Source organism: Thunnus maccoyii, chromosome 16, assembly GCF_910596095.1.
Source record: "Thunnus maccoyii chromosome 16, fThuMac1.1, whole genome shotgun sequence".
In the NCBI taxonomy this organism is placed as follows: domain Eukaryota; kingdom Metazoa; phylum Chordata; class Actinopteri; order Scombriformes; family Scombridae; genus Thunnus; species Thunnus maccoyii.
In genome coordinates, this window is record NC_056548.1 from 25,708,746 (window position 1) to 25,852,924 (window position 144,179).

A 144,179-nucleotide genomic window follows, 5' to 3' on the forward strand; every position below is an offset into this window, starting at 1 on the left:
TTCTTTCTGTTCTCAGTGTATTGTGAAACACCATCTTTCCAGTGTGTTCACACTTCAGATTCATTCCTTAACTTCTCCCTGACTGGGACGGTTTTGATGTTGACTAGCTAAATAGCTGTTCATGATGAGGAACTGAAACATGACACCTTCATGCCACTGTAAAAAATGTTCCCTCTAATTTTGTTATTGTGTCAGTCTGTGGATGTCAGAGCTGTGGCTATTTGTCAGGGTAAGCCAGAATGCAGGTGACAGACTGACGACACTGACGCATGTTCACCTCAGCAAAATAAAAAAATGAGAGATGAAAAGGGCCAAAAGGGCAAGGCTAATAAAAGATGGCACCCACCTGTTGACATTTAGATATGGATCTTAATGCTGTGCTGTACGCAGTGAGATAGATCTTTTAGCTAGTGGTTGGAGACACTGGCTACACTTCAAACTTTTTAAAACATCTTTAAAAGTGGAACAATGCCAGTCCAGACGCTGGGAGAAGATAAGGAATATGTACAAGATGTTCTGGACCCTGGTAAAGTAAAGGAATCCAAATGTGAGTGCACTCTCTAGTGATCTGTACTGTATGCACAGAGAGAATAATGAACTAGATTTTACCTTAGAAAAGTCAGTCTGAAGACTCTTCCTGATTAAATACATGGAATCTTTGATTGTCGTCCCCAGTTGGAGACCTTTGATGCATGTCATACCCCTCTGTTTCCCCTCGTCCCCTGTCTGCCCCTACACTGTCAAGTGTCCAATAAAGACAAAATTGCCAAAATATTAAATAATACAAGACCCAAGGCCCTGTAGACCTTTCAAAGATATAGAGAGAGTGCTTAACAAGAGGTTTCCCTATAATAATTAAAGATCCCCTCCAGACATGCATTAAGACATATAAAATACTCTGCTTGGAACAATAATGTGTGTGAGATATGGTTTTTCCACACTAATTAATTACCACTTTATTCATTAAGAATTCCAGAATCTATGAATATGCAAATATTGTTTGTCATAAAATTAACTGCTGGACATAAGATGTCTCCTACTTCACTTTAAAGTCCATTCTCAATGTTTGTGCACTGGAGGCTTCGAGTGTCCACATCACACTTGTGTAAGTTGAATATTGGACCATGATTGGCTTCCAAAGTAGTCGTGATGTCACAAATGTTCATAGGCACAACCATCATCAGTAAACTAAAAGAAAACCTAAACTAGGCCCGTGTCTAGGGGCAGCTAGCACATGCTACTTGCAGTAGGTCTGCACCTGAACTGGACTAACTTCAAAATGACCCTGAGGAGCTTGTATCCTTGCTTTTTTATGTAGGAAACCCCTCCTCCCCAGACAAACCAAAGTTAGATTACAATCATTTGAGTAATCTAAATAACCTTTCTATTTAAAACAACATGGACAAGGTCTACATGTTATTCTAAGAGTCTTACTATAGGAAACATTGACAAACATATTGTTTGGGGTACATTAAAAGACTAATCCCCAAAACAATTAATAATCCCCCTGTGTACTCCAACCCACCTGGTACAGTCTGGGTTCCCCCCACTATAAAGCCCTGTGGAGCCTCCCACTTCCTGTTTGGCAGTTCAGGTTCCTGCAGGTAATGTGAAGTGGAGCACACAGAGCCCCACAAACACCTTGACTAACACCTGACTACAATGCAAATGAGAATGGTGCAATGGTAAATTAGCCTGACTACATGCTCAGAGCAAACTCTACAGTGCCAGCTCAAAGGAATAAAATAAAGAATTTGACAATGTAGTGTGTGTTTGGCCAGTGTGCAGCCTGCTCTCTAGAGGGCACAGGCTGGTACTGTGACAATACAGACCATTTTAAATTAAACTTTGTCTGTGTACTGTAATTTAACAGGTTTTATTCATGCAACCCAAGTGTAAAAATTGATACAAGTACTACACTGTCTACCCTTAGCGAATCCGAACACCTGCAAAAACTGTTAAAGCTGAGAGTCAGCTCATTAACCTCAAAGTCAATGTTTCAGTCTCAATCCAGTGTAGAATCAAAACAATAAAAAATGCATCACTGCACTAATACTTACAGACTGCTGTGGTAAATGAGCACTTCACTGGTTTTATAAGGGGAGTTATGGGGAAGACTGTTCAGCCTGTGAAAACAGTCTTCTGTGGCTTTGTGAGCAGCTGACATTACTGGAGTAAACTCAGCTTAAAGAATATTTACAACTTCTTAAAGTCTGAGTCAGAAAACAGGGGTGTGCAGTTTGAAAGACATGGGTCACTGTGTCTAACAAAAGACTATTGAGGTGAGCTATTGAGTGTGCATTATGGGTAGTGTAGGATGCTGCATAACTGTTAGTACCGCTAACAGAACTCCTTTAAAATGTACTGGAATTGGAAGGATGAAGAGATGGGAAGGAAAGATCAATATGGAACAGGGCCTTGTAGCCTTCTTTAATTGCTCTATTGTGAAGAGGAGCATCTTGACTAAATCACAAATGAAATGGCTGCATCTTCATCTTAATTAAAGAGCTGGTCACACAAAGGTATTTCAGTAAAAAAGTGTGTAAAGTTGTAGTTTACTTAAATCGTTTTTCACTTTTCCTATTGAGATTATCAGCGACAAAAGTATCATTTGTAGACCAAGTAGGAGGCGGCATTAAGATACAAATCAGTTAAGTTTGGAGAACACACAGCATACATGTGGTGGATTTGTGTACTGCATAGTTTGGGTTTGCTGACATCTGCTGGTGGAGAGTTCACTGCAACAATTTTAAAATTATGAACATACTGTAGATTCTGGAGAATCATTATACAAAACAAGTCCAAAGAAGTCATTTTACAGGCCTCTGGCAACACATTTTTTTCTTTATTCAGAGTAAGATGTGTCAACATCCAGCATGACAAAAATTGTACAAAGTTCACAATTTATAAATGAAATATCACAGCAACTTGTGATCTCACACATTTATAGCAAAATTAAAATGTCAACAAATCCATGCTGTGTAGTACAAAAATAAATCAAACTTCAGTTTCACAGAGAGCACAATAGTTTATACAAAATCCTGTCTTTGTTAATGGTCACTGAAATCAATCTCAAAATTAAATGGCTCAAATAAAATAATAAACTCTGATGAATTCACAATAATTTATATGAAAAGTCAGCATTCTAAATATGTGACAACCCTTTTGTGTTCCCTATAGATAGTCACAGATAACTCTTTTCAGATTTGTTATTTATGTACCAACATCAGATGAGCAGCTGGTTTGTGCTTTATAATCCCTTTTCCATTTTTACTGATAATGAGAATTAATTCAAAAACTGGTACTAGCTATTACTCTACTGAAGCATTACTATATTGGCAAAAAGCTGCAGACACGATGCTGTGGAAAAAGGCGTATGCAGTCATGGATGATGGGTAGTAGAGTCCTGAAAGAGGACAGTAAAGTACAATAGATGAGATTCAATCAGGTGAATGACAAGCACCTTTTGCATTAGCTCTCAAAAAGGCAAATTCTGAACATGACCGCTAACAACTAGAACAACAGAATGGAGGGGTGCATACAGTCAGGCATATGGGCGTGATGCTGGATTGTATCACCCCTCGAAGGTCTCGTTTCACCAGGCCTTCGTTTTCTTCTGCTTTTTTTAAAACCTTGAATTGATTGACTACTTAATCCTTTGTACAGTGATTAGATATAAAGTGCTGCTGGGGGATAACTTCATCTTCCTAAAACATAGCAAAAATGAAAGAACATTGTTAATGTTTTTACACTTGATAATAGCCTACAATATAACTGCTATGGTTATAATCATCCTCTTCTCTGATTTCAAGTCCCTGTTCTTCCTCTTTCAGTGGTACTAAATCCACACCTACAGTGGCTCCAAGCAGTTGGTTGCTCCAATCGTGTGCCAAAGAGGTCACCTGGAAAATTGCACGCCGCCGTACGTAAGGATAATATCTTCAAGGACAAGTGCAAATAGTCTACTGGCACATAAGTGGGGACAGTGACCCTGTAAGTCCCGCTGTCATACTCTATAAATACTCTTTACAAAACCCTCTGAAACCCTCCTCTCAGGCTCTCGGGTACTGCTTTTATTTTCTGTAAGAACATCAAAACATGGAAACGAAGGTGTCCCTGTGCAAAATCGTACAGAAAAAAAGTGGAACTCATATACTTTCACTTCTAAAACTCAATGTCCAGGTTCCCTCCTCTTTTTTAAAAAGACTTTTTGTATTAAAAGATTTGTATAAAAATCAATATTTTACATAGGCTATATTAAAAAGATTCATGTTACCCCGCTATGCTTATAAACAAGAAATTGCATATACCCAACCTTTTTTTTTTTCCTTTGCAGATTGCATCCCGTACCTATTATAAACAAATGATTTAGTTATTATATTGCTGAGACGTTTCTTGATCCTAGCAACACAAGTCTCGAAATTGAGCAGATTTGATACTAGAAAGGCTAGAATGTGGTCTCTATAGGTCATTGTCTTTACACATCATTTCTATTTGAGATTATTTAAGGATGAGCATGTGAATGCATGCACCGCACAGATGTGTTCCTCTAGGAATTAATTGGCTCTCCTAGATAATGGGACTTCCACCATCGGGTTTCCGTGTAATGATGTTTACAATATAACTGTTCATACATACATTCATACATACGTCAGGTCAGTTTCCTCTCCAGGTTCATTTACAGCACCAATTAAAAATGCCCCCACATACAGCTACACATCATTTTTTTTTCGTCAAAACAAAACACAAACGTTTCTCAAGCATTGTCAGAAAATAAAGCGATTCGCAAACCAGTTCTTGCTCTTGAACAATCTACACGCAAGAAGAAGAAGAAGAAGAAGGAGAAAAAAACATCTAAAATCATTGAGTCCAAAATCACCCAGTGAGGAGAAAAATAAGTAGCTTCCTCCTTGCTTGTGGTTTTTTCATTTTTATTTCACTGTCCAGTTCAGCTTTTTTCATCTAAAATGCTTTGTTGTCAAGCAATAAAAAGAACTCTCGTTCCGTTATCATTAGCTTACTGTTCAGAAATATACACTAAAAATGTGCATACATGAGCAGCTAGAAACATTACATGACACTATGTCAGCTCATATGAAAACGTACAAAATGTGAATGTCCTCAAAAACTATTTTGCGGTTTACTCTTTTATGTTCTTCCTCAAAGCAAGACCCAAAAAGAAAGGAAAGAAAGAAATTATCTCAAGGTCTCTCTAAGCATAATACCTCTTTTTTTGAAAGAACGGAATTTAGAATATATAACACTATATAAGTTACTGCACCGAACCGAGGAGACCAAACCATCACTGCCTTTTTGTCTGTGGATTTTGATACACCACCCACACCTGATGGGGGAACAAAAATCTCCCTTTGCTGAATGGTTACACTTGGATCCCTTGAACAGCTTGCTTGATATTTTCCAACAGGGCTTTGTTTTCTGGGCTCTGGTACTGGTCTTGGTTTGTGTACATATCCGTTAGAGTGGTCACGTAGGCGTCAAAGTTCTGCTCGCTTATTGGCTCCTGCAGGACCAAAGACACAACATGTAGGCGATTAGAGGAAAACAGAGGTAACATAAAAACATAACATCTTCTCATCTGAAATTACATCCAATTCAGTTAATTTTTCTGGGTTAGGTGTCTCACCAAAACATGATTTGCTGTTAAAAATGCAGCTTTGTCTACAAGCCAGTGTATCAATTCAAAGTTACAAATAAACAAAACTACTTTCACAATGACGCTACACTGTTACTCATTCTACTCCATTTCATGCTCACTGATCTCTACTATTATAAAACACAATGAGAACAAACAACAGGAGCACATGCATAGTGTATGTGGTTAATGGCAAAGGAGAAAGACATGAGTAAAGGAAAATGTATGGGAGCAAAGAAAGGCCATTACAATCTGAATCGCATATGTTTCTTAATGCTGAATTGTGAAGTGTAACCATTACTGAGTATTTAATATTGAAATCCTGATATCACTGAAATATAGTTCTGAAATATTTGTGGTTTCAATCTCCCTCTTTGAAATTCCCAGAAGGTAATTTCAAGTTCTGCAATTTCCAAAACCTTGATTTTTTTTTTCGTTCACAAATTCAGACAACCCAAGCACGCAGGGTTTCAAATCACTCATATGAACTTCTCTTTCTTGGATCAGGAGACTGACAGAATGTAACCTGATGGGTTCTGACAGTTGGTTCCATGTAGGATGAGGATTTGTTTAGCTCTGACGATAACACATCTCTTATTGAACCTTTTATGTCTCCTTGTGCTTTTTAAATAGCAAAGATCAATGGAAAACATATACTGAAGACAAAGATTGTGAGTGAAAAGACACATCACTCTGTTAACACCAGTGTGTGACCACTGGTGGACTGTGTGTTTTTGTAGTTTCACAAAGTGGAGACTCTCCTCTAGAGAAATTATCAGCTGATGACCTCATGTCAATTTAAAAATATTCAAGTTAAACTTGGATTCATATAATATCAGCATTTTAATCTGATCTGCTTCATAGTTCTGTTCATTAAATCTGTCAGATTCATATAATAATCATCTCATTTTCAGGTTGTGAATATTAATTACACATCTTTGAGTATTTTAGCCTTTTTACTAGCAAATGTGGAAGGTAAACCTGATAAGATTGGATAAGGGATTTGGTAAATACAGTTGATTCTGGATTTGAATTTGATAAAATGCAGATGAATCCCGTCCCTAAACAGGACAGAAGTCTGATTGATTCCATCACACACAAATGATTATCCTAGCTAACCCGAGTGTAAAGTTTGAATTTTATATCTTTAATTTTAGCATCTGAATTTCACCAGTAAAATTTGAACAAATTAATGTTTTGACTTTTTGACTAATTTTTAGATCTGAAAATGAAAAGTTGCGTCTGATCAACTTAAAACTATATTTTGAATATTGGGCACTTATCTTTTATCTGAAGAGCAAACAAACAAATAAAAAACAATACTTAATATCAAAATTTAGTATAATTTGACATTGCTGACTAGACTTTCAGAAATATCAAAGAGGGAATTCAAACCACATAACATCAAAGAGATGAAATATTTCAGTGTTATAAATTCAGCAGTATTTCAATTTGAAACATCGAGTATTCAGTAGTAGTTAAGTTTCACTATTAGGTGATTCATTTCTTATAAGATTAAAATCCTTTTGGCCTTTATTTGCCCCCATAAGAATGACAACATCATAGAGGAGTACAAGATTTAAATAGTGAAATGCAATAGTGAAACTGAGTAAAGCTTGAGCAAAAGTCATTGTCTTACTTGCTGGTGCAACTGTAAGCAGCTGTTATTCCTTAAAGGAGGCTCTTTGTGTGCCAGTGGTTTCTATAGAAGAAAAGGAGCCAACACATTTCTGTTAGCTTACTTTGAGAAACATACATTGTTATTCTCAAGTTTAAACACTAGGCGGCTGTATTTCAAATACAGTCACATACAGATGCTCTTAAATTAACTGTAGAAGTAGAAAGTGGACATGAAAAGACATACAAGACATTAAGACAGACACAGAGCCAGGCCCACTCATTACTGTAAAACTCATAACTGCCTCAACTCATTTTACTCCAGTGTCACTGATGTTTTTTTATTTTTATTTTTTAAATATCTGGACAACTGCTGTAATATAAAAGGAGGATATGAGTATAAAATGGCTTGCCACTTAGATCTTAGATACAGATGCTTAACTGACTTTTAATTCATTCCTTTGTCAATGAATGTTAAATGATCCATTATGCAAGACTACAAGGAATGACACTGTGAGGGAAAGACTAAATGAAACAAGAATAAATGTGAAACAAGACTAAATAGTGTATCATTGATATAAAACTCTTAGCTATGTAAAGTAATACTTTATGCTTTATCTTCAATAGCAAAAAAGGAAGAATGAAAAGATTAAGGTGTGTGAAGCACATGGATAATTTGTCAGTGATTATTTTACTAAAAACACTGTCAGGTTCTCGTTGATAAAAAAAACACGAACATTCAGACTCACAATGACAATGAGACATCAGTCTGTTTTGATAATTCAACCACTTTGTAATCTTTACAGCCATTACAATTACAAGAAAGTGTTTAACCATCATACCTCTTTAAAGCACAGACAAAACCTCAATATATACTGTACTGTGTACACTTTTTGTTCATCTAATGGAGATCAGTTGAATGTAGCAATAATTTCACTTCTTGGAGTTGCTACCACTGTAAAAACTATATGTCCAATCAAGCCTCGTCTCACAACTCCCCCTCAATGTTTGGAAAGACAAGCAATGCTCCACACTGTAGACTAAGCATGCACAATATGCTGTGGCTAAATACACAAATAAATCACTAAGCTGCTAGAATGCTATGGTTAGCTATATTCTACAACTTGCCGGCTTGCCGTTCCTGGAGGCCCTTACCATATGAGGGAGCTGGACATTAGCTAAACTGTTAATCAGTGACTGGCTGAGGTTGGCCAGCTCATGCAGGAGAGATTCATTTTGCTGTTCAATCACCTTGTTTTCCTCCTCTATGGACTTCAGGTTGGACTCCATTGTTGTGATCTGAGGAGAGCAGGCGAGGAGGACAGGATATTTACAGTACAGCTTTGTACTTACAGGCAGGTACATACCACTGCTGAGTCAGACATGCATAAACACAGACCAATGAATGTAGCAGACAAGAAGCAGCTTACCTGTGTTCTGAGTTTGATCATGTCTGCTTCCACTTGTGAATTTGATTCACTTAAATCTTTGATTTCTTCATCCAGCTGTTTGATCTCCTCTTCATGCTCCAGTCCTACAGAGGAAGAACTAACACGTTACTGCAAGGCCTCAGTTATAAATTAGATTAACAGCCTTTATGTTCGACCGGAGTAATTAAAAATGACATAATAAAACTCCGTAGCTAACTAAGAATTTCGGTGGACATTGTGAGTCACTGTCTTCACCTCTACAATAGAACTGAGGCAGGTCATTTTAGCTGATTAAGACTCAACAATCCCACAGACAAATTACATTATGATCCTGTCACATCCCTTTATGAACCGCAGAAATTCACTGCAGTCCAGGGTGAAGTGTTAGTAAAACAGATGGAGCGCACAACCACAAACTAGCTCAAATATTCCACGTTTGATTACTGCCGACTACACCCAGCCCTGTTCCTCCAGATTGGAGCCACTCTTCTCATTATTTACACCATACCCCTGAAAGGCAGTTTATTTCCAATTTAGGCCTTTACTCAGACGCTGATCGCTACACACACACCCTCCTGATTGGCTTATTATCTGAAATTGGAACTCTGTTCAGTAAATCATTCCACATCCATGTTACTGATTGGCTGTATTGTGTGGGTGAGTGGTGGTTGTAGTTACCGTTGCTGGCACGTTGCTGCTTTATTGTTAGCATTTCCACTCCGGAGAGCCTGGCTTTCCTCATGGCCGAGGTGGCGCGTGGACACCCCGACAGACTGGAGAAAGCAATGAGAAGTATGTCTCAGTATATTCTGGTTTACACACACGCACGCACGCACGCACGCACGCACACACACACACACAAGGAGCCTACATGGTCCACAAACATGCAGTTTTCATTTAAAGCAATGTTAAGAAGAAACATTCCATCATTGTCAGGGGTAAAGGGGTACTCCTGGATTTAACACTATGCTTAAATGAATTTGGAGGACACACAAGAGAGAGATTAAAACATTGATGCAGCAGAGGTCGAGATATCCTGACTTTTAGTCCAGTATGGTTCAAAAACACTGAATCCTACTGATCCCATAAAACAACCAATAGCACAATTTTGCTGGACCTTCCCAGACTGGTAAAATACCATATACAGTCCATGTCCCACATGTACCCCCATGTTTACTCATACTCTTCTGCAATGTATAAAATTGATGGAATACCACTTTAAAGCTAAAATGCATCATGAACCATTGCTCTCCATCTTCTCTTGTAAGTTCCAAAATAGGATCAATAAATCTGTATTTTTGAATTTATCTATCCTTGTTATTGAAAGATAGAATAAGAAGGTAGAAAGTTCAGGCTACAGTAGAAACATATAAAACCTGCATGCTTCTTCTGGCTGTTAGAGTGGTTATTTAGTACTACAGCCAGGTTCTGGAGACCCACCTCCGATGTGTGAGGAAGCTGCCGCTGACGTGACCCGAGCCGTCGCAGCCCGGTGTGGGGCAGGACATGCCCTCCGTCTTGCCAGACTTCCACGTGAACTGGATGCCATTTAGGTAGCCGTCCTTTTGTCTCTTGGCAGCTATGGGGCATCCTGATGCACTTCTGTGCGACGCATACTTCCCTGTCACGTGTCCCTGACCATCACAACCTGGGACTGGACACCTGGAGGGGAAAGAGTTAAATATGCTCAGAGGAGACTCACTTAACAGTTAGACTGATTTCCATTGTTTCACTCACATACTCATTCATTCATTCAACTGCTACCTTCATTTGCTTACATACAGTATTCAAAGGTGATCATCTTTGTCATCATTTTTTACATCACAGTGACCTGCTGAGTCTCATCTCCTGGCTCTCTGGCATATACTACAGTCTGTTTGCCTCTTGAGTACCAAAACACTATATACTGTACGTGCAAACTTCATTTTTCTGTTTCCCGCTATCTCTTCTGCTTTGATATAAACAAAGATACGATCATCTTATTTATTCACTGTCCCAGTGGCAGGCTTATCACTGTTTTGGAATGCTGACAGTGCATCAACACCAGTGCTAATCAGATGCAATGAGGCAGTAAATTATTCCAAATGTCACACCTTGCAAAATGGATTATGGCTAAAGCTAGTTTCACCCGTGAAAGTATCAGTTCTGTCTGCAAATAGCAGCTACCTGGGTTTAGTTCAACGTCACGCCTTTTGACTGCAAAAAGATACAGCGATGTTTGGACATATGTCTGAGTATTATGTTGTTTGTCACACATGCTTTAAAATTATTTTTGCAGTAAAACTAAGATAAAGCTGACGGTAAAAACAGGTGTTTTGAGTATAAAATTTTCTTTCATGATCTGGGATCTAATACATGTTGAATTTCTTCTGTTCTCTTAAATTCTACATGTCCATTTAAATAAAGCCACTATGTGTAGATATCTGAGTCCCTTAGTTGGGGCCACTTTTGATATTACCGCTGAGGAACACCAAATTCAATTTAAAGTTAATCAAAGTAATAGTTTGCTTCCTTGTCAAGGCTGACATCCCTTTACAGCCTTTCCCCAGTACCTTTAGACCCTCTAATGTTGCCCATGTTGCATTACAACTGATTATCAGTTGACACAGTAAACTGGTTGTAATGAAGTTCTCTCAACCTCACAGTCCACATTTTTTCAATCTCTCTATCCACTGGACTATTTAGAACAAAGGCTTCCACTTTTCTCAGCATGGGATTTAAACTAATGAAAGCATGCCTGCACTCTTTTATTCTCTACAGATCTGTGAATACTTTGGCTCATGACTCATTTAGGTGTAAGAAACACTGCTCTACGAATGTCTTTAAATTCTGTCTAGCCTCCCATGACTGCACCTTTCCTTATCCTCTGAAGGGAACTTTGAATGCCAGTTAAAGCCATAAATGTTTATCTGCTTGTATCAGATATCTGCTCACGACACCTCATCAGTGACCTGGGAGCCAGACTGGTAAAGCCTGGCAGCAAACTAGTCCAGCAACCAACATCTGAAAACACACTTTGATGTATAAAATCAGAAGTTACTCTTTAAATCAGATGAATGTGCTTCTTTCTGATGAATTCTTTACATGTATTTTTTAATTATAGTCACATGTCTTGCTGTAAAGTCATGATACTGTCTATTTTCTCAGAGTGATCTCTTAAACTTCCTTCCAAAGCTCAAATGTTGAATAAAATTAGTGTCAGATATATTTCAACATCAGCTAGTCATACTGACAGGGATTCCTGTGGCAAACTATCCTCAGAATCCAACAGTGACAAGATCGAGAATGGCCAGAGTGTGTTGTTTGTGCTCTGCACCACCAGAGAAATCAATGCAGCTGCAGGGCTGAGGCCAGAGAAGCCCATTGTGGGATTTAAGTGGAGTCCAATCAATCTCTCTCTCTCCCTCTCTGCTTGCCTCTATGTCTTCTCTTACCTGTGTGTCTGCAGGAGTTCACCAGAGACTGCAGAATCTTCCCTCACTAAACTGCTACAACCTTGCACTTCTGAAGTTTCTCCTGCACTTTTAGATTTGGGTTGAAACTTTACACTCATAGCACATTTGTCTTGTCAGAGATAATTCTGATTTATCCCTGCCTGCATCAGTGCACATCAAAAAGCAATATACTGATAGACAATGTTTGTTCTCATTCACACAGCTTCTTTATGTCATTTTAAAACATTCACCAGGAAATGTTATACCATACAGCTCCAGTCAAAAGTTTGGACACACCTTCCCATTCACTTAAATGAGAAAGTGTGTCCAAACTTTTGACTGGTGCTGTATGTCATGTTTTATAATTCACACAGCAAATGTAAGGAGCGAGCAGAGAGCAGCGTTAGTAGCGGGAGGTGAGTTTTAAAGTGACACAGAAGACTGATGATCAGTGTCTGTACTGTACCTGATAGGCTCCTGGTCCTCCTTGTTCTCTTTACTGTGGATGATCTTTATCCCACTTTTCCTGGCCCGCGGACACCCTGAGAGACTGCAGATAAATGACAGTGTTACAAAGTTGAAGCATACAGTACGTGTGTGTGCCTGTGTGTGTGTGTGTGTGTGTGTGAGGGAGAGAGAGAGAGAGGGAGAGAGAGGAAGAAAAGTAGAAGCAAGGAAAGAACCTCAGGACAGTACCAGTCAAAAGTTTGGTGAAGAATGTGTGTTGTACCTTCTGTGAGAGGCGTAGTTGCCAGTGATATGTCCCGAACCATCGCACCCTGGTGTCGGGCACCTGGGGCAGAAAACACAAAAAGGGCTCAGGGCCTGTAGCAAAAGTGCACTATCCAATTGCCAATATAAAGTATCAGAGTAGACCACATTCATTTTAATTGTCCAATTCATTTTTATTTGTTTCTTCACTTCTAAGACTTTAGATGAGGCTCTTCGCTGAGGTTGAGTAAATCTATTAATTGGAAATGCTAATTTATTTATATATTTATAAATTATATTTGCACAACTATAACAGGCAACTCTGTTAGCTAGCGGCGTTGCCACCAGGAAGATGTGCTGTACATTAGCTGCCTGTTCACTGTCAGATGAATACAAAAAAGTTGGCTGAAGCTTTAAAGACACCCTCAAAATTAGATTTTGAGATTTCCAGGAGATCTTGAGTGTTGGTTTCAACCTGCAATAACTTATTGTTTTGCCACATGGGCTAAGCAGAAACAATCTATGAATACAACGCTGACATATTAGCGCCTTTTAACTTCTAATGGGGAAGGAATTAGAATACAGTTGCTGTTGCTAATTATACATCCAGCAGATACGGAACAACATTAGCACTTGAATTGTTTCTTCTGGTCAGTTGTTTCTGACCACCCAATCAGTCTAGTATTCACTCTCCTTGTAGCTCTGTTTTTATCTCCACCAACTCCTGGTCCACTATTTTTTACCAGCAAGTCGATAACTTTCTCTATCAGCTGTTTGGTGCTGGGCAGGTAGTGCACAGTTTTTAAAGCTTTTATACTTCCTGCGTCTGGAAATGCCACTTTTGATAGTGCTGAGAGTGAACCAAAGCAGTAAAGTTGCGAGCCAGCAAACCAAAACAATAAGTTCAAATCTGTTGAAATGCTCCGTAGAGCTGAGAGGTACCACAGAGATAATTCTTTGCCAACATTAGGAACCCCTTTCTCATACAAGTAGTAAATTGCTGTTGATTGTAGCTGCTTTAAGGGGTCTAAGACTCCCTGACCCCCTTTTATTTTGCAAAGTGGTTATAATTAAATTGTTTTCCTCAAAAAGTGGTGAAATAAGACTTAGATTACCACTGTGTGCTTGTTTGTACTAACACTATTAACACTGACCTAACCCTCTGCAGAATGAACAAGACATACAAATCAGACATATATCAGTGAGTCATCTCATGCCTTACTTGAGCTCTTGCGCGTTGTTGGCCAGCATACTTCGAATGCTTTTATCAGCTAAAGGACAACCTGAGAGACTGAAAAATACACCAGTAGAACATTAGTAACACTAAAATGGTAAGACACCCCAACCACTGTAACACAATAACACAAAGCAGATTCTCAGCCTGCAGTCATATCTACAACACGCACGCAAGCACGCACACACAGACACACACATACACACACATGCATACAAAAAACATCAACTAAGAAATGCAAAAAGCCATGATGCAAGTGCAGGGAGTTGATTAAAAAAAGTTAACCCTCTGAGTATTTGTATTCATATGTAACTGCAAGGAAGACTTGTTTTCATGCACGGTCTGCTCTGCACTCGATTCAGAATGCACCGAGTGAATAAAAAAATAGTAAATTAACATATGGCGTTGTTTTCAAAGACATGGCTGAACTGAGTGGGAATCATGAACTTGTTCAAGTAGAAATCTGATGTACATGAGGCCATGTCAGCCTTCCAGACTGGTGTCATTTAGTCCTCGCAGACTCAGCTCACACCGCAACGCTCAGCCGTTCTGTTTAAGTCTTTTTACTCTGAATGGTAAATGCTTAGTCTGCATTGCACTGTGGGAAGAGCCTGCAGGACTGAATAACATCAGCTAAGAAGGTTTCATACACAGCCCATTGAGAAATAATTTAATCCCAGGGTTTAGCTTAAAAATGTGCATCTATTCAATCTTCAATGAATTGAACCTTTTTTAAAATTCGATGATACCCTTGTTTCAGGATGTCAATTCGCCAATAGTCAAAGGGCTAACAAATAAGAGAGAGAGACATTCTGCCTACAGATGTTTGACAGTATAGTTGAGGTAAGCTGAAAACAATAAAGAGAAATAGACTTAGAATCCACCAGGAGAAAAGGAAGTCACACCTTCGATGTGAGGCGAAATTGCTCGTCAAGTGACCACTTCCATCACACCCCGGTGTGGGACATCTGCCACCGGAAAAATAGACAGATTTATAAGCCCAAAGGGAAGGAGAAGAGAATGTGAAAATTACAGAAAAGGGGGTTGTTTCTGATTTTTGTTGGTTTTCATTGTTTCCAGTTTAGCTTCACTGTCTGTGATTAATATTGTGGTTGTGAACTTGGTTCTTGAGATCAGCTTCTCTTGATATGACATGATACTTGTGCTGTGTCTTATATAGATAAAGCATCAAAAGAGGGAAACTACAGTGAAGTAGAAGCTACATTGCTAGCTCTAAGATCAGTGCGGACAAATGAATAGAAAGCTATTAAATAAAATCATATAGCAAGCCACTGCCAACAGCACAGGATGGGTGAGGGAGAGAGAGACAGAGAGGTGCTTCTCTGAGGTTTACTGGAGCAAACAAGGAAGATGTTAATCAAAAGAAAGAAGTCTGATGAGGAGGGGGGGGGAGCAGAGCTTGAGTGGGGAGAAGCAGGTGGGGTCAAGTGGATAGAAGGAACACTGGGACATTGGAGGAGAGTGGGGGGTGGGGAGGGGGGGGGGGGTTGTCTTACGTTATCAGGTCCTTCTTACTCTCCTTGCACTGGACATACTTGGGCTTGGGACTGGACATGTTAACATCGGTGGAGTAGGAGCGGTCCTCCAGCAAGTCATGGAAGGGATCCAGGTCATCCGGCTGAGATCAGGCAGGAATAGAGAGGAAGAGGAGAGGAGGGACAGGGGAAGAGAGAGAGAGTCAGATGAAGAGAGGTTTTGGTTTCTCACGCTATTATTACACATATTAAAGCATAGTGATCGCACATGTTATACAACACATAGGAGCATCTTATTTATCAGTACATCATGGAAACTCTTATCGTAGAGAGTTTGTAATGAAGGCTCATTTTCCTCTGCCTTCCTCTTTCTCTGTCTTTTCCACACACACACACAGGTACACACACCACATGCGCACCTGTCACACCACAGAGTCTTGTCAATTTGAATGCTAATGATTGAGCCTGTGTGACTACTGAGCCTCACCTGTCAGTCTAAGAGAGCTAGAGAATGGCATCCCAGGGAGGAAATAATGACTCAGTGCCAAATGAACAGTGTGTGTGCCTGTGAGTGTTTGTTTGTGGGCTCACTCATGGGTATGTACATGTTCATTCTTGTGCCTCATTTCATGTGTATTGCATATCTCTCGCTGTAAATTCAGCACAGTGCAGAACAATTGAGGGAGTTGGCTGGTTGGTACTTATAATGCACCAGTCAGCCATTAGATGGCACTGCGGTGTAGCGTCGGGCCGCTGCTGGCTGTGTAGTGGGGCTGTGCTTTGTCTGCAGTGCATGCAGCCAGGGCACGACGGCTGTTGATGCAAATCCTCTTTCCTCTCTTCCGTGCCCGCAGTGTATGTACAGTAATGCCCATAAAGAGACAGGTCCAGATACGGCCCAAATTATCCAGCGCTCAAGCTGTCTCTTAGTGTGTGATGCTGGGTCAGCCAGCAAGCTTCTCCAATTAAAGAGAGCGCAGGCTGAGAGGCAGACAGGAAGGAGAACGACACATACATACAGAGACGCAGAGCAAAAAGTAGGCTAGGGATGGAACTCGCAAATACGCGCAGACACACTCCCAATGAGACATGGGCACACACACTGATATGAATATGCACAAGCTCTCACCCACACACCAACAGAGGCACATGTACTGCTCATGCATGCGCCTGTGCACACCGACAGGCGCACCCAGCAGTGGTGCATTGATTTCCAGCAGTTCTTTGATGAGATGAGCTATTCCGATTCCCTCCCAAGGTGCTACTTTGCATAATTCATTTTGGAGAAGAGCAAAATGTAAAAACAGAAAGCCAGCATGCGGGGAGCATGATACAAACAGAGCAGAAACCTCTGTGCGTGGCAATGCTGACATCAATTAACATGCAGATTCATTAGGTTTCCCTCAAAAATTCCTAATATGACTTTCTAATGATTCCAAATATAACAGTGAGTCAGACAGGAGGTAAGAAACCTAGAAGACAGTCAGACAGCAATGCAAATGTTTGACTAGGAGACACTGAGTTGAATCAATGGCTGAACTGAATCAATCAGTGGGGGTGGGGGCATGGGGGGGGGGACACATGAAACAGACGGTCAAAGTGAAGTATGCCAACTGTATGGTCTCTAATCTCCAAACCCATAAACTTTATGCTTTACAATTCTAATTATTTATATATTGATCCTCATATTGTTGGGACCACCTTACAGTTGATATAGAACAAGTGAAGGAAAAAGAGGAGGGTAGCCTTATAGGTTTAGCAAATTAAAAATGAAATATTTGTCAGTATCAGTAAGTAGAAACAAAAGTAGTAGACAAAATGAAGCAGTCTGCTTCATTAATAGCACGATTTTACCCACCTTTCTGAGGTGTCTCTACCTTTACAGGCTGCTTCTTCTATATTTCAAAAGATACTGAATGTTTTAATTAAGGAAGTGATCTAACCCTTCTTCCCAAAAAAAATGGTAGATAATTAACTGGCCACAACCAGCCAGTAATGGTCAAGTGAATTTCCGCATCTACATTACTTAACTACCAAACACTGTTCTTGTTTTCCCCTTTTTACCTCTTTCTCGTCCTCATCTATGTGTTTGATCTTGGTGTAGTCTACAGGCAGGTCCCAGCAGTCGGCGGCATCCCCCATGCCGTAGCAGCGGGAGCCCAGCAGGGCGGCTTGCCTCTGGGGGGACATGGGCTCTAGAGGTGTGAGCACCGAGTCCCCTCCACCGCCGCTGCACAGACGCTTGCTCATACTCAGGTCCAATGTACCGTTCTCATCCACATCTAGGCTGGGACTCTGGAAAATGTATGTGGATGTGTTTTTTGTGCGCGTGTTCGTGTGTGGGGTTAAAGTCAGGTCAGTGTGTGTGGATGGAGATGAGTGTGAGCGTGTTGAGTTGTGAGTTTTCAGTCAGATGATTATGGGGAGCAAAAGGAAGCACAGAACATAAGGATGCAGGGATGGAGAGAAAGGGATAAAAGAGAGAGAGTTTCTGATTAAATAGCAGTCAAACATATTCATATTCTAGGATCAGAGCTGGGCAAAACAGTAGCTGAATACATCGTGAATACTAAAGAAGTACATGAAAAGCGCTTGAGTTTTTCTGTTCCTCCAGTGATGTGCTCACTTTTGAACTTTTTAGATGTCTGGAAAGATGGATCAAGAACACCTGCAGTTCAAATATCTGCAACAATATTCCAATTTATTTTTTGCCCAGGTCTGTCTAGGATGACACAGTAGACACTTGCAGTGTACAGTAACAATGTAGTGTTACACTTATAAGAGGGTCAAAAAAAGAAGAGGTCATCAGTGCTCAAGGACGAGTGCATCCCTCTGTGAACCCCTCCTTTTCTCTGTCTCTCTCTTTCCTTCCATCCCACTATGGTGTGTCCTGCGTTCTGTGCAGTCAGAAGGGTGTGTGTGCATGACTTTGTGTTGTGTGTGTGTGTGTGTGTGTGTGAGCCTAATGTGAGTGGACATCACAGGGGGCAGGGGCTGAGGGTTAGGGGTGGGGTTGAGAGCAGTGATGAGCAGCAGTGGCTGGAACTAGACCGCTGCAAACCCAAAAATAGCGGCACAACTATACTGTGTTCTGAAACTAAGTGGGCCACATCCAACAGCTGATACAAGCATTCACTATATATCTATAAGCAGTTTAATCTACATCTGGTACACATATACTGCTCCCTAAAGGATTATGCTTTAAGAGGCATGTGTTTTTGTCCTTGTTCTCATTAATATCCCTCTCTCTCTCTCTGACTCCCTCTTCTCATCTCCTCCTCATCCTCCTCGACGCTCCCTTTGCTCCCTTCATGAGCAGGAAAGCCCGCCCTAATGCTGATTCCAGCCGACAGTGTCCCTAGGGGTGGATTCTCCTGGTGTCTGAAGCCAAAACCTCTGTGACGCACACTGACTCAAATGCATGGGGTGATGGATTTGGGACTGGGCATGAATACTGCAAGAACTGTGACTGAACCAAGGACTTGAAAACAGCAGAAAAAAGTGTGTGGGATAAAATAGTACCGCTGCTATGTCATTAGTCTGTGGGGAAAAATATCTCACTATGAATAATAAAACACACTATAAAAGAGTTGGGCGTGATGCAAGACAGACAAACATGGAGATGATGGGGTGCTAAACACAAAGACTGACATTATTCCATGATGTAGGTGTCTGCCTCCGTCAAACACACACTCGCTATTAAAACTCTACTATAAAAATTAATTTGTAGTTTGACTGGATGCTTGAAAGAAGGAGAAGGAGGAGAAAGAGAGTAAAGGAATGGAAACAGTATATATAAGATAAAGGTCAAGTTACAGAATTCCATAGGTCTAACCATGTGTTGCTATGACTTGTTTTGTCCTCATGAATATGCTCAGCGGACCGCCCCCCCCCTCCTTGTCAGCCGCTGTATTGCATGTCACCGACCAATTAACGTGACCCACCCCATCATATCAAATTAATGGGGATGATATGTGAGGATGTGCCCCACCTCCTTCACTACAGACCACCCCCTTCTCGCTCTGACCCCCCGGTAACCCCTGACCTCGGTTGCCATGGCAATGCTGCGAGGAAGAGGGCCAGAGCGTGAGAGGTCACTTGCTAATTCTCGCCACATTACTTCTGCCTACCTATTCCAGGTCTTAAAATAAAACCAGCATCATCTCCTGCCCTCCTCTGTGGCCTTTTCTATCTCATGTCTCACTCTGTCGTGTCTTCTTCTCCTCCTGCTCGCCGCTTCCTCCCTTCTCTTCATGTATTCTATAAAAGGGCAGCTTGTGCAATTTTTCCAACTAAACAAATATTTCATGGGTGCTTGTTTATGTCTCTGTGTGCAGTTTGATGATATGCTGACCAATGAGATTATTTTATTATAACACATATGGGATCTGTAGCAGCTCTGCTCATGAAAATACACCCTTTCTATAGCTGAGGTTTTAAACTGTGCTTGTTAGCTTACTGTCAAAAATGTTCCTCAGCATTTTAAAAGTACTGTACACACAAACATCTGGGTTTTGTAATCAAAACATCCCTCGTTCTGCCTTATCTCTGTCAATAAAGGCAAAAATGCCCCCAGAAACAAGTCTTAAAAAACACACTCCGATCTGCTGATGAGGACCGTGTGATTCGGTTGAAAGCTCCAGAACACCTACAGTACTACATTTACCTTGAGGGGAGATCTTCAGACCTGTATGGTGTGATATGTTTGAAGTGGTTTGCATTTATGTGAAGTACTATAGTATGCATGGTTTGCAGTGAAAGGGTTTAATTTATGTGAAAACACAGGGTGTTTAAGGGTGTGTTCACCTCCATTTGAGTGGAGCTACTTAACATCTATAGACATCCAGTAACTGAGCTTATCTAAACTAATCGAACTGTTCAACATACCTTGCACTCAGACATAACTTTGGTAAGTAGGAAAATAGTACAATTCTTTAAAAAAAAATGTATTTCTCATTCATGTCAGCTTTTCACCTTAACTCTGCCTATCAAAGCAGAATAATCTCACACAGACAGTGTGTTTCACTCGTTCAGTCAACCAAGCTACCAATAGACAGACTGAAAAAACAAGGAGGTGAGAACAGATGTGTGTGTGCGTGTGTGTTTCATTCAGACACAGAAAGGAACCGTGTGCCACGAGGTGAGGTGTAGAGATGAAAGAGGAAGAAGAGGGGAAAAAAAGCCCTCTGAAGTCTCCTGTCTTCCCATCCTGCCTTGAGAGCATCCTGCCCGTCTCGCCCCGGAGCAGGAGAAGGACAGACAATGAAATGAGGTAGGACCAGAGGAAGTCCTGACTGCTTCAGGCGTTTGTTCCCGCCAAGTTTATTCCGTTCCACTTTTCTTTGGGAGTACGTTGCTTTTGGCTTTTTTTTTTTTTCCCTTTCCTCCTCCTTTCGTCTGCTTTCCCCTCATTTTCTCCAACTCTTCCCTCAGTAGCTTTCTCCTTTCCTGTATCCTCCTCTCCTGCACTGTAACGTTTAGAAACCTCCCACCAAAAAGGCTTTTCTTTGCTCTCTTTATTTTCATTTCTATCACCCCTGCTCTCATTCTCTGGCAGACTCCGCTGTCAACATTAGCATTAAGCCAGCATTAGCCCTCTGCTGTGCGCTCTCTTTCTGGCCCCCATTTTCCAGCTCAGCATCTCGGCGCAGATAATGCAGGAACACCGTCACCTTATCTTCTCAGAAATGACACACTGGGCTCACGCCGTGTCAAACGGCGCTTCGTCCTGCTCCTATCTGATCCCCAGACGGAAAATAAAAAACTGCCCTGCTGAGCCCTGAGTGTAAGACACAGCCCCAGATCTTTGATGGAATGTGTGTGTGCGAGTGTGTATATGTGTACATGTGGAGTGTACAACTGAAATCTCACTATCTTTGTCAGTTTTCACTGCCAGCATTATTATAATGAAGGAAGCACGGTGATAATCTTTCTGTGACTGCAGTAGGAGGCCAAAGGTGCAGTGAATATAGAGTCATGTGATACTGCAGTGTCAAATCAGGGTGTGTTAGTAACTTCCTCACATTTGATAAAGCAGGAGCTGATCTCCTCCTGAACCAAACCAAAAACTAACCAAAATCTGTAGAATTTGGTTATGCCTGTAGATTTCATTTTATACTTTGGACATTCAGATGACAATCTAAATGTATGATAAGACGTGGCAGTCATTCCAGTGTGCGTCCTCTCCCTTCCTACCTGCGAGCACAGGTCCTGGGGCTTCCCCCCCATACCATGGGGCATTTCCCGGCAGCGCGTGGACAGGTTGAGGATGGCCGTGGCCGCCATGTGGGCAGCTTCCATATCGTGACTGTAGTCAAAGCTGCTCTTGCTGCAAGTGCTGCTAGCGCTGCTACCTCCGCCCCCACCGCCTCCTCCGGCGCCCCCTCCTCCACCTCCACAGCTCAGGCTGCTGCTGCTACTGCTGGGAGCGTAGGTGCTGGTAGTGCTGCTGGCCGAGCTGGAGTTCTTGCAGTAGCGTTTGGCTGTGGGACGCATTGAAAAAAATCAGAATGAAAAATTCACTCAACATTAAAGGTGAATAAATTATGTTGATGTGGGTTTACTCATCAGTATATCCCTGATGAAGTGTGTGTGTTTTTATGTTTCTTTAAAGTGAGACCCTGCAAACTTGTCATAAGCAGGATTTCTGAAAGACATCATTTAAGAACAAGATGGCCAAACTTTTCATGCATAAAAACATAGCTTAACATTATAACACATTATAGATCTATTAAATTTGGAATTTTAATTGGTATTTTAATTTAATTATTATTTTAACTCTTATCCAAATTTAAAATGATTCACCACGCTAGAAAATTCCACAAACATTCTTGTGACTCTGTTTATGCTTGATGCCGCTTAAAAGAATGTTTTCTTGTGTGTGCACTGATGAGTAACATTAAAACAGTAAATTCAGAATGGGAGAAATGAAAAAAGATGTTATTGGAATGTCTGATCAAAAGAAACATGATTAATTTTATCTTGCTGAAAAATAGTACCGTCATATCCTTTGGGGGAGGTGTCTCTTTGTCCATGAACTTTGGGTGCGATGGCCCGTTTCCCGTACACTTGGTGGTTGTTACTACCGTCAAAGGCGCTGTAGTCGAAGCTGGTCTTGGAGTACTTCTCCAGCTCCTTGGCCAGGTTGGAGCGGGGCGTGCTGGTGGAAACATTGTTCTTGTAACCATACTGTGGATAGTCCAGTTGTTTGACAAAGCACATAGGCCTGGAAAATAAATGACGAGGGGGTGGAAGTTGGACCGAGGCACTCAACATTGCCCAGGGGAAGGAGAGGGAACTTGGGGTTCGGTTAAAAAATGGGCAGATGCAGGGGAAGGGGCAGACTGTGAATGGCAACACTCCAGGATTAGAATATGGAGGATGAAGCTGGCGGATGGAGGGGTGTTTTAGGGTGCAGGGCATCCCTTTTATATGTCATAGCATAGATATTTTCTTCCTCTTGCTTTAAAAGACATAACCCTGCTACAAATGTTTTTCATTCCTAGTCAATAAAAACAGACAAAATTGAATTTCTGCCTATCTTTTATTACACTTGCATACTATTGATATGCTTTTATCATATGCTATGCATTTATAACCCCAATCGAAAACCAGGAAGAGATGAAATGTAAAATCTCACACTGTTGATGTTCAGTTAGATATAAATAGAAAATGTACTATTACTTATGACTTTTCATCACGGCATTTTCATGACTATCAAACAAACTCTCATTCAAAAACCTCTAGCCTTCGCTATGATAAATGAGGCCAATTTTGTTAAAATCTAATAAAGTGATTTGCCTTCAACAGTGAACACAGGAATGAACATGCAGTCTCTTGTAAGTATTCTCAGGGGACAAGAGAACATAAACATAAAACAAAAAGGGGAGGCTTAAAATCTCAACAGCTTTATGAAATGTAGAGGAAAAAATGAACAAAACATTCAAGCATGACTGAATAATAGTTCTTGACATGTAAAGTAAACACTCAGCTCCTTCCATATCATACTACGTACAGTACCAGTCAAAAGTTTGGACACACCTTCCCATTCCTTTCAATGGGAAAATGTATCCAAACCTTTGACTGGTACTGTACATCTCAGCACAAAAATCACATTTGCAGTGAATTCAGTGAATGGACGATCAAGCTCCCGTTTTTACATCCAACATATTCTTGTGACAATGGACAATAGAAGTTGACAAAGGTTGGGGAACTACAAGAATCTACTGTAAGTTTTATGCTTTGCCATGGTTTTGGCTGCCTCCTGTAGAGAAGTTATTACATGTGATGTGAATGAAAGTGAAGAGTGAATACTACCTTAAGACTCTGTCAGAGGCCTGGTTGGACTTGGGGCCGTCGCAGCTCTGGTGCTTCTCCTGGGCTTTGGCCAGCTTCTCGGCTGCAGCGATGGGACAACCTGACAGACTGAAATGAGAAGGCGGTGTAAGTGGCACATGTGCATGTGAGAAACATTTTGATAGGTGAAAATGTTACATTGAAAGCACATTCTGTAAAATGGTTGGCTTGTTAAGACTGCTTGTCAGCTAGTCTGGCAGGCTGAAAACAGCTAGTGCACATCTGTCTGTCAGCTAATCAATCCCAGCGTCTACCAGTTTGAAAATACCTGATCAGAAAGTCTCGCTTTAAAATGCAAAATCATTCATTTTCATCACGTTTAACAATTTAAATAACAACACAGTTGGCAACAGCTTGAATGTTCATGGTTGAGTGGAAAATAATCCTCAGAATAGATATTCCCATATGGACACATGCATTTTTATGTGCATTCTGCAGCGTCTTGTTTCCTTCAAACAAGACGCACCTCACGCACATACACTTGGGATCTATGCCTGCAGTGTGTTCGAACAGAATTTAGTGCTGTAAAACATCCTCCTGACAACTAACTGACCAAATGTGACAAAAGTTCATGTTGTTATCCTTAACCCATATTATTCTCCATCCAGTCTGTCAACTGAAGTGTGTCGGGCCTCGCTGAAAAACGATCTTTGACAATAGCCTGAAGCCAATATAGAGTTGTGTTCATGAACACCTGCCATCGGACGTGCATAAATGTGTGCATGCTTGTGCAGGGATGTATGTATGTATCAGTTTGGGAAGTGTGTAGTATGGAGGTTTATAACAACTCTTTCTAGTAAAAGTGAAAGTTTATGGTGCGTGTCCATGTGTGTGCCTATTTTGCACTGCAGCCGTGTCACTGAGCACAGCATGGAGGCATTCTGGTCCTCCCAGGTCTGCACCTCTCCTTTCACCCTGGCTGAGTGGCAGAAAGGTGCTAATGGCTGCTGCTATGCCCGACTCCCTGAGCATCTGCTGCGGGTGACACTCCTCTTTCACTGTCACCTCGCCCCGTCTGACAGCACTGGCAAGAGCGCCCTGCTATTTCAGTTTCTCCCTCCAAACCTGCACCTGATAGATACCATTTTTCGCCAGGAGCTGATAAATGATTTATGCTGTGGAAGGTGTGAATTGCTGCATTCTAATCAGTCTCAGTCAAACTATGGGATTGTTAAGCAGCTGAACTACTTGAATTATTTCCATCTAGCCAACATTATAAGACAGTGCTTATCCACACACAAAAAATAATGTGTTGGAAAGACAAAAAAAATGGATTTAACAATAACTTAACAAAATATGACTTTAAAAAGAAACTGAAGATGAAAAAAATAATTCCAAGAACAACACCTCATAGATGTATGAACTGAAAAAAAAGTCCCACAGTGAAAAAAGGAGGACTGAACATGGACAGTGCCAGTTTCATACAGGCAGGCTGTCACTTACCTTCTGTGGGAGTTTCTGTTGCTATTGACATGGCCGCGTCCCGTGCAGCCAGGCGTAGGACACTTAAGAACATTCTCATACATAGCCACAACTTCACACAGACAGGAGATAGGAGTGAAAGACAGGGAAGGTTAGGAGCCCCTTACAATCACGCATGAGCTCTATTAGTGTGTGAGGAGCTTGGCATTATAAACATCATTAAGAAATGAGCCTGTGTGAACCTAAATGACCTCTTCTTCATTTTAATGAACACTAGTTTGAAAGGGCAGGCAAGGTTTCCCACCATATTGCTTCCACTTATCCAGCCCTTTCAAATTAGTATTCATGGAATAGGGACAGTCATGAATAAAAAGATGTCATTTAAGTTTAACAGGACAAAGCCAGCAAGACACAGAAATGGAAGGAAGTTTTGAGCATGCAGAGAGTGGAGCAACCAACAGCTCAATCAAGCAAAACAGAAGTCTTGAAATCAATGGAAGAAGCAGACAGATGGAATACAGCTCCTTGATAGAGTGCGCTTTGTTATCATCGGTACGTTGTTAGGGTAGAGAGCGCAGTCTTCAATACCATTTACCATTAAAACAGTCCATAACTGTCTCACATCCCCTCGGCAACCAGCCAATTAGATTAATGATCTATGGATGTCCAAGAGGAACTGTTGGAGCACCGCAGGCGGGGGCGCGGGGAAGGGTCGTCTCAGCACCAGTGGCATGCAGGGCCAAACCCCACCGGCATCAGCTTCATCATTATCACCCCCTTAAACTTTAACCCCTCATCATCCTCCTTCCCTTACATACTAATTGGTGTTCAGTGCAGGTAATTGGACAAAGCCTGCCACCTCAACATGCCACAAGCCAATACATTATGCATATCCCAGTTTTGTCCTGCCCTCTGCAAAGAGACAGATAGGTAGAATGACTAGAAATTAAAGAACCAGGCTGATTCGGTGGGAACGTATCAAACTATACGGCTGGAAAAGGAATACATGGCAGCAAATGGGATGTGGTTCCGAATGCCTTGTATGTTACAAAGGTAAAATACTTTTAAAGACAAAAACAAAGACTCCTGTGTGAGGTGATTAAATATTTTAATATTTGACAGAAAAAAGAGCTACAATGAGCAAACAGGAATTGGAATTAATGAATTCGAGATATAATTTAATCGTCATTTTTCACATTTCCCAAGGAACAGCCTGGCTGCACTGTGTGATTTCCCAATTAAATGAAGCCACTGCATTAATAAAACATAGTCCATCCAGTACAGCAAATGTGTTAATAGGGGAGAGAGATTTGCCCATAGCTGAGTCTGCCCTGCAGGCAGTCACATGTGTGACATGTAGTCATCTTTACCTTTAAAGTGGTGAAGCAAGGAGTCTGTCTGCATGAGACTATTGACCACATATTGACGGAAACCCTGTGACTGGCTGCTCCATGGCTGATAATGCAGAGACCCACTAATACCTCATGCCACCTATAGCAGGTCACTTTTTAACAGTGACAAGACTGTACTGTGTGTGTGTGTGTGTGTGTTTCACTCTAAAGTGCCCTTTTCAAGTCAGGGAATAAAGACTGAAGATGATGCCATAAAGATCAAGAAGAGAACTTTTTGTGATCCAAAGCATCCTGTGCAGTATTAGTGGTATCATTTCCACAAAAAGTCAGCCTGATCAACACAAGTGAGGAACAGGAGGAGAAACACAGACATCATATTCCAAAATCTCCAGTGACAATCAATTCAAGCTCATTCCAAATTCCATTTTGGGGCTCTTGATCCTGGTCAAGGTCAAGTGCTCTGAGTCATTTCACATTTCTGGGAGACAAGTACATCTAAGGTTAGGGACCTTTGTGTGAGTTGCGCTTCACAGAACAAGAGTCATCTGTGACACTGCTGGTCTTTACAAGCCTGGCTGTAATGGTAACTAATTTCTTTGCCATTATTAAAACCCTCTTTTATTTTGATTGTCTGGGTCATGGCAGATCATAACTTGATTTTCACGCTGAGGTTAATGAAACGTGTAAAGGGGCTTTTATTGAGAAGTTTGCACAAGGTGAATGAGACTAAATAGTCGGGGTGAAATCTCTAAAAGGAAAACTCACTATTCATTCAAGGCTAATGTTTATTGCCACTTCATTTGATCTGTGGCTTAGAGATATGATACTGCCTTTCTATTCAACAAAACTTAATTGAGCGAAGAATACAAATAAATGAATCAGGTTTATGGCATGGATGACTGAAGCAGGCGCAGTGTTATCAAGGTCTGTGAGCGTTTTCAAGTTTTGTGAAAAATGGAATGTTAAGACTCAATTAACATTAAAAAGCTACACAAATTAATGAAATACAAAAGCATGACATTTAACCTTTTCTCATCAGTCATACATGCAGTGTATAAACCACGCTGTGAATAAGAAAGTATGAATGAAACCAACAGCATTGGATGGGATTATCATACGCTAAACATGGTCAATCAATCTAGTGGAGGAGAAAGTCTCATGCAGTCAAGTAAATCACTGATTGACAGCTCTTGACCATCCCACCAATCGCTGCGTTGCCACTGTTTGCACATCACTAAGGCCTCATTTCCCACTTCATCACCACGGCACACTAGGCAGGCAATCAGCGAGCAAAACCATGGCCCCATGCAAAAGGTCACAAGAGAAGTGCAGCTGCAACCCGTCTGACCCCTCACTGTACCCCCTGCTGAAATATCAAACACAGTCCAACCACGACAGCAAGTACACAGCGCACAGGACGAGCCAGACACAGCAGCGATCACGGGAAACATGCGGATTGCTGAACATCAAAGAACATGAAGGCCGCAGGTTGGGTAAATAATGTTTGGCTGGTGTGCGACTAAAATGCTTACTTTCTGGTGGCACCCTGTCTTTGTGCGGACAGCCGGACAGGCTCCGATGGTGGGGGTACAAGCCCGTCACATGACCTGTGCCATCACAGCCCGGTGTCGGACACCGACTTTCTTTCTTGTCTGCACGTGAAGCATCTGTGGGAAGAAAGTCATATTGAGTTGATCATACACTCGCATGCTGCCAGATGTGGGACCAGCACAAACCTGAAAAACTAATGTGATGTTGATGAAGGCAGTTACTATGACAGCCACATAACGTCAGAGCTATAAGTTGCGACTAAGAAACAGTGTCTCCCAGATGTTATGTGAGTTACAAGGGAGTTAAAATGCCATAGGTGGATGACAGAAAGTATATGACATAAAGATAGGCAGATACTGTATTATGTTGAGAGCTGTGAACAGCTGCATCAGGAAGGAACAGATGTTGAAGAACACAAGAGGAGAACTTTTGCTATTCAGGTTATATATAGGTCAGTCTATTCTGGATTTCCCAGACTTTTCAATAGCTGCTGCCAAGGTCATAATTACCACCGGGGATGGGGGGCTTTAAAAAATCATGTAATCTGTATTATTATTCACAGTCAATATTCTCCTGACAAGATGCTAGAATAGAACATCATATTAATTATTAGATGAGGCAGTACAGGACAGTGCTCTTTTTAAGGATGTACAGGGCTAGTATATGAATAATACAGCAATTTACATAGCATTTCTGCTTCTTAAATGTGTTCATTTGGAGAGCATGATAACCAATGTCATGATAATGTGTTATTTTCCAGATTGATATTAAACGTAAAATGCATTGAAGAAGCTCTGACTTCATGTGCCCCCCCGCCCCCTCAAATATGAAACCAAATCTACACCCTTGACTACTGCAACCACAAACATTTTGAAGTGGATTCTTTTGTATTTATAGGCCATTATTTATTGGAACGGAGTGAAGACAGACAAGGACAAAGATGCAATAATTGGCTTGTTGACAGATCTTTTAATCATGAAGTTTGTTTACTGTAATGAAATTGTGAACGTTTATGAAATATAACAACTCTCGTGTTAGTGACCCTCGACAAAAAGCCTTTCATCTTCCAGTTTAGATTCAATTAGGAATTTATCATTCTTCTCTTCATTAGAACCACTCATTCCTTCACATGACAGTTTGTTGAGCTGAGTGCTGCAAGGAGCGTCCAAAAAGCACACTCACACACACACACAAACACCGGATGAGATTGTCTTTCCCTTCCCCAAACCTGCCTCTCCTGTTTCTTCCAAACCCAGATCAGATATGGTTACCACCAAAAAGCAGTGATGCCAAGCCGTGCCAATTGGCTTTGTTTCTCCAATGCAAGCTTCCACCTTTTAAAACACTTTGACTCTCACACAAGGTCAAGGATTCTTCTTACAGTCAAAATGCAATGGCTCTTGTCGAATGATTCAGTTTACATTACATTAACATAGTAACAAGGTATTATAAGCAATAAAAGCTTATAATACCTTTCTGTGGCATAGTTACAGGACGTGATTGACAAATCAGATTGTACAATCAAATGGAGCCATTTGAATGACAGAAACCTTTATCAGGATCAGTATTAAGAGAGTAGAGAGGTGATACCACAGAAAGACTGTACCACTGATTAGTTTCACAGGCTTTTATAACTCTGCAGCTCCACCTAAGGCTCTTACTGACAAACCAAAATAAACCCAGAGGTTGTGGAGTAAGAACAAGGAGAAGAATAAAGCGAAGAAGAGGGTTAGGAAAGGACAAAATTGAGAGGTGGCATGGAGCACACCTACTCATACATTTACAAGTGAGTCACCGAATGAAATCCCATGTCTCATTCATCAGAAAAAAAGCACCTCATTATCCTCTGTGGCTGTCATCTATCTATGTCGCGTTAAGGGCATATGAGTTTGGTACAATATTGCTATGTCATGTCTGGCCCTTCTGTCTGGCACCAGTGCAATAAAGACAGGGAAATTTCATGTTGATAAAGAACTTGGTCTGCATGTAAAATGTGGCTTCTTAATAATGGCTTCTTTTGGGGCACATTAATACATTGACTGTTTGTGTTTGAACAGTATGTTGGAAATAATTCTCAATCTGCACACGCACGAATGCACATACATACACGTACGTGATGCCTGTGCGTTCTGCCTGCCACGCTTCCATTGCAGAGAGTGGAGGCAGCCAAGTGGAAGGCATATTAGAAAGCAGGGGATATTGATTGTGGCTGGGGACGGTCTGCGCTTTGCATAGCAAATGGCCCCCATTACCATACCATCTCTGGATAATTAATGTGCAGTCAGTGGGCCTGTCGTTCGTTATCGGTCATTCTGATACTGTTCAATTTTCATCTCAGCCTCATGCTTCTCTTAGGGTGCTGGGCTATACTCTGAAGCCCCGCACCCTCCCTCCCTCCCTCGCCATGCTCTGTTTTATAAATCACACACAGGAACCCTGGTCAACGAGTGTCTGCTACTATCTTGCCCGAGGAAAGATGTTATCGTGACGCAACTGTCTCGCGTCCTCTCATTATTCCAACATTAGCCAGACACAGAGGCCATGGAAGGCTCTTGAAATTAACATTTGTGTGGCATTTAAGTCGCAATATATACCTGCTGTGAGTTGTGTGGCATTTAAGGTGTAATATCACCCTGCTGTGAATTAGCATGCTTATTTGTTGCTCTCATCTGATATCTTCCTTATGGGAGGAAATGATTTAACCTAACTAAGTCTGAATATTGTTGCAGTAAAGGATATGATGAGAGGAATAATTAGGATAATAATTAGGAGTTAAATAAGGGAGCTGCAGTCAGACCGCTCTAAATGCCACTGCAATATTTCTGTGACTGCAGCTCTACTCTGTAAGTATACAAGCAGACATCCAGCACATGCAGTACACTGGAATATAGTACTGCAGTCTTTGCAATATATTATTAGCCATATACTTTATGTGTATTTGCCTGTAGAATCAATAAATATCAATAACTGAAGATATAAGCATGATAAAAACATATATAAAGCCTTCTTGTTTCCTACAGAATGAACCCTTTCTAAAGGCAACAGGCCTCTTTTTTGTAGCTTCCTCTCCCAAGTACTTGCACAGGTTTAAAAATAGGCAGCTTTACCCCAAGCTGCATCGCACGGATGAGATTTGCGGTCCTAACAGGCCATGCAGATTGCCATTACTTATGCCTGACAAGCCTACCCTCTGATGTTTCCATGCTGGCCTATTTTAACAACATAAGCTGCTGCTGCCGCTCCCGCTGCTACCGAGATGCGAATTTCCAAATTGGCTGAAAAAGCTTGTCCTGGGGTTATAGTAAGGTTCCCAGAATGCATGTGGGCTGTCTAGTCTCCAGTACAGGATAGATAGAATACAGAGCCAAACACTGGCAGACAAACATTTTACCTGAGCTTGTTAAATGAGGTAAACATGTCTACACTTGTGGAGATATGGTTTCCAATGGAAGCATGGTGCGCATCTGAGCCGTGTTTGAAAGAACCACTCACCTTTATGGTAGAAAAGCTTCTTCATACCATCAGGAAGCCGGGCTTTACGCTCAACACCGTAGCCATGCCTTGGGCCATGGTCTTCATGGTTATACCTCACCCCGTCTCTCCTGGCAGCTTCAGCCGCCATTTTATCACGCATTGCCTTGGCCCGTTCTGACTCTAGTGCAATTGCCTTTTCCAAAAGGGACAGGTTACCCTTTGTCATGTCAAACACTTCTTCTGATCGGTCCGACGTCACTGAGGCCGTGTCCTCATCAAAGTCTCGGTGGTTGTGGTGATATCGGCCGTCCTGCACGCAACTGGAGAAGGCCTTGGAGCGTGGGCTCAGCTGCTCCTCCAGCTTCATGAGATTGTCCATGTCGGAATAGTTCCTATCAAGTGTCCGCCTGTCCTCCTGGCTATGTTGGAAATCCCCATAGCCGTGATGCTGGGGCTGTTGATTGGCATCCCCGCATGTAAAAAGATTTAGCTGGGGTGGTCCATTTCGGTCAGCAGACTTTGTTTCACTTAGTTTCCGAGCCAGGTCGAAGCATTGGTTCCGTAGGCATTCCAGACTGCTTAAACACACTTCCTCATCACTGTTTTCTATTTGTCCATTACTGGTGGTCTTAACTTGTCCATTACCACCATTGTGTGCATTTCCTCCATGGGAACAGTCATTCTCGCCCCCATTCTCAGCTGTACCGTCCTCGTACTCCTGTCCATCTAAATTGTCAGACAATACTGCACCGTGACCTTGCGCCAGCAGTTTAAGGGAGTCCACTGTCTCCCTGACCACATCACTGTCAACGTCCAAACTCAGATCGGCTCTTTGTGTTTCATCCCCTTCCCCCTCTTCCTCTTCCTCCTCTTCCTCCTCCTCCTCTTCATCTTCCTCCTCCTCCTCTTCCTCCTCTTCATCTTCCTCCTCCTCTTCTTCCTCCTCTTCTTCCTCCTCCTCCTCCTCTTCCTCCTCTGCACTGTTAGAAGAGTTGCTGTTCATCTCAGACTCCGTCATAGCACGGTTGGCAGCGTCTTCTGCGATCTTTCCCAGGTTGAGCAGTGACTTGGCCACGAGTTCATCATAGTTTTCGTACTCGTCGTTGTTGTTGTCGTCCTTTTCCGTCATGGGGCCAGATTTGGCATTGCCGCCACCACCTCCACCATCGCCCTCGCCCCCCTCAACACTGCTCATCTGATCGTCCTCTGTTGGAAAGAAAGAACAAACGTCTAGTAATTTCATTTCCGTCATTCTATTTTACTGGCAAATCAGATTTCTGGGCTTGGTCCATCTAAATTGGATAAGGAACTCTTTGCTTCCCCTAATAATTTACTTTGAGAGTCTTAACAGCAGCTTGTGTTCTGAATTGTGAATCAGCACAGGAAGTTAAATATAGCGGTTTGGGAATGTTCCAGAGAAAGATGCTCTTGTAAATGAGAAACTATGAAACTAGGGACTATATCTTGGGCAAGTTTTATTCTTGCCGTAATTCCCTTGATTTCTTTAGAAAGCCATATTTCAAGGTCATTTGATTAATAATATTACTAAAGAATTCTGTAAATAGTTGCAAATGAAATAACATATCAGTTATTTCAGCAGTGTAAATCAAAACACTGTGAGAAAATGAATTGGAGAGATTTTTTTTACAAGTCTAAAATCTGAGAATAATATGGTGTTCCATCTGCAACAAGATGAACCCCAGTCGGTTGCTATTCATCGTTTGCTAGTAAAGTTCTTTTTTCATTCAGTCATCAGTATCTTTAGAATTCCTTTCACTGCCTAATTGATTCTGACAGGCTGCAAAAGGTTACTGAACCTCTTCTGTCAGTAATTTCAAGCACTCACTCCTGGAGCACTTCCAATCTCTCCTTTCATATTTCCGCCCTGAACCGCCAAGAGCACATCGCTCACATTGGCGTCACATTTGCCACTTACATTCCTGCAGAGAAAATGAACCCAAAGGCCCCCACACACATACACAGAAATAATAAATGAGAGTTTCATTTGGTGGGAACGAGTGAATCACAAGACAAAAAAATAATAATAATAGAAAAAACAGTGAAGTGTAATTGACAGTGATGAAAAGTTAATTATCACTAGGTTCAAAGACTTATCTGTAATCACAATATACACATTGATCTGAACCTGACTGCAGATCAAAGTCACAAATATGAAGAATGCAAAAACATTTGAATATACATTCACAAACAAATATGAATATTATACAATTACATCTATTCTACATAGACTATACAAATATTTAAGCACTTACAGTACATGTACTGTATAAACAGCAATACCGACTTTCCTTCACTCAAATATTGTACATACACACATACTCACACTCCAATCTAATGAGAGCAACACAATATTGGTGCTTGGGGGTTGGGGGCTTTAGAGCGAGAAGAGGGAACAGTCACGAATGACCAGGCACATATTTTGACAGTGGAAGGCTTCTAACAGCAACCTCTTGCACCAGGGGTTTAATTTTTGATGGTATGAAACATGGCACAGCGAAGCAATTTGAAGAGCAATCAAGGTACACAAAAGGGATATGGAAGCGAAACAGATTAAGGAGGGAACAGAGAGACTGTCCTGCCCTGAATTGGCTTTGGATTAGCTACAGAGATGTGCATGCCACTGACAAACACAGGGAAGCTCCAGAGTGTCACCTCTATTACATTTAGGAGATTGGAATCTACCCAGCGGCCATCCAGTACTGCTGTCTTGGGGCGAACGGGGAACATGGAAATGACGCGTATGGAAAAATTTTTCTGCCTGTCTTAGGAAAAATGCTTCAGATTAAAAATGCTGTGAAATCCTTCTCTTACATTAATAGAGCTAAATGATGAGAAGAATTTGGAGAACACATCAGGAATACCTGCCAGTGATAACAACATGTACTGTGGCTTGTGTATAAGACTTATTAACAGTACATGGTAATCAGCTACTACCCATAGAAAGAGAGGCTGTTGACAGGCTGAACAGACAGTGGCAACCGTCCACTGTCTCAGTGTTGAGGCATCGGCTGTGGGCTCTAATGAACACCAGTCAGTAGAGATGTTTTCACATGTCTGCAAGACAATAAGAGCACGGCTGCTGAGATGCCACATCAACACTTTGGGTGGGTAGAGCTGTGCACCAAACAGGGTTAACACACTCCTCTCTCAGAGCTTCACTCTTAATTGGACTTGAAGGCACTGTCAGGTCCAATTGTGATGTGGGGGTGCAAAACAGAATCTGCTGGAGAGAAACCTGCCAAATCTGGTGTTGGGCACGTCAGGGGTGGGAAGAGGAGATAACATATGGGGCAGGAGTTTCTCAAATCCCAGTCCCAAAATTAGGTGGTATTTTTGTATCATGTCTTTAGGAAAGGCATAATTAAAGCAATGCTTTGATTGTCAACAGCTCTAATATTCATAAGATTTAATACTAGTGAAGGGAAAGGCAACTAAGTGTTCTTTTGTGATTAAAAAAAGATTAATTTGTTTGTAGTCTCTCTGTAGTTTACAAAAAAAATCGTGGCTCCAGTTTTAGCAGTTTAGCATGATTCATCTTCAATTTAGGCTCTGATACTTCTGACAAAAGGTCTTAGAGAGGGTTAAAATATTTCAGTGAGAAATAACTGAAAAGGATGGCCCAGCTGATTTTAGCCATCAATTTCACTAATTTCCCTGTAATTAAAAAATCCTAAATATATTTAAAAGGAGCTCTATGAAAAATCAAGAAAGTAAGGAACAAGCTGATGTTCACAAATAATTTGGTGCCAGCGCACCTCTCCTCCACTTCTAGTGGGTTTAAACTACAGTAGCAGTGCAGTAAAGGCTTTGAAAATGAGTACATGCAGTATAAAAGTAAAATGTGTAAATGAATGAATTAATGAATAACATAAACAAAAAATATCAAAGGAATAACCGATCACAGCCATGCTGAAGTTTCAGTATGTTGTTACAGAGCTTTCATCTCATTCCAATGCAAAACACAATCAGTGTTTGAACATCATGTCCAACTGCCCCAAACTACTGCATTCAGCCCATCAAATATGGAAATATAAACCACAGATATGCAAATGTTGCACTTGAAAAATAGTGTTTTTTTAAAGATTGGGAAATATTTGAAATTCTAAATAGTTGTAGTTTCCTGGTGTGAATGTCATGTAATTACAACAAGATGAGAAAGTGTTCTCACCTTGTCCTTGACTCTGCTCCCCTTCTTCCTCCTCCCCCTCTTCATAGTGCACCTCCTCTACCGCTTCCTCCTCCTCCTCCTCTGCCTCCTCCACCCTCTCCTCATCGCCCTCCTCCTCCTCTTCTTGCTCCACCTCTACCTCCTCTTCTTCTTCCTCCTCCTCTTCCTCACCGTCCGCGTCCCCTCTCTCCACCTCGCCTTCTTCGTGCTCCATTTGCTCCTCGTTGTAGTCCATGTAGCCCTCCACTTCCTCCTCCTCCTCTTCCTCCTCCACCTCTCCCTCTTCCTCCTCCTCTACGGCGCCTTCCTCCTCCTCTTCCTCCCTGTCGTCCATCTCCTCCGTCCCGTCTGTCTCGTAGCACTCCTCCATTGTGGAGTTGTCCATGTCATCTAGGTAGGTGCTCCTCTTGGGGGAGGTTTCCAGGGTTTGTCTGTCTAGACTCTTTCTCTTCTTGGCCAGAGGGCAGCCGTACACACTGCAGAGGAGAGATAAGAGGGCAGTCGTTAGCCGTTAGCCTCACCTGGCCATAATGTTCATTTGGGCCTCTGTGTCAAGGTGCTGTGGTTTACAAACTAAATTTGCAAGCAATACAGTGCACACAGCAGCACTGTAACAAGAGACTCAATGCTTCTTAAATTCTTCTGCTGGGAAAAATATCAAAGTTTCTTTACCAACCTTAATTAGACATGTACTCATTAACTATTGAGCAATTATAATAAAATGCTCCATTTCTTCTAGAAAACAGTTACAAGGGGATAAAATCGCTATCTTTGAAACAAACAAAGCAGAAGATTTAGTTTATTTTCACATTCATTTATATTCAGGTAACATCAATTTGTTCTTCAGGCAAAAGAAAATCACGGTGCATGCTCTGCAAACACTTTGTACCAGACTGATATGCCCTTGTTCTGACGTGAACTGAGTGTAGGAAAACACAACTGCTCATCTGGAATTGACTATAAGAGGGAAAAGACAACCTGTAGCCTGATTAATTGAATCTTGCCAAAGCACCTCAGGTTTTAATGTATTCTCTGGCTCCCCTCGGCAGCAGGGGGACAGATCCTAATCTGATAATCTGATAATCTGTGTATTCGCTCAGGCTATTGATCACAGGGGCTTAATCCCTTTCACTCATCAAACCTCTGAGAGCCCCAAGCTGCTACCTGGCCCCTCAATGTAAGATGCATGTGTGTGACTTTAGAATGAGTCTTGCTGTTTGTACATTCACATATGAGTGTGTGTATGTGTGTGGCTGTGTGCACACATTTGATACAGTTGAACAAAAGTGCCCATACAGTCAGAACTATGATGAGCTCTGCTGAGTGTTTTGGCCATCAAATAAACCCCCTTTCCAGGCTGGAGTGTAAGGGAGCTAAACACGCTTTGGGCATGTTCACTCGGCTGTGAAATATCCCTGGCTCCTATTTTTACAACCTCTGGATGTTTCCCCGGCTCCGCACTACTTAGAGTAAGACCTGATGTGAATGAATGGCACAAGAATGTGTGCGAGAGTAAAGAAATGGTAGTTGTTAGTCACTGTGTGCTGCTTTTGTGGAGGAGCGGCTATGAGAAAGGCTCATCGCAGTAGTTAGGTGCTAATGGTCTATTGTAGGATGGTGGATTGCAGTCTTAGAAACCGATTTCTCTCCTTTCTTCTTCTCTGTTTTTCATGTCTGTGTGTCCCACAGTCCAATATCCTATCCATCCTGCTCTCTCTCTCTCTCGCTCTCCCTCTCTGCTAAGTCCCGGGCGTCCATCAGTCAGTCAGGGTCCAGTCAGCTGGCAGGCTCAATCTCACCCAGCCCAGGGATTCCTTAATGGTCTGACCCCCTGCACCCCCCGCAACCAGGGGCCTCATTTCATTAATCTGAGCCCACATGGAAACTCATTCCCTGCCTGACAGCCAGACCTCTCCCCCAGGGCAGTGTGAGGGTCTGCGGGACAGTGAGGGAGGGGTGTGTGTGCTGCGGCACTGTGATCAATAGTGCTTGTGACCAAACATCTCAAAAGCACATTAAAATGCCACTCATCCTGGCCCCTCCGTTCCAGGGCCCTCTCCAAATAAATCAAGGGCCGGTCCCAGCAGGTTAGCGGCTGCCAAGGCAGGCGGGCTGGCAGGAGAGGAGGATAGGTGAGTGGGAGGAAGGAGGGGGAGCAGGGATGGAGAGGGAGAGGGTGAAGTGGTGTGGGAATGGCAGATAGAAACAGGGCTATACCATCTCCTCTCCTTCTCTGTCTCCTGGTCCTGCCTTCCTTTATCTTAACAATATAGCAGTCTTAAGGCAGCACTGCTGTCAAGCACTGAGCCCAAGCAGAGCTCAGCGGCTGACAGGTATTAATGCGACTACACCTGAATCACTCTAAAAAAAAAAAAAAAGTCATTGAATTGCTATAATTGCTTTGCAACATCAGCTAATGGATACCAAATAATAAATGCTGGGTTGTGTAGTTTTTCATTGTATATTTAAAAGGAGTCAAGTGCACTTCATTGTTTTGGGTCAGGATTGTACAAACAAATAGGCCTTTTGATAGCAGAGAGCGAACATGCTTTAAAACCTGACGACGCTAAACGTTCCACCTACAGTGGCTCACCAGCCCTCACATATTTGTCTCTACTTTAAAAGCTCATGCTCATTTAAGGCTACTGCAGAGCATCTTATGTAAATGACTTTTAATCACATTCGTGTTAAGAGGCGTTGCATACAGAACAACTTGGGTCTCAGGTGTCCTCCCGTCCCTGAGCTGTCAGGTTGTTGTGACACTGTGAGAGGTGCGTTTGCCCCGACTCTCCTAAGCCTCATGATGACTAAGCCCCAGGAAGAACCCACAGCTCCACCATCCCACATTCCCTGGCTCTGTCACTGTGTGACCTTGGCTACAACATTCGTCATCACAGGCGCTGCATCCCACTCACTGCGCTTGGCAATTAAAATTCCAGAAATAATTAGGTGGCATTTAAATTAAAAAAGAAAATAAATTCCACAGGCATTGTGCTGAGAGAAGAAGGAGAAGAGAAAATACTGTAGTATTCTACGTTTCCCTTTGCTTTGTCCCCTGGCAGAATCACAAAATCCTCCAAGAGGAGTGTGTGTATGAGAGGTAGCAATCAAAGAAGAAAAGAGCTTCAGATCACAAAAAGACCACTTCATATTTTATGGAGTGGGCATCCTCAGCATTATAAGATGGAACAAATTCTATTACAGTGTGAACAAGTGGCCCTTTAATGCAGAAAAAAACCATCTGGAAGCGTTACAGTGAGGGCCCCATTTCTGGAGCATTAATGTGAGGCAGAAGAGTGGAGAAGCAGGAGAAGGAGAGCTCCCATTTGGCTAATTTTGGGCGACAGTTGAGCGACTGCTGGAATGCGACAGCGTTCCACGGCGCCTTTATTAGCAGTCATATTAGCGGCTGTTCTCAGCAGGGGCAAAAGCTTTAGCCAGTCATTAGCATCACACGCTATTTGTCTCCCTGACACAGGGATGAGGCTGCTGTTGCCTCTTCCTCCTCTCACTGCTGCTTTTACCTCCCTCTCCCTCTCGTCATCTACTCCTGTCACCTAATATTCTCACATCATATTTCTCACTCCCTGTTCTCACCCATCATAACCTCACCTGCTCCTTTTCCTCCCATGCATCCACTTCCTCCACCTCCTCTGTATATACAGTATCTTAGAGTATATATTACCTGAATCCTTCTCTAACACCAATTTCTCCCTATATTTCTTCCACTTACTCTTTCCACCTTTTTTTTCATTTTCTGCTATCTCTCCCACCACCTCAGCTCATTGTTGTCTCTCTGCAGAGCAGACTAGAGATGGAGGGAATGCACCACCTCTGGCTGTGCCCCCTATCCAGCAGGAGGATCTATAGACACGTGTGGCAGAGCCCGTCTCCATGGTGATACCCTCCAGAAATCCATGAGGGATTTGCCATCCTCACAGCCAGCCAGTGAGGAAAAATGAGAGAGAAAGACAGGCAGGGAGAGAAAATGAGAGGTGGGGAGGAAAATAGAGGCTATAGGAGTGAGACAGACAGGAGAATGTATGTTTTTGTGCATGTTTGCATGTGTGTATATACCTCTTTTGTGTGTGCGCAAAATTGGGAGATATATAGTAGAGGAGTTGAAAAGAAAAGGTGAAGTGTGTGTGTGTGTGTGTGTGTGTGTGTATGTGTGTGTGTGTGTGTGTGTGTATGAAAGAGGAGAGAGGATCATTTCAGAGCTGTCAGGCTTCTCCCGCTAGCAGGGGAGAACAAAAGACAGTGTCTTGGTGCAGGAGGCTCAGCGCATGGCAGACGCTGCAATTTGGGGCGTTTTCTGGCGGCTCAGGCTCCAGCTCGCATATCAGCTGCTATAGCTGACACACACACACACGCGCACGCACGTGCGCACACACACAAAAGGCAGAATGACTGTCAGTTTGTCCTGAAACTCATGAAATATTACTTCATAGCTGTGGTGTTGAAATAATCCTCAGTGTCAGTGAAACTTATATGATGTTTGTGTGTAAGTGAGTGTTTCTGTTCTGAAATTACATGTCCACTTGAGTCTTCATAATACAAGCCACATGTAAGTATAATCTTCTCATGTTTGGCTACATATTCCAACATGTCCATGTTTGCAAAGATAACAAAGCAGTAACAACACGGATTCCTTGGCAATACAATGGTTTATATGTTTTAGACAGTGAGTGCAGTAGTGAAGATGCTACGAGGCATCAATACCCAACAGCAAGCTATTCAGCTCACTGGTTCAATAAGCCTGTTGTTGCCTATTCACTGCTCCAGCCCTAACATTTGTAGCCTGCAGCTAATGAACCAAGTCTCAACTTTAGTCAAATACTCTCCCCCTTGCGTTGCTTTGACTCTTGCTGTTAACTCTTGCACTTGTTCTTATCCATGCCACTGTCAGTATCCTGATACCCTACTGTCTGTCTCGTCTCTTCTTTATCCCGATCCCAGGAAGAGCCTTGGAGTCTGCACTAAGCCTCTAAGTCTAAACATGACTGAGTTACAGTACAGTGGCTAGCAACGACTCTAGTGGGCAGCTCACATGATCTGAACAACATCTTTCTACCTTTTATCCTCTCTCACTGAACCTTTCTAAGACCTCAGCTGCTCCCCTTTACCTCCTTTTGTCCATATCTGCCAACTACCAAGCCTCATGCTTGGAGGAAAACACCTCCTCACGTGCTGTTTGTGCACCTTGCTGATACTGTCCCCATCAAGCAGCTGTAGTGTAGTTGGTGGGGGAGGTGGGATGGAGCTGAGTGCATTAAAGATGGATTGAGACAGGTCAGGGCTGCTCAGATAGAGGGTCGTTTTGTTTTTGTTGCAGCACCAGATGAGATGCCAAAATACCTCTGTAGATTTTGTGATATGATATGAAGGATGAAAGAAATTCAGAGCTTGAATCTAAAAAATGTACCTCATGATCAGTATTTATTATGTATATTGAACACACAATACAAGGATTTAGTATGTAACATTTGTGTTTACCAACTCCTTGAACTGACTGTAATACAGAAATTGGGGATCTGATCTGGTAGAAGATGGATCTGGTAGAATATTGATATGTGTATTATACAAGGCATTTTGCATAATTTGGTAGTGGAAGTCCTGAGCAGCAAAGCTCATCGGGCAGCAGATTCTGGGGGCGTAATGCGGCTATCTGTCATCCTGCAGCTAAATTCACTCCTGGATTAGCCAGGTAAGGAGTCTCTCCACCAGCGTAATGACTTCAATCAATCACACAAACCCAGAGACACACACAGAGAAGCCAGCTAGTTAGCTGCTAGCCCAGCAGCCATTTTGGAAAAGGATTTCCTTCCTCTAGCTTGTTCATTTGTCTGTGTAAGCCACAGTGGAGACTGTCACAATAGTTGCTTATTTGAATGAGCTGTGGGTAAATGAAAAGAACAAGGTAAATTAGATTGTGAGTGCAGATGATACTTTCTCCCTTCACGTTAGTTTTTGCTTCTTCTACTGAAAAACTCATCACCAGTTTATTTAGTCATGATTCTGAGAATCATGTATATAGTTGAAATGTACTACTGAACAAAGGTTGCAATGAGTATTTTCATTATTAATTGTTCTGCTTATTATTTCCTCAATGAATAATCATTTGTTCTAGAATATCACAATGGTGATTCTAGAAAGGTGATATCTTCATGTTGCTGTTGTCATCCAACAGTCCGAAACCCAAAGATACTCAAATTGTGATCACATAGGATCAAGAAAAGCAGCAAAAATCCTTACATTTCAGGAGCTATGATTAGGAAACATTTGTAATTTGTGCTTGAAAAATGACAAATGATAGATGATGGATGAATATTTGCAGATTAATTCTCTGTCCACTGACTAATCAGTTAATCGACTAATTGTTTCAGCCCTGAAAACAAACAAAATAAAAATGTAAACATCTAAAGGGAAAGTCTGGAAATATTCTACATTTTTCTTATTGTTAACAAATCCTATGAAAAGATGAAAACCAGCAACTAACCTGATTCTACTGACAAGTGTTTCCTCTGTAGACAAAGCCAGACACTATATGTCTTATTCTCATAGTTCCTACAGGGTTGCACTGGGAATAAATGAGCTTGGGGCTGAGAGCCACAGACCAGCTGGGGAAGTGGGAACATACTGAGAAATGAACTAATGCATTGTTGGTTTTGGTATTTTCATGTGATTTGTTGACAAAAACGAAAAAGCTGAATATGACGAGCCTTCTCCTTTACCGTAATTCTGGCATATAGAATGAAGCGCCTGCTCTTACTGTGTTGCATTGTGATTCCCACTCTGTGTCATGTTTACCAGGCTCCATCTCCCTAGCAGAGGAGGACGGCATTTTGACATTGATGTAATTTAGTTGGCAGCTGCTCTGAGGGGAGGGTTGGCCTGGGGTCGGTGGGTGGGAGGGGGGTATGGGATCAGGGAGGGCTTGTGGGGGTTCAGGGGTTAGAGGTCAGAATGTGCTGGGCCTGGAGCTGGCCCTAAGCAGCTGCCCGCCCCCTCACCCACCCCCACCTCCCCCCTTTATGCCCACGTCCCCCTGGCACGCTCCGCACTCACAGCACATGATCTGTTATTCCCTTTGATGTCTTTCCTCGGGGAGGTGGTTATAAAAAAAGAAAAAGAAAAAAAAGAAGAGGATGAAAAAAAAAAGCGTAAACACCACCTGTTTATCTGACGCTGGGTAATGTCGGAAAGGTAGTTTGCAGGCTTGTCATAATATGCACAGGAGGCAAATAAAGGGGAAAAATTACAAAGGGAAAAAATAAACAAATGGCATCAGAGAGGAAGGCATGACGAGGGAAGCCGCATGAGCATGCCACTGTAAATTTGGTGGCCCTGGTTTTGAAATGCTTTCAAAGTGTGTTTTAAATTGCATTAGAGGTTTATGTGAGGACAGAATGTGCAGAAAGAAAAAAAAAACTCTATTAATCTTTAATGTGCTAAGGACTGTGATGTAGACAATACAGTATTGTTACAATATACTATTATTACATTACATTGATTGCAGGGGTACAAGACAAGGACCGATCTCTGTCCAGCTTCATCATACTGTTGAAATGATAACAATGGAATCACAACCACACTGAAATGAAGCCCAATGCTCCACATGCTGTCTAAAGTGTATAAGCTAATGACAGAGCTGACAGATCCAACCAACTCTGTTCTTTTCACCCTCAGCCCACACTGCCTTTTTGGTGATATAAAGCTTTCCCATTAAATATGGAAATTTCCGTTTCGGTGACAGATACTTCACAGGGGGGGGTTGATGGCAGAGACGGTGTTTTTTTGGAAGGGGAAGTGGCAGATTTTGATTAATGCGACCTTATCTGGTTCTGCACATGGAGGCAGAGGGGTTGCTGAGCTTGGCGGGGGTGGATGGCTGCCTGTTCTCTTCTTCTTTTTCCAGTCCTATTTCTCTCCTCTATTTGAAATGGTTTCACTCACTTGCTGTTTCTGCTTCTGCCTTCTCTCCATTTTCACCCTTTTGTGGTTAGTGCACTCATCCTTTATCTCTGTTATAATGTAAGCTTTGCTTTAACATCTTGTAGTCACACTATTCTTTAACTTCATATGGCCTTCTGATAATTCTGTCTGATTTTCTTCTTCACCCCCTGCCCCCTCTTCACCTCCTCAGTCTCTTCATCTCTATATCCCCACTTCCTTTTCCTATCCCACTTAGACATTTCCCCACTTCTGTTAAAACTGCTCATCACACTGCTGCTCCAACTTATCTTCAATTTCCATATCCTTAACTTAAACATATATCTTCCCCTCTCCTCTCCTCTCCTCTCCTTTCTGTTTCCGTTTTTTTTTCTGTCACTGCCTTTTCCCCTGTGTTCTCCATCAGTCCTTTGTGCATGATCTGGTAAGCTTTCTTAACACTTTTACTGAGTGTTGGCCAAGTGATCGGTGGTTTTGTCAGGTGGTTTTCGGGAGGAATGGTGTCCTCCACCTCCGTCTATCCAGCATGGAGTAAGGATAGTCCCACCGGATAGTAACGTTACCGTGGAGGAGGTTCTGTTGGCTGTCTGTGAGCAGGTAGAACACAATAAACTATCTTTTGCATCATGAATGAAGAAAGCAGTGGTTATGGCCTTGAAAGATAAGCCTCATGTTTATCATCTGATAGAGAGTGGCATGTTTATCAGGGACATATTTGTGCAGGTCTCCCCATTGTCAGTTCCCTCCACACGGATTACAGTATCCAGTAGTCTGCCATTTATACCTAATGAGTTGTTAGAGAACGAGCTCCGTAGGTAAATTTACCAGTGGATTTAAAACAGTGAGTTTGGGATGTAAGGATCCCAAACTGAAGCACGTGCAGTCTCTGAGGCAGCAGGTGTTCATATTCCTGAACCCGCCTATACAAACACTGGAGATGTCTTTCATAGTAAAGCATGTTGATGGCTCTTATATGGTGTATGCCAGCTCAAACAGTTGAAACGTTTCAAGTGTAGAGACACAAACGCTTTGCGTGTCCCCATAAACAGCACGGGGCTGCTCACTCCACCAATACAATGGGTGGCTCTGCTCACCACAAGGCAGCAGCTGGCGTCGCTTCTGGGAGTGTGGCGGTGGATCATGGTGTTGCAGGCACAGAAGCCGTTGCCATTCTGAGAATAATGACTTAGGTAGGGAGGAACAGAGCCAGCCTGAGAAGCAACAGGTTTCTGTGGCTGCAGAGAACCTGAGCAGCTCTTAGTCTGCAGGCACTGAAGTACAATCACAGTCAGCAGAAAATGTTGAGGAAGCAGCTTCCACAATTTCTGCAGGCAGAGGTCACACGGTGATCACCAATGAAGGACAGGGTGTGTTCAATAACCAGGTATCATGTGAAGGAGAAGACATGAAGTATGACTCTGAGTCAGATACGGTATCTATTGGTGAAACTTTTAACACAGAAGGAACACAGATCTCTATTCTTTAGAGGAAATAGATCAATTTCTGGATGAAACATTCAAAAAGTCTGTTACAGTGAATGATTACTTCAGCGACACTGGCAAGTTAATCATATTTGTTGAATGGTCGGTTTTCACCTCTTGGATGAAAAGAAACGCTCCTGCCTCAAATAGCATATCACAACTCTGCAAAAAGCAGACTAGGAAGTAACATGATCGTGTATCACACAGTGTTTTCCTCTTTTTACTGTTCTCTACTTGTTTTATCTTGTCTGTTTCTCTTTTCTGACCTCTCTATGCAGAGCCTCAAAATAGGGTCTTTGAACATTAATGGTGGGAGAGACAGGCACAAAAGGGCATTAATCCCTTAAGTCTCTACTCAAAAAAGGATTGATGTGTTGTTTTTGCAAGAGACATATACTAATCCAACAGACAAGATAGATTGGGGCTTATGGTGGGAGGGTTTGTGTGCCCTTAGCCATGGCACTAACCTTAGTGCAGGCAGGGGTAGCTGTTCTGTTTAGAGCAACTGCAAATGCAACTGTTTTATTTTCCACTGAAGTGGTGAAGGGTCAGCTGTTGATTGTCAGGGCAGAAATAGAGAGCTCAGTATTCTGCTTTATTAACATATACGCCCCAAATCAAGGAACAGAGATTAGGTTTTTTTCACCCTGCTAAAAAATGAGCTAAGGAATTACCGTCAGGATCAATTCATCATTGGTGGGGATTTCAACTGTCAACACTCTAGACTTTACTTTGGACAGTACAAGTGAGGAACCCCATCCACAATCATCTCAGAGCCTTAACAGTATCATCGCACACCTGGGTCTGTAAGACACATGGAGGGTCAAGCATATGCAGTCCAGACAATACACATGGGTGAGGGGCAGCAATAACAGGCTAAGTGCAGCCAGACTGGACAGGATCAACATTTCCCAGAGTCTCAGCTCCAGATTAGTTCACAGTAACATTTGTCCAGTTGGCTTCACTGACCACCACTTTGTCAGCATAGGCTTGATCATTTCGCCAGGTGAAAGGGTTAAGTCCTACAAACTCCTGAGAAACAATACCTTCTGCCAGAGCTCTGAGTGCTTTTAGTTGATTTTAGTTATTGAAGCCATGGTGGGAGGTTGGTAAGGCACTCATTTGAATTTTACCCGCAGTACACCTCCCATTCCACCGCTAAGATCAAGGAACTTGAAGCCAAGACTAGGAATATTTAAGAGGGGTTATATAGAGATTTGGATCCCACTACGGGTTATCTGCTGCAGGAGAAGAGGTTGGTATTGAACTTCTTCCTGTGGAGAAAGTGAGGGAAGCTCTTGTCAGGTCTCACTTCCTCCAGCTAAAGGACATGGATGGCCTGAGTGCTTTCTATTTCAATCTGGAGAGATCGGTGGCACAGAGGAAGCAGATGACTTGCCTTAAGCTTCCAAGAGGCAGAGTGACCACAAGCCTGGTCGAGATGAGGAGCCATGTTGATCTCTTTGAGGCAGAACAATGCAGCATGGAGTTCCGTGAGGAGCTCCTGGAAAGGCTTCCTCAGGTCAGCCCAGAAGAGAAAGATGCTCTGGGCTGTGAGCTGAATCTGAAGGAATTGACAGTTGCTGTCAACCAGATGGCATCAGGACAGGCACCAGGGATTGATAGTCTCAATACTTACTTTTATAAGCATTTCTGAAATACCCTTGGTCTTGATTTACATGGTGTTTTGTTGTCAGTGAGCAGTGCTTTCTCTGCTGCACAAGAAAGGACCTGGCCTTAGTTAAGAACTGGAGGCCAGTTGCCCTCCTCTGTACAGACTATAAGATAATTTCCAGAGCCTTGTCAAATAGACTTAAGGACATCCTGGAAATAATTGTACTGTACATACAGATCAAACCTATTGTGTAACTGAAAGGACAATAACGGACAACATTTTCCTTATTTGAGATGTTATTGATGTGTGTAGGTCTTGTGACGTTAATTTTGGTATTGTCTCTTTGGACCAGGAGAAACCTTTTGACAGGTGTATTTGTTTTCTGAACTTAGGGCTTTTGGTATTGGTGATGGCTTTTCTGGCTTGGGTTGGTTTATTGTATAGTTGTGCTCAATGTGTGGTGAAGATGGGGGCAGGGTTGAGTCAGCCAATCCCTGTACAGTGAGGGATAAGACAGGGTTTATTTATCTCAGGTCAACTATATACAGTAGCTTAGCTATTGAGCCCTTGCTGTGCAGGTTGAGTGGTTGGCTCAATGGTCTCTCACTGTCTGGGTCCTCCAATCTTGATCGTAAAATTTCCTTCCTATCTTGACCTACTGTTTCTACTTATACAGATGATGTTAATATTTCTGTCACCAGCCCCTCCTTCGGGGCTGGAAGTATTTTAGGGCACCGAAGGCTTTCATATACAGAACTGGGAGGGACTAAAGGAGAAAGTGTGTGCTTGGCTGTCTAAATGGAAATGGTTACCCATGCCCAGTTGTCATATAGGGGAGTTCTGGTTGCCAATAACTTAGTCACCTCAACTCTGTGGCACAGACTCATTGCTCTGACAAGAGGCCTAACAGAGGACATTCAGAGAACAATTCTGGACTTTTTCTGTTCTGGCCAGCACTGGGTGCGGGCAGCAGCCCTCTACCTGTCTGTGGCTGAAGGGGGGCAGGGACTGATCAACATCCAGTCCAAAATCACCTTATTTAGACTCCAGACTGCACAAAGACTGCTCTACAACTGTAGTCGGAGATGGTTCAATACAGCCAAACTGCTGCTGAGGAGAACTGGTCACTTGGGCTATAATAAACAGCTTTTCCTCTTACAACCCAAGGGCATGGACCTTACTGGACTGATACCTTTGTACAGCTCTGTACTGCAGGCATGGCAGCAATGAGATTCCAGGCATGCATTTGTTTGAGGAACCTTTGTTTGTTAACAACCTCATTAAGATTCAAACACTGCAGTCTGCCAGCCTGTGAGCCAATCTCAGAGAGGCGGGCTGCCCCAAACTGGGCCATCTGATGAAGGTGATGGCAAAATCTGTGGACACCCTGAGAGAGAACAGCAACATCACCTCTATCAGGCTGATCAACAGAGTGGTGGAGAAAGTCTGTGCTGCCCTGCCACGATCCCTGAGAGCATTTGCAGAAAACCATACTCTGTGTGACCAGGGGAGTGTTTTCCTCTCTGTCTATTGCCCCAGCTGTGGGGGAGTGGCAGTGAGGAAGAGGTCAGCTGCTGACTTTCACAACCCCCCCACTTGGACAAGTTTCAGGCTGCAGGGAAAAAAGCAGTCCAAATCTGTGTTAAGGTTCTGAACCTGCACTCTTTGGCAGGGATGAAGGAGTTGAGGTGGACTGAGTTTTTTGGTCCAGACGTTCCCCCGAAAGGCAGCTGGCAGTCCTTGTAGAAGCTGCCCATTGAAAAGCAGACAGCAGAACTCCAGTGGAGGGTTGTACATGGGACAATAGCTACATACAGATTCAGAGTGCACCTGAATCCAGAACTGGGGGAGAAGTGTATTTTCTGCTCTAAGATTGGGACCCTGGTACATTTATTTGTTCACTGTCCTTGACTGTCAGCACTGTTTGAGCTTTTAAGAAGGTGGTTTCAGGGTCTCAGGAGGATTTTTCTTTTGGTTTGTTTATTTTTGGCCTGAAATACTGTTCTAAGAAGACGATTGTACACACATTGATGAACTTTTTATCTGGTTCTGCCAAGTTGGCCATCTGGCTTACACACAGGAACCAGGCTTAAAATGCCAGCAGTGTGGAGCTAGTACTGGTTCTGGAGGGACTGCTGAGGCCCAACTGAGGGTGGAACTTGCTTATAACGTGTTTCTGTGTTTGGTTGACAGGTTTTGTCGTATTTTACGATTGTTTTCCTTTTTTCCCTTAAGTGAGGATGTGACAGTGATCTGGTTTCTCCTTGCAATGGTTCAATAAAGGGACTTTGAAAACCAAACCGCTCTCCTCTCCTCTCCTCTCTTCTCCTCCTCCCCTCCCTTCCCCTCTCCTCTCCTCTCCTCTCCTCTCCTCTCCTCTCCTCTCCTCTCCTCTCCTCTCCTCTCCTCTCTTCTCCTGCCAGGCAGAGAGTGAGGTGCAGCGGTGCCTCTCCCCCTGTCTCTCCATCACCACCTGGCCCAGTTCCAATGCTTTTAGTGAGAGCTATCTGTCAAGCTATGAATAATACAGGCCCAAGGCTGGCGTTAGCTTGCTAGCTAGCTATGTGGAATCCAAATGAGGTCTACAGCAGGAAGAGAGCACTTGACTTTTAGCTTGCTACCACGCTGTCCCTACCAAGACAGGCAATTACTCAGCCCACAGCCCCAGCTGCAGTCGTGGCAATCATAAACGCAACCCCTCACATCTCTGCCTGAAAACACACACACACACACACGCACACACACACACACACACACATACTTGTACAAGCAGACACGCATACCCCATCTCCTGGTCCAAATAACACCAAAATTGTCAATGTGCAAAAACACAAAGTCTATACAACATTTTTGCCATACATGACAGAAAAATCCATAGTACGCTATCTTGTCTGGCAGAGAAAAGATAAAAGTGTTTACATTCAGAAGAGCAGAGAATAAATGAATAGCTCAACATATTTTTTAACAGAGGATAGAGGAAAATGATAAAATCAGAGCATTGATTGTAGGTGGAATACTAGTCCATCTACAAGATATATAACCCTGCTAAGTAAACAAATTATGAAAAAGAGATATTTTATTGCTGAGAGGAAAAGTTGCACCTGTTTGTTCCCAACATAACTCATAATCTTTCGCCACTGTAGTTTAAATAAAGAAAGAGGATGGTAAACGTAAGTTAAATGTTTAGTAATGCAAACTGACACTGAAGGCACTCTTTCTGTCATTCTGGTAGTCTGGCAGTATTTAAGACACCACTGAGTTACAATGATCTATTAATCAACAGTGGAGTTACTTCATCATCTCTTATCTGTTGATTAACAGGAGACACGTTGTCCACCTTTATCACACTTGTTCCACGGTTATGGCAGAAGGCTGAGAGGGCTATCACATGTATCAGGCATATGACACATGTATGGTTGCGTAATTAGCTTTGCACCGAGGCATCCTTTGGTGACTGTTAACCCATCCATCATTGCTACTAATCATTCGTTGGTGGAGTGTGGGATGTAATTACAGAGTGCTAGGCAACGACAGGCTTCACAGGTAAAAATAGTCATACAGGATGAGAGACTTCTGCATGTGTTTGGCATGTGGGATGTGTGCACAAGGTGTGTGTGTGTGTGTGTGTGTGTGTGTGTGTGGCTGTGGGTGTGTGCGTATGCATGCCTGCGTGTATTGTGGTAATGAGCTCTAGTTAGTGATGCTCCAGAGTGTCTTATTAACAAATAATAACAGCACTCCTTTGTTTTTTACCTCTCCTCCCATCTATTATTCACACTTCACAGATTTACTCATGATTCATTTATAGGAGCATCTTGTGCAACCTAGAAACTAAATGTCACCCAAAACAACACTATCAGATGGTGCTGTGTGTCTGAGCATGTACATAGTGTTTCTGGGTATGAGTTGTATCTGTGCATTGCTCACTGGAAGTAAGTATAGAGACCACCTGAAATCTGCCCTGCATTAGATAAACAGTATTTACAGCAACAATCCAACACTGCCATAGCAAGATTATAAAAATCTGGGACTTCTGCAATCTGACTCCATCTGTATATGCACACACAAGTGCGAATGAGAGTGCTATTGAAATAGATGAGTCGGATCTTGCCGGATCAGTAACGAGGGCTGTAGTGAGGCCATTCTGCCATTCAACCCCCCTGTTGTGAAATCAGCATGACGCCCTATGTACTTTAGCTGAATTCTCTTTCCGCTGAAATTGCCAGGTTGAGGAGAGGCACTCAGCTGGGAATGCTGCTCTACATGTGAAGTAGGTTGTGTGTGTGTGAGGGCTTAGGAGATGTGTGTGTGTGGCTTGTATGTCTACATTTGTGTTAGCGCACATTAAGAGAGCCTACGTAGGTGTGTGTGTGTGTGTGAAATGTGGATGTGGATGAGCTGCCCTTTGCCTCACTAACCCTCTCTCCCTCCAGGTGGAGAGCCTGTTCTGAAGGCTCTGCTCCAGTCGAGGGTACTTGAAGCCAGGCTGGCAGCACTTTAGCCAGAGAGAGGTAAGCCTACAGTACACCATCTGTCTTAGCAGCAAACACTTAGTGGACCATCAGACAGCAGCCACAAGTGGTTTGGCACCAGCAGATAGCAACGCCCTATGCTGCAAAGGATATCCATATTCACATTAATAAGTCATTTACTGTATTATTCTCTCGACTAATAAAACAAAGTTTTTCTCTATTAAATCTGCTAAAATCTGCTGGTCAAATGAGAAAATGTCAGAAGGACCAATTTCAACACATGAAAAGGAGAGGTTGTATCATCATTATCATCAAAACACTAAATGAGGGAATATCTATTTGAAGAATGGTGTTCATCTCTCCAGAAGAGTTGTAGACTCTTGTCGTCTTGTTGTTGAGTTGTAGAAATGCCAAGGCTGAGGAACACCATTCTTCAAAAAGATATTCCCTCATTTAGTGTTTTGATGATGGTAGTGGAGAGCGCTGTCTGACACATCGGTCCAAAATCTCCCACAGGTGTACAATTGGGTTGAGATCTGGTGACTGTGAAGGCCATAGCATATGATTCACATCATTTTCATACTCATCAAACCATTCAGTGACTCCTAATGTCCTGTGAATTGGGGCATGGTCATCCTGGAAGAGACCACTCCCATCAGGATAGAAATGTTTCATCATAGGATAAAGGTGATGACTCAGACCAACTTTGTATTGATTTGCAGTGACCCTTCCCTCTGAGGGGACAAGTGGACCCAAACCATGATATATATATATAAATATATATATATCAAACCTTTTACCTCTCCTCCCTCTTTCTTATTAGCGGAGAGCAGAAACAAAACATTCAGGTAGCAGCTTTTTAGCTAGCACAGACCATTGCTTTCACCAGTTAAAATGACACGACGGTTGTGTCCACTGAAGGTGCTGAAACCACGCCCCAACTTAACAGCCTCTGAGCCTCTGAACTTAACAACGCTCATTCTGAACTCCCTTAAAAATATGCAATTTAAAATAGGTCTTGTTTGTAGGTGTAAGACAAGCGCCGTGACGATATTTCAAAAATAAAGAAACGCTAGGAGCCACTGTTTAATTCAACGCCTATTTTGTAGGTAATGTGGACTTAGTTCAGTAAAAATTTAACTTAAATGACTAGTTAACAAGAGATCAATCACTAATCATCGTTATGTTAAATTGTTGTTTTTTTCAATGAAGTTCTATGTTAATGTTACTCACTTCTCTGCTGAAAAGTGCCGATGGGGGGCTGAATGTAGCAGCCATTATAACCGTTTGAAATAACTCCTTGAGTGCTACTGTTGACTGAAAACGGCCCCATTCATCAGTAACAGCTAATACCATGACACGGGCGGCTATCAACATGGCTCCACCAGCCAGGAGAGAGTGTGAACAAACAAACAGGAAAGAGAGGAGCGCTAACTGCTAAGCTAAGACTAACTCCTCATTGGTTATCCCTATACAGCATTTTCCTCACCAGTGTATGGTTTCTGGCAAACAAAATGGATGAACTACGACTGTGGATCACCACTCATAAAAGGATTACGGACTGCAACTTCATGGTTTTTACAGAAACATGGCTTAACAGCAGCGTCCTGAATAGTGCCATTGAGCTACCAGCGTGCTACATCCTCAGGATGGGTACAACAGCTAGTGACTCTGGTAAGACCAGAAGAGGGACTTGGGCGTGCATTTGTGTTAACAAAACTTGGTGCACGGACAATGACATTATTGAGAGGCTCTGCTCTGCTAACCTAGAATATCTCATAGTTAAGTGTAGACCTTTCTATCTGCCCATAGAGTTTAAATCTACTGTTGTGACTGCAGCATACATCCCCCTGATGCTAATGCTAAGCTTGCAATGACAGAATCACATGCTGCCACTAGCAAACAACACAGCTGATGCTAAGGCACTCTAGTTCTTATATAGTGTTGGGGGAGGAGTCATTCTAGTATGACTCCATTAGATCATTGAGCCACCATTTCAGGCCCGCCCAAAAAATCCTGAACACAGAAATGGTGAAAAACAGTTTAACGGTCTGACTTCACAATTCAGTACTACACAGTTCACAGTATTTTCAAATGTTTTCAGCAATTATTTTTAACATGTATAATGTCTTTATAAAGAAATCTCTGATTTTCCTTTACATGGACTTTAATTTCGTGAGTAACTTGATGAATGGCCAAATGTGTGTTCTCTGAAAGCCAGTGTCTGTACTCAGCCAAAGATCGTGAGCAGACTGAGTGTATTTGTACAGTAGTTTCAACAACTCCAACAGAGTGATACGTCTTCTGTAGTAAAACCATCAAGCTGATCACTCCACATCAGTATTCTACCAGTTACTTTCATTCATATCATATCAATAATTTAAGCTGATCAATTTAATAGTTTTGAACCAGGACCAGTCAAGTAGATTGTGAAAAATATGGTGTGTCAGATTTAGTAGGCTTCACGCACCAGATATTTAATCAACATTACATATTATGAGTGTCATTGGCACAAAAAATATTTTTGGATGAATGAAGTGCTATCTTTTTTCTTTTTTTGTCTACCAAGGATTTTTTTCTTTAGGTTTCCATTAAGCACAGGGTAATATAAATTCAGGATCAAATTATTAACTAAATATACACACACACACACACACACACACATACACATACGCACACCCATCTATCTTTCATTTTCATGTTGTAGTGTGAGTGCAGATATTCAGTATTAAAGGACTCGGGATCAAGGCCAGAAAAACTTGGTTGGGAGATACCTAATATATACTGGTCTAAAGGTGATGTTTTTTGTTCACACTAGTGCAGTGCCCTTTCAAAACATGCCTGTTTGGAACAGGCCGATTGCTTGACCTCCGGTATTGCTGCTTCAATGCATAGAAAAATTAATACTGTTGATGTGAGGTGTGAATGACCAACAACATGAAAGAAACTAATATTCTATTATATACAAAAAAGTACTGTAAGTGAATATTTTCTCATTTCAAGTATAACGAGGGCTATATTGAAAAATAAAACACATAACTGAGAGCTTTTGAAAAAGTGTGCATCTTAAAATAAAATGGATCGATTATATTGGGCTCTTAGATCATTTATTTTCTATTGCTTTAGTTCGGATCATTTGAGTGGGTATGTTTGCTCAAAAGATTTGTGTTTATATGAGACATACTGGTTTTGAACTTCCTGTGGGAAGTACCCTAAGAGTCTGTCCTTTCTTGATTAAAAGCTGTGTTTTCGCTGTCTACTTTACATTTTTTAGAGCATGCTATGTGAAATTAATTTTCTTGAACTTGATACTAAAAGGTGACATGAAAACACTGCAGACAACTGATTGGTCAGTCATTTATCTCATTCACAGGCTTTCTGTTTCAGAGAAAGCTTTCCGCCGCTCCCTCTCTCTCTCTCCTTCTCTGTCTCTCTCTCATGCACTCGCTCCTCAGCTCAGCTGCCGTACTTGAAACACAGCATTCACATGAGGAAAAAACAACACGGATTTTTCCTGTTCTTTGTATTTACTACTGCATGAGTTGGATGTAATGAATGAATGAAAAGGAGAAATGCAGAGGAAGAAAATGAAACTAAGAGTGTCTGTATCCACAGTAAATCACCTATTGAGTGTTTGATGGTAGTTTATTTGTGCTTTAGAACGTAACTGCCATGAAACAACCAGAAAATAATGTTTTTCTGTCAGTCACAGGCTTTCTCCCTCTAAGAGAAAGCTTTCCACAGCTCTCTCTCCTCACCAGCACTGTCCCTCTGTCACTTGCTCACACAGTCACAGAGCCCAGAAGTCCCACCTCGCTGCTGCAGAGCAGAGCGGCTCACTGATCACTTGTTTATTCAAAGTTTATTAATATTGAATGTATCGCGAGTCCAAATTGCACCAAATTTGACACTGCACTTCCCTGGGTAACCAGCAATACATCCGCCAGGCATGAAGTAGATTGGATGAACGGTTCTTGAGATATGCGAAGGACACACATACATACATACATACATACAGACAGACAGACAGACAGACAGACAGACAGAGATTCCTTGCTTTATAGTTAGATGGACGTTTACCTGAAGAAGACTTTGTAGGTTGAAATGTTAATTAATGTTTTGGGAGCTTGAACATTTCATTGTGTGGAAAACTCTCCTTTTCCTTTGTGTTGTGCTTTTTGTCCTTCACCTGTACCCAACTGGGGTCAGATTTGGACACTATGGACCTTCTGTTTACCAAATTTAACACATTCTTGGTTTTAGTTTTGCTTTGGTTTACAACATTTACTCTTTTGACAAAATAATTTTTGAAAGATGTTAAACTGCTTTAAATAGAAGGAAAAAAGGAAAATTTGAAGGATAAGGTTGGGGTTCTATATTTTTGTCAACAAATCCCATAAAAGACCAAAACCAACAATATGTTAGTCTGTTTTTCAACACTTTCTGCCCCAAACCCATTGGTCCCTACTGAAGACATAATTTTTCAAACAATGCTCAGAATATATAGCTTCATTTTTAGAGTTTCCCTAAAAACAGCTGAGCACTGTAGTTTTTACATACATTACTAAAGAAGAAAATAATTAGTAGTTCATGGCTTGTTGAGTACTATTTTCATTCGGATTACTACACCTTGCTTCTGAGTATTACAGCAGCAGGACTGTGTGTGGGATTGAGTCAAAATAAACTACATTGTGCGTGTTCATGGTAATGAAGGAACATGTCACCCTGTACAATAGTGTGGCTGATTGATGCCTTTTTATAATAGTTTTTGGACGACGATGGAGTTTTATAGTACTGAGAAATAAGATATATCAGGCTTTGACTATATCACAAAACTTATCCCTCAAGACCAAATGCAGACTGATAAAAGGCCTTACAATGTATACACACCAACAATCTGTCACCCTTCTTGCCCACTTCCTACTGCTGTTGAGCTCCTCCACTGTAGATACCCTGAGACTCATTGTGCCACTCTGCTGGTTGCTTGCTGCTCTCATATCAGTCTGAGTGCTTTGAGAGCATGACATAGTAGAGCGAGCGGAGATGCCTGTGTGCATGTGTGTGTGTGAGAGAGGGAGTAAATAGCATCCCAACTGTAGAGATGGCATTTAAGTGTCTCTCCCTCTGCACTCCAATAGTACTGCAGACCCATTACCTTGGTGCATGCGTGCACGTGAGTGTGTGTCTACCAGCATGTGTGTGTGTGTGTGTGTGTGTGTGTGTGCGCTTGTGTGTGGCTACAAATGTATTTCCGAACCATTCCTCCAATCATCTCCATGCTCCCACGCGGCTCACCCTCTACCTTTCTGTTCTGATCCTTTTCTCATTCATCATGCTTCCCTTGCTGTCCTCTTGCCAGAGGTCTTTGCTAAGGTGTGATTTAGCTCCTGCTATTCTCTAATTTCTGCCTTAGTCAGGAGGGGTGTGGCTGGCCCCCTGACACCATGGATACAATCTGTCAATCATTTCCCCCAGCCAGGAAATTGTATCCAAAGCGAGAGTAATTATTAAGTCTGCCCTGCGTGGGTTGAATTGAACGCCCTCTTCGTTTGGCGCAGAGAGAAATATGTATTCAGAGGCAAGGCCAAGTGGATTTGTGAGGATTTTATTGTTGTAAAGAACAAGGTGAGGACTCTCCTCATGTCACATTTTGTCTCCTCTAATCTCTTTGCCTTTCCTTCACTTCTTTCCTCATTCCTACACCCTTTCTCCAGGGGTGGGTATAGAAAATTTCACACACTCAAAGAATGGGGGCAAATTTACAAAACAAGTAAAAGGTAGTGTACACTCAAAAAAGCCCTGCTTCCAGGTAAGGTAAATACCTGTAAATTATTAATAGTTTAATTGTTTCCTCAAAACCCAGACATCCTTCACCCTGGCAACGCCCTCCAGCTCCTCCTGGGGGATCCCAAATCAGGAGAGATATGTGATCCCTCCAGCGTGTTCTGGGTCTGTCACAGGGTCTCCTACCAGTTGGATGTGCCTGGAACACCTCCAGAGGGAGGGGTCCAGGAGGCATCCTAACCAGGTGCCCAAACCACTCTGGCTCAGCTCTTTCTTCACCACAACGTTTGGGTACAACGCCCACATTACTGCTGATGCTGCACTGATCCACCTGTCAACTCCATGCTCCATCTTACCCTCACTTGTAAACAAGACCCTGAGATACTTGAACTCCTATACTTGGGGCAGCAACTCACTCCAAACCCCAGCAGAGCACCATAGCCTCAGATTTGGAGGTACTGACTCTCATCCCAGCTGTTTCACATTCAGCTGCAAACTGTCCCAGTGCCTGCTGGAGGTCATGCTGTGTTGAAGCCAACAGAACCACATCATCTGCAAAAAGCAGAGAAGCAATCCTGAGGTCCCCAGACTGGACATTCTCCTCCCTCCAGCCTCACCTTTAGATTCTGTCCATGAAAATCACAAACAGAATCAGTGACAAGGGACCACCAGAGCCCAACACCCACTGAGAATGAATCTGACTTACTGCTGAAAATGAGGACACCGTTCTCACTGCGGTTATATAAGGACTGAGTGGCTTGCAGCAACGGCCCCAGTACCCCATACTCCTGCAGAACCGCCTACAAGGTGCCCCGAGGAACATAGTCGTAAGCCTTCTCCAAGTCCACAAAGCACATGTAGATTGGAGGTGCAAACTCCCATGACCCATCAAGTATCCTTGCAAGGGTGAAGAGCTGGTCGACTGTTCCATGGCCAGGGTGGAATCCACGTTGTTCCTCCCGAATCCGAGGTTCAACAATTGGAGCCTCCTTTAAAGCCTCCTCTCCAGCACCCTGGCATAGGCTTTCCCTGGTAGACTGAGCAGTGTGATCCCCCGATAGTTGGAGTATACCCTCTAGTCTCCTTTTTTGAAAATGGGAACCACCACCCTGGTCTGCCAGTCAACAGGCACTGTCCCCGATAGCCATGCGACACTGAGGGGGCATGACAACCATGACAGCCCAACAATGTCCAGAGCCTTCAGCATCTAAGGGCAAATCTCATCCATGTACATGCTGTGATATGTATATGATAATATTAAATAATCAGCACTTGTAACTCCAAATAGCCAAAATATAAATATGCATAATATTTTGTCAGTGGCAGATGATTTTGTTTTGGTTTGCTGAGTTTAAGCTTTAGAAAATACTGAAACACCTCTGTTGGTGCTTTTGGACAGATACCTGTGCAATGAGGAAACAACTACCGTAGCTGATAGTACAGTTACATGTGTCTTCATTATGACTGTCACATGCATTTATTATTAACCTAAGTAATTAGAATAGTCTCATTCAGACTGTCATATCTAGGTTAGTTTCAATGTACACAATAATGCTACCGTACTATAATGATGATTGTATGTTAACAGCAAAACTGAAAACTCTCCTTCATAGTTTCCATTGACACAACAGAACAAAATATTTCACTTAACCTGGGGAAACTGTTTGTAGTTTTGCATAAATTACAAATGCCTACCCCTGCTAGGTCCTATCTTACCAACAGGGAAGGACAGACGGAGGAAAACCACCCACAGAAAGAGGGGTACAAAACAAGCGTTGTTGGTCTGTGCTGCCTCTTGCTGTTTACATCTTTACTGTGGATGGGTGTGTGCTAATATAGTCCCTTCTACATTCATTTCCGCCACTACATACATATAATACGAGCCCAGCAAGCCACCCGTTGGTGCGCTGGCACAACAACATACAGAGGAGATGACAGTAGAGGTGAAAGCAAGAGACTGAAAGAAAGTCTACATAACATAAGCATGTTCAGCGAGGCAGCTGTTAGAATTCATATTTGTTGAAGTCCTTGAAAAGCTAAAATCAAAACTGGTGAGCTAACAGAAATATTGTAACAGTTCCTTTGCCTTCACTCTCCTGGTTAAATTATTGAAACCTACTTTAGAAAACACTTGAGTTCCTGGTTACCTTTCTGTTCCATAGAAAAATGTTGATTTATTTTCATGTTTCCTTTTCATTCCAGGAGCCACTTACCTGTGTTTGCTGGCATATTACTGAGTAAATGTTAGAATTCTGTTTATTTTGGCTTTCCCGTACAGTGGAAGACTGGAATGAAATTTCATGTCTCACACACCAAAGTTTAAATAGCCAACCACAAAACAAGCTTGATCAAGGACATCAATTCCCAAGGTGCCTTGCGCCAACATTTGCTCATAACTTCCCTTGCCATTTTTAATTAATGTCAGACACTGTTGCTTGTTGTAAGTACCTCAGTCAATCATTTATATCAACGTTGACTCATCTGCAATGTGCTGCCAACCAAGCCTTGTTAGAACAGAGCAGATGCCATGAATGACCTCTTAACCTTTGCACATGAGCAGATAAGTCAGAATTAACAAGATGTCCCCTTCCTTCAGCTGAGTGACTTAACTATTGACCCTGCAACCCTCATGCAGGACAGTTATTGTAGTCATGTTACTGCTGCTGACACGGGAACAGCATCCTGTATGCAGATTAAACCTGGCCTTGAAACATGAATGGAGAGATTCTTCATTAACTGTGCTTTGTTGAAGGCCAGGATTAGACTTAATCTATAAATAGTGCAATATGTAGATTTCTGGAACTGTTCTATGAAAATATACCCTTTTTAAACTCAGAGGTGGGATACAAATTGTACAACCAGATCATCTTATGGCTCTAAAATTTCCTATGAACATACGTACAACTGCTGCTAATCCATGACCTTAGACATGTAAATGATGGTAGCTTACAGAGTGCACACATACACGCGCACACACACACACACACACACACACACACACACACACGCAAACACACACCCACTATAGATAGCTGTGAACCTACCCTAACCCCCATGTGTGGATGTCTACAGAGTCTTATGGCATTTGCAGGGCCTCTGAGGGTATTCAAACATTCAAAGGCTGCGTGTGAAGCGGAGAGAGAGAGGTGGAGGATACGGATGGTGCGCCGGCGTCTAAAGGCGAGGGGGAGAAAAAGGAAGAAGGGGGAGGCTAATTAACATATTAATGACCCCACCTTCCTACAGCTTCTGTCGGATAGTCCAAACACTTTGATAAGTATGCAAATGAGAGCCGCACCATCTGAAGAGGGAATTAGCTCTGCCAGAGACAGCCGAGAGAGATGGGAGGGGTAGAGAGAAAAAGGAAGGAAGGACAGGAGCAAGGAAGGGACAGTTAGGATGTTAGGTGGGGAAAAGGAACAGAAAAGAGCCAGGAAGGAGAAAAGAAGAAGAAGAGGACTTTCAAGATGAGGAAACAGGAGGAAGGAAGAAAGGAGAGACCAAAGACAGAGAGTGAGATAGGGAGGCATGCTGATGAACTGATATCCTCATGTTTGTTTTAGTTGTCTTTAATTATCTGGTGTGCACAGTGAGCAAATGTGTGCGTGTGGGTATGTGTGTAGTATTAAACAGAGAAACAGCGATAAAGAATGAGAGAAAAGACTTTCATTCTTGTGCTCTCCTGCTCTCAGATCGATATGGCAGTGCCTGTCAGCCCTGCAGTGATGTGCAGAATGGCTGCAGGGGCTCAGGCCAGTGGGCATACAGGCTGGGTGGAGGGGGCTGAGGTGGGCGGCTCGGAGTAACGACCCCGAGCAGACAAGAGCAAGTAATTATAACACAGACTGATCTCTCTCGTTCTATCATTGAAGAGAATGGCGAGTAATAAGGATGAGGGAGAGCACCATGGGAAAGCAAGTGTTCACATGTGTGTGAGACAAAGGGAATGACAGAGAGAGAGAGGAAGAGAAAGCCAGTACGTGAATCTGTGTGTGTGTGTGTGTGTGTGTGTGTGTGTGTGCATGTTGGAGACACCTTGTATGAACAGCCAGACCAGGGATTCACCGACATGCTCATCACGTTCTACAATTATGTTGAATAATTAAAACGTTTCATTAACTTGATCATTTCCTGTTCGGCCATGTTTCAGCTCTGACACCGGCAATTAAAGCTGGGGCCAGGACTGTACGCCTCTCTCATTCGGCCAGTTGGCGACAGAGGACAACCTTATGTCTTTTGTATGGAAGCAGAAATGTGACAGGGGAAAAATGAGGGGCTTTAGCTGTTATCCACCTTACTTAACTGTTCTCAACACTTCAGTGCAAAGCACACCGGGACTGACAATGAAATCTACGTGCTCAAGGTGAAATCGTGCAAATCTGGATTTAGTTTCCTTGGATTTTTTTTTTCTCTTTTTTTGATTAATGCAAATAAGAGTGAATAGTTTACCTCTGCAAGCCAGCCTTAGGCACTGAGATGTCCACCTTGAAAATCTTTACATATTGATAGCTTTTAAGTGATGTGTAATGTCCTTTCATTTTTTTTTTTTTTACATGCAATCAAATTAACAAATTCTTTTTACCAGACATCCATCACCTTGCACAGTTCTTTGTTTCTGTTTTTTAATTCTTCTCTGTTTTAAGATGTGATACTGCAAGAACTGTACTCGCTAAAATACACCCAAAAACACCCCAAAACACAAAAATATCTTCACAAATCTTGGTCTTTGTTTAAAATCAGGGGAATTCTTCTCTGTGCATTAACACCATAATTAGCAAAAGCCCGTGCTGTCCTAGTTACGTAAGACGTCTCTTTTTGTCTTTTGAAATTGGATTACCACAGGAGAAACCATTTATTTCCAGAAATGGGGGTTATGGGCAATTTTCATCCCAGTGCCTCCACCATACAGTCTCTGCCATAAAGCTATCCTTCCCTATTGAGCTCATGCACAGTACTTATACACCCCAATAAACCTGATTAGCATGGCAGACTGTAAATATGCAAATGACAAAAGAGATGTGGAGGGGAATGTTTATGCTGTGAGCTCTCTGTCTAGCACCACCCCCACCCTGCATATGAAAACCATGATGAGGTTTATTGAGATGGGGTCTCTGTTAAAGCTATCTTTATTTTTTTCTTTCATAAAAGAAATTCAACCATGTAATTGGAGCTTTGAATGGGAAGTGATGCCTTTACCTTCCATGTCTTTCATATCTCCTGCTGCTGTCATTGTGCACAGATGTGGGGCAAATGAAATGACACACAGTCTCCCGCTGAAAACGACCTCTAACCTGTTTCTTCCCACGTGTCTTCAAACCTGACCTCAACCTGAGTTTTACTCTGTGTGGAATCCATGTCCTCTCTTCTGCACCATGTGCCACTGTACTGTAACAACGCTTCAGTCACACCCACAAAAGCTCGTTGCTCATCATACACTTCTGCCTCAGCGTATATAGATTTCACTGATGTCTGAAGCCAGGAGAGTCTAACATCTCACTGGCATATTGTTGTTGGGACCTGAGATCTGGTTGACTGAATTTTAATAGCATTTATGAAAATGACTCAAATTAAATTAATGATAAATAGAATAAATCCAGGTGTATAAAATATGTACTTAAAATGCAGGTACTTTTAAAACATGTTTGTGTCTAAAAGACGTATCTCCTTGGAAACATCAATAATCACATCAAAAACTTGAAGTTATGTTTATTTCAAGTGTAGCAATTTTATCTTAGTAGTATTTCCTGTATTTTTTGCATGCATAGGTTCTCAACTCTGTGTTGTGAAAATTAAGTCGTCATTTTCACAGATGTTAATGGCTTCTCAGTAATGTTCTCACCATAACCAAACTTAACAACACTATTCTGTTGGTGCCTTTAAGGAAAGGAATACTCATTTATATATACATTTTAATAAGATGAATGTAATTTATTTAACTTTATGTTTGAGCCTTTATGAGTCATGATCCAGCTAACTGCGACCAAATCTGCACTTTTGCAGGTTTCAGCTAAAGAAAGCAATGAGCTCTGGCAACAGTTTCAGATACATTCTCAGCCTGGTTATAAAAACTGAAAAAGTCCAAATGAAATCATCCCTTTCTAAAGTCATAAATGATGGCAAAGTGATTTTCAAATATACTTTTTGTTATTAAACAAAAGAAAAAGGTCTTTGAGGAAATATCAGAAAATGTTCCTTTTCTTTCAAGCTTGTGAGTGGGCATGTCAATGTTCATGCTTGACAGGAAGTTGTGTCGGGAGGGGCACGGAGAGACAAAGTAAACACACTTTGCCGGTAACTGCAGCTAAGAGCATTTTCAGGTGAGTTTTTAAACTGTTCAACATGATACAGCTGACTGGCTACAGATGCAGGACAAGACATAAGATAGGGAGACATTAGCAAGAAAGTCAATATAGATTGTTCAAAGTGTGTAGCTCTTTGAAAATGAAAGAATTTGGTTGGTTGTATGAAAACAAGTTCTCCATCTACAAAAGAAGAATGAATGCTATTCTGACTGGTTAATGCATGGACAGAGGGCATAATCCTAAATCCAAAAAATATAAAATATACATTTCTCTTTTGGGCATTGACTTTTTTCCCAAAGGGGAGCATGTGACATGTGATTTATAGAGCAGATCTGTATGCTGGAGGAGAAAAAAAATCTGCAATTCAATTTTAGTTGTACAATGAAGAAAGCTTACTTTGCAAGGCAGCTGGATTCGCGAGGTCACAACATCACAAGATCACGTGAGAATCCATCTTGTTAGGCTTCAAGTTATGCACTTGTGTCTGAACCACCGGTGGTCCAGACCAATCAGCATCTTATTAGGATCCTCGTGTGATCTTGTGATCTCCAGCTGCCTTGCAAGGTAAAACTGTGATAGATGGTGACAGACATATTGTTCATCCAATCACCTGCCTAGTATTTTTTGAAAGTGCTTGCCCTTTTCCAAACTGTTTCCAAGGACGACTTCTCAGATGGTTCTGTGTAACAAACCAGCTGGCACATCAGGTTAGAAGAAGCCATAGGGCCCTGAACTTCCTGTGGAGAATTCTGAAGGTGTTTCAGGACCAGTTCAACACAAAACATTCACACATATGTCTTTATCCTAATGTGTCAACAGCCAACGTACAAATACTCTCAGTAAAAGGCTCAAGAGACATTTATATTCTACTGTTTTTACTGGGTATGAGTAAAGAAAAACATTACAGTTAGTTCGTGTTCCACAATTCACCTGACTCTTGTCATTATATAATTGTTGACCCATTCCAGTGTGTGTGTGTGTGTTTACTGTATGTGAGTGCAGGTTACATGGATGTATACAAGAAGGGTATACACATATAAACAGACACACACACACACACACACAGCATAGCAGCAACTGCCTGACCCATCCCAGGCTGCTCTATGTAAAGTCAAGTGTGTTCGTCCTGAAGACTATCAACTCTCCGGGGAGAGAGGCCATCGAGCAGCATTATCGACATTATAGACGCCTCAGCCTGGAGATAGGCTTCACATCGATCTCCTGATTAATTACTATCTGCAGGCAGCAGCAGAGTGAGGGGGAAAGAGAGAGAGAGAGAAAGAGACAGAGAGAGAGAGAGAGAGAGAGAGAGAGAGAAGCGAGTGAGGTGAGAATGATAGAAAATGGGTAAAGGAGGGAAAGTAAGGGGGGATGAAGGATTGGGGCGAGAGAGGAGGGAAAGTACACCTTGTACTATCTATGAATATCAGCTAAAGGCTACACAGTAATCTTCCAGGTGGAATATTATTTATTGATATATAGGTAGGCAGGAACCCTTATCTTAGCTGCAACCACCCCCTAACACACAGCCAAGGACAAATGAAATTCACACATTGCTAGGGTGGAAACAACTTGCAAAGACAAGTAGAGGGCACTGAAATACCCACCCTTGAATTCCCAAACAGGTTATACTCTGCACTCTGTAAATAATAGTGGAAATAATAAGAAACTAAAAATATATTCTGTATATTATGCCAAAAAAAACCCAACATTCTGCACATTAATTCTAGCCTCTGCGTGTATGGCTAACATAACTGTCACAACTGCAGTAGTGCGGACAAACAGGCTGAGTGGCTAACATTAATGAACTCCAGCTAAATCCTTTGGGCTACACGTCTGATCCCAAGAGACTGTGCTGAACTGTGTGTAACACAAGTCAATACGCTGTTACAACGCCAGTGTAAGGGCTCTGTTCAGGCCCAGCTGTTTCTGTGGCTGGTACATTTGAATGGTGAGTAACAAAGCTATTTTTGTTGAAATGGGTATTGTGTAGCATTTCGGGCTGCCCCCCAAACATCAATGATTTGAATCATCAGTCAAGAAGCCCCTGAGTCCAACCTCATTTTGTCAGTCGACTCATTGCATTAAAAAAAACGTTTTAGCTGCATTACTGTACACAAAGAAAACCAAGACAACAACATGGCAGACTTTTACAAACCTTGTCTTGTCTCATAATCACCTTACTACAAAACTAACTGTAATGATAGAGAATGGTGACACAGTGCAGCACAACTCCCTCTGATACCAATAGTGGGAGTGCTGCTCTGATGTACTCTACTTGAGTGCTCAGTGATAGCAGATCAGCTAAACTACTTTTGAACCAAAATAGTGCTTCCCCTACTGCAGTCCAGCGCCATCAACACATGGGCTGACAGCGCTGTCAGCCCATGTGTTGATTGCGTTGGAGAGACGCTCCTCAGCACACTAGAGTGTCTTTACTTTCATTACCTGGACACACACTTTTTATTTCTTTTACTGTGTGGAAATCTGATACTTTCACATCACTGAATCTGTGATGTGAAAGTATGGCAAACAAAGACACTAAAACGTGACTCTTGAACAAATCTTGACATCAGGTAGTTTAGTGTGTGGCTGCTGTTCTGTATGTATAGCCTACTGGACTGCAGTGTATGGAAGAGGATTAGGGCCACACGTGAAAAATTTATTTGACTCAAATAAAATTTTCAAGAAGTCAGAATTCTGACTTTAAACTCAGAACTCAAATAAAATTTTCACATGTGGCCCTAATCCTTTTCTGTAGCAGTGTAACTGGGCAGCAGCTTTGAGTAGTGTTTCTTGTAATTGTAGGTAAGGTGTTTTGATATGAAACACCACTAGCATGTTAAAAATCCCAAAAAATCTACAGATAAGTGAGCAGGAACAACAAGCAGAAGAAATGGCAAAATATTATACAGACACCCAAAAAGTCACATTTTCGGCCGCAACTGGAGTCTCAGAGTCAACTTGGAAATCTGGGATTCAGGTACAGCCCTAATGTGTACCAACACACGGTATGACACTTTTGTATTTTCTTTGTGTTTAACTTTATTTGTCTCTAAGATCACAGTAAAGTCAAAATCTTATTGACAACATGTAAATTGACATACCTACTATGTTTTACAGTTTTTCTCACTTACACACTACAGTTAAGCCTATTAACTAAACACCTCAAACCACAATGCCATCTACCAAAAGACAGACCCATTTCCCAAAACTATAAACACTATTCCCCTGTTTTCACTCATGTGCTCATTTAGAAAGCACTGGCATTCAATATCATTAACACAAGTCATCACAGCTGGAACCCAATTAACACACAATTCTCTTGGTGGAACTAAGAGTCAAAATTGTTCACACAGCAATCAGAACCTCAGGATAGATAGATAACAGGGCGATGGGTCAGTTCACTTCTTGTGGAAAAATGGATCCACAAAGACCCGAGGCAGAGTGAATGTGATTTCTTTCTTTATGTACAAACTGTTTTTTTTATTGGTTTATGTTGGTAAATACATGGATATTATTTTACTGTATTCTACATTCTCTAGCAGTTGCATATTTTTACAGTACATTTACTTTTTTACTCAATGCCAGTTAATTTTATTACAGTACATTGAGGAATTACATTTTTTTGAAAATGTGTTGTGTCTTTATATTGTGTTAATCATGTAAAGAGGTTGTTCTGGGGGAAACCATTATTCATTGCGGTATCAGGTTTTTACGGTAGTGTTTTGAATGGATCTCACCAGTGTGTAATGGTTATTTTGTACTGTGTGTATATTTGATGGCTTTTGCGTGATGTCTGAAGGCAAAGCTTGATTTAGATGTGAGATTACATGGTTTTGAGTGGACGGTTTGGTTTTGACATGGAATTTTGAAGTTTGTAAAGATGAGCGTGCAGTTTGTGTTTGTGTTACATTTGTTTTTAGAGTTTTGGGAAATGGAGAATAATTTCAAGAAATGTGTCTTAGCAATGGAGGAAAAACTGTAATATGCATTTTAAATAACTTTATGCTGCATTTTTAAAAATGACAATAGCTTTCAAAAACTATACTGGAGAGAAACTTTTACAGTGACAAAGAAAAGCTTCAAATTTGAAATGAAGTTGTGTTCTACCTTCCACCCACTCAACTCACCCAACAAGAACTTTAAGGCTGTAGGCGTAGAGAGAGAGAAAGAGTTGTGCTGCATGGGTAATGAATTGATAATTGGCTATCATGCTAAATATCATCAAGTAAATGAGACAAAGACAGAATTATTTAGCTCATCTAGTTGGAACATTAAAAGAGGAGAAAACCCTCTTATTTAATATTTCATATGGGGGAATTATATTAACTAGAGGGAAGAAAAAATTGGCGGGTGTTGTTTCTGTTCTTCTGTTAACATATTTTGTGACACTGAAGATGTCCAAAGAGAGAGAGGGAGATAGAGTGATAAATTCACACTCAGAGGGAGGAATGGGGGAAAGAGTAAGCAAACTATACATAAGTCTCTCCTCATGGCTGAAAAAAGTGAGAAATAGAGAAAAAAATCAAGAGGAACAGAAAGAAGAGGAAGAAAGCGAAAGAAGAGCAGAGTTAGGTGAATGGTTGTTGATGTGAAGACAGCTATCATTGGCACAGGAAAGGCAGAAAATGTCTCTGCTTGGTTATAAGGTGACAGTTAATCCAGGCACAGTTTGACTGTCCTCGGCACTGTGAAAACAGCAGGGCAATTTTGAATGTGTGTGTTTGTGTGTGGGTGTGGATGAGTATGTGTTTGTACTGCTCTGTGTATTTTCTTTCTGTCTGTGCATTTGTGTTTGTGTTTTGTTTTGTATGTTTGTATGTGTGTGTGTGTGTGTGTGTGTGTGTGTGTGTGTGTGTGTGTGCGTGCGTGCGTGCATGTGTATCAGTGCAGTGCACTTTTTCAATCCCACTGACCTGAAAAGCTCTGTTAATGCTGGATCCACAGGCACTGAGAGAGAGAGAGAGAGAGAGAGAGAGAGAGAGAGAGAGAGAGAGAGAGAGAGAGAGAGAAAGAGAGATGATGATTATGAAACAGAACTGACTTGTGCTCTTTGTATAAAACATAAAAAGGAACCTGCTTAATAGTTGATCATTGTGACTTATGATCTGCGTAGGTTTACCATAAAATAAATTACCAGTAGAACTTAAATGTAGTTGTGTTTGTGGGTGCAACTCAACTCAAAAACAATATATATTCATTTTGGAAAAACATATTGTCTTAAGTTTACCATTTAGTACTTCTAAACCCACGCTGAAACATTCATTTCCTTAAAAGAACAATTTCTCTATGTAGTGTGTAACATCCAGCTGAAAGACTTAATGATGTGAACAGCTTTAAGTGAACATTTAGAACAATTACAATTACATATACAGCAGTTTCAGTGTATGTTAAGAGCAAATGCACATTTCATCAGCTTTAGTCAGTAAATTTATTTTTCACCATAAGAAATATGTGATTAGAAGATTGACAAAAAATATGTCTGCTGTGCACGTTATGCTCTGACAGCTCAATATTTTTCAGAAAATCAGGAAATTATCAGTATTCATTTGAAAACTGGTTTGAATATTAAGAACGGTTATAAATCAGATTAAAATAAATAATGCAGAAATGGTGGTAGAATCAGATAACACAATTTTAAAGCAAAATATTTGCAGTGGAAGAAAGAAGAAAGTAGATGTCAGTTTAAAATGCACTACCAAATATCGTACAAAAAGAAAATGAAGTGTCTTAAATATTCAGTGTATGCAGGAATCATTGCAGACTAACCTTGTCCTATAAGTGAATAAATGATGACCTGTTGATGTTGAGGTCTAAGGTTGGATAGTTCACTTTGAGTAGACCCCAAGTACAGTAAACCTGCCTGCCATGTTTCTGGGAATGTTAAGACTTATTTTGTTATATTGGAATATTATTATATTGGCATGTGCTCTTATGTTTTCAACATGCTAATTGTCACAAATTAATGCACTGTATTCTAAAGTGTGAGCATATACATCAGTGCTAACAGAAACATGGCCTATATCTGAAATCACCCCCCATTTACTATGTGGTGCACTATACACTCACTGTTTTTACTGTGCACCAGTAAACTGGATTCTGAGCGTGAAATTTACACTCTATATAGTGCCCTCAGAAAGTCAAACAATAGAACAAAAAAGGTCGTGTCCATTGCATACATACTATTCTCCACTTACAATTCTGCAATGCAATGTATCATATTTGTAGATACAAAAATGAGCAGGTATGCCACACTACACCTGCCAGTGATGACGCAAAATGACGATGATGATGATAATTTATAAGCATCCAAAATGTAAATGTACTGTTCTCTATATAGTAAAGTGTGTATAGTGTACAGGATAGTAGTGAATGATGAAGTAATTTTGGATGCAGCCAGAGAGATGATTTCAGTGCCAATCCTCCAGTCATACATATGTTCTCTCTTTGGCTGATGGGCAGATACCTTACCTTGTGAGGGAGCTGGATTTGCGAGAACACGACATCACAAGATCACACGAGAATCCATCTTGTCAGGCTTCAAGTTATGAGCTTGTGTCCAAACCGCCAGTGGTTTGGACCAATCAACTTCCAATGAGGATTCTTGCATGATCTCTCGAATCCAGCTGCCTCACAAGGTAAGACAGTGATAGACAGATGGTTCATCCAATCACCTGCCAAGTATATTTTGAAAGTGCCTGCCCTTTTCTAAACAGTGTCCAAGGACAACTTCTCAGATGGCTCTCTATAACAAACCATCTGGCGCATCAGGTTAGAGGATACTTGTAACTCAATCACTTAACTTCAATACACAGCTTACAAAGTGCTTGATCCACATGATGTAGAAACAATGGTTACCACCTTATTACTTGTTTGGTCAAAGGTGATAGATACTTTTTAATGGTAGAAGAAATAAAATATTTATCAAGGTTCTCTGATTAAAACATGGTCACTTCTTTTTAGTTGCTTTAAACCTGTGAGAGTGGACAGGGGAGCTGGCAGGGAGTGAAATGAGGACAGAACTTGGTGAGAATTTCAATGTTGTAATATTATTAACACATTTCTAAGTAGCATTTTTTTCAAATCTTATAAAAACATTTTTAAAAGTGAGTCATCGGTTTGTCAGCTCAAGTCATGAGTTACCTGTTCTCTTTTTAAAAGTTCCATAATTTGTTTATATTTGGCACTATGTATTGTTTGTAGGATTTGATGTCACCCTGTTGGACATTTCATTTTGGAACAAAGCTTTTAAAATGTGGACTTTCTGATTCTGTTTCTGCAAGATACAGTGTGACAGTCTGGGATTTGTGCAGTGGTGTGTGTACAGTATATATGTGTGTGCTTGTGTCTGTGCATGTGTGTGTTTGTGTTGGGGGAGTGAAGGTCACCCTGAGTGGCTGTGTGTACGCGTGTGTATCCGTGCAGATACCTTTGGAGCGTGTGCGATGGCGCTTATCGTCTGCATCCACCTCCATCTGCAGGGAAGGTACAAACAAGCTGTTAAACACACAACAGACAGCATCACAAAATTATCTTAAATGTTCTTTCAGGTTCAGAGTTTTCTTTTCCCCCTTGTCAAACATGCAATCCACACCTGATGTTTTCACTACTCAAATGTAGCATTTCATGTAGATGACTGACTGACAACATTTGTGTAAATAATTACAGAAACATTTGGATTCTTGTCATCTTCAATCATAGCAAATCATATCATAGTAAATTTGATTTATAAAACCTCTGCCAATGCATCTGTTCTGCTGCGAGTGGATGCATTTATACAAAATCTCCTCAATCAAATATCTATATTTACAGTATCATTGGTTATAATCAGAAGTTAGAAGTGTACTCAGTATCTCAGGAAATAACTCAAAAAAATACATTGTCCAATGTCCACTTTCTCCACTGTTATTTGCTATTGTGATAGAGCTACTTGCCATTGCACTGAGGACAAATAGGAATGTGGTGGGTATTACTAGAGGAGTCTAGCATAAGTTAGCTCTGTATGCGGACGACTTACTTCTGTTCTTGGCAGACCCAGATAAATCCATCCATCCTCAAGTATTGAATATATTGGATGCATTTGGTAATATATCAGGTTATAAATTGAACTCTGTAAAAAGCGAACTCATGCCCGTGAATGCAGCAGTCAAGGTTTTCCCCCTCACTAGTTTTCTATTCAGGATCTCCCGGGAGAAGTTCACTTTCCTGGGGGTCCATGTTACAAAGAAATTTAATGACCTATTTGACTTCAATTTCACCCCCTTGCTTAACCGCTTGAAGCAAGATTTTCAGTGCTGGGCTCTCCTCCTAAACTGTGTCAAAATGAATATTCTGCCTAGGTTTCTTTATCTCTGTCAGTGCATTCCCATTTTCATTCCCAAATCTTTTTTCATAAACTTGACAGTATTATCTCCCAGTTTATTTGGAACAATAAGAACCTTAAGATGCAGAAGGAGACATTACAGCAACACAAAAGCTTAGGTGGTATGTCCTTGCCCAATTTTCAGTTTTAGTTTTTTTTCTCTGCTCAATACTATATTGGATGCTTTATAACCATCTTTTTTGCACTACAATCCCCTATGTCTGTCACTTTCAAAGAAGAAATTGGATCATTCAATACAAAATTGTTCATTGGACTCACTGGACCAGATGTAGACTGGGTAGATTTGACCCAAACATAGACCCAACATGTATTTGCGGTCACTCTCTTACATAGTTTCTGGTCTTGTCCTTCTCTTCCACCTTTCTGGAAATCAGTATTTGCAGCACTCTTTCAAGCTATTGCAAGCCTTTCAGAGCCGCCCTCTCCTATTGATGGTCTATTTGGTATTCTCCCACCTGGCACTTCACTTCCTGCCTACCAGCTTGACCTTTTTAACACTTTTGCCCAGGTGACTCATATCAATCAATTGGAAAAGTGCCCTCCCCCCTACACATACAAGCTTATATACTTCATTTTATGAATCTAGAGAAAGTCAGACATACACTACATGGCTCCACCTTGAAATTTGAACGGGTTTAGCTGCCCTTCCATAGATAATAGATATATTGAGACTTTGCAGCTTCCTGATACTCTTATATTTTGCTAGGATGCATATATTATGATGTGCTTTTTTCAAGCTACTTCAATTTTTGTTTCATATCTCACTGTCCAATGTTATGTGATTTGTACTACAGTGATATTGGATTTACCATGGCAATTCCTGATTCATATTTGGCTTTAAATTATTTTAGGAAAAAAATTAATTTCCAGTACAGACAAGCATGCACCTTTGAAGAAATTTAAGAGTTAAAAACAGGAACAACCCTTAGTTTTCAAATTTTACATGAAATGGATGAAGAGCGCCCTCTATACAACAGTGCCCTCTGTTGCTCAAGCAGTTCAAAATATTCATTTTGACTTTTGTGTTGCAAAGCATGAACAACTAAATCACCCTCTGATTGGCATTATTTCCATCAACAGCATAATCGGTATCTCACTGTTATTCAAAAAGCCAAATCATGATTTATGTCATTGCACTATCTGAAAGTAAGGGAAACCCAGCAAATTTCTGGAAAAAGGTTCAATCATTCTATTTCATCCTTACCTAATGAAATTGTGCAAGGTTCTTCTATTATCTCTGATGGAAAGAATATGCGTTCAACAAATCCTTTGTTTCATCAAGTTATATATTTGAAAATACCAGATTTCTGTAAACAGTCTCTGATCATAGTTCCTCTTGTTGGGAAGGCAATTTGGGCACTCAGACCTTTTCATTTAGGCCATTTACTAATATTGAAGTGATGAATGCCCTTTGTTCTATCGATCGTAAAAAGGCCACTGGGGCTGACCAACAAGGCTTCTATTATTAGCAACTCCGTTATTAGTTGAATGCTTATCTTGTATTTTTATTTTGACAGCCGAAGCAGAAAGCATCCCAGACTCTTGGAAACTACCTTATGTATTACCTCTGCATAAAGGGGGTCAGCATAATGAGTTAATAACTTTCAACCTATTTCTTTCATGACCAGCTAAAGTGTTAGAGATATTATTGAATGATCAGGTGAGAGCATTTTTATGTCAACACTTCATTTTAAAATCTTATCACTCTGGATTTAGACCTGGGCATAGTACTGTAACGGCTACATCGAAAGTTTTGAATGACATTGCTAGTGCATTAGATCAAAAGCAGAATTATGACGCTCTTTTCATTGATTTATCTATGGCATTTAATACAGTTGATCATTAAATTCTTCTGAAATGCCTTAAATCTATTGGATTTTGCTCCATTAGGGGTGTGCCCGATTACAAATACATTACTTAGCAAAGCACAAATAGTGTTTTTTGGGGTTTTTTTTTTTACAAATATTTGTTTCATACAAATATTTTTTAAATTATTTGTTTTCGGGAGAAAAAAACAAAAAACATGTCAAATACCAGCATGCAGGTCAGTTACATCGCTATCTCAGTCTCTGTCCTCTGCTCTGCTGTTACATCTATCAGCAGGTCTCAAAGAGGGGAGTCACATCCACCTGCTACATGACGCACATTTCCTTATTTGGACATCACTCCTGGAGTTGGGGGTGTTCCCCAGAGATAAATCTGAGCTACTGACAAATTTGAAGTGCTTACAAGGGACTCTCCATAACCTGTTGTTCCCCTTCTCCTTTCCACAAAGTTAGGTTGTAAAAAATAGGCTATAAATGAAAAGTGCAAAGCAATAATCGCTGTTGAAGTTCCTCCCTACACGTTACACGGTGTGCTGTCTCTGTGTTATGGTTGTATAAATAGGTAAAGGTCTGTCTGTAATGAGGCGACGAGTAAAGTTTTAGCTCAGTAGTCATTGCAGTTGTCTACGATCTGGGAGACTTCATTTCGAGACCCGTTGTGGGGACCTCCGTCATAAGGTAGTTTATTCATAAACATTTATTGTAACACTTTAGTTTTCCAAAATTAAAAGCATAATAAAAACAAAAACAGGATTTTTAAGCCTCTTTCCACTTTTATTCAAATACAAACACAAATACAATTAATTTTGCTGCCTCAACAAATATAGATACAAATACTGGGCTCTCTGCACATCCCTATGCGCCACACAAGTGGAACAAATTGCAAAAGCTTGCTAAAATGGAAGAGTTGATCCTTTACATTCATTTCAATGGTCTTTCAAAGGCTTCGGGCAGATTTAACACAGTGTGAATATACGTGTTTTCTATGAATGATGTTGATGTCTTTGGTTGAATGTCTTTGAATGTCATCTCTGTTTGTATGTTTGCTGTAAATCTTGCTGTTTGTTACTTTGAATTTGTACACTGTAAATTTTGTTTTTATTTTCTGTATGTTCTGTATTCAGGGTGGCCTTGGAAAAGAGAATATGCTCCTAATGGCCCCTTCCTGCAGAAATAAAGGTTAACAATTTTGTGTATAAGAAAAATTCAAATAAATAAATCACAAACAAAAAACCAATACAAATTATGCAAAGACTCATATTTGTCCAAGACAGATTAACAAATTAATTAGTTTGTGGATTGAATAAGAGATCGCCTTCGTTAATTCCTTCCCCAAATGTTTGATGAATAATCATATATTCAATTCCTTATAGACTTACTCCTCACATTTTGAAATGATACAACATAATTTCTGAAACATTCAATTATCAGTCTCTGCATCCATCCACCTATCTATCCTATCCATCTGTCCAACCATTCATGCACTGCGTGACCCTCCATTCAGTAATTTTACAGATGCACTGCAGACATACTGTAACACCACCCAACATGTATCCTGTATTCAGGCCTTTCAAGCTCTTCATATGCCAGAGTAAGCATTATCCTCCCTTCCACTTCTTCTTCATGTATGTCAGACCTACATATCCCTGTAAAGGTAGGTCTATCCCCTCACCAACACATCATAAATTCTTCAGAAGCCTGAACGCCTCTGAACGTCGCTCTGTTATTTCCAGATGTCCCTAAATATTCATGCTGGCTGGGTTTGGACTATGACGGGGGCTGTGGCCCTGTTTGGATGTCTCTTTTTATTAAACATGATTTATTAACGCCACACTTACTGTACTGTAGAGCCCCTCAGTCCTAATGGTGTGTTTCTTTATGAATGCCCATAAATGTTTCAACAGGAGAAAAATAAAATGATAAAAGGCAAGGATACCTTGTAAATCTTATTAGCGTAGCAGGGAGGGAATGATCTGGAGTATTTTGGGGAGGGCGAAGGTATTGCATGAGTGTGTAGGTATGTATCTGTGGATAAGAGGAAATTCATAAAATATCTATATATAAATATATATATGTATATTTACATGAAGCGTGACTGTGGTTTCCATGGCAATGGAAAAGATCCCTTTCCTTGGGGAAAAAAAGAAAAGAAAAAGTAAAATAAGAACTTATCAATCCAGTTCTCTGCTCTCCTTTTTCAGGCACTCACACAGACAGAAACTGAGCACAGCAGAGTACTGTGTGTGTAAGTAAATATGCATGTATATCTATGTGTGTGAATGTCCCTGAATATTTCTGAAGTAGTCATGTGAGCAAAGTGGAGTTAGTCTCTCGCTGCAAGTCTCTCGTCAGTCTCAACATTGTTGTGTTTTATCAAAGCTACTCTGGAACAACCTGCAGTATGAGCAAGAAAGATATAAATGTGTAATCCACTTCAAAGTGGAAGAGAAATCATGTTGTATACATATATTTTCTTACAGCACATGGGCTCTTTAATGTCTAAACAATAAAGCACAGATATAGAAACCAGCCCTGCTTGTCTGTGTTAGATGCTCCTGATGAGGATTCATTTCAGTCACTCATTCAAAAATACATTAAAAATCAGTCATCAGTTAATTATATTTCTGATGACTTTGAAATGTTTCTATTTCTTAATTTTTCTCCATTTGTCATGTACTTGTTGCTGTGGTGTTTCTCCACTGCTCAAATGTCCAGAGACCACTTGTTGGTCACACTGTGTGGGTGGCACTGCAATGTCTTTTTTCATCATTTTTAAAATTTGAATTTCTGCATGTGGCGCTGTTTTCTTTTCCTGTTCAGCGATGGAAGATATTATCGTAAACTCCCACTTCTTCTTTAAACAAATGGATTTTCCTGCTGTTAGAAATATTTTCCAACGACACATGCATCACACTCAGTTTATAGAAATGCAGTCACAAATGCTTTAATGTGTACTGTGCTGGGAATCATTACTTGCTGATAGAAAAAACACAACAAAAGATTAATTTATATGACAATGCCGCTGATAATTACATTAAAATAAGTATATGGAAATAATCACTTTGAAGTGTGAGCTGTCTGGTTTGAAAATATTAACTGGTGGTTTGAAAATTAAATTAATTACATATTAAAAACAAGAGAAAAAATCTCAATGTCAAGAATGTTTCTCTTCTTAAAAGAGAAATATGAACTGTGGACTTAAATATGAGACTGATTTGATGGAGTCATGTGGGTACACCGAGCAAGATGGCAGCACAGTATACGAGCTCTGCTCACCAATATTTATATCAATTTAGTAGATGATAATCCACACCTTTTGGTAAAATCATTTTCCTTGGCATTTACAACACATACTTGAGCAGTCTGGAGAAGTTCTCTGAACCCCCATTGCAACCACACTTAAGTATTTCAAAGAAACGACAATGAACCGCATGGCTACCAGAGAAACCCATCCCTCGACAGAAGAGAAGGCAGGGTCAGATCATTTTGGCAGAAGACTTCAGTCACGTTCCAGAGGCTTTTTTAGATAGGAGTACATTTAGTGGCACAGTAATGCCTAAGGATAGAGCTGCAATACATATGATCAGTGAGGATATGGGCTTGGTGGATATCTGGCGATTGATAAATCCCAGTAAAAGGGAACATACTTTCTGCTCACACTGCCACAAATCTTATTCTATAATGGATATGTTTTTGATTTCAAACACTATTATAAAACAAGTTGCAAACTGTAAAATAAATGCAATGGCTCTTTCAGATCATGCAGCATTAGAGTTTGGTATTGATATAAATACTGACAGAGAAAAAAGGTAAATGGAGAATGAATACATCGTTATTACGAGATGAGACCTTTAACTTATTGTTGAAGGAGGATCTTAAATCTTAAATCAATCAATCTTAAATGAATGCTGGCAGCACAGATACAAAAGCAATGGAATGGGAAGTATCAAAAGCTTACGTTACGGGGAAAATGATAGCACATGCATCTAAAGAGAAAAAAAGAGGACATGAAGAGAATAAAGGAATTGGAAACTGAAATTAGAAATCAGGAAATAGAACTATCAAAACATTTTACACGTAAGTTATGTCAAGATATATGTAAGCTTAAGTTTTAATTGCAGGAAATTTATCATTAAAAAGTTCAATATGCTTTATTTAGGCTTGGGACAACTTTCTATGAAGGGGGAGAGAAAACAGGCAAGCTATTTGCTATACAACTAAAGCAACAAAATTCCTATAATGTAATAGCAGCAATTGGCAAGATGGTACAATAGTTTCTTCAACAAAGGAAATAAAAAAGGTCCAACAGCAGTTTTATAAAGAACTATACACATTGGACATTGATCTGCCTGGATTTTCATCAACAGATGGAATTATTACACAGCCCAATAACAGAATGAAATCAGGAATGTTGTGTCATACATACAAAAGATATATAATCATGCTTTTACATTAGGATCTCTCCCCCTGACATTCAACAAGGCCTTAATATCAGTAATACCTAAAAAAGACAGACACAACAAACCTTTCTAATTTTTGACCTTTAAAGGTTCCATAAATAAGAATTTACATGTATTAATCGTTTTTTATTGCTAATGACTGAACGGGTTGCAACGGAACTTAAAAAATGAGACCATCCCCGACTTTATCTGTTGGGTATATCAGCCTGTGGAACCGGGCTGGATTTTCTGCAAAAATCCAACAGATTTTTGTGCCCTTCAGAATACCTTGCCTCTCTTCCACTAACGTCAACAAACGACCGGCATCTGCCACAAAAAAAAAATGGTGCTATGCTTTGCAGAAACACAGTGCAAAACCATTAACTGTATATAAATATGGACGTCATGAAAGCTCCCGAAAGTGAAGCCAGAACATCTGGATCACCCCCTGGTGGCTGGCTGTAGTATAGGTCATAAATCACACCCCCTCCATGTTAGAGGATGGGACATGAACCAAACTAAAAAATCAAAGTACACGACAAATAAATTCTTCCCAAAGATGGTTTCTGTCATTTTAGGTAGTTCTCATCACACTGATGTTTGTCCAAGTACTCATTTTTCTGATAAGTTGTTTTTAATTAGTTATTTGATTATATAAAAAGGGGGTGTGACATCATGATTGACAGCAGTGACAGCCGCTCTCAAACCTTCGTCAGGCAGCGGGATGGCTGAGGGAGGGTGTCCCGCAGGCCGTCCGACTCTACTGCACAGACTCTGGCTCCAAATGACATCACACAAGCAAGATGGAACCTCCTGGAAAGGAGATATTTTGGCTTCACTTTTGCATAGCAGTAGGAAGACAAGTGGGTGGGTGTTAAAAGTAAGTCCATATTTATATACAATTGATGTGCAAAACACAACGTTAGAGATTTTTTATGTTATTATGAGAAGTGTAAGCGAGGAAAAAGACATCACCTGCAATAGTCTCACACTGCTGCTAGCTCTGTGAGTGAGCATGCAAATGAGGAGCAGGATGCTGACTGCAGCTCACTTAACCGCCACCGGTGTCACTAATGAGAAGGAATTTCTGATTCCTACACATAGAACCTTTAAGTCTGATTAAACTGGATTGCAAGATTTTAACGAAGATCTTGGCCTTATGCCTGGAAAAGGCATTACCAAGCATTATACAACCTGATCAAGTAGGATTTATGAAAAATAGGTCATCAATGGACAACATGAGAAGATTATTACATTTGAGTTGGTTGAAGCAGACAGAATTCAATGGGAATTCAATGGGAGAACAGTGTTCAATGGGAATTTTTATTTGCAGCCTTGTCATATTTTGGATTTGGACCAACTTTTATTAAATGGATTAAAACATTATACAAAAACCCAAAGGCAGTGGTGATAACCAATTGTGTAATCTCACCTCAGTACATGCAAATATTAGGAACAGAGGAGGCCTTTGAAATGGCCAAAATAGCCAAACACCAGAACAAAGATAACCAGTTAGAGTGGGTGGGTGTTAAAAGTAAGCTGTCATTCTCATTTACCCCTGTTGATAGATAATCCCAGTGTTAACATAATGTATTGAATCCCATCATGTCTCACTCCAAAGAGATCTGGATCAAAATACATAAATGTATTAATTATCATGTTGTAAACAATTATATTCCTCCGTATGGCATATGATTAGCATCAGAAAGACACCGGTATATTGGAGGAAGTGGCACCTCAATGGGTTATGTAATATTGCTGATTTATATGAAGAGGGTGTGTTTATGTCATACTCTGACATAATAAGAGAACATTTTTGGTATCTATAAATCAGGCACTGTATTACATCCAGAATCCAGTACAATGATGGAAACCACATCATGGACTATTTCACACTACCTGAGGAGCGCCATCAAGCTTCTGTATTTTATAGAACAACCAACCAACTACTCAGCGATGACTGTAAGAGCTTAAAACTATTGTGGGAAAAAGATTTGGGATGTGTAATAGAGGAAGAGGAATGGCTGAAAATTATATCCAATAATGGGAAATACATAAGGGAAGCTAAAGGGAAATTCACTTAATATTAAATATACACAGATATTATTGGACACCAATAAGACTCAGTAGAATGGGTTTAATAAATAGTAGTTTGTTTTGGAAATGTCAGAAAGACACTGCATTTGTGAATGCCCAATCATTCAACCCTTCTGGAGAACAACTTTGGAATATTTGAGCAATTGGTTGGGAAGGAAATTACCACTATCTCCAGGATTATCATTATTATCACTGGAACACACCCAAATCTCCAGAATTAGAAGAATGGGCAAACAACATGATAAAAACAGCCTCATATGAGCATATGCTACATATAACAGGATGAATAACAGAAACAAAAGTAAGGCACCAGTTTGGGATCTTTTCTGGACTCATAGCACAGTGACTGATAAGCCTGTAGTATGAACCTTGTCTCCAGATAGTAAATAATATAATCTGCTGCATGGATATTCCTCCTAATTATGTTATTATTAGTATGTCCCTTATACTACTGATTTTATTTATTTTGTATTTTTTGTTTTTTATGCCACTGACATTACATGCATTATAAGCAACAAGGAATGTCTAACAATGTGAAACACTGTATTGTTATGTACCAAAGATAAAAGCAATAAAAATTTGAATTACAAAAAAAGAGAATGGCTTGTTTAAATACATATTTAGCTGAAGCACGTGCACACACCTGCATACTAACAGTGCCTATCTGAAGCTGTCAGACTCTCTCTGAGGGCCACAGTTTTAAGTGAGGTCTGCATCAGCACTGAACACAGCGTCAACAACGAGCAAATCCAGCAGCAGAAAAAGACAGCAGCAACAATAACGGCAGCGGCAGCGTAAGTCTTGTCATCTCCGCTTGCCTCTCTCAAGGCTCCTCATGAGAGTTGGACCCAGGAAGCATACACGCCTCTGCGGCTCACCATATGTTGGAGAGCCCTTCATATTCTGTCTGGCTTTTTCTCTCTCTTAGCACCCCATGGGAAAATGTCACGGCTGTAATGAAGGTTAGCCTGCTTATTGAGGATTAGGCGGAGGCCCACTCCTTCTCTGTCTGTGTCTCAATTAGACCTCGGATCAATGGCATTATAGGCCCAGATGAATAACCACAGAGTCACGTTGATCCCAGTGCCAAAAGTTTAGGCTGACCAGTTAAGCAAACAAATAGAATGATGCAAACTCTGGAGAAAATACTGCACTTTTTGTGTTTCTACACAACCAGTAACTTATATTATTTCAAAAAGAATTCAAATGACTAATTCTGCTATAAAATTCATAGAATCGCTGTTCAATGGAAACCATATACATGTATCTCCACATTTGGTGATAATGAGTCTTAAAGATAAAGTGAAGGATTAAGCGTTCCTTTATGCCTTGAAAAAATGTCCTATTTCTTAAGAAAAATAAACCATAAAAAAATCCATTGGATTGTCTGAAAAATATATTGTCCAAAAGCTGAAAACAGAGATGTTTCCTAGTCTGTGAATAGTTCACATTTTGGAGATAGATTGACTTCACAGGGCATTGAAGTTAGCGTTTTGATGCAAATACATGTATGTTTTATGATTTGTAATGTTCTTGTTCTTTCATTTTTAATGCTTTAACATTATAATTTATACTTTAATCAACAGTATAAAACAGTGGTTATTATTATAATTTGCCACTTAAATAAAAAATGGAAAAACTGAAATAATAATTCTGGGCACTCTCAATGAACAGACACAACTTGGGCTTAAATTGGCACATTACATTTATACATTTTCAAGGATTATGCCAAACAGACCTGGCACATTTTCATGGGTTGTTTTGTAGCCCAGACATAATGTTCCGGCGAGGTGGAAGTGTTTAACTTATGTTTGAGTAATTCACCACTTTATTTCACACATGATCTCCACTGTTGGTATATTAAAAAACAAGTACAAGCCAGTAGGTAATTAGGTAAAAATCCTGCTATACTTCATATTCCTATTTACCATTCAATGCCTCTTAGTGTGTATGACAAAAGTTCTTCCCGTGGTTTGCAATTTGCATCCATGAATTTTAATCTGTGTGGCACATTATGCAGCATATATTATGTAGGGATTTTATGGATTTTCAGAATATACAGGGTCCTCAATAAAATGACTGCAAGAGACACTAAGTGAAGGCTACACCCTTTTTCAAATTCACACCATCCAAGCCTATAAACACAAGTGTTAATTCAAAACAGTGCAAATGCACATATGTTGTGAATGGGATGTGGAATGCAACTAAACTTTTTATTCAGCTCACATATTGGAAAAAAGCAGCCATTCAAATGCCAACTGTGTTTGTGTTTGTATTGACTGTATAGTCGGCATCAATACAACCACAACGTGTAAATTCTTTGCCTTGAAAATTTAAGCGACTGCGTTTATTATTTGTGTGTCTTCATAACAATAAAGAACACAGGAATGTCATCGGACACAAACTAATGGCACAGAAAATAATACCCTGTTTGACAGAGAAGAATCAGGACATTACTGGGAATCAAACATGATAGAAAATTCAGCGATTACTGTAATATGAATCAACACACAAAAAAGCATTCTGTATGAGTGTGTGTGCTTATCATTTTGGTGGTGGTGGTGATGGGGGATGGGGGTGCTCAGACATCTGTCACAACAATTCACATCGTTATCAGTTTCCCTTTGTTTTCACCTTGAAGTTTTGGGAGAATGCGTTTCAGGCATATGGCGCCAACCCCACCCTCTGCCACACACGCGCACACACACACACACACACACACACACACACACCAACACCAAGCACCAACACGTACTCTCACATCACATTGATATTCTGTACAGTGTAGCAGTAGGGAACCACCAAAACTGTGCTGGCATTATCGAATTTCACTGCAAATAGGTATTTACACCATGCATCATCTAGTGACAGTAAACATGTGTGCCAAACTGATGCTATGGTAAGTGCATCTGAATTAGTGTGAAGGGCTGTGCAGATAGCATCTGAGTGGGTGCTGAGAGAGAGAGAGAGAGAGAGAGAGAGAGAGAGAGAGAGAGAGAGAGAGAGAGAGAGAGAAAGTCAGAATGAGAAAAAGAGCGAGGGTGATGGAGACGGAAATCTGGTGAGCGATTCCTAACTAGTATGGAAAATGGCCTTGGTGGGTGACGGCAGCAGTGCAGGACTCTAAAATGGTTAGAGTGTGAAAAACTGTGATCTGAATACAATACAACAACTTATCAGCTGGTCCAGTGATAACAGAGAGCTGTTACTGTGCAGGTTTGAACGGAGCTGTTTACTATGTAAGTGGATCTGAGGTTGCATGTTTTTTCCTTCATACAATCTCCATTCTAGTCAACTTTATTGCCTTGTATGTAACGTTCAAACATGGTTTCCTAAAATTAGTCTACAAAAATGCCAATACAAACTAAAATAATTCAGATTTATCACACAACTCTGCATCAGTAGAGGCTAAATGTGAACACGATGAAATAAAAACAAACATGTTTGGGTGTAAAAACAGGATGTACCAAACTCTAACCTGAAATGGTTTGGGGTTGAGACAGCTCTTTGGTCCAGACCTCTGCTTCCACCGTGACCTACTGACGTTCAGCTGGAGAGGAAAGGCTCACCACGTCTCCTCCAAACTCATTTTCTACACAGAGGGAAGAAGATGGAGAACATGCATCATTTAAATCATTTCCAGAACAATCACATTCACACACATCCATGACAGGATCTGAAATTTCCTCCTCTCCTTTAATTCCAAGCTCATGAATAGTCATATAGCATCAGCTATGCGGCACATGCCGAAGCGAACGTTGATTTCTGCCATAACGACGGCCGCTTGTCGTGTGCGATAGGCTTGGCAACATGGGGTAATTAGCTAGATCTATCATCTTCTGCAGGAAGTGGGGACAAATATAGCTAATGATCCGTGCCTGCCTCCATGATTTCTCTCCTCAGCTCTCCATCCTTCGCTGAGTTAGAGGGGGAGAGGAAATGGGGGTGGGAGGGGGGGGTGGTGGGTTGGGGAGGAATGTGGGAGAAGATCGGGTGAAGGGGTCGATTTCCCACTCTGTCAAAAAAAAAAGGTGAAATAACCTGAGACACAGAGAGAGATGAAGAAGGAGAAAGGAAAAGAGATGGAGGTGTGAGTGAACATGTGCACTCAAACACTGCCCACCCGTCTCTCTCTCTCTTCCTTTCTCCTTTCCATCCGCTGCTGCTAATTGAGAGAATGTATGGTAGAGAACAGATGAGGTGTTGATGGTGTATAGGGACCATCACAAAGAATGAAGGCCCCCATAGGGAGCCTACCAGACGGCCCATAACACATATACACACACATACACACACCACAGTCATTCACAACTTATCTCAAAGCAGCTTAAATCAAAACAATAGCCGGTCCCTTAGGACAAACACAACCATAGGCATAGAGTGAGTGCTCAGAGTGCCTGTTGTGTGTTATGTAAAAGGAGCGGCAGTGGTTACATGCATAAGCGGACTTTACTTTGAAACAACAGGGGGTCTTTTTCTGCCCTTCATCACATACAAGCACACACACACATACCTCTGTTTTCCACCTTTTTTTGTCCACTCCCTTTGTAGTGTGAATAATAAGCATGGCCGAGCTGGAAACAGTGTGAGCGAGTTGTAAGGGGATAGCGCAAACAACTCTGAAAATGGCTATTAATGTGAAACCCTAATGTGAAACAATGGGCCACTCAAACTACATTTTCATATTACGATTATGGTCCTGCTGTCTTTTATGTTTTTGAAAACAGCATCAAAGGCTGGTTCGTACTTGATTACAGCCACTGGTGCACCTCTAAACCATTTTCATTCACAAAAAACAACATGGCTGTAAAGCAAAGTCAAAGTGCTTTTGGGCATGGGTGGCGCTACGTGAAAATGTAGAAATTCAGATTAAATAGTGGCTCAGCTGGTTAAAGGAACACTCTCGTGGCTATGGTAAATGGATTGCAGTTATATAGCACCTTTCTAGTCTTCTAACCATTCAAAGCACTTTTACACTACATACCATATTCACCCATTTACACACATGTTCATTTGCTGATGGCAGAGGCTGCCATGTAAGGGGCTTGCTAATCAGGAGGAGTTTCTAATCATTCACACATTCATCTTGCCCAAGGACACTTCAACATGCGGACTTGAGGAACCACTGACCTTCTGATTACTGGATGACCCGCTCTACCTCTGAGCCACAGCCACTCTCCATGTCAGCACAGACTATGTACTGTATTTGACAAAATCCAAAGTAGGTTATGTGAATGATTTAAGCAAAATTTGTCACACAATTCCACCTGTTTCTACCCCATAAAAAACAGGCAACTCCCAAACACACACACACACACACACACACACTCATCCCTGGCCTCTTGGTCATTATAATCAGAGTGTAAGTGATGGGTCTGTCCTCTGATGAAGGTCTTCATGTGGAGGCTGATGACAAATCACAGCTCTCTGACTCTTCATCAGGACACATCCCACATTCCCCTGGTGTGTGTGTGTGTGTGTGCGCACACGCTCATGCATGTGTGTGTGTGTAACAGTCAAAGACAGAGGGGTGGGGGGGAGGGGTGACAAAAAAGAGTGAAAGAGAGAAAGACAAATGGAAATTGGCAAAGTGTGAGTACTATGGACAACAGAAAAAGATACAATACAACAATACAGCATACTGTGGCTGTGTACAATAGGTGTGTGTGTTTGTGTATGGTATTCCAGTCATGCAGTCGAGGTGCTAGTCTGCCAGTTTCAGCACCAAGGACAGTGACAGACAGCACAGCAAGGGAAGAAGAATAGGCCTTCAACTGCAATGGGAGCACACACACAGGAAGGCAAACACACACAAATATGCACACACATATAGACCAAGGACTGGTAGACTTCTTCTCAGCCCAGGATCCTACAAGTGTGTGTGTGAATGTGTGTGTGTGTGTGTGTGTGTATGTGTGTGTGAGATTTTCTTGCAGTATATTCCTTAGAGAATAAGAGGGGACCATGCCTGCCCTTTACTGGGCCCCCATACAGTATCTATCAAAGCTATTGTACACACTGTAAATATCCTTGGAAGACTGGCTGCTCTGGCACACACACACACACGCACACGCACAAACACGCACGCACACACACACACACACACACAACTGTAATGAAAACCCTATTGTGTGGTTATGTACACTGCGGTATGAAAAGTGGGCTGTGATGTCCGCTGTGGCATTTTCTATGACACATACAGGTACTGGACATGACAGGCATTTAAAACACACACAGATACACACACAGAAAAATCACCCATCATATACAGAAACACACATATGGCACTTGAGGACAAGGGGGCACACACAAATAAGCACATATTACAAGAGAGACGAATGCTTTATTCATGTGATGTGGATGCACACACACACACATACACACACACACACACACAGCAATCTCCTTCTCCCAGGCTCTGAGAGTGACTGGGGCTGCCTGACCTACATTCTACCAGATATGTATACAGGCAGAGAGGAGATGAAATCTCTCTCTCTATTTCTCTCCCTCTCTCTGTTCCATATCCTGTGTTCTTTTCACTGCCTGTTCATTGCCTCTTGGACACACACATACACACATGTACACACAATGTAGGTGAAGAAGCTATGAAGATTTCTTGGTGTGAATCTGAATGTCCTCATGCTGCAGATGAAACTGGCATTGTCACAGTATAGCGTCATGTGTTTGAGGAGTTTCTGACCATGTTGAGAGTCGAACTGCAGTGTCTCTTGTAAACATAAATAAAATATTTACAGCCCTAACAGTACTGCAAGTCAAGCACAAGTCCAAAAGCCAGCTTCTTTGTGAAACAAATTGTGAGATGAGAAAGGTGGGTGATAGAGTGCTGGTTAAAAACAAGATAACTTGACGAAGAGAACAAAAATGAATGTGTGTGTGTGTGCAAATGTATGTTTATTGGTCTGGTGTGTTAGCTAGAGAGCAGGAGATTAGATTGGTCTGATAATAAAGCCAGCTGGCACCTTTATCTGTTTCTCCTCACACTGTTCTGTGGGAATCAGTGCTTCCACTGGACTGGACTGCAAACACAAAGTAAGATGACAGGGAACAGTACACATATCATTTCTGACTTAAGGGGATCATTTCAACCCAAACCCCTCTGCCTCCTAATACAGTGGGAGCACAGAGTTGTACAGAGGGCAGATCCACTGCCATGATTCATAGCCACATCTTGGCTATTTTTGGTTGTTTCAGGTGGCAGTGTGCTCAGAGTGTCTATTCAGGAGTCCAGTCAATGACCAGACAGCACCAGAGGTTAGTAATTCAAAAGCTTTTCAGTGTAAAAAAAAAACTGATCCACTATATCCCTAAACTAAACCACCCCAACCCCTTAATCCCAGAGAGGCATTACACTGACCACAATGTCAAAACAATGATACAGCAGAAACCAACTGAAAAAATCCCATGACCCTGCATCTAGACAACTTTAATATTACTGAAATTTTCTAACAAATCCTCTTGTGGGCAGGCAGCACAACAAAAGCATGTGAAATACAGTTTTAGTGTTTTTGTAACACTGGCCTATAGGAGGTGATATATGGAGCCCTGAAGTGTTCAATTTTAAATAAATAAATACATAAGTTATAAAGAAATACATATATAGTTTGAATTAATTTGCAAAGCAAGTATGATGGGCACTCTATGTAACTGGGAACCAAAGGTGAACCTCTTTGTTTAGGTACTGTTTGCTGCAATAGACTTAACCCCAAAAGGTAGGAAAACATGTTTACATCAACTTGTGAAGGTGTAGAATAATAGATGCTAATAATGTGTTAATAATGTCACTTTTCATGACAGTGGAGTTGTCACCAGGGCCTGCCCTCTAAGTTTTAAGCCAAGCACATGCCCCCAACCTCTCTAACCAATGGGAAAGACTGTCCTTTAGTTGTTCAAAGAGTTGTGTCTTTCTCTGTACATCTTTAAAATCAAAGCACTGCAGAGGTAACTCTGCATTAACCATCTGCTGCTGTTAACACTGGCTATTTAGTGTCATGTCTAAGTAACAGGTTTACAAATTAACCTAGCTAGTTAGCTGGCAAGGTAGGTAGCATTGTAGCTTTGTTAAACTAAATAAAAGCAGAGGTTAGTTTTTCTGTCTTTGCATTTAATGCATTTGCAGCAACAGCCAGTTGGTTGATTTAGTTTACTTTTTCAATGGGAAAAAATTTGAAAAATGTCATTCTGAAAAGAAACAGACTTTGGAAAAAAAAATCGAAATAAAATAAAAATGAACAAAATGAAGTTGAGAGAGCCACTCAAGTTTTAATAAAATATTAGAAATTAATTCTAACTATATTTCACTCTATGTGTTAATCTGATTATTTATTTCACAGTGTTTTATTTATTTATTTATTTAATACTGAACACTTTGGGTTCCATAGTAAACTGTCCAGTCCACTTTATCCTCCACCAGTAAATAGTATCACCTCACAAAATAATTAGGCTACAAGAAAGTACATTCCTTGATAAAACAGACAATTCTGGGTAATGAGTGGATCATAAGAATCAATATTCCAAGTGCTCCAAATTCAAATTTGGTTAAAAAATAAATAAATAAATAAACTTAATTAAATTTGTAAAAATGGGGAAAAATTTGGGGGAAAAAAACCCCAAAACAAAAAATCTCCTGAAAATGCAGGCGGTGGGGCTGACTTGATTCTTTTTATTCTGTCACACTACTACATCTACTGTCAACTAACCATCCAATCCACACACTGGGCAAGAGATGGTTACACCCAGAATGCCCCAAAAACTACATGAGTTTATGTTCAAGTGATGAAGCCCTCAAGCAGCCACAGGAATTATGGAGGAAACAGTGTGACCTTATTCTAAAGCAACAAAGTCCGCAGAGGAAGGAGGTGGGTGGATGGATGGGTCAACAAAACGGCAGATTTTAACACAGTAGTTAACACAATAGTTGTAACTATTGTGTCATCATTGTAACCATGGCAACCTACAGCCAATGATATATTTGGTTGTTGAATCTGGAGGGCTTGTTGCAGGATACATACACAGACAAAGACAATGCTAACCACAGAGCCACCTGTATGAAATCAACACATATCATGTTTTAACTGCGGGGTGATGTTTTGTTACCACAGTTAAAAAAAAATTTAAAAAAAAGAAAAAGAATCTGCCTGTCGGTCTGAATCTCTCCCACAAAATATCACACACAGCAGTGTTGTCTGAGACACTGAAGTTCAAGGGTGAAAGAAGCTGTCAGGTAGTGAAGTGTACTGGCTCTTTATGACTTCCCTGCTCTTATCAAAGAGAAAGAGTGAGCCAAGGTAAAAGCAGTTTTCTGACCCGCTTTTCTCTTCAAGGACGTGAGAGATGGAACTGACCGTGCATGCATGACCTGCTGGGCTTCACTGTACTCACAAGCACAAACACACAAAGATACACAGTGACCACGCAAGCAGTCTGAGTCTCCTACTCCAACAAACTAAAAATAAAGGAATAAATGGCTACAATGCACAGAGGAACACATGCAGTGCACTCATTATTAGCTTGCCCCCTCCCAATAAGATACACGTACACACACATAGCTAAAAATGCACCCCCCCCCACCCCTCTTCTTCCTCGAGGGAGGTGCCTCCTCCTCTGTAAGGGCAGAGAGAGGGGGAAATAACATCGAGCGAACCGCCGCCGCAATTACCCACAGTGGGGTAATCACCAGCACAATGCACTATGGGTTGACTGCCTGGGAGAGAGAGTGAAATACTCAGGTGAGGAGGGAAGCCAGACAGCAATCAGCCCAGCAGGAAGAGGAAGAGAGAGAGAGAGCGAGGGAAAGACAGAGAGAGGAGAGCAAAGGGCCATTCCTTTAATTTCCAAGGGAGAGCCAGGGCCTTAATTACTTGATGAGTCTACTCTCTCTTTCTCTCTCTCTCTCTTTCTCTGTGCTCTGTGGCTGTAAAAAGGTGTGTGTGTGTATGTGTGTGTGTGTATTACAGTGTGTACATGTGGCCCATTATCAGACTAGGAAGACTCCAATCACCTCTCAGCACACAGATACCGAGTGAAGAGAACAACACTGCAGTGAGGGAGAGAGACAGAGAGAAAGTGTGTGGTGGTGGTGGTGGTGGTGGGAGGGGGGGGGCAGACAGAGAGAGAGAGAGAGAGAGAGAGAGAGAGAGAGAAAGAGAGAGAGAGAGAGAGAGAGAGGGAGGTGATTTACGCCTTTAGAAGTGTTAACACCATCTCTCATCCCCAGCAGCTATAGAACACCAAGGTCGAGGAGTGAGACAGCCAAGACTTGAAATAGCCACAGGAAAACACAGAGCTGTACAGCACCTCTGCCTATAGAAAACTACACTATTCATGCCCACTGTTGTACATGATGCCATGAGGGAGCATTGAGCTGCTAGTGTGGCGACCTGCAGTATGTCCAGGGCTCTACATTGTTAGCATATGCAAGTGAAAATTAGAGTGTGAGAACACAAAAAAATGATTAAATGAGTGACTCTGATTCTGACACCTGATCAAGATTCACACAAAACAAAAACTACAACTCCCACAGCTGACATGGCACAGGGGTGACATTTCACTCTACAACTGGCTGCTTTCGGTTTCGTCTCGTCTAAGAGCGATGTACAAACATTCAGGTGACAGGCTTCTCATTTTTAGCTAGCCCCTGACTGTCACTTTCACCAGCTGAAAGTGTCAGATATTTACTGATAGCAGATTATATCAGCTGTAGCTACTTAGCACTAACTTTGTCACTGAAGACTAACATCACGGCCTCACTGATGGTGGGTGTGGACTTCAAACTTTCAACCAGAGAGGTCTGTAAAACACTATTTTTTTTTTTAGCTTGGTGTTGATGTAATCTTTAGCTTGACAAAACACCAAAATGAAACTTTTTGCTGAAAGATAATCTAAAGATAAATCCAAATAGATTTCATAAGGGATTTGTATGAAGCAGATTCAATACTGAATTCAGATTATAATGGATTTTTGCGGCTGATATTTATATTTAAGAGTTTAAAAATCTGATAAGGCTGATGGTCATTTCTACATACAGTAAACACATAACATAAATTACATTTTGGGCAGAAATCTGCATTTACAGTATAAGGGGATGCATGTAGAGCTGTAACGATTAGTTGATTAGTTGAACAACAGAAAATTAACTGTCAACCATTGAAAAAATCATTTAATCATCTTTCAAGTAAAAATGCCAAATATTTTCTGGTTCCAGCTCCTCAAATGCTGTTTTCCTTGTCATAGCCTGTATGAGAGTAGATTGAATATCTTAGACCATTAGTCAGACAAAACAAGCCGTGGCGTCTGAGAAATTGTAAATGCCATTTTTTCACTATTTTTTAACATCTCACAGAACAAACAATTAATTGAGAAAATGATCAGTAAATGAATCGATAGTGCAAATGATGATTAGCTGTAGCACTAGTTGCATTAGTGGAGCACAATGGACCCCCTGTCCTTTGTCGGGTCCTGAGTACATCCTGTGTTTCAGAATTCTTAAGTAGTCTCTTGGTAAGATCAGTTTACCCCTTTTGCAGACTGTATTTATGCCCCTAAATGTTCAAGTATCAGGCCCTGACATGTAAAAAATTATTGACTGACCAATAATAACATCTCTGCAGTTGTCAGTCATTGCTTCACTTGTCCTCACAAATTTCATTGTAAGCAGATTTGAATGTTGCTGGTGAATGATATTAGATCCTGAGAGTTTGGTTGGTGAACTGATACCTCTGCATGTGGCTGTCTGTCAATGAAGGCTGAATGCTTATTTACAGAGAAGACATATACAATCTTTCCTCACCAGACAGACGGCAGGATGAATCCAAAGAGGCAGTTTGGGGTATTATTGCAGTGAACGCCAAGCATCTTTGAAGGTTAGCTGTCTTTTATCACATCAGATGGGAGTTTAACCCTAAGCTATGCCAAACTGATGCTGTGTGGTAGAGCTTTGTCCCGGTTAATGAAATAGCTCCTTTTGTGTTGCTGTTGATGACATTTTCCAACATTTAGTTCTTGTGGCGTTGTCCTTCTCGTCATTCATATCAGACCTCCCTTATGAATTGGCAAAGACACCAGTGTGTGTACACATACTGTTACTGATGTATCAATGGATGTATGACTACATGGCAGTTTTGTGAGCATGTGTAGGCATGCTTGTATGTGCACGACTCTTTGTGTGTGTGTGTGTGTGTGTGTGTGTGTGTGTGTGTGTGTGTGTGTGTGTGTGTCTGATTGCACCCAGGTCTCAATGCACTGATGAGGTCTATTGTTCTCTTCTCTATTTTTTTCTCTATTTCTCCCTCCCCAAAACCCGTCTCTTTCTCTCCCTATCTCTCCTTCTTTCTCACTCACTCTCTTCATAACCCGACCCCCCCCCCCCCCCCCCCCCCCCCCCCCCCCACCCCCCACCCCCCCCCCCCACCCCCCCCCGCTTAGCTGCCAGTGTCTACCCAGAATACAAATGATGCAGTCTGCAGATAGATAGATAGGGGTGTCTGTCACATGACCCTATATGTCCTGAGGCTTTACCCCGGGATGACAGCAGGCGCAGTGCACACATGTACACACACACACACACACTCACACAAAGGTACCCACAGCTTGGCATGCTGTATCTCAGCATAGGCACTGAAGCAGGCAGGCAGGCAAATACAGACACACACAAACACACAGCATAGCTGGCATTCACATTCAGAGGTATACACACACTCGGGCAAGCTAATGGGCATACACACACTGAATCACCCCGGGGGAGCGAGCCAGAAAGAGAGAGAGAGAGAGAGAGAGAGAACACCCTGCTACTGTACACACATGCTGTCTCTCTTTCTTTCTCTTCCTCTGTCACACACACACACAGAGTCTTACAGGAGAGATAGAAAAACACTGAATATCCCCCCCAATTCCATCCATCTCAAACACAGTCGCTCAGACACACATGCATATCTTCCTGTGGGAAGACACCCCACCCCTGTTTCTCACACAAACACATTCGTCACTGACAAGGCTCTACACAGTCACTGGGTATCCTGTGGCACCAAAAATAGCAGCCTAATAGAACAGAATAGAAAATGTCCCCTCACTCTCTACTCCAGTAGGACCTATATTTCCAGTGTAGGAGTCAAAGATGTTGGACAACATGAGGCCGGATTTGTTTCGATTTGAATGAATCACACAGTAATTCAAAATAGCTCCCTGAAAGCCAGAGAGCGTTCTCAGAGGTATACACACGACCAGAGCAGCTACTGCCCTGTCTGCAAGGTTCAGCCTGCCACTTCACAAGTCACTCCATAAATAAGTACAAACACAGAAAGACTGTCCATGAAAGTAGATTTATTCCTTCTGGCTTTGTCATTTTTATTCAGCAGTGGTTTTGAGTCACCACCGATAATGTTATTTTTCTTATAGGCTTTTATATATTAAACTATACATTATCAGCAAGCAGTGTTATTAGAGACTCTTACAATAAACCCAGCAGTCTAACACTCATCATCTAGGGCTGTTTATCACTGAGATGTAAAACTGATTGTATTAGAATAATGCTTAACATTGTGTCATTTATGGATCATATATTTGAATCTTATGAAAAACCTAAATAGAGTGCATAACTGTGGTCACATACTGTATATGCCTTGTTTAGTCCAGCTCAGGATCATTCCTCTCTCACTCTCCATGTCTTCTGTCTAAAGCATGCTATCATTTTAAATGTTTTGATAATATTGCCAACATATCTGGGTTTTGGTTACCGCTACCAAAACTATACTTTTTTTTCAAAAAAAACAAAAAAAAAAAAACAACAACAAAAAACAAATAATTTTTCATATAAAAAAGAAGCTGCATGAAAGCTTCATCTGAACAAAATACAGTCTAAAACTGACAAAATGATTATTTCAGACAAAGAATAAGCAAAGCAGACTAGACTAGATAGGAGTTTGTAAAAAGGGGAAAGTATGAATGTAGGCAATCATCAGGAGGCACATACATCCATGAATTTATGCAGGAGCTGGCTAACAATAATATGCACAGAAAGATCTAAAATGCAGTACTATCTACAATATGTAGACAGTGAATGGTCTTGGTCAAGTAACTGTATGATAAATACCATTCCTACCTCTATGTTTTAGTCTTTCTGTGTGGAATGTAAGTAGGAAAGTTCTTACCAATAGGACTACTCCCATTTGAACGTCTGTTATGTTGTTATAATACAGGAACACAGATTCCCACAAAGCCAAAAGAGCTCTGTGGAATATGTTCTGTTGTCATAGTGTGGTACTCTGTTTATGGCTAAATAAACTGTCTTTATCTTCTTTTTTGGCCTACTTTAAATCACAATATCTTAAATATTCCAAATAAAACACAACTCATGTAATAAAAGTGTCCCACAATAATGTGTAAATATATTTCTACCAAGAATCAAACCCACAGCTCTCAGAGAAAATCTTAAAATCCAAGTGGAATAAAGGGATTCAAATTTCCTGCACATTATCAGACACCTCTAAAATGTCAGCTGCACTGGCACTTGTTTGGCTACTGTAGAGCTGATGTTGGCCGGCTCTGTACTCAGTGAATGAATAAGTGAGCACAGCGCCCATAAAAGCAGCATTTATTTGGACGTTACAGCTCACTCGCTTGTCTTTAACCCAGTTAAGAGTATAGTGATTCAACCATGTCTAGTGTCACTGAAAAACATAGACCAAATCCTCAGGAAAGAAACAGGTGTTTAATGTGGCACTTGTAAATGAATTTTGATGCAGAGATCTACCAACAGCAAGTCACAGCCTCGTTTCAATAATTATCAGCTTGGCACTCAGTGCGCCGAGCACACATGCCCACACTGAAATACAAGCTGAACAAACAATCATCTGCAAACGCGAAGTGTGTGTATGTAAACGTACACGTAGACATACACTGTATGAATTTCTTGCGTGTACATGTGTTCATATGTGCCTGCTTTGTTTGTGTGTGTGTGTTTGGGTTCTTCCTCCGCATTCCTTTCTTTCCCCCTGTACTTCTTTTAACACCTGTTGTGAAATATGTATATGTGCATTTCTGGATTCTTGTCAGAAAACTTGTTATGTTGATATCACACTGAGTATTGCAGCTACATCAAGGTGACAGCTTGAGAAAAGGTGGGATGTTTTTTATGCAAATGGTTGTGAGAATGAAGATAGGTCTGAATAGAGCTGAAACAAGGAGAACGCTCAGCATGGCTGTACAGGTATGAACAGAGTGTTGGGAGGTTCTGAGGTACGATGAACTGCATGTGACTGTGTGAATGTGTGTGTTTGTGTGTGTGCATGAGCATGGGTGCAACTGCATGAATTTGTGTGTGTGTGTGTGTGTGTGTGTGTGTGTGTGTGTGTGTGGAGGGGGGTGCACATGTGCATGTATGAGTGGGCTCAGGTGGATTGTGAACTCAGCAGATGGACATTTGGAGCAGCTTTGCACCCTGCAGCAAAACACTCACACGCATACACACAGACACACACACACACACACACACAAACACACACGGCTGTAACATTAACCTTGTGTAACTCTAGCCAAGAGAAAGCCATAAAAAACATAAAACATATAAAACATCCTCGGCATCTCAAATCACATATCGACACACTGATTCAATATTTCAACTGTCCAAACACAGGTAAGTCAAAACAACCATAATATTCTAATATTACATCTGTGTCCTGAAAATACCTCTGGAGGCTTTTTAGCAAGCCAGAGACTTTTTCTTCTGGCGTTCAAGCATTTTCAACATTTGCAATTTCAACATTTTGCCTCGGCTGGTTTGGAAATATGATCGTGAAATATTATATGACAAATACCAGTAACAGCTATGCTTAGTCAAATTCTCTTTTAAAAAATAAATGAAACCATTTCTACACAGTCATTTTAGTCTATTTAACCTTCTCCACACTTTTATATGTGGTATATGATCATTCCAGATATAAATGTTTGCTTCATCTGGCTTTCACTGCTGCATTGGACTGATTGTTTCCAATGTCTTGAAGGCTCATGCTGCTGTTGCGTCAGTGTAAGTTGCTCTGGATATGTGCATCAACAAAATGCTTAAAATGTACAGTATAATAACAGTGAATATGATACATACATGTAAATATGATGTACTGAGGGTGGCTAATTTTAAAAGTTGAATGTTTCTGAGCTTGTTATGCAGAAATGCATTATGCATTAAATATAGTATAAATATATATACTACTAAAACAGATCGGTACAGTATTTCTAAAGGAACTATGATCCAATGTACAATTTATATTTCTATATTATCATCAGAGGTGTAGAGAGGAGAGGAGGGGAGGGGAGAGGGGAGGGGAGGGGGAGGGGAGGGGAGAGGAGAGGAGAGGAGAGGAGAGGAGAGGAGAGGAGAGGAGAGGAGAGGAGAGGAGAGGAGAGGAGAGGAGAGGAGAGGAGAGCTTGCCCACATTCATTCCCCGAGCAAGATGCTTTCATTCCCATCCTCATTCCTCAAACCATTACTGGTTGGCATTTGTCACTCTGACTCCTAATTTCAAACACGTTTGCCTTCTTTCACCTCTCTGTGCCACTGTTTGCTACAAGTCTCTCTCCTCATAAGGCTTGTCTTTCCAGCCCAGTTGGGGGATGGAGGGATGGAGCGATGGAGGGATGAAGGGATGGGTGGAGGGCTGGGGGGATGGAGACGGAGGCTGTGTGGAGCTGTTCTCTCCCTGAGGAGACTCTTCTGCCAGCCCAGTGCCACAGATCAACAGTCAGCCAGCCAGCCGTACACTGACCTCATCCCTCTCTCTCTCTCTATCTCTCTCTCCCCCTTATTTCTGTTTCCCTCTATCTCGCTCTCCCCCGCTGCCAGAGGCACTTGCTGTCCCCATGTCTCCTTCCTATGCCAACTGCCTGTCCTGCTACCAACAGTGCATGTCTGTCTGGCAACCTCTCTGCTTGCTTTTCTGTCTGCTGCTCTGCATGCCTGTCTTTCTTCCAGCCAGTCTCTCTATCCATTATTCCTTCGGTCCTCCTGTCTGTCCGCTTTTGTGTCTGTTTCTCTGTGTGCATGCGTGCCTGCCTGTCCATCTGCCTGTCTGCCTGCCAGCCACTCTTTCTAGCCAGTACCTCGCTGCCGGAAAGCGGCCAGGCTGTCAGACGCTCTGCCAATCTGCCTGACTATCTGCCTGTCTATTCGTCATCTGTTTGTGTCTCTATTTGTTTGTCTGCTCGTCTATCTGCCTGTTTACCTGTCTGCGTGTCCATCTGTTTGTTATCTGTTTATTTGCCTGTTTTACTGTATGTCTGTCTACATCGAAGTGCTTTGCAAAATGGCAAACATTAACCCCTAACCCCGTTCTACAGTAGCCGGTACTCACCTCGGAAAGATTTACTGACATGACGGGAAAGAGGATTGTTGTTGTGAATGGAGCCTAAAATCTCATCTCTCGAGGTTTCTCAGTTTGACACTTCATAACCTTTCCACACCCAACCAACACCACCAAATCTTCTTATATCCACTAAGGCACAAGTGGATTAATGAATTATGACTAATGCTCATATTTACATGTTCTAATAAATTATTAGAGGCCACCACAGCTTCTGCAGTATTTGCTTGATCTTTTACTGTATTAATATTCTATTAATGATTGGTATAAAAAAAAAAAAAAAGCCACCTTGCCATTCCACAGTGAGGCATAGGTTTTCCAGGATCAAAGCTCAACATTCCCTGCTTCTCTTAGGGAATAATGCACTGCAATTTCTGAGGCTTTCTTTCTTGGCAGACAATGTCTTTTCATTCACTGTCTCTCCAAACAAGATGCCTGGAGCTCTCCCCTGTCTTCAGACACTTAGTCATCAGGCCAACTTCCTGCTAACACTCTTCCTGTCTCATTCACAGCTTTTTCGTGGCTTTAGGAAGATGTTTGCTGAATTGAAAAAGGCTCTCTCCTCTCTTTCTCACTATCCTTTCTGTCTCTCTCTCTCTCTCTCTCTCCACCATGTCCTATTCTTGTCTCAACAGGAGAGCGAGAGAGCGTTTGACTGGCTCCTCTCAACCAAAGGCTGCACTGCGCGCTCGCTCGGCAGTCAAGGACAACTCTAATAGAGGTAGAACAAAAGAAAAGGGGAGAGGGAGAGGGGGGAAAGAGAGACCGATGGAGAGAAACAAGCATGCTGTGGTGCAAGGGTCTTTGAAATTATACATACTGTGAAATAATAATAGTGTGTAATTCCCTTTTCAGTGGTGCTGACTTTTGCCCTGCACCACTGTCCACAGGTGGGGAGCGAGAAAGAAAGAAAATTTCAATCTACCTCTATTTTGCATATCACACAGCTCAATAGGCAGCTTTGAAAGAGCGACTTGCCACATTTTCCCCTGGGCATTGTGCACATACAGAGACATATACAGTATATTCATTAAACAGAATATATGGGTCAACATTTTCAACAATGCATGTCTCCACAGTCTTCTATCTTTCTAACATTGCCTTCATCTCTTGGTATATTCATAATCTTTCATTCATATCTCATCCTGTTTATTTCTCATCCTTGGTGAATCTTGGTACATTTTCTGCATTTAATATTCTTCATTTTCTCGTTGCTTTTCCTGATGTTATCAATTGTTTCATGAGAACATTGCGCTGTATCAAATGTTCAAATGTATATTTTTAATGTCATGCTACAATATTGCATTCTCTATGTTACATGTCTTCTCTATAGTATTACAATTCAATGTGACATCCCTTAAAAAGCAGTAAAAACAATAGAGTAAACCATGTCTTTCTTTCTGTCTTTCTTTCTTCTTTCTGACACCTCAGTATGTTTGTGTTTACAGTCACTCCCACATGAAGCGCAGAGCTTGCTATGTGCACATTTAAATGCCTCCACAGCTAGATAGCTAATCCCTGTTGTGGATTGGCCCAGTTAGTGGTTCCCAGCTTTTGGAAGGGAATGCTAAACTGGGGATGAGGTGGGAGGGGGATATGGGTATCTCTCTATTTATAATGGTAAACCCGGCCCATGTTTCTGCTGTGCTGATAGATGTTATCTGTGTCAGCCTTTGTTTCTTCCTCTCTCTCCTCCTGTTTCTTCCCTTGTGTTCCTCTGTTTCTCCCCACACAGTCTGTCTCCAGCTCTCTCTCTCTCTTTCATTCTTATTCCCTGTCTTTTTTCTTATTCTCCTCTGCTTCTCTCTCCTCTCCTCCCTCCTCTTTCTATCCATTGCCCAGATGCAGAGAAGGCAGCTGTGTTGTGTTTTAAAGTGTGCCCGGTTGAAACCACTGTGCCTGGCATCTGCTGTTGGCAAAAAAATAATAACCAACCCCCACTAAAGGCATCCATCTCTGTCTCACTCTCTTGCCATCTCTCTGCCTTTTAATCCTCTGAAATGAGATGAAAGACAACTGCTGTCCTTTCAGGGAGGAAAGGGTTAACCAGCTACCCAGCTCCTCTTCCAGCAAGCTCACTAATAACCACCAATTATTGAACTGTACATCAGTGCACAAGAAAAGAATAAAAAAAATGCCCTTTCAAATCTAGTCAGGGCTTGTTAGCCCAGAGGTACATAGCTAGCTAGCTGGCTAACTAGTTACTCAACTAGAGTAGCCCAAATGAGATCCCTAAAGAATTGTAATGCCAATGTTTGTTAGGCTTGATATAGAAATCTACTGATCAAGCTAACAAGCTAAATGTGCCGGGTGGCTGTCTGGCAGCCCATCTCAAAACTGTCAACAAAGAGAATGACAATATAGCCAGCTAGCTAGGGATCTCATTTAAGCTGGCTAATCAGACACAGCCGTGCTTTGTGCTAAGGTGGAGCCCTCCTGAGACCAAAGCTTCGGAGACGAGGGGAGCGTATCATCTGACTCTGCCAGGGAAGATGCACCCAAACATGGGGGCTGAGGGAGACGCAGGCAGGCTGTGGGAGCCGGGGCTGTAATTAGGTGCCCTGAGCTTGACGCCCACACGCCTCGAATGAGACGCCATCCATCCCTCCCTCCTGTCGGCAAATAGGCTCCCAGGCGCCTGGGCTCTGGTACACAGCCACACACACAGGTACACATACACACTTACATATATACAGTGTATGTGGTTTGTATCATCAAGCATACACATAGGGAGAAATGAATGTAAATATGCTTTGGCAACATTGTATTTGTATGCAGCCATGCCACTAAACCCAATTGAATTGAATTGAAATGAAGTGAATTGAATTGAATTGTGAAAAAGTCACACATGAAATTATGGAATAATATGGAATATTGTCCTCAAACAACAATGAATGACTGAGCTTAACACTAGGCATCATTCTGTCACATTTCTGTTATGATTTTCAATAAGAAAACATGTTCATGGCATGAACCTCTCAAACTAGGAGCATTTATTCTGTACAATCAACCATTTACTGGATGGATATGTTATATGTTCAAGGACTGCACCAAATCTGTGTGTGTGTGTGTGTGTGTGTGTGTGTGTGTGTGTGTGTGTGTGTGTATGTGTGTGTTTTCATTATGACAATGGTTCAGCCAAAACACAAAAATATATGCCAACATAATTTCCATTGTGGACCAAAATAGAAACAGACCCAACCACCAAAAATCAATCCCAAGCACAGTATAGAAAAGAGCTAGCTATCTCGACTGCAGAGCCTGTCTCCCCGTCTCCCCTGGTCCGCGAGAGCAGAACACACTGGTGCGCTGGCTTTTGACCACGGCAATTTTAATCAGTCTTTTTCACACTTCATTGGGAATTCATCGCCGCCTTCCCCCTTCAAACATTGTTTGGGAGAGTTATCAGCGGCAGGCAGCATATCCGGTAATTATACATGCAAGGTAACGCTGGGAGCCGGGCTGAATATTTCAGCCAAATGCATGTGCTGCTGAGAGGCACTGGAGGGTACAGCTGCTTCATAATGCTGGGTCTGTGGCGGCCATGATTGAAGAACAGTGTCTGAGAGTAGCATCCAGAAAGTAGTCGTTTCCTACATGTGATGTGAAGTGGCCTAAAACATTAAGTTTAAAGCAACGTGTGATTTGCATTACAATGAGCCAATGTGGCAAAGGTGTTGTTCTTCAATGTAAATCCTTCCCATGAATTAAAGCAGATTGCTGTGCTACAGCTACAAGCACACAGCAGATGAAGAGTGTGAGTGTTTCAGCACATTGCATATTTGAATGTGTTGCAGAGGCATGGTGCAAACACTACTAGAGACTAGATCGCTAAAAATTTTGATGGTTCAACGTGTTTGTTTACTGTGTGAGTAAGAGGCCAGCTGTTAATAGGGCCCGAACATACAGCCAGACAAAAACCACAAAGACGCACACACACACAGACATATACACACACACACACACACACACACACACAATGAAACCACCAGTCAGACACTAGAGGGTCCTCTAGGGAACACAGCAGCGGAGGCATAACAGTGACTCATCCAAACGGTCACGGAACACACAAACACACACATACACACACTCACACACACATCCTGCCATGGCAGCCAGGCTGTCAGATAGCATCAGCACCCAGCCTATGGAGTACTGTTGACAGGTGTGGCCCGCCAGTCACGCACACACACACCAGCCAGCCACGTCCTCCAACCCCTCGCCTGACAGGGAACCGCATGTGATAATGTACCCCATTCGGTGACTGTGTGTGTCTGTGTGTGTGTCTGTGTGTGTGTGTGTGTGTGTGTGTGTGTGTGTGTGTGTTTGACAAAGAGAGCTGGATAAAATGAGAAGGTTGTATGTTTTGTCAGAGTGCATGCGTGTGTGCCTGTACTGTCTGTGTGTGTGTGTGTGTTGGGTTTATCTGCATGCTTAAGTGTACAGTAATTTGATGTATGTGTGTATGCCACTCTGTCACGTCAAGGCCAATCTACGCAGTGCAGCTGTGAATACTGTGTAGAGAGGCATGGAGACAGCTCCAGCAGTGCAGTGAGATCAATAGAATAATATAGAGCCTGACCAATTCTCTCTCTGTTGTGTGTGGGCTGTACAGTATAGAACCATATGCTTCTATATGTTGTGTGTTTATGTATTTTTCACAGTGGGAATGGTCTTTTTGGGTGGACACCTGGTGCAGTAGAGGAAATGACACTGTTGTCTAATCTGTACATGCACAGATACACATCTACGGTATACATACAGCTTGTGTGTAGGAGTGAGGCAGATGAGACCTGTACAGGGTGAGTGCATTTGTGCAAATGTGCATCTGTGAATGAACATTTCAGAATGGGTGCCCTTCACACAAAATCGGCCTTGCTGCTGCCTACAGTTACAGAGCTCTGCACAGTTACCAAATTAACAGGAAACATGGCAAGATAGTGTGTAGCATAGCAGCACACGCATGCACCAACACACACACACACACACACACAGAAGTCAGCATTAAACCAAGAGACCTGTACACTGCCTATACTGTGAATGAGCTTTCTACCTGTATCACCGCTCATTGCTCAATCCTAATTAGACTGCCATATGTTTGGAGTGTGAAACAAATAATCTTATTGTTATTAGAGGAGTACGCAAACACACACGCAGGCACGTGTGATGCATTCAAACACGCGAACAGATGGACAGACACACTTGCACATGCATGCGGGCGTCCACACACAATAGCCACCCACACCCGGGCACATTAACGCACTTCAGAACACATACACACACACACACACACACACACACACCCACAGACATATACAACCCACTCTCTTGCCTCTAAGCAGTCTAGTCCAGTTACTACAAAGCCCACCAAGAGCTCTTTGCAGATCAAATAATCATGCCTTCCATCTGTTTCCATTTCTCTACATTAGCTTTGTGAAGGCGCCCTACAGACCCCGTTAAGAAGCGCCGCAGCCATGGGTAAAATAATGATTCCTCTCTCAACCCCCTACTCCTCATTATCTCAATCCAAAGCCAATTCAATGACAGGGAGTAGATATGGGCCAATTGCATGTAGGTCCTTATACTGTTCTGTAATGACGTCTAACTGTGATATTATGCAGGGCTTACAATGTAATGGGGTTTTTTATAGCATATGAATAGTTATTTTGATGTTGTTATGGTATAAAATATAGATCATAGTATAAACTATGTCTGAAATATGTTGCCCTCGATCCTTCTTCTTCTTTTGATTTTGCCCTGTTTCTGCTACCTGTGCAGTGTGACTGTCTATCTTTTCTATTCATTTGCCATTAATTTGATCAACCAAGTCAGAGTTACCCTCAGAAATGACATGTACAATAAATAAGAGAGACAGTACAGATATAATGTACAAATTGGGGTGAAAATGAAGTAGTGAAATTCATAATATCACCATCTTTCTCTTACAATGAGGTGGGAAGCTGATATTCAGCCTGTGAGAGTATGTGCCATCTTGCCATTGAGCTTAGGAAGGGGGGGGGATGTTTGGTCTCTGTTATGCAAGATGGAAATGAGTTTGCCACGCTTTGCTGTAGCCAAGCTATTTTGGAACGGCTCACATCGGAAAACGCTGGGCCGAGCAGGAAAATTAGGTCACTTACACGAGCAGGGCAGTGCCTTCTTTCGTGAAGTGAGCGGTGGCGAGGGCTAAGACTAAAGAACTAAAATGTGTAGTGCTATTTATTCAGGGCAGGGGGTACACAGATTTGAGTAAAATGAACAAGATGCGGGAGCTTAACACAGGCAAAGCAAAGAAGCGTTTTAACAGAGACCTGGCAATGACCTGAATACATTGCAGCAATGGAAGGGAAGCGAGAATCCAGCTCTGAGTGCATAGCTTCAAATTTCTCCTGCATTTTGTAGCAGATCACACTACACACTTTGACTTTCTTGTCTGTATGCAGAGACCGATGCTGACACAGAGGGTCTGATTTATTATGCATGGGACTATGGGGCGCAATTGGTGAGGGGGAATGAGAAACGATGGCATCCTCCTTGTTAACAGTAAATATGTGATCCATCCCCCTCGTTAACCACTGAACTGAGATGAAGAAGTGAAGGGAAAACTTGCACCAAACCCCCCTCCCCTTCAGTGTTATTTGAAATAATCATATACTAGGACAGGGGAAATCCTGTTACAGAGAGAGCAGGATAACAATGAAACAGAGATGCACTGCAGTCAGAGCCAGAGCAAAAGGATAGATATGGGAGGGTACAGTGAGAAGAGAGACACACAAGATTCTGGGAGACAGACAGGCTGAGATAAAGGAGATGACAGAGGGAGCAGAGGAACAGAGGAAGGACAGACAGGGAAAGGGTACATGAGGAGAGATGGAGCAACTAGAAATGTGTGTGTGTTGGGGTGGGAGTTAGCAGGAAGGCCCAGAGGTGCCTTGTCAGCAGTTTCAGGGGGCCGTGTCTGAGGAGGCCTCCAGGTGGCAGGTGGATATGCCCTAGTTTGAGGAGCGGTGTCTCTGTCCTCTAACACACTCACACAAAAAAATGCGCAGGAGGCATGTGCATAAAACATGTAAACAAACATGTGAGGTTTGAGATACACATGTGCACCTTCTGTCATTATCTCACTCTCCTTCTCCCAGCGTGATTAACACTGTAGTCCCTGAGGTGCCATCATACTTAGCCAAAGCAAGAGTACATAACAGTGCACTGCAACATTGAGTATACTGAGAGATACTGAGTAGTTAAAAGTTGCTTTATCTTAGATTCATTGATTAGTCAATCATCAGAAAATTAATTGTCAATAATTTCGATAATCAATTGATCATTTTTTTAAGCAAAATTTGCAAACGCTGGTTCCAGCTTCTAATATTGTAAATATTTGCTGATTTTCTCAGTTCTCTATAGTATATTGAATCTGTGTTTTGGACTGTTGATTAGACAAAACAAGCAATATGACAATGTCACATTGGACTCTGAGAATATAGGATCATAATTTTTCTATATATTGTGATGCTTTATTGACCAAATAATTAATCAAGAAAATAATCTGCAGATTAATCAATAATGAAAATAACTGTTTGTTGCAGCCCTAGTTAAATATTAACTGATTTACTTATTTTTAACATGCTGTTATTATTATGTAAATATCAGCATTTGCACTTTGCTTCTTTCAAAAAGAGGATGCCTACTATTTCTTAATGACTTGAAATATCATTCTGCCTCTTTCAGTTCCCTGAAGGTAGCCACAAACAATTTTTTTTATGTTTGATGACACACTAAGATTGTATTTTCTTGCCTGTGTGTGATGATTTACCGATTACTGAGCTTCTTTGACAAAATGTTACACTACAACTGGGCTCCAAAAATTGGACTCCAAAACAAAGTGATCGACTAAAATGCACACGACAGAAAGACAGATTATCTAAACTAAAATGGCCTTTCCAATTCAAAAGACTGTTCTGACACTCCTCAAAAAGGAACCAAATCAAAAATGAGTGTGCTTAGATTGTTGTCTGACACAATCCTTTCTGTGTCTGAGTTTGATTTTAGGAGCTTGTCAAAGCAAGCCATAAGCACTAAGTGGTCAAAATTGAATCCACATCATTGTTCCCCAAACAAAAGCTGTATGTTCACGAAACAAAGCTATCGATCTGTGCTGTTTTCCTGGGAGTTTGTGTGAAGTGTGTGTGTGTGTGAGTCAATATTTATGCATCTATGTCTGTTTATGTTCCAACTGTTGCAAGCGTGTCTCTCAACTTGCATGTTTGCATGTATGTGTACACATATGCCTGCCTACATTCGCACATTTGATTCCACATATGTGTGAGCATGTGCAGTAGGCATTATGAGGGGGGATGTAGCAAAATGACCAAAATGCATCCCGCTTGTTAACCTGCCATCCCCCCTCTCCATCCCCTAGTAGCAGAGAGAGTGCAGGGGCAGAGGGGTTGTTTAGTTGAGTATGTTCAGTCTAGTCTGCCTGACTCATTGATCCTTTATCCGACTGAGGTTTGTGCAAGTATAAATCTATGGCCCTGAACATGACTCTGAAATATCAGTAGCCTGACTGTACTGTGTATTGAAAAATCTCTGGCACTGTCCATGGTGCTGAAGTAGCAGACACATTTGTAATTGCGCCTTTTTCTCTCAGTCCCACCCTTTTGTCAGTTACATCTTGGTTCTATAATATTCTCTAAACTATATACCATAAATACTCAATTATATACTATATTGTAGCCTATATACTCTATAGAGTATTGTCACCTTTATGATCAAAGTGACAAGTAGCAACTTGTAGTGGCAGAAGAGTGAGAGACACACTGCTGTCTGTAGTATTCCTATAATATTTCTGTGATCATTCAGTAGCAAATGCATTGCTGAAAATATATGAAAATATTTTAGGGGATACATGACAGCAGATATAGTTTTTACTGTATATATTTGGTGTAACCTGGGAGTGGAATGGGTAATATGAAGAAATTACCCAGCACTGATTGCACCGTGCTCAGCTACTACAGTTACATAATTCAAGGTAAAGTTTATACCGTCAAAACTACAGTGTGTTTTGAAAAATAAGCATTATAAAAATGCTTAATGTCCACATCCGGTAAAACAATAGGCCTACACAAAATATGTATTTAGCCTAATAGCAGTTCTATTAAATCAAAATTATAATGGCAATTATAATATCAAGAATTAGTCTAGGCCTATATGATAATCCTACAGTCCTAACCCTAACCCTAAATCTCCCATTGGGCCATCTCCCCTGTTGAAAATTAACTAATAACCTACTGAGCATGTGTATGCGTGTGTGCGTACGCCGAGCTGTCAGTCCTAAAGAGGGGCTGTGCTGCTGTCATGCGATGACACCTCTCATTTGCTGCTGTCCTGTGAAGCGGAGCTGAAGGCAGAGGTCAGGCCACCCTCACAGAGACGCTGCGACTCAGAGCACATCATGTCTGCCTGCCTGCAGAATCATACACACATTCAATCATGCACACATTTATTTCCATACACACACACACACACACACACACACACACACACACACACACACACACACACACACACACACACACAGACCCATGCTTGCCCGAACTCCACACACCAGCTGCATTTATCTGAATTTTCCTTTGAGTCTACTTCATCTCCAACATGTTTCACATTGAAGCTATTCAGTTCATGGAAAAAGAAAAAAAATAACAATAATAATAGGATCATGAGAATTGACTGTTTCATTGTCTATAACAATAACTACTCTGAGTGCTGATTGAAATAAATACTGCTTAATACAATGCCCTCTTTAGTCAGCGGCACATACATTTCTGTATTTATATTCATTCTGTCCTGCGCATCACTGTCTCTATGGAGAGGGGAACTGGGTTGAAGCCTGTATATGTAGAGACGTGTAATATGCCTGCTGAATGCAACACTACACTCGACAGTCATCTCTTCCCCTCACACCTCCAACAGTCCCCCACTCACTGCTCCTGTAGGCCGTCCATTCGTTTCGACCAGTGTCACATGCCGTCGTCAATTACCCATTAGACAGTGTAATATTCGGCCAATATTGCCGGCGTGTGACTGGGAGATTTTAGAGTGATCAAAACCGACAAATCTGATTTACAGAGCTAGCATAAATAAGGAGATTGTGCCTTCCCTGATTGCCCTGTTGAATAATGGATGCCTGTTTGGTAATCATTTTCCAATATCACACCACTTTCCCCTAGACTGGCCTAGCAAAGATTCCTTTTCTCTTTTTTTCCTCTTTCTTTCTTTTTGTCATTCTTTCTTTCTTCTTCTCCTCTGTCCTTCCTTCCCTCCTGTATACCTTGATATGCTGGTGTCCCATGCCAAATAGCCAGATTCTTTGACTGACATGGTGTCATTGTTTAGAGAGAAAAAATGTCAACAGGTACGAATGTTACGGCTGATTCAATTTGCAAAGGTTTATGTGAGTTAATGTGAGCAGGCAGAACATGAAAATAAATCTGACCTCACAACAGGTAAACTTGTTTTTACAGTAATGCTGATAAAAACAAACCTGGTTTTTACTTATTTATATATTTATGAGTCATGTCAAAGACAAATTTTGTCTTATTTCTATAAAATATGTAAATCGACACTCATGTTCTCTGTGGTTTGGAAATGGCTGAATTCTGGAGGCTTTTTAGTTTTGGATTTAATGATACATAACTGGCAGCAGTTCAGTCTGAACATTCAAGTGTTGCGCACATCACTGAGCTTCATCTCAGGTTTCTAATGTCAATTATCAGCTACAGCCTCATGGATGAGAAGTTTAGCTCACGTAACTAGCTAGGATTAGAATCTCTGATATTTCTTCCTCCCTGATTGTATGTGTAGGCAGGGTACCAGGGTACTGGACATAGAAAACATTACCATAGAGAGGGTATAGCAGGGGGCACAAAAGATTGAATTGTCTGCTTGAGTACCTTCCATTTCTATCATGGTTTGCATACCCAGCCTGCAGTTCATACTAAATGTAATACTAAAACTAATTGTAATTGCATGACAACAACACAAGCAGTCTCAAGGTCAGTGCTTTGATGATATCGTAGCAGCACTAACAGCTGCTCCTGTGCTCTTTGTAATATTCTTCAAGGCACAGTTGTGCCTCTAATGGGAAAAGGCCAAACCAGGTTATGAAAATCTTTATTTACAGCTAGCTGCCTGGCTGTGTGAAGTAGGTCACGGCAGCTCCTGAAATGGAACGAACCTCACTCACACCATTTAATACTTTTATTTTGAATGCTTGCTGCCTTACAATGGCACCGAAGGGAAAGACACAAACACACTGTTTGCACTCCTCCTTAGCAAGAGTGTCTTGACTTTACTGTTAAAAATGTGTCCGCACATGTGTATAGTCCAGCTTTTACCTGACAAAACAATAGAAATAGGCAGCAACATTATCTCCAAAGCCTGTAAATATCAGTGGTACAGAGGTCAAATGTTTTAGCTATTAATACTATTAGGAGCATTCCAGCATAGTCGGGCAGCATACCCTCTATCTGGAATGGCGTCCAATGTCTAACCAATAAAAGAAGCAGTGCAACACAGCCCAGATTTAGTTAGGATGTCACCTTACAACAAATGATCTCAATGCCCCACAGGTCAGACAGGCTAATATAAAGCTACGTAGTCTGGCACTTGATGCTCATCATCATATACCTAGACATTTGCAACTTATACAATATGTCTGATAGTGCTGGATGGGTGTGGGGCCTGGGGTGTAGGTGAGCGTTGTCCCCTGGGGTGATGGATGCCTGTGGGAGGCTGTTATGCCACAAGGTGAAAGTGTCCATTAATCAGCCCCACTACCACCACTGCCGTGGCTTTCCCATTACCAGCGCACTCCAAGCAGCCTGATTGGTTTTTAATTGGCCTGCCCGCCAGGAGATAGATCATGTTTTCCCCGAGGACAGGCACGGAGGTGTGTGTGTGTGTGTGTGTGTGTGTATGGCAGGGGGCACCCGTGCTATCTCGGGAGGAATACCCACATCAAAATTCTCTCTATGTACCTATGTTACAAGCAGGGTGAACAACCAGATCTAGGTGAAAACTTGCCCTATTACTACTATTATTACTTTTGCCAGTAACAAGTAATGTCACCTTTCTTTTTTTTTAATTTCAGCAGTATCATGACAGATACCAATTATTAAGTAATTATGCAAGTACATCCCTCTACATGTGATATTGAAATTAGCTTATCCAAAAACTACATCCTAACCTCAACCCTGATATGTTTTCATGAAAATGACTCATCCCCCTTTCATATTACAATGATTTATTTAAAATATATAGTAGAAAAGTTAGCTTTATCTGGATGGAAGCATTCCCATGTCATTGATTTTACAATAAACATAGACGAACAATGTTTTGTTTACATGGTCATGCACAAGAGAGTCACTCGGTTATCTCAGGTTTTGAAGGTAAGAGCAGTCGCAACTGCAGTTTCTGAAGGTGTAATTCTGTAATTGTATTAACCTTTAAAATACATATTAAATATGTATTATTTTTGACTAGTTTCACATTGTCCCTATCAAGTTTGTAGTATTTTAATAATTAAAACACTAATATGTAACATGGCCAAAGTTACATTTTCCAATGGCTGCTAAACCATGAATTTGGGTTTGAGTGATGAATGTGCCATAATTAATAGCCTGTAGTAGCAAGAGTAGCAAGGATGCATGTGTGAAGGACACGAAAGCAGCTACATCTTACACTGAGTAGACGTCAGTATTGACATTGTGTCTGCTCAAATAGATCAATCCCCTCTCCGCCCTAGCCTGACCACGTCATTGAGAAGATTGGAAGAACACATTGATTCCCTATGGTATCTTCACACAGGTTCACAAGGATACACGTTCACAACACAACCACAGCCTGTTCATTCTGGTCATTGTATGTTTGGGAGACAAAAATAAATGAATAAAATTAACATTTGTGATGATATGTTCAAATGAATCCCAGCTGCTGCGTGATCGATTTGTGTCGTACTATGATTCATCTTAGGGACAGCAGCAGACAGCCTCCATGGTGAGGGCAAATATACTGCAGGCCAGCATTTCTATGGGTGCACAACAGCCTGACGTCAAGGGCAGGTTATGTTAGGAGGCCAGCCTGTAAGCCTGTCTTAGCCTTCACCACAGGGAGAGAGGGTGATCTGCTCTGTGTTAGGGAGATACGCTCCTGGTGGGGAGCTGGAGTTAGCACGATCTACTGGGAGCTGCATCCAGTAGAGTAGAGGCTACAGACCGGAGCTATTTTGAGAGTCTGGCCATAAGTTCTACTGTAGGTGTATACAGGGATGTGATTCAAGGTTAAATCATCTTCACCAATATGTTGATGGAATACAATTTTACAATCCCCAGTTTTTGTCATAGTAATATCAAACTAATTTAGCATTGCGTTGCATTGTATATATTTGTTTCCATTTTATTCTGACAATCCTTTCACGCTGGTTTGGAATGCATTTCCTCTGTAGTACAGTGTCCTCTGACACACGCTGTCAGCAGCCGCTTCCTTTTCACATGCCAGCAAGCAGCCTCACAAGAGGCGCGTATGAGGCTCTCACCATTCTCCCCTGAGCTTATCCCTCTTATTGCAGGCACCCCAACTGGAGTTGCCAGCGCAGCAACAAGGTTGTGATCCCTCACTGGCTTCCCACCCACAAACTAATTCTGCTTGTTAAAATCCAAGCATAAATTCAAGTTTAATTTTTTTAAACTAATAGACAACCTCACCATCATTTCTAGTATACTGGACATGGTTTCCCTCAGACTTCAAATTGAGCAACACGAATATGTAAATTTACATATTGGTCTATTTTACATACATTTATAATGTAAAATGGAATATATCAAAATGTGTTTTTAATATATTTCTATGTTTTGTAAATACATATTTAAAGGCACTTGCAAAACTGACCACTACTCAGATCAGACAGTGTAGCATTAATGCAGAGTCATGCTATGGTCTGTATGGCTCAGACATACTAAGCATAGTGTGTGGATGGATGTGTGATCCAGCCACTCAACATGGAGGCTAATATTAGCGCGTGGCTGCCCCCCACCCCTGCCGGTTGCATACAGGAGATCCCCCGGAGGGTTTCTGCTGCTCATTCATTAGGCTGCTGAGGAATATGGGACATACAGTATCTCCCACGCAAGGCTGGAGTAAAGACCCTCACCCATTCATACAGTGGACTCAGTCTGTGGTCATATATCTTCTGGAAAAATCTGTGGGGTTTTTTTTCTTGCTACATTATATTACTGTATTTAGACATGGATAAAATAAGTATTTAGAACAATAACAAAATCACATACTGAGCAGAGAGGAAGGGACTAGTTGTCACACATTACAATACCCAAGTACAGCACATCAGTACATTTCTTATAACCTTACAGTTCATATTCAGCAATCCCATCAGCACCCAATTTCCTCTCCCCTCCAGCTCTGACTAGACTGTTGGGATTATGAGGGGCTGGGCTCTTCGACTTTCATACCGGAGAGAGACAGGGGATAGAGAGAGAGAGAGAGAGAGTGAGAGAGAAAAGGTAGGAGAGAGGGAGGGGGGTTCCCACAATGTTGGTCTCAGTAAGACCCGGGTAGCGTGCTTTCCCTCTATAATTTAATCACATTCAGCTGTCTCCCTGTCCTCGGCTCGCTCAGCAAAGCACATCAGGCACCACGGTGGCACAAACGCGCACTAACACATACACACAGTCACACACATTCTCTCAGCACACCAACCACCAAAGTCTCCTCCTAACAAGCAAGAAATTTCCTTCCTCTTCCAACTAAAGGAACATCCCAAAGAACATGACTTCACCTCGTGCCAAGTCGGCGAGGCGGCTTGTACTGGCCGTTTCAATATAGTGACACAACCCTGTGTAAGATACAGGGCACGGGAGGAAACTATGTTGCATACAAAGACCTTATTATTCTTACTAGCAGAACTTGATAGAGGAAGAAGGACTGTCTGCAGTCTTCATCGGCTTCTGTCTGATAACTATTTTATGGTACAAGTCTGAGATTGGAATGAATCTACAAAAAACTAGTGACTTCCAGTTACCAAAGTGAGTATGGTGATAAGAGGACCTCCAATAAAAATATTCTTGGCATGGGGAAAGCACTGTTACATTCCCTCACAGCATCCCCAGATGGCACCAAACATTGTCTCCATCATTTGTTGACATGAGAAACATTCTTTCTGACACACTTTGGGCAAGGGAGAGTAGACACAAGTAGCTCACTTTGTATCACAGCTTTGTTTGTCTTGACAGAATGAAACATGTTGCAGCGCATCTGCCTTCTGCTGTGTGTGTACAGTATATGCCACCCACGGGAGCCACACAACAACATCTGCATTGTCTTTTCCTGCACGCAAACCAGAAAAATAATGTGTGTCGGATGAAATATAGACCGAAGGGACTGCGTGCGTGTGTGTGTATGATTGTTTGTGTATATGCATGTGACTCAACCAAAGAGTTTACTGTATTTGAAGTTGGGAACTCAAGCTCTCTTCCAACTTTAAATCTTCTCCTTCCCCTCTCTGGATCTTTTTCCACAACTTGTAATTGTTTTCTAGCAGTCACAGCGCCTACCTCCCCTCCTTCCCTGGATGCCAAACAGTGTCCTCGCTACCTTTCAGACCTCAGAGTGACAGCAAATAGAACACATCGCACAACGTAACAGACTGATTTTAGCAAAGCATAAAAGCTTAATAAAACTTCAGACTCAGTTTACAGCTAAAGGAAATTGTGCATACAGTGACTTAAATTCATTTTCAATAATAACAACATAATATTTAACAGCTTAACAAATATATAGTGATAACAAACGTCTAAACAAAAACTATTTTCCAACACAGCTGAGGTTTGTAGTACAGCATTATCCACAGCAGGAGCACAAAACTTAGAGAACAAACTTTTAAATGGGCACTCGTTTTAGACTTCGACTTCTAAATATTTTTTTTGTAATATAAAAATTACTTTGATTTCATTCTGGATTGAAGATGTCAGCGGGGAAAACATTCGGCCTATTAATTAGTGGGTAAAGTAATGCTGGAGAGTAAAAAGCAATTTCACATAAAAATGATATCAACCATCCCAGAGCAACATGACTGAAACAACAATAAAGCATCCAAATCATCTCAGCCATCTGTTACTTTTTCTCACTCAAGTCATTGCACCAGTGCCACGAGATCAAACTACTAAACCGATCTAAACAATGAGTCACATCACAGCAACTAACACTACAGGACAACTGGGAATATTAAGGCTCATAATTTGTTGATCAGCCTCTGATTGAATCTAGAAATATTGATTTAGCTATCTCATGTTCCAATATTTTCTCTGCAAGATTTTGTATGTACCTTATATCCTAAATCAATTGACAAGCAAAAGCACAAGATGCCATAAACGAGTACAAGTGACCTACCAACGGCAGTCTTCTCTTTAAACTTTTCCTCCTGCTCTCCAGAATGCGCTTCCTCTCCTTTTTTCACAGTCTTCCCTTTACTTCTCTCCCTTACTCTCTCCCCCAATTCACTTACTGTGCTCACTGAAAAGTTCTGCTCTCCCCCTGCATGCAAATCATTTTTACGACTTGAGAGATGACTGGGAATGAGGGAAGGAGGGAGAGCGAAGGGAGAAAGGATGACAGAGGGGTGGAGGAGTAGAGATAATGGTTGGAAGGCAGGCGACCAATGGGCCTGGAGCCTAATGGAAAAAGGGAATCAGGACACACCAATGAGGCGCAGCCTGGAGAGAGAGAGTGAGAAAGAGAGAGAGAGAGAGAGAGTGAGAAAGAGAGAGCGCGGAGGAACGGGCGAGGGAAGCAGGGATGGCGAGAGCACAGTCGGGAGGAGACGGTGTAACGCAGACCGAGAAAGACACTGAGGGAGAGAGAAAGCATACAGAGAGAGCACTGAGAAATAGAGAGAGAGAGAGAGAGAGAGAGAGAGAAAGAGAGAGAGAGAGAGAGAAGAGAGAGCTGTACGTAGCGGATGTGCACGGTAGGTGGAGAGAGGCGAGTATCCCAGGCGAGATGAAGAGACTGCATATCAGAGAGGAGAACGAACAGAAAGAAAAGCTGAAAGAAAAAGGAGAAAGAGGAAGGAAGACAGGGAAAGAAGGAAGGAGCTGACTTACCCGGGTACTGCTAGTGGCATCCTTCACACACCGCCTTGCAGACTCCACACACACATACACATGCACCCACCCCAGCGATAGAGGCGCACGCCGCGCTGCCGCTGAGACTAACCAATAGCAAAAACAACAAAGGAGAGGACTGCCAAAGCCGACTGGTATACCCTAAAGCAATCGTGCCTGTGTGTGTGTGTGTCTGTATGTGTGTGTGTGTGTGTGTGTGTGTGTGTGTGTGTTAGGGAGAGAGGGTGGGAGTGTGTATGAGCATGTGTTTGTTCTGAGAGGAGAGGGAGAGATGGTTGAAGGAAACTAAAATGCTCTCTCGTCTCTCTCAGTCCTATAAGCTGAACTGGTTTCCTTCTCTCTGTCTCTTTCTCTCTCTATCTGTGTATCTCGCTCTCTCTGTACACTGTGCATGTATGTCCTCCAACACTCAATATGTCCTCTCTCCCTCCCTTGCTCTCTCTCTGCCTGCTAATGTGCCCTCCCTTCCCCTTCTCCCTCTTATACATTTATTCAGGGCTGCAGACTGTCTGCTCCCAGAGTCAGTTCTTCCCACGGGCCCCGGGTAGAGATGGAGGGAGGGAGAGAGGGAGAACAGAGAGGAGATGGGGGGTGATAGTGAGCCATGTGGAACATGTGCAGTGCATTTATTTCAAATGGGAGAGACACAAATTTGTGCCTTTAAAAAGGCAAAATGAGCTCCACTCGTGGTTCAGTGCACATTATTTGGCCTGGGATCATTCAGAGAGCTGAGAGAGATACAAGATGCAAACTTAAAGGAAGTCTCTGGCTGATCGCTGGCTTGCTATTAATTAAAGCTTTTTTTTCCCCCATTCCAGGCTTCAAGGCTGGCTGAGCACCAGAATTAAGAGCGCAGAAGATGAATGAGTATTGAAACAGGCTAGTTGTAGCCATGTGTTCGGTGATGAGCGCTGGAAATGCACTGCTCCCAAACAGGACACAATATTTACAATATAATCATGCTCAACCATAAAGAGGGTGACATTCATGCGCACTCTTGTGTGAATGAAAAGGGGAATAACAACGTGATGATTTCTATATTTACCCAGATATGCAAACACAGAGAATGTTAATTTGATCCCTGAGACATCATCATAATTAGATTATAAATTAGGTTCATTTCTTACCGGACAAGAGGTGCTAATTCATTCATTTTCCATCAGTGGGGGAGACTCAGCTGAAAATGCAGCAGCCACCCTATAGGCAGAAGAGAATATTGGGGACTTTTCATACGCTTATATGACAACCAATAACATATTCAAATAAATTCATGTTTACACATAAATATTCAGAACAACATTCAAAGACATGAGCCTATGTTGTGCTCTTCCAATTCAGTATACATGTATATGAGGCACATTGTTTTGATCCTCCCCATAACAGTAAACAAATCAAATGCCATACAGCAGTATTTTGCAGAACCAACAAGCACTGCTCTCTCCAACAATGCTGCCAGGCAGTTGAGGAAGGCATGATAAGTACTCTGGTGGGTTGGGACACAGATGCCCTCAGGGCGTTCAGTATTAGCAATTTCAAATTCTTATTTGGCTATGTTAATGCCAATCAAGCACAATTAATTTACCCCACATTCTTAAACAAATAAACAAAAGGGAGATATGTGCACGAATACGGAAAGTGCTGGTAATTTAAGGAATCATGACACATTAGGAATACTATCTGGAAATCCATGTAAAAGCACTTCTTGTGTTATAATACTCACTCATGTATCAGCACAGAACCAGAAGTCTGAATGAAATAGTTACATGGAAGAAAGTTACAAAAGAATCAAAGCAGCAGAGACCACTGCTCGCTTCCCGTTTCAACCGACGACGTTGGGACATTTGCAGCCGTTTTTCTGGCGACAAAATCGAATATTTTAACCCAAACAATGATTCTTTTCCTAATCCTAACCAAGTGTTTTTTGTGCCTAAACAGAATCAGACCTTAACCACGGCGCTGTCACACCATAAAAGATAATTATTCAACTGATAACAGCCGTTTAATGCTGCGTTAAATGACACACGAGAAGCTTAAAATGCGATCAACATTGAAACGTAGAGATTCCAGAAACGTACGATGCCAACGTTTTATTCCGGTGACTGGGTTGTGAGATTCTACCTAGAAAATGTATGATAGGCTTATACAATACAATGCTTTGCAAGGTGGTTTCCAAAGTAGTGTCAACTTGGTTTTTTACTCTAAAGGACTAAACTTCCACCTGTAGGCTATATAAAACTAGCTCCAACTGGACCAGTACAACCGTAAAATGCAGCACTGGTGCACCATTATTAACAGTGTAATAATGTCATGTATAGGCTAATAACATAATCAGTCAAAGGGACCTTTTTTTTGCATTTTTAGATTTAGGAACAATTTGCTATCAATACTACTGTACGTCTGCTGAAGTAAGGTTCTGAATGCAGCATTTCTTCTTGTAATGGAGTGTTTTTGTACTCATAAGGTCTGAATATTTATGAATATTTCTTCGACTGTCTACTGCCGACAACATTTCATTCCCGTGTACTAATGCCACAGCCCTGCTATTATTCCTTTTGGCTGAGCCTTAATTGACGTTAATTAGCATCATTACTTACACCTGTGCTTTTACTTGAACGGCTATGACGGGTCACAAATGTGAAAAAGCCCGTCATTACTGAAGCAAGACATATGTAACCAATTATGAAGACAACTTTGAAAAATTTTGTTTTCAGGTGCACGACAAGTACCTAATTTACGTTCAGTCTGAGTGAACACTAGCTTAAAACCTAGAGTAAAGTAGCTAAAATCACTTTATCACAAAGTCAGCATGACCTACTAGAGGTCAACATGTAGCTAACCTTAAGTGATTTTAAAACAGCAACAAAAACCCTTTTTTAACAACGAGAAACCAAACTTTATTTATTTATTTCAAAGACAAACCAAACCGAGCTCTTAAAAGTTGCTTTTCTCACTAGCACCTTTAGCCGGCTAGCAAGGTAAGGGAACAATATACTACGCAGTGAAACTCTCATTTAATTTTTATCTAAGTTGACTTACCATTGTTGAGGGTACGAACTTCTTCGGATGGAGAAAGACTATTTTTTTTATAACTCGACTCAAAGATGATAATTACCTAATTAACAGTAGTTAACAGTGACTGTTAGAGTTACTGGCATGCGTTCATAGTAGACTATGAGCAGCGGCTGGCTGCAGGCAGCCCTGTGGGCGGTGGGACCGGGAGGTAGAGGAGGGTGTCTGGGCTGTAGTGATGGACAGTTCCTGGTGCTGAACCACATCCACGTGCTAAACACACAAAGACCAACAGGCACACAGAGAGAGACGGAGCTGCGTCACCCAAAAATGAAGACCAGGAGTAAAAGGAATGGTATAGAGCTTTAATGTCCGTCTATAATATTACAATAATAATAATCAGATTTCTTCATTAATTCAAGATGAATGTCAATATGCATGTCAACATGACGTTTGTAAACAGGTAGCTAAAACAGTATATCACTCTGATACTTGTTATTAAAGTTAATTATAAGCCTTTTTATTTATTTATTTTTGCAAGAAAATTAGGCCATCAAATCAAACAGACATACAGACACAAAATTAGCACAACCACCGAAACACTGACTTGAGTCTAATCACTTAAGCTGTCCAACCCAGAATGGTATGAAAATAGAAATCAGATAAACATGGACATACAATACAGTAGTGTGGTCAGTCAGTGACAACACCCAAAGGGTTTTTTTATCGACGCTTTAGCAAAGACAGCCCATTGCTGACGGTAACTCATCCAAAAAAGTGTGTGTAATGGGCGTAAACTAAAAAATCCATCAAAACAGCCTATGAGGTGAATTCACTAAGAATGGATTGCGGCCGCTGATGGCACCATGAACTGCGCATCATCTGCAACCGCAATCTGCCCCGTCTCAAGGTCCTATTCACAAAAGATTTTGCGCTAATAATATGAAGGCGCAAACACGCCCATAAAGTTTTGCAACTAGAGCAATTTGCCCTTGTTTTGCGTCTGTTTGAGTGAGCAGAGCGGTTTCCAGTGTTTCAGGCTTTTTTCCACATTTCAGCACACAGATTGGTCCACAATGAAAACTGCAGAGAGCACAAAAGCCTCAAATCGCGTGTCTTTAATTAGCAGAGGTGCACACACAGAGCTCTCCACAATCATGAACCAACTTTCATGTATTTTGCTTCTTTTGCTTCTCTAGTATTTTGCATCTATAACATAATCTACTGAAATGTCCGTTAAAATAGGCTACAGCTATTAATGTGACTCAGGCAGGTCTGAAACGTGTTAGATTAATGTCTGAATCCAAAAGTAATGTTGTTCAGGTGTCACTGAATGTATCCGGGATTTCGCAGAAACATCAGTACTGATGTTCTGTTTGGTGCCCACAGCTGGCTGTGTGTCACAGCTGGCTGCAGCATCACACAGCAGCTGAAACTATAGGTGCGTCTCCAAACTGAGAAAGGGGCTGTGCGCATTTCCGCACGCGGCACAGCAGCAGTAACTTCATTAACAGTAGATCGGTCAGGATCTGACAGTAATTAATGTTCTGCTGCACATCTACACAGGTCAGCTGTTACACACAGATTCCACACAGATTACGGTGGAATTGTTTGTAATAAAGTAGCCCTTTACTGTATGGATGAATCCTGAGTTCCATCAGGGCTGTCAGGACATTTTTATTTTTAAGTAGCTGAAAGTCCGAGATAAACCTCCCATCCCATACCCACCTGATCCCCCTAATGTATGACTGAAGATTTCGCCCTTGATATCATTCAATATCAATTCAATATCATTCAAGTCTCACAAGCTTGAAGATTTCAAGAGAGAGAGAGAGAGAGAGAGAGAGTGCGCTTCAGATAGCATCAGCTCTCTGAAGGCGCTAATAATTTCACTCTAACTGCGAGCAGCTATTAGCGCTGCTCTTTGTGAATTGGACTGTTTTTGCAATGAGGTTCATTTGCATAGAAAGGGGCCAATTTTGCGCCAAACGTATGCATATTGTCTCATTTACATACGCGCAAATAGCAAAGGAGAACCGAGCCGCTTTTGCTTGGCAGCGCAGTTTGGGCTGAATTTCTTTTTGTCTCATTTACGGTTGAGCTTACGCAAAAGCCGCGCAGACCATTTGTGAATTCGCACTTTATTTTTTTTTCTTGCACAGGTCTTGCATATGTGGTATGAGCTGCTGAATCATACATCTGCAACACACATGCAAACACGCTCTTCTCTCACTTGAGAAATGTGTTCATATGCACAATTTTTTAAGGGATTAGGTCCAACATGGCAAGTGTGAACACACACTGCACGTACAAATGCACTTGTGATTTTAAAACAACCATACAACTTTCTGTCTTAGCTAAGAGTGAGAATGAAATGACAGGATACAGAGAGAGATAGCGGGTGAAAGAGAAGACCGGCAGCTGCAGGAGGCATGGAGGGAGCACGGGAGAGGGATGTTGTTGAGGTTAGAGGTGTTGATGCGGCAGAGTGAAATCAAGCTACAGGAGAAAGCCAGGGAGCCAAAGGAGGAGGAGAAAGAGAATCGGTGTGTTTTGGGACTCGAGACGATAGCGTGGGAGAAGGTGAAGGCTTGTTGTTCAGTGGGACCGAGGGAGAAGGGCGGGTAGGGGTGAGGGGGGGGAGAGAGAAAGAGAGAAAGAGAAAGAGTGATACCTTAAGGGAGCAGAGAGAGATGTATAAGAGAGGAGAGGTTGCATTGGTGGTGTATTGGGAGTAAGAGAGAAGAGGAATAACAAGCTTCAGCCTACTTATGTACAGTATAGTGTGTTTCTGCATGTGTGTGTGTGTGTGTGTGTTGGGGGAAGAGAGAGAGAGAGAGAGAGAGAGAGAGAGAGAGAGAGAGAGAGAGAGAGAGAGAGAGAGAGAGAGAGAGAGAGAGAGAGAGAGAGAGAGAGACTTGTGTCTTTGGAATGGGATGACAAATGTGCCAGACATGAAAGACCAGAGCACATACAAACCCTTGGGGAGCCACTTCACCTGCACACACACATACACACATAGCAGCAGCAGCAGCAGCAGCAGCAGCAGCAGCAGCAGCAGACACATACACACAACAGTGGCTTCAGGGGATAAACACAGTACTACACACAAGTTTGTATTACTATACTTGTGAGGATCTTCACTGAGTAGATTCAGTTTTTAGCCCCAAAACCTACAATAACTTTAACCATCAAAACTATGTCTAACCCAAACCCTATAATAGCCAATACCCTAATCCTAACTCACTAAAGCTGCAGTAATCAATACTTTTTATATTAAAAATTGATCAAATGACTGTGTAATGTGAATAGTGTCGACCAACTAGCAGATAATTATCATCTGACTCTGCAAATACCCCCCTAAGGAGCTTTTTAGCCTCTTTAAACTCATAGTTTTGATTTTTCACACTGCAAACTCCACTTGTATCAGCTCTGTTTCCAGAAGAAGCCAGCAGCTGTTTTCAGATTTTGAAAAAGGAAAAACACAGCAATATCTACCATTCACCGACCCATATTCTTTCTGGGTTACATTCTACAATAAAACCTTACATTCTGTCGGTAGTTTTTTGGTTGATTTCAGTATATTTAGACTTAAAGGAACAGGTCAACATTTTGGGTAACACACTTATCTATTTCCTTCTGACAGGATACCACTGTCACTCCTGTATGCTAATTATAGAGCTGGAGTTGATTAGCTTAGCTTAGGGTAAAGGCTGGATGCAGGGCAGATCACCTAGCCAAAGTTAAACTCCAAAGTTTAAAAAAAAAACATCTGTAAAGCTCACTAACAGGCTGTATCTTGCTTTTTAAAATCTGTACAAAAATGTGACAGTAATAAGTTGAGGTTTTACAGGGAGTCACATACTAGAACGATTATTTGTCGATGACTTCAGACTTCAGGAAGTCACCGCACCTGCAGAAAAGTTACAGTATGTATCTCCCCTGAAAACCAAAACTTGTCGTCTGTCGTATCACATGTGACACATCTCTTGATCTCATGTTAATCACATGTAGAGCACCATTTCACATGTGGAAAATCCACATGAGGCACATGCAGGATTCAGACATTGCACATGTGATAAATTCACATAATATAAGCACATCAATTAACACAAATACACATGTGCAACACTGTTTCATACATGAAAATGTGAATTTCATATGAGCTACTTTTGTAAGGATGAATTTGACAACTTTTAGGCCAACAAAAGAATTTAAAAATATATAAATATATTAAACAAACCAACAAACAAACAAAAACAAACAAATAAATTAATAAATGATTCAGTATGTCTCCACCAGAATTTTATTCCTGGCAGTGTGGAGAGGGTTTCGCATGTAGACCTCTTGCTGAGAAATAAAACGTACACAAAACCCATGTTCCCTATAAACCTCACATGAAGGCTATCGGTAGACACTACAGTTTACCAATGCTCCCTAAACGCCTCACATGCAGAATATCTGGAGACTACAATTTTGGGCTGAGCTGAAGTTGACTGGATGAACTATAGTGTCCGTTCAAAATGTGCCTGAGACATCATGCACTATGTCTTGAACGTAGTTTTGTTCACAGTGTACAGTTCAACAGTAGAGCTCAAGTCTCTTAAACTTTCTCAAGTCATTAACACTATGGATGTAATCCCACCTCTGACCAGCATGTGGGTTGCAAGGGCAGAGTGGCAAAGAAGCAAATCAACCTTATGAGGTATTTTTCCTTGTTTGCCCAGTAATCCACCTGCCAGGTATGAAGTAGATCCGACAAACTTACATACATACATACATACATACAGACAGACAGACAGAGATTCCTTGATTTATATAGAGAGATGACTATTTGTCATGTCCTTTGTTTGCAGCTTGTTAATTTGCCCCCAAGTGGCCAAAAACTCTTTCCATGCAGCTTTAATTTAAACACTGCACCAAAAAACTTAATCCCAAAAAAGAAGAAGGTGTCAAAATGCGTTCACTTTGGAAAACTGTCCTCGTTCTCATGTACTAAAACCCGAATACCAGACATTCCAACAAACACAGATGCACAAACACACACACACACACACACACAGTTTTGGAAATAGATGCATTCACACATAAAATCACTGCATGCAGTCATGATGTTGGATACACACACAAACACACACACACACAGACACGTGCTTATGTAAATTCAAAAGCATCCACATGAGAACAAAGGCATGGCATGGATATAAACAAGAGGGCATACATAAACATTACATGTCTATGCATTATGCAGACACATGCACACACCCAAGCTCCAATAGACACTCAAACACACACGTACACCCCATTTACCTCATTCACAGAGGTAAGACCACGCATCATTTCACCCCCTCACTCTCTTTCTCTCTCTCTCTCTAGTCCCCAAATCCATGGCATATGACCTTCTGTGGGACAGATAAAGAATGTGCTTATCAGTCATGCAAATGAGGCTGAATTCATTTTCCACAACAGATGGCCCCATAGATAATGATGATGGAGGAGAGAAAATTAAATGTCTCTCGCTCTGTGACCATGGCAACCGCGCCTCTGCGGCGTAATATCAATAATAAGTGCGCCGCATAATAAGGTTGTCAGTCCTGTGAATCAAAACCTCCCATGATGGGATAGGGCAAGAGGGGGTGAAGTCTCTCGGAAAGTTTGGTTGACTCTGTAGGGCACTGTGGGAGGTTTGGTGAGGTTGTATTGTTTGACGTTTAAAAAGGAGCTTCACTTGACTGAGCGAGCACAACATGATGACTTTTGGCTTGACTTTAAATTCTTATTTGAATAATTAGTTTGTCTGGTACCATTTTTTAACAACATACCATTTATAAGGGGTAATAAGGGTTTATAAGTTGTAATGAATGGCTTTATAAACAGCTAATAAACCATTTAGTAATGCTTTATAGATTAGTTATGAGCCATTAGAACAACTTTTGGGTTGCCTGATTGTGCACAATCTCATTGGCTGGTTTATATCCTCCTCCACAATGACACTTGCTTTGTCCTTTTATCTCTTTGCTTCATGAGGAGGATAACTCCAGTGAACATGTCAATCAGAAACTGGATCTAGACAAGAATCTGTTTATCAAGAACTTATTGACATTTACAACTGCAGACTTGATAGATTGTTGTAATAACAATTGTTCATGAATGAATTAATAATTTGATCATTTTACATTGTGAGAAATATGCTTATTGGTTCTGTTGCTGAGAGTTAGCTGAGAAGATTGATACTACTCTCATGTCTGTGCGCTATTATGAAGTTAGAGCTAGCAGGCGTTTAGCTTAGCTCAGCGTAAAGACTAGAACAGCAGCTAGCCTGACTGTGTGCAAAGCTACAACCAGCACCTCTAAAGCTCACTAATTAACGTGATATATCTCATTTGTTTCAATCATACAAAAGTCCAAGTGTAAAACAGACATGTTGTGGTTTGAAGGGGATATTTGGGCTGGTTCAGTGACCTTCCGGAGTCTTGTCATCACCATGAGGTTGTCAGGGAACCAGCACAGACCAAACGCCTAATCTTCTGACTCTTACTATAAATGTCCTACATAACGACAAAAATTTATGCCAAAGTAAGAACAGTTTTGGTTATTTCCAATGAGAGTTTTCTGTTTTGTTTCTCACTTATTTTGAGGGGGCAGGGCACAGTTGGAAAAAAAAATTGATGTCACATACATTTATAGTTCTGCGCACAAATCAGGATTTGGCGACATTGATTATATATTTTTTGGGCACTTTATGCCTTTATTAGACAGATGACAGTAGAGTGATGACAGGAAATGACTGGAAAGAGAGATGGGGAACAATATGCAACAAGACTCAAACTTTAAACTCTTATAAATAAATACAACTGATGAGCTCTCGCTTCATATTTACCGCGCATGCAGGAGAGTGGTATCAATCTTCTCATCTAATTGTTGACAAGAATGAAAATAAGTGTATTTCTACAAGTGTGGAACTATTGCTTTAAGATTTAAAGCCAAGTTTTTAGAGATCTTAACAAAACCATGAGTTGTAACTTTAAAATGCTTTATACAGGAAACCTTATTAGAAAGTGATGGCCCTTCTCTTGAAGCAAAAAGTTTATGAGCATTGTTTTTGCTCAGACAACAGATGAAAGGTGTCACTGATGCATGGTTTCTGATGAATTCTGGGATACTGGGATGAAATGACGCCACTCCATATGTCACATTTATCAACTAAAACTACAGTGTATAGTTTTGGAGTTTCTACTTCTACATTAAATGACTGAAATATGAATTGATCCCACCTCTCATTACTAAGCTTTACAGCCACACTCTCTAAAGGAAAATTGAAAAATCCAAGAGATACGGCAACTAGATCAGCTTTTATCCTTTAATGCAGTTCAGATCCTGGTCTAGTGTTCTACATTTCTATGCACCACTCTTGAAAGCTGGTTATTCAGCTACTTTCACTTTGTGCACCACTTTTAATTGAAAAGCATGGCTTGACAGAGGCATTAAAACTCCTATTTTACTTCAAGATTATAAAATTTATACAGCTGTAGCTTATACATACATTCAATCTAATGTGTAGTGGACAAAAGTTTGTGTGCCATTAGGCAGCACTAGTTCTTCTTTAAGAATAATAGTTGAATCAGTAAAATTCAGCCGATTTGAGGGCAAACAGAGAATGAGACTGTTTGTTACAGAGAGCACTGGAGCTCCAATCCTTTTTGCACCACAGTTTGCCTAATTACAGAGCTGATTTATTTACTCCATTATTTAATCTCAAGCCCCAGCAACACTGGTCCTGATGAAAACAGTGATTATCGCCCAAGTATGGGCCAGGGTGGAGAATTGAAGTTCCATTGCTCAGAATTAGGAAAGAGAGGAATTGTTCAAAAAATGTAGGGAGACTTAGTGACTTGCAGAGGCGGGGGTAATTCTTTTTCTCTGTAAACTGACCTTGGGGACTCTTTTCTAAATCGTCTTTCTCTTTATTGACCAGTTTCTCAATCACATATGGCTTAGTACTCATGCTTACCCCTTGCTTCAGCAAACATCTGCTCAAAGCAGAAATACCATACGGATGCACTATTACCTGGACTGAACAGGATTGTACCTTTGTTTTCTCTTTACTGCTTAAACACACACACACAAGCACACACACACACCCTAGTTAATGACCCAGTCCCTCTTCTGTTGCTGCAGGAATGCTTTCCTGTTACTGAATCCCTCCAAGCTCATTCTTGTACATAAAAATGTCAACACCTAACAATATATGAAGGATCAAGTCAATAGTTGTCTGCCTTCAGTCTATCTGTACTGCTGTCACACTGCACCTGCAGTGTGATGTATTTTGGACCTTTATTCAATTTTTTAAAAAAAGCCTCCACTTCTCTGAAGGATAAGAAGGTATAAAGGAGTTTGTCTGCACCCTTCTGATCATGAACCCAGCAGGTACAAGTCTTGGGTTAAAATTACTCACACTTAGAGTGAGGAGCTCTTAGATTTTTTTCATGATTCCTCTGTACTGTTGCAGCTTTAAAATTTGGCAAAATTCAGGCTTTTAAGTGGACGCAGCTTCTTGGCCCATAGTATGTTTCATTCTCAGGGTCAATTCATACAGGATCGGGGTGAGTTATGCTTAGTGCTAATTAGTACACGTTAGCATGCCAACATGCTAAATTAAGATGATGAACATGGTAAATATTATACCTGCTTAAAATCAGCAAGTTAGCATTATCAGTGTGAGCATGCTAACATGTTTGGAGTTAACATTTAGCTCAAAGCACAGCAGTGCCCAAATACAGCCTCACAGACTGAGCTCCAAGGGCTCCAAGAGATCCTTGGAAAGTCCAGGAGCTCTGTCAAACAAAACTTAAGTTGGATCCAAAGCCACTGAAATTGAAAGAGCTCACAGGAATGAGAAATACATATCAGACAATAAAAACCAAGGGCAGTTGTTTCAAGCTGCTCTTGAAGACAAGCAATTGATTTTATCCAAAGCAAGATCTCTCTTACAGAATACATCAATCTACAGTACATCAATGAGGACTATTCTGAACAGCTACGAAGGAAAAGAGCTAAACTGGTTCCAGCCATGAAAGCTGCAAGAGCTCGTGGGGACTTTGCTGTAATCAGTTATGACAGACTCGCTGTAAAGAAAAAAGAGGGGGCATCAAAAAATCCATCTGTTTTGTTTTAACTTTATAGTCTGGTGTTTTACATTATGAACAAAACCACCTCCAATACGCATGAATCAGTTATCAAATTGTGTTCAGGCTCTTTATTCTGATCATGAGTCAGAGTCATTAGCTTCTGGTTATTTGTCAAACACTGACCCTGATTTTAACTATTTTACAAGGCCAGAAAATAACATGCTCTGACGCTGTAAATGTTATACTCATGAAGACCTTAATGCTACTAATTGTACTACCAGGGGATAGTAATGTTCTTTCCTGCATGTAAACGCCCAGAACCTTTCAAAGTACTGGCTGTATTACTGTTGGTTTGTCAAACATTCAGCATAAATTCTCCATACGTGACATCACTGAAGCATGGTTACATCAAGTCAAGTCAAAAGTCAAGTCAAATTTATTTATAGCACAAAAATAACAGGAGTTGACCAAAGTGCTTTACAGAGACATTTAAGATACAGGTAAGTAATTAAAACAAAACAAAAATAAATAGATAAATAACTGTAACGGATAAAGTTAAAACAATTGTCTCATGATATTATAAATTAAGGGGAATCAAAGGTGAGTCTTTTAAGGTGGGTCATTAGGTAAGATTTAAAAGTGGCAATAGATAGGGAAGATCTGACAGTAGGGGGCAAACTGTTCCACCGTCTGGGAGTAGCAATGGAAAAGTGAGGAGTCTCGCTGCTGCATTTTAAACCAACTGCAGGTAAGAGAGAGAAGACTGACTGATTCCCACATAGAGAGAGTTGCAGCAGTGGAGAGCATTTAACATCCTCAACTTAAAAGAGACTGAAGATTGTGAGTGTGTCAGCATAGCAGTGATAATGGATGTACTGGTGAATTTCCTAAAGATGGACCTCAGTGGAAGGATTTATAATGAAAATAAAATAGGCCCCTGGATGGAGCCTGGGGGCACACCACAGGATACAGTGGCAGAAAAAGATGAATAAGAATCGATCATAACTGATACAGATCTTTGCTGTAAGTACGATTTAAACCACTGTAATGTTTTACCCTGAATGCCTACTACATTTTTGAGATGGTCAAGGACTGTGGTGCATCCTAAAACGTGCAATTTGTCAAAAATGTTGTTGTGCTCTAGAAAATGGATAAGTTGTGAGAAGACAACTTTTTCCAAAGCTTTAGACAGAAAATATCATTTTAATGGGGTGATGGGGTTTTTTATATATTTCAATGAGCATTTCTTTCATAGGTAGATATAATCTTGACATTTGTCTCATAGGCTTTGGGAAATGGAAAAAATGGTGCAGACCATAAGCAGCAACTCTGGGCTTCAGACTGGCTCCAATGCAAACCAATGAGTGACACCTCGCTACATCCATTTTTATATACAGTCTATGGTTTTAATCTGTTATATTTTTAAAAAAAATCTTTTTAAAATCTGTTTAATCTCTAACAAACCATAGAGCTGCAGCATGGCTGTAAACTCAGACTTATCAGGCAAGGCAACTTTCTTTATAGAGCACATTTCATACCAGGGCAAAGAATATTGTTGCAGAACAATTAAAGTATTAAATAAAAACACCAATGTGAAGTTAATAAAATAACTATTAAATAATCTAATTAAAATAAATTAAAAACATACCAAACTGAATATTAACATTATGTAGACACACATTAACCCCAGCTTTGTTAAAATAACAAGACTAGGCTAGGCTTTGAGCTACATGCATGCCTGACAAGGTTAGCAGAATCATGTTTAGTCATAGCCTACATTTTGCTAACAGTTGCTAAGCACTAGATGCAAAGTACAGCTGAGACTGATGGGAATGTCATTAGATTTGCAGGTATTTGGTCATAGACCAAAGTACTGGACAATGAAGGTACTAAATGAAAAGCCAGGGGTTTACCAAATACATTAATAATACATTTAATAATACATTTCATCCTTTGGGAGACATACATTACATGCGTGTACCAAATTTCATGAAGTCATCCAATAGTTGTCAAGACATTTCACCCTGAACCAAAAATGTCAACCTGTACTTGATGACAAGTTGGAGGATCACAAAAGTCATTAGAATTTATCCTTATGACTTTGTGGCAATGCATCCATATTGATGTGGACCCAGGGGTGCACTTGGTCTTGGAATATGACCTCATATTCCTTGCCAAGATTGCCCCTTGCAGTCCACACTCCTACTGAGTGAGTTCAGCTTTCCGTGAATCACCCTTTGAAGATGGGGCCACGCAAAGTCTTGGAAAAAAGAAGGTGAGTCCCTTGTCATTGTGTCCACTAGGTCTATCGGAGGAGTGGCTCTGGTAATCATACACAACAAACTTCAAACCTAATGATTCACTGTAGCTGCAGCCATTACACACCCACCTCCAACATTAATAGATACTAAAGGCTGGAGGCTTTTTTGTCTTTCTCCAAATATAAACCCATCTGGATAGGGGGAAAAGACTGCATGACTCATCAGATGATTTTCCATTGCTCGGAGCTCCAGGTCTTGTGCTCCTTCAACCGGTTATGCATCTTTGTTCAGTGGCGTCAGATACAAGAGATTTCTGCATGAGATCTCTTCTGTAATTTCTACCAAATGAAGACCACGGTGGAGAGGCAATTTAAAGGATAAGGCTGGTGATACTCTATATTTTTCTTATTGTCAACAAATCCAATGAAAAGACCAAAACCAACAAGGAATTGATCCAACTAGTGTTGTCTGTGCCATGGAGCTCAGTCCAAAAACTATTTAAAAAACACAACAGTGAACCACACTGTTGCACTGGGGGACGTGATCCTCCATTGCCATGAACACACACACTGTAGTTTATTTTGACTCAGTCTCACACACACCATCCTGCTGCAGTAACTATTCATTAGAGCACCAAATGTGTATTATTCTTCGGCAGAAGATAGTCCTCAACAAATGCAGTATTTATTCCTGTTCGAATAACATTTGCTAAAAACTACAGTGCCCAGCTAAAATTAACTAAATAACTTATTGAAAAATGTAACTATATATTTTTTTAATGTATGTCTTGGGGCGTAATGGTTAGGCTGGATACCATTTAATTACAACTGTTGGTTTTAGTCTTCTCAAGGGATTTGTTGGCAATAAGAAAAACATTACCAGCCTTACCCCTTAAAGGGCCATATTTTTGTGATTTTTGTAATGTTTATTATCACATCTCTGCTTTTATTTTGGTATTTTTGGAAACTATTTCCATTGGTTATGATAACATTGTATTCACCTCGCCGTTGCTAAAAAGACCAAGCAAGAAACACGAGTAGTTCAATGATCAGACTGGTTAAACAAGCCAACCATGTGAACCAGGAAGTTAAACCAGGAAGTCAGTCTGTAACCTATGATATGATATTCATAATGGACAGTTTGGACATATTATCACATTTTAAGAGTAATATGGATAACATGTTAGCAAACAGTTGCTTAATATGGAGTTGTGTTTGTGTCCACTCTCCATTTAGCATTTAGTTTTTTGAGAATTCTGCAAATCCAAAACCATCAGCCATTTGCTCATTTGTCCTGTTCTGGTCTGGTTTGTCCTCTTACATGTAGTGATGGCATAAATTTGCTGTGTGCATATATGTGCCATATATGTATGTATGGCATTATCTAACCCTTTTCTATCTTTGTCTTGCTTACCGGCCACTGTTTCTCCATCACTCTCCCTTTCTCTCTCTCTCTATCCTCTAGCCTCATCATGCACTCTCGCCCCCTCTTCTCCTCTGTGTCTGCCAGCCAGACGCTCTCAATATAGCCATGCTCATAAACACAGAGACAGAGAGAGAGGAAGAGGCAGTGAGAGAGTGAGAGAAAGGCTCCTGTGACAGTAATAAAAATGAGTGAGGGGCAGGGGAGGGATGGAGATTGGGGTGAACGAGTAGGAGGAGAGAAGGAGGGAGGAGAGGACACACTCATGTAGAGCAGGCCTAAAGTGCGTATGTGTGTGTATATGTGTGTCTGATAGAGAGAGCAACGATAAGAGAAAGATGAATCAGACAACGCAGAGAGATAAGGCAATGGAATGGACAAGATGGTGGGAGAGAGAAAAGAAAGACAAGAGAGGAAAAAACGCAAGAAATGACGCAAGACAGCAGGAGAGAGGTCTGCACATTCTCACACACACACACGTTTTGCCTTGTACTCACCTCTCAAACATTACCTGATTTGTTTCACGGGCTTCGGCACAGAACAATAATGAATAAAAAACTCAAATCAAACTTTATTTGATTTTAGTTTTAAAAAAACAAAAACAAAATGCACAGGTCATACAACCACTGAACTGTGATGAGTGTAATATTCTTTCATTGCTATGTTAATGGCTAAAGTGCACAGTGAGGTGTCGTAACTAGGGATGTCGTGATATACCGGTATTGACAATTACTGTGATATTTAAAAAATGAAATATTGATATCATGTTAATAATCCACATATGATAATATCGTGTAAATAATCCAGCGCCTCTTAAAACCTTTTAATGTTCCGATGGCTAGTCCGCAGGCCATCACACTGTTAAGTCCTGTCTTTAAGTGGGTCCTCATGCAACACATCTTTGGAAAGCTTCTTTCTTCTTGTGATTCAATTGGTGCAAATCCAGATCCAATCCAGTAATATTTAGTCCAAAACACATTATCACATCAATAAATATCCACGAACAGCTGTTGAATTATTTTCAATTAGCCGGCAGATATCCTCATCTTCCCACGTATTCTTCATCATAACTCGCATTAGCATGTCAACATTAGCCACATCTCAGTATCAAAATGACGGCTGCATTCTGACCTTTTGATTGATACCTCACTTGACTCAATAGGAGCTTCCATGTTCTGTCCACATGCTTAAATAGCCAACAAGAGTCCGCGCTGAAACGAGGTGCCTGTCCCTCTTCTTTCATGTAAAGACTAAGCCAATAGGAACAGATTCTGTTGATGACCGGCGCTTCAAATAGCCAATAAAAATTCCAAAAATGACCATATGCTGCTTTATTGCTTTTTGCTTAGTGCTTTATTGACTCTTTTATATACACAAAGTTTAGAGTCAAGAAGGGAACAAAGCAATATAATGTGTTTATACTTCAGTTTCTGAAGCAGAGGTTATTTGGTGTCTCTAAGTGGCCTTTTTACCAACTCTCTCTCCACTTCCCTACACTCATATTTTGAGTGTAATTCATTTTCCAGAAAAAAGGCAAAACACACAATACAAACAAAGTTAAAGATGATTTGACTGATAGCAATATTTTTTTTTCAAATTTTCTATAAATATTGCAATAATATTGTTATTGTGAATTCTTTTGGCCATGATAACCATGATGCGAAAATCTGATATCATGACAGCCCTAGTCGTCACACAGGATAGATGCCGCACTCACCTTTGTGAGTTATATGAAAAGCTGAATGTCTTCACTGATATTTAGAAGGCACCTGCATACCAATGTTGTCATTGATAAAGCCCTGATTTTCAAGCTTCAAATAATGTCACATCCTTTGCTGAATTCTTGTGAATTAGTTATTTAGCTAATAACTATGACTCTTCCAAAGTTCCTCATACCAACTCTGAACTCGACTGCAAGCGTTTCAAGGTTTCTGGTACAATGCACATTACCACTGGAATGTATGGTAATGCAACTTGACTTGTCTTTTTGTGATCTTGTATTTATGCAATTTCTACCCAGGTGTCTCTGGTAATAGAGATCTTGATCTCAGTGAGACTTCCTGGATACATAAAGCTTAACAGCTAACATTAGCAAGCCAACTAAGAAGACACAACATGTAAATAAGACAACTGGAGTTACCTGCAGTTGCATTTTTCCCCTTTTGGTGGCTGTTAACTGCGCCCCCCCCAGCCCCCACACCAAGCTATCATGTGCCGACCCAGCCCGGTCTTACCAAATGGCATATGAATAAAACACCAATTTCTTGTCATCTCACATGTTATCACTACGCACTTTAAGCTTTTCACGTGTCATTTCACGCCATTATGTTTGAGTGACAGGGGAAGTGATGCATTTCGTATGATGTCAATATAATTCAATCATTTGTATTATCATTTTACAACACAGGGTTGTATAACAAAATGTAGTTTGTAATCCCTTTATGCTACTCACAAAACAGAAATTATATAAATGGATTAATAAATAATAAGTCATAAAAATAAAATTATTTTTTACATTGGAATGTGGAGGATGAATTGAGGAGTCTCACAGCCTGAGGAAAGAAGCTGCTCTGTAGTCTGGTGGTACGACAGCGGATACCTCTGTATCTTTTGCCAGATGGCAGCAGGGTGAACAGGCTGTGGCTGGGGTGGGTATTGTCTTTTAGTATCCTTTGGGCTCTGTGCGGGCTCTTCGCCTCACCAATATCACTGATGTTCGGTAAATGGGTACCAATGATGCTCTGGGCAGTTTTAATCACCCGCTGCAGAGCCTTCCTGTCTTGGGCTGTGCACATCTCATGCCAATTTGTGATGTTTCCAGTAGGGATGTGCGGAGAGCTCAGTATTTGTATTTGTATTTGTATTCACATAAAAGTGGAAATAGGCTTAAAAAACCTGGGTTTGTTTTTATTATGCTTTTAATTTTAGAAAATTAAAATGTTACAATAAGTGTTCATGAATAAACAAGCTTATGAAGGAGGTCCCCATACCGAGTCTCAAACTGGAGTCTCCCAGATCATAGACAACTGTGATGACTACTGAGCTAAAACCTTGCACATTGCTGCCATAAAGATAGAACTGTAGGTATTTATACACCCATAACACAGAGACAGCACAGTGTGTAACATGTAGGGAAGAACTTCAAAGGCGATTATTGCTTTGGATGTGACTCCAATAGCGATAGTGGAGCGTAATAACGGAGCAGAGGACAGAGACTGAGATCACAGTGTCACCAACCTGTGTGCTGGTATTAGACATGTTTGTTTTGTTTTTTTTAATTCCTGAAAACAAATAATTTTTAAAATATTCAAATGAAATCAATATTCTTAAAAAAAACAAAAACACTATTTGTGCTTTGCCGAATAACATATTTGTATTCGGGCCCACCCCTAGTTTCCAGTCAGGATGCTTTCTATGGCTCCTTGTAAAAGTTAAAACAAGAACTTGGTACGGGAATTTTGCCTTCTTAAGTTTCCTCAAGAAATACAGTTGTTTCTGAGCTTTTTTTCTACTAGGGTGGAGATGTGTGATGCCAGTGACAGGTTCTCTGTGATGCTGATTCCCAGGAACTTAAAACTATTCAGCTGCTCCACCTCAGCTCCATTGATGTAGACAGGGGTGTGTGTCTTTGCCTCCTTTTTTCTAAAATCAACAATCAGCTCCTTGGTTTTGTTGACATTGAGCAGTAGGTTGTTTTCTGTGCACCATTCTGCAAAATTGTTGATTTCCTCCCGATATGAACTCTCATCGTTGTTTGAAATCCGGCCGATGATGGTGGTGTTGTCTGCAAACTTCACAACAGAGTTCTCTCCATGTCGGGGTTTGCAGTCATGGGTGTACAGTGTGAATAGGAGGGGGCTGAGCACACAACCCTGGGGGGACCACCAATCTGAACTGTCTTGAGTCTGTTTGTGAGGAAGTCCAATATCCAGCTGCAGAGTGTGGTACTCAAGCCCAGAGTGCTAAGCTTTCTTAGTTTTATAAGGTGATTTTGCCTCATTAGGAGTAGGTGGGTTGGGTTGATGGCTTGATAGCTTGGTGGCAAAAAGTTGCACAAGCAGCAGGAGAGCACTGTTCAAGTGTTCATCTTTAACTGTGACGTTGGGACATTTTTACCGGACATTTTAACCGTCATGTCGTGCATTTTAGTGCCATTAAACGGGACATTTTTACCACATTTTACTGTTTTAACCCAAACCATGATCTTTCCCTAACCCTAACCAAGTGGGTTTTGTGCATAACCTAACAATTTTAACCCAAACCATGGTCTTTGAGATCACATTGTGATAGAAGTAATGGGAAGGATTGGTGTATCTCCTGCACACATAATTGGACTTTGGCGTATGTACAGCATGCGACTTGAAAGTGTAAAGTCATGTTATTTGTACGCAGATTGAAGAGACTGGGTTGACTGACCAACTGACCAACCCTCCATCAAACTACCGGTAAAACAACAAACAAGTTATCGGAGTAATAGAGTAATACTAGGATTATGTAAGGACTGAATTTCACAGACCAAGAAAACTGAACACATCACAGCAGTTCTCCGGGTCTCAGAGCTGGCTTCCAGTATGTCAGAGAAGGGAGTTTAAAGTGCTCCTGCTTGTCTATAAATCTCTCAGTGACTTAGGACCAAAATACATCTGTGACTTTCTTTTACCATATGAATCCTCCTGGTCATCAGAGGGCTGTTAACTGTTCCCAGAGTGCAAACTAAACATGGAGAGGCAGCGTTTACTTACCGCGTGCTGCAGAGCTGGAACAAACTTTCAGAGGATATGAAACTTTCTCTGACTTTGACCACCTGTCTTTCACTGAACTTTAAGTACTCCTACATCTTTATCTATCCTGTATTTATGTCTCTGTTCTTAACCTTTTCATTTTATTTAAAAGGGTGTCTAGTCACGTCATTTGAATTTTAATGTTTTTATACTTCTTGAAAAAGGTTTTTAAATGCATTCTGTAAAGCATTTTAAATTGTGTATGAAATAAACTTGCAGTGCCTTACCTAATAAATGAATTAAACTAACTAAAAAAAACCCTACTAAATGTCTTTGTAACACTCTGGCTTTCTTGGGATCTTTGTAACATACAGTATCATCTCCATCATCAGTGACACCTCCTAACCAGTGGCACCAAATGACAAAAATGGCCAAAACATGGCTCATAATTTGTGGTTTGCTAACAAAGTTGTGGATAAAGCAGAGTTTTAAGAGACTGCAGTAACCTGTTGGGAATACATAGCAGTGAGGACATTGTCATTCGCTTTCATTTACCTGAGGAAACTGAGCCTGACTGACATATTAGTAGAAGTGAAGCCACAGAATCTCAGCTCTGCTACAGGTCTGCACTGTGCTCAGATTTTATGTCGTTGTATTGCTACACTCTTTGCTAAATTGTCTGCTGGGGTCAACCGTGCTGAGCAGTTTGATGCAGTTTCTTGGTCAGATAAATAATTAATTTAAATTAATTAATTTACCCAGATGGCAAATGAGTCCTACTAGCTTTGTGCAAGTGATGAGTTTAGACGTCTAACTGAAGTCTGACCATTAGTTAGATGTAAACCATAGTCAAAGTCTATCTTTGTGAAACCGGCCTTGTGACTGTGACAAATGTTGCACTTTTCTAGCACACAAAAGAGTCTGGTATCTGCATGTGTCATGTATATGTGTGTCTTTATTTAGCCAATCGCCCCCAACTTCCCATTAACCTTGAGCTCACAGGCATGTAAGACAGGAAGGTGTGAATGGCTGGGAAAGTGAGAGAAAGATGGAGAGAGTGAGAGAGGGGGAGAACACAACATTGTAATTACCGGCTACATGCTGGCTGGCAATCATAGCCTCTCTCCTCCTCACTTGTGTTTCCTCCCTTGCTCCTCCCTCCATCCTCATCTCCTGCAGACCTCCGACATCTCTTCCGCTCTATCTCTGTTGCTCTCGCAGGGGGTCTGAGCAGGCCTTTGCAGGTGGGGTGCAACTTTTGGCAAGGATGCCTGCTGGGCAGCTATCAAGGTAGATATACACTGAAGCTATCAGGCACCTACTTACTCTTCTGAACAGAAAATTGCAGAGAGTGGGGTGGCAGAGCTGGGGATAATTACAGCCATCACTGTCCCTGCGTATGTAGACTTCCTCTGCTAATGTTAACTGGGCCTGCAATAAGGCATTGTTATGGCTGTGTTGGGGGAAAGGCATAATACCATAGTTGCTGGAGAGGCTAGATTTTTACTTCAACCCATGTATATGTGCATGTAGTTAACTTTCCATAAAAATTATAATGCAGTGTTTGTTAAAACAGAGCAGCATAGAGTAGAAACTCAAAATTAACTTAGGTATTAGAATTTATTAAAAAAAATAGAATGTGAATCTGTAAATCTAAAAAAATATTTTAGGTAAGTTATGTATCGAAATACGTATTGCATATAGCATCCGTTTAGCAGAATCAAGCTCTGTGTATGTTTGTGTGTGTATATATATATGTGTGCATTTAAAGGTGCAGTGTGCAGAATTTAGTGGCATCTATCGGAATGGACTTGGCAGAAATGGAATATAACATTCATAAGTATGTTTTAATTAGTGTAAAATCACCTGAAAATAAGAATTGTTGGGTTTTCGTTACCTTACAATGAGCCCTTTATATCTACATAGGGAGCGGGTCCTCTTCCACGGAGGCTGCCATGTTGCATTGCCATATTTCTACAGTAGCCCAGAACAGACAAACCAAACACTGGCTCTAGAGAGGGCCTTCAACATTTTTTCGCAGCCATCATAGGTTCTCCTACATGTTTGAAAGGGGAGGGGGAGGGGTATTAAGTTAGTTGCAATCTGCAGCCTCACCGCTAGATGCCACTAAATCCTACACACTGGTCCTTTAAAGTGCACACACAAATGTGCATATTGGTTGACTGATGAAAAAATGTCCTTACCAATAATAAAACCAAACCTACACTCTTGTCTGGAAGAATCTCAAGAAGAGAACACTTCTTTTGACCTTTGCACTGCAAGTACTATCCTTTAAAGCCATCATGCTCTAAAGTACCATCCTATAACTGTGGTTCAATCTCAGCCCCTGCAGGCAACCCTGTCTCCTAGAAATTACAAATATATTCTACTGAATTGTTTTCCTAATTACATTGTGATGTCAAACATAATCACTGCCTGGATTATGTTCACAGGCAACGTTTTTTTAAACTAATGAAGCACTATATTTATATATCGCACTGAAGTCGAAGGGAGGTGGTTGGGGTGGAAGGCAGGCATGCAAAACATAGGATGTTGTGATTGGAGACTGAGGTTTTGCATCCTGACTCCCACGTTTGTTTAGATTTAGACAACAGAAGCATTTTGGTTAAGGTTAGTGAAAGATTGTGGTTTCAGTTAAATGTTGCAGACTTCTTTCTGTATCAAACCAAGACCATGATCTTCTTTCCATAACCTCAACAAAGTGCTGTCAGTGACGAAACATAACGGTAAAAAGTTGAATAATAATAAAACTTTTAGCACAAGTTCAAGCAGGAAGACAGCTGTCAGCCTATTTCGTCATCACACTGAGCTCCACCTTTCAACTATTATCCAATTATTTATTAATTTATTTCACTGGGCTTTGTGTGCAGGCTTTTCTATCATCCAATGATCATCTTAGCTAAAGAGAATTTAAACTACCTTACCTGCTTTGTCTCTCTCCGCTGTCATTGCAGTCTATACCGCATCACTGCTTCACCCCATCCTCCACCCCACCGCCACCGGTGTCAAGACCCCGACTATGACTTCCCTGGCAGGGATCTCTGATTTGATGCTATTTATAGGGCTCAAACATTTTACCAATTCATTCGGTGCTGTATGAACATTTTTGCAACTTGCCAAATATATATGATATAAATGTCATTTATGGGAGCTAGTGTTGCTGCTGAAAGGAGGGCAGGGACAGGCGGCCCTCAAGAACAGGATGTTGGTTTTTAGAATCCACGTATCTCAAAGAATGCCATGCTGTGCGGACATCTGCTTAGGGGATCTAGAGCTGGCTCTTCTGAGGAGGGCCAGTGGCTTAAATCAGGGTTATCAGCTTTACTTTTTCTAATGGTCCTGGACATCTAGACCTCAGTACTGAAGGCCCTTACCTGCATAAGTAGAGGGGGATGAAAGCAAGAGGTATGGACCCTTCATTTATTTCAGTGGAGTCTGACAGCTCAGACACCCTGAAAGGTCACATTATGAACACAGGCATCATAAAGACAAGGCCACCAGTGGCATGCAGTGGATCCTGGATCCACTGCCCGCCCTTACACTAGAGGTATTCAACTATTCATGAATAGAGGAGCCTCCTGTTTGCCCCTTACTGGGAGTGTGAGCTGAGACAGAAGGCTGGCAGGAGGAGGGTGGGACGCTGCTGTGTTTTCTGCCGCAGAGTTTTAAGAAAGTGAAGGGCAAGTTTCTTTATGCAGCTGCAGTGGAGGTTAGAAACATCAGGTCTCTGTGTGACGTCGGACAGAATCAGCGGCAGGGATTTCTTAGAGGACAGATCAGAGGATCTACAGCACAGCATGCAGCACGGGGCCCTCGCGACAAACTGTGATTCACCTGAGACTGTTAATGACTTTATTGAACATAATGTGTATCTGCTGTTTTGGTAGATATACTCTTTGGAGAATAAGGAAATTAAATGTTTGTTATACGACTTTGGAGTGATATATCCTGGGCTCTGTGTACTCTACAGGGAACAACTTAATGTGTGTTTGGCGAGGTAAATATGGGGCAGCTGTGGCTCAGGAGGTAGAGCGGGCTGTCCACTGTCCTTGGGCAAGATACTGAACCCCAAATTGTGTGCGAGTTTGGTGTATGAATGGGTGAGTGAGCATTAGAACATTGATGAGCCTGATGAGCATGGCAGCCCCTGCGTGAATGTGTGAATGATTGAATGTTGGCATGTGTTGTAAAGCACTCTGAGTGGTCAGCAGACTAGAAAAGCGCTATATAAATGCAGTCCATTTACCATAAAACTCAAGGACTGCAAGCTTGTTAACCAAGAATTAAAGGGCCATGCAGGTTTTGTATTCATTGACATTTTCACCATAGTGTGAAAATCCAATTTGGTTTCATTTATCAGTGAGCATTTCTTGTCGCTTATTTTATTTTATTTTTGTCAAAACTATGTCAATAAAATGGGGTAATGCAGTTGTGAATGGGGACTATTTTGAAAACTTCTGGTGTGTGTTCAAGATCACTCATCTGAGATTTCACAGCTGCCTGCCAAACAACTTTTTATTACAAGAATGACCAGTCTGATCAGCTTAAAATTGATATTCAGGCTTTGATATTCTGAGAACTTAGCTCAATAGTACTAACTCATAATATGAACAGTGTGCTGCGTGGCCATTGGTGTTGGGCGGTAATTTGTTAAGTTATTACTTTTTTCAGTAATATCCATCAGACCCATCCGCGTCACATTCAGACTCTGTTCGGCTGTTGAAGACAATCTGCTGCCACTGAAGCCAGTGTGCCGTGTCTGTTGGAGGCATAGCCTGTCAGTTGAGGCAATGAAAAGTAATGTAACATAAAATGTAAGTAAATTGTAAAATGTAATTAGCTTTACAACGAGTAATACTGTGAGTTATGGTTTAAATTCAAATAAGTTGCCTATTGTGTCCCAGGCTACAGGTATTTCGGATAGGTGAACAGAATCAGACGTAGATGAGACTGAGGCAGGAGCAGGTTATGTTTTTGTATGTAAATGTTTCACACTGTTAAGCTGCTGTGTGTGTTGATAGGCTGCTGCTGTTATGTCTGCAGAGTTGGTCTGCTGGGGTTGCTCAGGGGGAGCTCCTGATCTATTATTGCTACATGGGTGCTGCTTTTGGGTGTGTGAATGTGTATGTGAGGTTTATGAGGAGGAGAATTTAGTATTTTAAAGCATGTTGCATTTTGTTTTGTGTTATCTTTTAAGTAACACTTTCTTCCAACCCTTCCTTCATCCATTCTTTCCTCTTTTTTTAATCTCTTCCTCATTGCTTTCACCTGTTCACACTCTCCTTCCTTCATTTCCTCGCTTCCAAACTTCCTGCCTCCTTCCTCCTGCACCTTCATCCTTCCCTTTTATCTCTCCATCTGCATAGTTTCCTTCCCTCATCCTGATTATCTTTGCTACCGTCTGTTCTAATTTTTTTTTCCTTCCTTCCGTTGATCCCTCTGTAACTCCCTCCCCTTGTCCTCCTTTCTGTTTCCTCTCCTTCTATGTGTTCTCACAGAGTTGTCCCTATAGTGGCTTAATTTCAGTATAGCTGCAGATGGTATGCACACACACACACACACACACACACACACACACACACACACACACACACACACACACACGCACACACACAGGAGAGTAGTTAATGACACCAGTACAGCCATCCGTCCCTGTCAGTGGAAGCCATATTTCACACAGAGAGAGAGAGAGCATGAGCTTCTGTCAGGGAAGAGTGTCTGAGTCACTGCTGTGTATGTGTGTGTATGTGTGTGTGTGTGTGTGTGTGTGTGTGTGTATGTGTGTATGTGTGTGTGGTAACATGTATGAGCTGCATATTAATCAGTCAGTGTGTTTCATGTTGCGTGTGCCTACAGCCCTGATGTGTGTCTTTCCTTGTATGTTGTATTTCATCTTTAACATGTGCGTTCATACATGCGTGTTTCGTCCTTGTATGTATATGCGCGCATGTCGTGTGTGTGTGTGCGTGCATGTAGCTCGGCTAGCAGACAGACAGGAGAGCTGATTGGCCGGCTCTCCCCAGACATCTGACGAGGCATTCTGTCAGAGCGCGTTCACACGCAGCAGGTCACCTCATTTCCTCCGACACACGCAGCAACACATTCACACGCTCGCACAAAAAGGAGGACACACAAATGGTCAAATACAAACACACACACACACACACACACACACACAGTGAAAACATAAATCATTGTCAGAGTTAGCATTATTCAGCAGCTGGTTTCTTAGTAGTAAATGGCACACCAAACGAAAGCTTGTTATTTACACTTCACTGCTTGTTTACCTTCCAACAAGACTCAGAAGCTCAGTGCTGACTTATTTGCGTCAATTTTACAATATCCACATGCAAAAACTATCCTCTTCCTCAATTCACTTCAGTTCAATCCAACTTGCTCCAGCGGAATAACTTATGAGTACATCTGTTTACCAAAGCATATAAAGGCCACAGACACTGAGAAAATAAAAGCAAAAAGACAAAACAGATGTTAGATTTACAACTAACAAGTATGCCCCCCTTCGCAAAACTCCTCATACAACTCACATCAGCACAGAGCACAGTAGTTGATTTTATGCACTACACATGTCCACAATGCATATCATTGTGCAACAAAGTATAACAGTCCTACTTCCCTACCAAACACAGCAGCTCCTGCTTAAGCTGCAGGGAAAGTAACTCTCAACCTTATGCACAGTCAGGCCAGTTTGAAGGCAGTTCATGAAATAGTCACAAAATTTAATCTATAGATTCATGTACATGGACACGAATTTTCCACTTTTTCATGACACTCAGCACGACAAACTAATGTATTTCAATAGGAATGTCTTTCGTGCCTGCATGTTTTTTTTCTGTCAGTCAGGACTTGGGAGCACAGAAGCTGTATTGTTTTTTCTTTCTTTTCTTTTTTGTCATTTTTTCAACCATAACTGCTACATTACTCAACATTTAATCACAAGATTTTGTTTTTATTTCTTTATTTTAATTTTATCAGTAGCCTACAGTCAATGGTCAGCTTCAGTCTGGTGAGTGGACCGGAGGACCCGCTGCTGGGAAGTATGTTTAGATTGTCAGCAGTACTGTAATCTCTAAAAGTGACTCATTTTGCTCATTATTCCCACTAAAAAAGAAAAGAGAAACAATCAAACAAACAAAAAGCTTCATTTTATATGTTGGGCCTTCAAAGTGCTCTCTGAAACTAAAAAATTAAAAAAAATTAAAAATTTGTCGTAGAGCTAAACCAAATACATCGTTGGAAAGGACTCGACCTGGAGAGTAACATATGTCACTATGAAGATTCTACATGGCTCCTGCTTTGAAATACTGACCTTTGAACCTTGACTTGGGCACATGTTTGAAGGTTTATAATTCAGCAACAAAAGGAGCTGCAGACATGGGATCAACTGTTATAAAGAGCTCTTGACCTCAGCTATCATGTGAGTATAGTCAACAACTGGGGGCGCTGTCATGGGTAATATATGGCTGAAATTAATTTTCACCCATTTAACAATTAGATATTCAAATTTGATAATAGAAATGTGTTTACCATCCCCTTAAACTCCCAAGTGTACTCTCAATTCAGTATTTACAACTTCCAATTCTAGGAAAAACACTAGAATTGGAAGCATTTTTATTACAATAAAAATGCTGTAATTGTTCAGGGAGTATAGTGGAGAAAAAAATATAAATAATCATAAAAACACAAGCAGACATAAAATTGTACGATGTAAAAAGATACATAATAGAGAAATTAAGAGAGAAAAATAAACAAATATAACTTTAAAAATGAATAAGAAATATTGCAAACCATCTTAAATCATCTAACAACATTGTCCACAATATTTCTCAAGAGATGAGATGTCTTTAAAGCTTTTTTTTGTTTTCAGATACCATGCAGACAGAATCATAAAATATCTGAAGTTCAACATAAAACAAATTTTTGTTTGGAAGAAACTGAAGAAATCTGTCTTTGTGAATGTGATGTTTGCCCAAAAGACACAGCAATTTTATCAAGTTATCAACTTCCATGTTATTAGACTACATTCAAATAGAGACCATACTCTCTGTAATAGGAACCAAGACCTTATGAGTCTACCAGATTAATGAAGATATTTAAGTTCAAAAGTTACTTGAATGAGTACAGACATCAAATAAATGAGAAAATGACTCAACCTGCTTTTTGCAGAACCTCCTGGGTTGGCACAACAAATAGATATTTTAAAAGGATAATTCCAGTTAAGTACAATGTGAGTCATATTTTCTTTGCTTTGACCATCATTTCTATCAGGTACATTAGCATAGTTGTAATCAAGTCAATTGCTGAGATCTGGGAATGCAGCAACATTGCAAAAACCATGTCCAGTCACATGATCAGACATGTTCTATAAAAGTAAATCAAAATTATCACAGATGGTATTACTCGTAAGAAATATGGCCAAAACTACAAAATGAAGTTGTTTTTGTGCAATTCTTTTTACATTTCCAAAGAACTGCGAAGATGAAGTAAATTAGACAGATAATAAAAAACTACAGCTTCATGTGAAGTGCAGCTTTTTGCACACAACAATAAATAGTCATCATGTTGTTCTAATGTTCTGCTGTGTAACTGTGATGTTTGAATAGAAGAATAGATGTCTTCAAAGTAGTGATGATCTACTGAGTGTTTTCTGGTTATTTTTCTGATTAAGTTAATGAGTTCCTAAAAAGGTTCCTGTGTTCCTTGGAATGTTCCTATGGTGGAAAAAGTGAGGATTTAGTGAAAGTGTCTCATGAATTATTTAGGGA

General features: G+C 41.1%; 1 protein-coding gene and 1 long non-coding RNA gene across 2 annotated transcripts; one reads left to right on the top strand and one right to left on the bottom strand.

The window, feature by feature from the left end:
- The first annotated feature begins 3,907 nt into the window (after positions 1–3,907).
- Positions 3,908–21,853, top strand: LOC121880914. Its single transcript, XR_006091654.1, has 3 exons — positions 3,908–3,993; positions 20,689–20,847; positions 21,783–21,853. It is a non-coding gene; the product is annotated as an uncharacterized LOC121880914 (long non-coding RNA).
- On the bottom strand, positions 3,987–118,098 carry myt1lb (myelin transcription factor 1-like, b). Its single transcript, XM_042388529.1, has 23 exons — positions 117,871–118,098; positions 115,962–116,031; positions 83,752–83,865; positions 70,958–71,003; positions 68,445–68,478; positions 35,919–36,394; positions 31,748–32,935; positions 28,237–28,371; positions 25,374–25,464; positions 23,892–23,999; positions 22,574–22,800; positions 21,771–22,057; positions 17,640–17,870; positions 15,597–15,718; positions 14,068–14,136; positions 12,865–12,927; positions 12,601–12,684; positions 10,141–10,362; positions 9,379–9,473; positions 8,701–8,804; positions 8,426–8,569; positions 7,293–7,355; positions 3,987–5,521 (listed from the first exon to the last, which is right to left on the bottom strand). Exons 4-23 carry the CDS (start codon positions 71,001–71,003, stop codon positions 5,381–5,383), a joined length of 3,930 nt encoding a protein of 1,309 aa, XP_042244463.1. The 5' UTR covers positions 83,752–83,865; positions 115,962–116,031; positions 117,871–118,098; the 3' UTR covers positions 3,987–5,380.
- Positions 118,099–144,179: the final 26,081 nt, after the last annotated feature.

What these genes read in the sequence shown, in the direction of transcription:
- myt1lb (XM_042388529.1), bottom strand. Translation starts at nt 71,003, where the DNA reads ATGGAGGTGGATGCAGACGATAAGCGCCATCGCACACGCTCCAAAG. An exon ending in GGAGCAGAGTCAAGGACAAG is followed by an intron (nt 32,936 to 35,918) that starts GTGAGAACACTT and finishes TCTTTCCAACAG; the next exon opens with AGGACGATCAGATGAGCAGT. An exon ending in GAGGACCAGGAGCCTATCAG is followed by an intron (nt 10,363 to 12,600) that starts GTACAGTACAGA and finishes TTTCCCCTCCAG; the next exon opens with GTGTCCAGTCCCAGGTTGTG.